Below are 140,215 nucleotides of genomic sequence, written 5' to 3' on the forward strand. Positions count from 1 at the left end.
GGGTGGGGCCCGCTGCGGGAGAGGCTCGCATCTTGCCCAGTTGGGGCCTGGGGCGGCCCGAGGCACTCTCTGGACCAATGGAAGCGAGCCTTTCGTGTTGCTGGGCGGGGCCGGGAGGCTGGGCCGGGCTGAGACCCGCCGCGCACGCGCGCTTCATGCGCCCGTTCTTCCGCGCAGGCGCGCTCCGGGGCTGGCCTGGGCGGCAAGACGAGGCTGCTGGGCCGGGCGGCGGCGCAGAAGACCTGCCTGCGCCCGTGCCCCCGCCTGTGCGGAGCCGCCCGGGCCTCGCTCCGCCCGCCGCCGGCTGCCAGCGACTGCTGCGGCTCTGCAGGCCGCGGAGAGCGCGGTGGTCGCCTGTCTGCACGCCCACGGGGGCCATGGCCGACCGCGGGTGCCCGCTCGAGACTGCGCCGCTGCCCGTCGAGGTGCGCGAGAGCCTGGCGGAGCTGGAGCTGGAGCTGTCGGAAGGTGAGCGCTGGGCCCCGGGATCCTCAGGACCGCACCCGGAACCCGCCGCGCTCACCCCCGACCCTCACCACCCTCACCCGCGACCCTCACGGGGGACCCCGCCGCCCTCACCCGCGACCCTCACCCGCGACCCTCACGGGGGACCCCGCCGCCCTCACCCGCGACCCTCACCCGCGACCCTCACGGGGGACCCCGCTCCCCTCACCCGCGACCCTCACGGGGGACCCCGCTCCCCTCACCCGCGACCCTCACGGGGGACCCCGCCGCCCTCACCCGCGACCCTCACGGGGGACCCCGCCGCCCTCACCCGCGACCCTCACGGGGGACCCCGCTCCCCTCACCCGCGACCCTCACGGGGGACCCCGCCGCCCTCACCCGCGACCCTCACGGGGGACCCCGCTCCCCTCACCCGCGACCCTCACGGGGGACCCCGCTCCCCTCACCCGCGACCCTCACGGGGGACCCCGCTCCCCTCACCCGCGACCCTCACGCGGGACCCCGCCGCCCTCACCCGCGACCCTCACGGGGGACCCCGCTCCCCTCACCCGCGACCCTCACGGGGGACCCCGCTCCCCTCACCCGCGACCCTCACGGGGGACCCCGCCGCCCTCACCCGCGACCCTCACGGGGGACCCCGCCGCCCTCACCCGCGACCCTCACCCGCGACCCTCACGGGGGACCCCGCTCCCCTCACCCGCGACCCTCACGGGGGACCCCGCTCCCCTCACCCGCGACCCTCACGGGGGACCCCGCCGCCCTCACCCGCGACCCTCACGGGGGACCCCGCCGCCCTCACCCGCGACCCTCACGGGGGACCCCGCCGCCCTCACCCGCGACCCTCACGGGGGACCCCGCTCCCCTCACCCGCGACCCTCACGGGGGACCCCGCTCCCCTCACCCGCGACCCTCACGGGGGACCCCGCTCCCCTCACCCGCGACCCTCACGCGGGACCCCGCCGCCCTCACCCGCGACCCTCACGGGGGACCCCGCTCCCCTCACCCGCGACCCTCACGGGGGACCCCGCCGCCCTCACCCGCGACCCTCACGGGGGACCCCGCCGCCCTCACCCGCGACCCTCACGCGGAACCCCGCCGCCCTCACCCGCGACCCTCACGCGGAACCCCGCCGCCCTCACCCGCGACCCTCACGGGGGACCCCGCTCCCCTCACCCGCGACCCTCACGGGGGACCCCGCCGCCCTCACCCGCGACCCTCACGCGGGACCCCGCCGCCCTCACCCGCGACCCTCACGGGGGACCCCGCCGCCCTCACCCGCGACCCTCACGGGGGACCCCGCGGCCCTCACCCGCGACCCTCACGGGGGACCCCGCCGCCCTCACCCGCGACCCTCACGCGGAACCCCGCCGCCCTCACCCCCGACCCTCACCACCCTCACCGCGACCCTCACGGGGGACCCCGCCGCCCTCACCCCCGACCCTCACCACCCTCACCGCGACCCTCACGGGGGACCCCGCTCCCCTCACCCGCGACCCTCACGGGGGACCCCGCTCCCCTCACCCGCTCCCCTCACGGGGGACCCCGCCGCCGTCACCCGCGCCCCTCACGCGGGACCCCGCCGCCCTCACCCCCGACCCTCACCACCCTCACCGCGACCCTCACGGGGGACCCCGCTCCCCTCACCCGCGACCCTCACGGGGGACCCCGCTCCCCTCACCCGCTCCCCTCACGGGGGACCCCGCCGCCGTCACCCGCTCCCCTCACGCGGGACCCCGCCGCCCTCACCCCCGACCCTCACCACCCTCACCGCGACCCTCACGGGGGACCCCGCCGCCCTCACCCCCGACCCTCACCACCCTCACCGCGACCCTCACGGGGGACCCCGCTCCCCTCACCCGCGACCCTCACGGGGGACCCCGCCGCCCTCACCCGCGACCCTCACGGGGGACCCCGCTCCCCTCACCCGCGACCCTCACGGGGGACCCCGCGACCCTCACCCGCTCCCCTCACGGGGGACCCCGCCGCCGTCACCCGCTCCCCTCACGCGGGACCCCGCCGCCCTCTGCAGATCCGGGCTGCCCTGCGGCAGGGGTCTGGGTCCTGCACGGTCTACTGGGCGGGGCAGGTGCTAGCTGCAGCGCCCCTGCGTCTTACGGGAGCTACTGCTGTCTCCCCTGATGCAGACCCCCCAGCCCAACTCGGACTCCTAGGCCCCGTACCCCGGGCCCCTGCAGAACTCCCAGCCCACTCCAGACCCTGCACCTGGCTTGAGTTGCCTCACCTGAAGATGGGGTAGTGACAGCCCTTCCCTCTGACATAGAGGCTGACACACCTTCATGTCTGCAGGGAGGTCAGTCCCCTGCAAGGAAATTTTGAAAGTTAAAAAATTTTTTAAAAGTCCAGTAAATGGTTGTCTAATCATTACAAATAGACTGGGATTTGGATCTTATTCCTCCCAAGGCCTGTGTCCTGACGGCCCATTCACTGTCACTGGCAAAAGAGTAAGTTCTCCCCCAGTATCAGGGAGGCCACGTAGTCCTGGAGGAAAAGCATCTGAACATTTAACTCTGCTTTTGAGACTTAAATGCATTTTTGGCTTTTAGAATCCACTCTTTCCACAATCTCATTATTTTTAATTAAAGCTTTATGATTATATGTCGTGGTTGGGTCCATCCTGACAAACTCAGACATGCATGCAAACAGATTTCAATTCATGATTCCCACGTTTCCCCTCCTGGCCTCCCTCCCCTCTCCCATTCTCCTTCCTCTACTAGACTGGCCAGTCTATGTATTTGTAATTGATTAGTTGTTATTTTTACTGTAAGTTTCAGATTGGTATGTTTTACTGTGGCTGGTATAGTGAATTCTTAAAACAACATCAAATTAAATAGGCATTGGCATGTACCAACTTGTAATTTTTGCCAACCTTAGGAGGTAGACACTTGTTGTTATCTGTTTTACACATAATAAAACATCTGCTTGGCAACTCTTTTGAATTTATCATTCGGATTCTTAAAGATTCTGTGATATGAGGCACATTTTAAAAAATGCAAGTGCAGTAAGAAATGGATGAATTTGAGAATTCTTGGTGATTAGATGTCCCTAGGATGTCTGACTAGGAATGATTCTGACAGGTCTAGTCAGACAATACTGAATTTGTTAGAGCTCCTTGTTTAGGGAAATGACAGGTGTAGCTTACTTTTTTTTTTTTCAGGAGGGTGGGTACCAGGGATTGAACTCAGGGGCACCTGACCACTGAACCTGAATAGGGCTGGGGAGCCCTATTTTGTATTTTATTTAGAGACAGGGTCTTGTGGAGTTGCTTAGCACCTCGCTTTTGCTGAGGCTGGCTTTGAACTCTGGATCCTCCTGCCTTAGTCTCCTGAGCTGCTGGGATTACAGGCGTGCACCACCATGCTGGTCATAGCTTACTTTTTATATAAGTAAATGTGCTTTTGCAGATTCTCCTAAGTTCTGCTTGGTATGCTCATTGTCCCTCAGTTTCTTGTGGCTGGATGCTCTGGTGCTTGTTAGGAGTTGACAGGTAACTAAATCACTTCATTTCCACAGAACTTTGTAACTTGTGTGGCAACACAAGAACTTCAGTGAAAGAAGTATTCCTTATGTAAAGTTTCTTATCTGTTGAACCCGTTAATACCAATGCTTTGAAATAGGTCAGGGATGTATGGGCTAACAGAAGGGCATAAGACTGTAACACAGGGCTGGGGATATAGCTCAGTTGGTCACCTTGCATGCACAAGGCCCTGGGTTCGATCCTTAGCACCAAAAAAAAAAAAAAAAAAAAGACTCTAACACAGAGATGAACTGAGAAGCCTGAGAAAGGTGGCCAGCAGGCATTCGGGGAAGAGGTGGAGAGCAGCAGCCTTGGTCTTCTCCCCTTTCCTAGACTGGCCCCACACCTTTCTTTTGGCCAAAATAGGTCAGCGCTTCCTTGTGCACAGCCAAGCTTGGCCCTGCTCCTGCACTTCACTGTTGGCCCCTGTAGTGTGTTGTGGTCATTGTTGACAGCGGGCCTCTCTGTTGGACTTGGAGATGCCTAGTTATGGACTGCGATTAGGCAGTTTTTTGGCATCTCCCCACAGGAGCTGGCCATTGTTAAGTGTCTCAAAATCTTCACAGAATTATAACATCTCTAAACCTGGGTTTGGTTGCTGTAAAAGGAGGTAAACACCAGCCTTATTGACATTCCAGAGTTTCTGTAAAGATTGACTCAGTGTGGTGAAAGCACATTGAAACTGAAAAGTGTTTTGTTTATAAATTAAAAAGACTTACTGCTAATGAATCATAGTCCTAAAACAAGTGTGATTTTTATATTTTAATTAAGCAGAGATTATAGGAAGTCGGACTCTTTTTTTTTTTTTTTGGCCTGTGATGTCCCCCTTCCCAGAAGATAAACTTCTGGTTCAGAAGAAAGTTATGTCAAAAAAGAGTAACTTCTCCATAACACTGACATTTGTCTGAGCGAGACTTTGCTTGGACTCAGTGTTGTTGCTGCTGCATGGGTAGGAGGGAAGTGGCACAGCCAATGCTACCTTGGAAGTGGTGGTAGATGGTGCCTGGACCACCTGGGAAGCCTGGCAGAGGAGACTAGTGGGCAGCGTCCCCTCCTTCCTTCATGCCTCACACAGGGCGTGGTCCCAGAGTGCTCTTGATTCTCATCTGCAGCAGTGATGGATGGGACCTTGGGGAATCCAACTTTGTTCTGATTTCCTCCTGTGGGCTGGGTTTACTGAGTTTCTATTATGGATCCCAGGAGGGAATAAAGCACAGCTATTTTCTTGCTCCTGTGTTTTTGTGTTTTTCTGGCCATTGTGCCATACTTGATTTAGGACCTCCTTCATGTCACCATGAGGATAAAGGGTGGAACTCCCTGGAACCCACTCTTCTTCCATGAACACACACAGAATTCATACCTGTGGCTTCCGAAGGCATATTAGAATGTTCATGGATGAAAGTGAGGTTGTTAGAAGCACAATTGTGATTTTTAAAAAAGAATTCCCAAGCCTTTGTGCTTTACCTGTTATTCTAAGAAGTTGCCTTGGACACACCTTGCAGCTGATTTTGGCAACCAGTGCTATATAGTATCTAGAAGTTAATGCTGCCAAACTGCTTTAAAAATACAGACAACGGTGTAAGGTTTGTTCTTTGTGTTAGTGGCCTGCAGTGAGTTAGAGAGGAAATTCCCACACAATAGGCTACATTTTTTTTTAATCTGGTTAATAGATCTATTTCATAACTTTGACTTTGGTCTGTTGCATGTTTTCTTGCATTCTAATAATGCAGGGACTCCAGCCTGGATGGAGTCAAATGAAAAGGGGTTGAGAAGCTCAGTTTGTGCATTACCAGGAAGAACTTCTTTCAGATAGTATTTTTCCTTTTCAATTGTCTTTAATTTTTAAAATATGTGATACACTTCTTATTTCCCAAAATGGCAGTATGAAGTTGTCTTAGTGTCAACAAGCATTTGTTGTGCTTCTAAATATTTTATGGAATGTAAATGTTCTCATGTCTGAGTTCTGTTCAGTCTGTGTCAGCCCAGCCCAGATGCCCTGTTTTGAGCCTTCCCTGGCATTTTTGATGTGAATACTTTCTTGGCCCTCTCCTTGTACTTGTTTGCCCTTTTGGAGTTCTCCCTTTTTCTGTGTTTGCATCTTTATGCACAGGCATTGATTCAGTGATTGTAGAGTGCCTCTGGTGCAAGGTCAAGTTCAGCTCCAAAGGTCAGGTTTGGCTCTGTTTTTTCCATGGAGCGTAAGGCCCCATACAGTCTTGTGTCAAAGCAGTGCACACCTGTGGCAGTGAAGGAGGGCACAGAGGAAGAGTAGGATAGAGGGGTCTTCTTTGACCCTGGCCTTTTCCATTGCCACCTCTGGTGTCTGCTTCCTGTGTTCCCTTCCAGGTGTGATCTGCCCATGTTCCCAAACCAGGGATCATAGACCTCAGGGTCCCTGAGATCCTGCCTGGGGCATGTGAGGAAAAGCTTCTTTCATAATAATGCTGAAATGGCAATTATGTTCCTCCATTGTTAATGTGTGCTGATGGTCCGAACCCATGCTAGGGAAAGCTGCTGTGCTTAGCAGGAGTCCAGGCCTGGACTCCAACAGTACTAAGGCATGGTTTTACTCACCACTGCCCTACTCACAGTTAAAAAAAAAAAAAAAAAAAAAAGTGCCACTTTTACATAACCCTACAGTGATAAAGCAGGAAAGATGAATTTTCAAAAATCTCTACCTGCAAATGTTATCTTCTCAGCAGTCCATGATAAGGGCAGGGCATGTGTGTGCTTCTGTGGAGCACCTGCCTGCCGAAGCTGCAGCTGTGCAGTCCAACCTGCAGCTGGTGTGTGGATAGCTGCTCTTGTGAAATGCTATGTGCACTTGGACAAGTGGATAGCAGACAAACTGCAGACTTGCACATTTGGTGAATATTTTCTGGAAAAGAAATGAGAGAAAATAACTGACAATTTATGAACAATAATATTGTGCTTTTTAAGCAAAAATTTGAAAAATTTTATCTACTATTTGTGGTATTCCTAGTACTCAAAAGATTTTTTGATATTGTTGCAATATTAAGAAATGCTTAAGTTTTTGATATTAAGTTGTGATAAAATATGTCAAAAGATCTACACAATTCTGTGAACCCTATTCTCCAAATGATTGTCCAAAATCACATACAGATCTGTTCAGAGGCAGACCTACAGGTTTAATGTCACAGTGTGGAAAGTTGACAGGTGGGCTTTAGACTCTGTGCTGCAGCTATTCTTCAAGAAACATAGTGGGGTTGGATGTGGTGGTACACACCTGTAATCCCTGCTGCTGAAGAGACTGAGGCAGGAGGATCCCGAGTTCAAAGCCAGCCTCAGCAAAAGCGAGGTGCAACTCAGTGAGACCCTGTCTCTAGATAAAATACAAAAAGGGGCTGGGATGTGGTTCAGTGGTCGAGTTCCCCTGAGTTCAATCCCTGGTACCCGAGCCCCTCTTCTCTTCTCTTCTCTTCTCTTCTCTTCTTTTCTTTTCTTTTCTTTTCTCTCTCTCTCCTTCCTTCCTTCCTTCCTCTTTTTTTTTTTTGGTGGGGGTGCCGCTTTAGAGACCCTGTCTACAGTGCTGAAGAGGCTTCCTGCCCCTTTCCTTTCCAGCCGTTGTGAGGGGCGCTCCACCTGGGTTTCCACAGAACCATGCTCTGAGCAGCTGAGTACCAGCACAGGTGCATCCAGTGTCTCCAAGAGGCCAGTCACTAAAGACCCAAAGCTGCCGAGTGGAAGTTTCTATAAATCTGTGTTTTTTATTAACAGTATCATTTATGTTAACATGGTAGATTCATTTTAAAAATTTAAGTGAAGTAAATATTCTAAAAATTTCTGTTTGAGTTTTAATTTGATATATATTGATAGATGTGATCCTTGTAAACAAAAGCTCAGTTTTTAAGATTGTGAAGGGACCCTGAGTCCAGAACATTGGAGAGATGCTGGCTATGCAGCTTTTATTAGATGTTTTCTTAGATTTATTTGTATTTTTATAACATTTTAAGCTGTTGCCTGATACACAAGATTTCTGTTTATATATATAATATATAATTATAATATGAATAATATATATATATGAACAACCAAGTGTTTCAGGTCTTTGAATTTATAAAAATTATATGAATTGACTGGCTGCTTATGATTCAGGAATATTCCTTTCAGCATTTATTTCTTTTTCATAATAACTCATCCAAGTGAATTGTCCTTTAACAGAATTTTGACTTACACATTTCTTGAAGAATTTCAGTGCCATTGGGGCATGCCTATCATCTCAGCTATTGGGAGGCCAAGGCAGGAGGATTGCAAGATTGGGGCCAGCCTGGGCAACTTAGCCAGACGCTATCTCAAAATAAAATTTTAAAAAAGACCTGGAAATGGAACTCAGTAGTAGAGCACTTGCTTAGAATGTATGAGGTATTGGGTTCAATCACCAATATGGCGAATAAAAAAAAAAAAAAGAATTTCAATAGCAGGTCAAATAGCACATGACCCTACTTGTATAAACGAGTCCAAAACAGTCACATTTGTAGAAGCAGAGAGTAGAATGGTGGTGGCAGGGCTGGGCAGGGAGAATCTGGGAGGTGCCGGTCACAGCAAGATAAGTAACTCCTGGAGACCCACTGTACTGCATGGTATATATGGTTAACAGTCCTCTAGTGTATGCCTAGAAGTTTTTTAGGAAAGTAGATTCTATGTTCTCTGTTCTTATCTCACAACAGAAAGGGAGGGAGCAGACTTTTAGAGGTGATTGTCATGTTTATGGTGACAGTGTGTTAGCTTTTCATCGCTGTGTCTAAAAGACCCGACAAGAATAACTTGGAGGAGGGGAAGTTTTATTTTGGCTTGTGATTTTAGAGGTTCGGTCCATGGTCAGCTGGCCCCAAGACAGATATGTCATGGTGTGAGGGTGTGGCAGAGGAGAGCTGTCAGCTGTGGTAGCCAGGAAGAGGGTTTGGGGGAAGGGCCAGGCACGGCCCAGTCCCCAAGGCCATGCCTCTCCAGCCATGCCCCACCTGCCTGCAGTTTTCACCATTTACCAGTAATACAAATCATTAATCCATCAAATGGATGGACCTGCTGGTCAGAGCCCTCCTGAGCCACTACTGCCTAAGAGCCTGCCTCTGAGCTTCCTGCCACGTGGACGTGTCCTCAGCACGCTGAGCTCTGGGCAGACCTTCCAGATCCAACCACGTTTCATAGGTATATATTTACGTTCAAGCTTTTCAAGATGTATACATCAAACACATACAAATTTTTGTCATTCAAGCCTCAATTTAAAACAGGAATATCAATACCATGATTTAAGTTTAATACTGTAAACTTTTCTCATGCTTCATTGCCAACGTCCCCTGCCTGTTCAGCTCCTGCCTTTGTCTTATGACTGAGTTTAAACTTTCTTGTTGAATTTCTGACTTCCATTAAGACCCTCTTCACCCTTCAGAGTCAGCAGGTCCCTGCTGCTCTGCTTCTTTGAAGCTCATTCAGTATCACTCCTGGAGAATTTATCACAATGCTGTATGATTTGTTTGCTCAACTCATCTCTGCTGACTTATAAGGAACACTTGAAGAGGAAATTTTGATCTGTAATTATTTTTTTCTTTTTTGCAGTGTTGGATGTGGAACCCAGAGTCTCCACATGCTAAGCATGTGCTCTACCATTGAGCTACACTCCCAGCCCTGATCTGTTCATTTTCACGTCCTTAGCACCTGGCAGATTTTAGGTATTCTTAAGAGAGTTCACTGAATTCATTAACAAGTGAAATGGTGATGGTTCATAGTTTCTAAGCAAGATGCTCTGGAATTGGTTAGATACATAGGTTTTTTTAAATAACAGTTTTCCAGTTCAGTAAGGCTGCTCAGGAAAGCAGTGAACCAGGCTGTGGTCTTTGTTGCTCTGAACCCAGGTTTTCGGAGGAGATGAATATGCTGCTCCCATCCTCTTGCTGGAGGCCAGGCCGAGCTGGAGAGTACTGTTGTGTGGAGTTGGCCCCCTAGAGCATGGTCCACTGCTGGTCTCTGCTGCTCTCCTCTGGGTCCACACATCCACAGGCTGGCCCCTGGGGAGGGTCCTGCTAGACTCAGGGTCTGGCTGAAACTCTCAGAGCTGCTGTGGCCCACAGCTTCCTTTTCCACCTGCCTCCTCCTTCTCCCTTGGCCAGGAGCCACCATCTCCTCCTCACCTTCCAGGAGAGCTGCACACAAATCCCAGACATCTAACCTACGGCAGTACTGCTTCTTGGAGGGCATGAGCTGCTGCTTGGGGTCTCTAGGAACCCTGGGTCAGAGGGCTGCTTCATCCGAAGGTGTTGACATAAGTGTGTCACCTGCTGTTTGGGAGTATACTGGGGCTCTGTTGTTGGTGCATGTGTGTTGCACTGGAGGTGTTGGCATAAGTGTGTCTCTCTGGTCGCCTGTTGTTTGGGTTGTACCAGGGCTCAGTTGTTGGTGCGTGCACTGGACTGTTTACCCCTCTCAGCTCTGTGGCCTGTGACTGACTCTAATGTAGTTTTCCATTGTGATACTTGGAGAGCAGGGTGTTCCCCCCTGAGCCCAGGCTGTAGTTGGTTAAGCATTCTTCAAGGCTCTGCTGAGAGCAAGGCACTCTTGGCCCATTCAGCTAGATCCTTGGTGACTTCCCAAGGTAGAACTCTAGTGCTTTTCCCAGGCCTGGATGCTTGGGGTGGCAGCAGGCAGAAACCAGGAACTGAATTCTGGGTTTTTAGCTTGAGAAACTGCGTGCATAATGGTGAGGTGGGGAAAGTCTGGTGGTGTGAGGGCCAATAGAGCAAGGATGTGAGGGAGCCCTGGCTGTCTGAACGTGGCCCTATCGTGCTGTGGCTCTGTGGACCTGTGGCCCTATAAAGCTGTGGGACTGTGGACCTGTTGACCTGTGGAATCATGGACCTGTGGCTTCGGTAGACTGTGGACCTATGGAGCTATGGACCTGTGGCACTGTGGGCCGGTAGCCCTGTGGACCTGTGGAGCTGTGGCCCCTCTGGACTGTGGGCCTGTGACCCCATTGAGCTGTGGCCCTGTGGTGCTGTGGAGTGTGAAGCACACGGCTGCACCCCAAGGAGGCTGTTGTGTTCATAGTCACCTGTAGATATGTGCTCAGGGACCAGCGCAGCTCCCAAGACAAGAGCCTCTGCTTCTCAGGTGCCATTCTGAGGGGAGAGGTAATGGTGTGCATAGACCATGCACGAGTGCTGTTCAGAGCAGTAAGGAGGCAGCGGGAGTGGGAGTGGGTGCAGGAGCCCCAGAAGAGGACAGGAGAGGCCTCCCTGAGCAGGACACCCAAGTCAAGGTGAGAAACTGGGTGGAGGGCTGTGCAGTGGGAGGCCTGTGGCAGGAGAGGGCCTCTTCTGGGGAGGACCGTGTGCAGAGAGCCCAAGGGTCCACAGCAAGGGGAAGCAATCCCATAGGACCTCTGGTCCTTGAGAACAGGTGCCTCTCCCTGGGTGAGGGGCTGTGCAGGGCTGTTGTGGGATAGGTGCTGACACATGGTCTCTGTCCCACATGAGGCTGGGGCAGAGCAAAACCCCGAGATGCCTGTGGTACTGGTGGTGCTCTGGAGAAGACATCCCTTACTGCATCCAGTTGGTGTCTATCGAGTGCCTGTGTGAGGCAGGTGCTGTGGTGTTAACTGTTTGCCATGTAGTTCTGCATTGCCGCCTCTGTCCGGTCCCAGTGCTCCCAGCCCTCTGTCTCCACTGCAGCACCAGCACCAGCTCCTGTGACCAGGGTGCCGCTGGCCTTTCTGAAGGATTCTGCAGCTGGTGCTTGTCTCCAGTTTTAGGCCAGAGGACCTTGAGGAGAGTGGTTCTGACTGGTCCTGGAGCCTGTGACTCTCAACCAGGCATGTTGGCTAGGAGGAGGGAACTGTCTCCAGAGCACCCTTCTCTGAGAGGCCCTGACCCCCTTCCTGGGTGGCCATGGGTCAGGATGGTGTGTTCCGGGGCAGCCCCTTGGCCGTGGAGTTCCTGTCTATGTTTTGATCTCAGTTCTACCAAGTGACGTGAACACGCATCCTGGACTTGGAGGTTGGAGAAGAGTCATGGGTCGTGAGTCTGGGGAGGTGCCTCATGGAGACATGGGCCTGGATCTGGAGTCGCCCACCCCTGAAGCCATGTTCCCCCTCACGGTATTCTCACCGAGCAGCCAGCATGTGCTGCTGCTGTGACCTTCTAGTCAGTGTCAGGGCGAGTGTCCAAACAGAGCTGGAACTAAGGAGCTGTAATTCATTTTTGAAAACATGTATTTAATCTTTTAAGGTGTTAACATCAGATGTGGTGTAGGTGTATTCAGTTCCTGTAAAGGTGAGTTCACTTAGAGTGTTTTGTTACTCTGCCAGGGAATAACCGAAGAAAGGGTGGAAATGAAGAAGAATTAGGTTAGAGGGAGATCTTACTTTATTCTGCCTGTTTATCGTTCTTTTTTTTTTTTTTAAGATCATTGTTTTGAGCAGCTTGAGGTTCCCAGCAAAGTGTAGAGGAAAGCATGGGACTGGTAGGTGCTCCCTCCCCTGCACATCTGGCCGCCTCTGCTGTCCACTTGCTGTGCGTTTTGTCTACAGTGGAGCGTATCTTGGTGTCAGAGACATAAGCTTGTTGTTTAATGTTGATACCCTGAAATTATCTAACATCTCAGCGGTGACTTGTTTATTCAAAAGACTGGGGAATTACATAGTGTTTAGCAAAGAAAAGCTGTTTAGTCATTAGATAGATATACAACAGCTATAAACAATCCTTACCTCTATTGTTTATCAGTAGATAATTGCTTAGAAAGATGTCTGCAGTTTGTCCCTTCCTTTCTATAAGGCATCCTGAGTAGTGTGGAAGGAACTAAGCTAGAGCCGGGTGCGTTTCAAATGCAGTTATATTGAACACACTGTTTTTTTTTTTTTTTTAATTGTAGGTAGACACAACATCTTTATTTTATTTATTTATAGTTGGTGCTAAGGATTGAACCCAGTGCCTCACACATGCTAGGCAAGCGCTCTCCCACCGAGCCACAGCCGCAGCCCTGAACACACTCTTAATACACACAGAAGGGGACTATTCCCAGATCACATTCCACCTGCAGGCCATGTCTCTTGACTGCTGAGGTGGTCTGTCGATGGTGGATGAAGGTAGCTGCAGCCAGGGTGGCAGTGGGTTGGGTCTCACAGTGACAGCAGAGCAGCAAGGACCATTCCTGGGAGAGTCTGCAGTTACCTCCCTGAGTGCCTCTTCCCTTCTGATGGGTTGCAAGGACAGTACCGCTTGGCTTTGTTGGGGGAGAGTGCTTCTGTGATGGTAGCAGGCCCCAGGGAGTCTGCGCCCCCCTGAGTGCCTCTGTCTGGGGAGCTGTGCTTCTATGAGGGCTTTCATAGCCTCCTTCACAATCTGCATGACCTCACTGTCATCCTTACGGCCAGCTACCTTCTGCTACTTGTAGAAGGGGTAGAAGGATAAGGCGGCAGGTGTCCAAGTTAGCTGTCAGCTCGTGCTGTCTGGGTACTTACTTCTAAGAGTGCTCCTTACACAAGGGGAGTAAATGGCCTCTGTTCTTAGGGTGTCCTGGTTCTCCAGCTCAGAGGTGGGGGCACAGTGCCCTTGGGCTCTGTATTCATTAGCAATAGGGAAGGAGTGGAAGGCCTGTTTCTTCTTTAGGCCCTGTTAACTGTTCATGCCTTGAGAGGGCCTGAAACTCCAAGGACACCCTTGTACCTCTAGGATGGGGACTGTGGGAGGTGGTGAAGGTTAGATGGGCTGGGGACCCTGATCCAGTAGGACCGGCATCCTCAGGAGAAGAAGAAGACATGCCAGGAAGTGCGTGCCCAGAGGATAGGCTGCGTGAGGCCATGTGAGCAGGCTGCTGTCAACAAGCTGAGGAGAGACTCCTGCCAGGAACGAGCAGGCCTTGGCCAGGTCTCGCTGTCTCCAGAACTAGTTCTTTGCTGTGCTGCCTGAGCACCCGGTGTGTCATCCTGTGCAGCAGATGAGTGCAAGTGGAACTCTGTTTCATGAACTGCATGCAGGGCTAGTGGTGTTGGGAACTGCGTGTTCAGTTTAATTTACTCATAACTAATTAAAATGTAAATATTCACCCTGGCTAGTGGCCACTCTGTTGGACAGCGTTGACAGAGTGTGTGCTGTGCTGGAAGCCCCCAGGAGGAAGAGCGCTGCCATCAAGTTCCTCCCCTGCTTGTTTCAGTCCCCACTCTTGCCATCAGGGTATGTGGGGGTGCAGGATACAGTGCTCACATCCAGAATTCAGGAGTGTTGCCAAACAGGTGGCCCGTCTGTTGTGTCCTCAAGGGGCCACCAGGACAGCTATTCTAAACAGGTCTTCTTATATAATGGAGCCAGCAGTTCTTTTTTTTTTCTTTTTTAATTAAGGTATTAAGCAATAATTAAAATATTCCTAATTGCTGGGGGTGGTAGCACATGCCTATAATCCCAGCTCTTTGAGAGGCAGAGGCAGGAGGATTCCAAGTTCAGTAAAACCTGGGCAACTTAGTGAGACCCTGCCTCAAAATAATAATAATAATAATTTTATTATTTCAATATTAATAACATTATTATAATATTAATAATATTTTAATAATAATAATAATTATTATTATTAGACCAGAGATGATACCCGTGTTAGAAGCCTGTGTTGAAAATCAGGGTCTGGGTTCTGTTTCCCCCATGTCAGAGGTTGAACACCTGAGCAATGCTGAGGCTAGAGCAAAAAGTTTTGTTTAAAGGATAGAACAGAAAGGGGTGGGAGGAACTCCTCTATAGAGGAGCTGGTGCCCTAAGAGTGGGCTGTCCTACCCTTTTTATCCTTTCTTATGCCCCCTTCTCTTATCTTGCCTACAGTGTCAAAACGTGAGAAAGGAGCCTTCCAGGGGAACCTCTCTTTACCTGCCCAGAAGGGCGGGTAGGGAGCCACCCAGGAGGTACTTCACTAACAAGTGCTTGTTGGAGGAACAGTTCCCAGAGGCAGATAGCTTTGACTACAGGTGTGGAGGAGGGGGAAGGGTCCTGAGGGTATTAGCATTTTATTTCCTTTTGAGCCTAGATTAATCTACACTAGCAGCCTGTCCTTTGTTCTTACTTTATAACCTTTGTCTGGGCTTCTGTCACTGATTGACAAAGGTTATTTTGGTAGCATCTGAAAGGTAGATTGAAGGGTCTAGAACGGGAACAGAAGAGTTGGTTTAAAGAATGTGTTGCAACTGTACAGTGCTGAGCCACTGGGGTGGATAGGTGTTCACAGTGGAGCCAGCAGGGTTTGTGTGCCTGGAGCTTCCGAAAGAGTGACTGGGAGGTGGGGCTTCTGCCACCAGAGAGACAGAGCACCAGGAAGGTATGCCCCATCTCTGAGATGCAGAGGTGCCTGGAAAGCTGGCTAGAGGGGGATGTGGAAGTCATCGGAATGCAAGCTTCCCCCTTGGAAGAACTGAGTCATGCTAGGAGGCATCAGGAACCTCAGGAAGCCATACCCACACGGGGCAGGGTGCAGCCTGGCTCTTGTGCGCTGAGGCCGGGGAGGGCTTTGGGAGGAGGAGACATTTGTGGAGTTTGAGCTTCCTGGTCATTTCTCTGACCACCCATCAGTAAAGGTGACTGTCCTCCAAATCTCACTGAATGATTGAAGAGATTTTTAAAATCTGTAAATAAATAAACTGACAGCAGCCTAGATCCTGGGAAGTCAGAATGGCAGGCCTAAGCATGAGTGCGGTCTGGCCAGCAGAGAGAACCAGTGGGCTCAGCCTAGGGTGGAATTGTGGGTAGCAGGGTGGGGGTTTTCCTGGCTTGAGGACAGACACCTGTTGGAAGGTACCACCAGGCACACAGGACAGGCTACTTCGTGGGCAGCTCTTCTGCTCTTAGTCCTCTGAGGTGTTCACTAGAATGAGCGCTGCCACTAACAGGTTGGGGAACGTCAGAGTGGGTGATGTGAGCCCTTCAGTATCAGGAGTGGCCCAAGTTCTAGGAATGGGTTTTGTGTGTGCGCGTGCGCACACTGTGGAATTGAACCAGGGCCTTGTACACGTCTGGTCTGTGTTCTACCACTGAGCTCCATGCCCAGCCCAGGTATCTAGGTTCTGATGAGGAATGTCCAGGAGGATGATGCTGTAGTGTGACTTCAGCTTGCTACTCAATGTTGAAAACCATTTTTCCATTAATGCCTGCTCTTTTAAAAGGGAGCTGTGTACAACATAGCTGTGTAATTGACAACTGCCTTGTCAGGGAAAAGCCGTGATTTTATGGAAAAACCCCGTTTACTCTTCTTTGTGACACTACTCTCTGTCTGCCTTTACGTTCCAAGTGCACATTCAGGGTCTTTCTCCAGTTAAATGGGTTAATTTACATGAGTTCATGAGTACTGTAGGAAATACTGCAAACCTTCACATTGAGCAGGTGCTGCTGGTCCTTAGAAGATGCAGTCCAGCTGCCCACGGAAGTCAGCTTGACCCCGGAATGTTAGAAACTTTTGGGCTGGGGATGTGGCTCCGTGGCAGAGCATGCCCTTAGCATGGGTGAAGCTCTGGGTTCAACCCCCAGCACTAAAGAGAGAGAAAGGGGAACAGAAGCTGTTGGACATGAATGACTGGTTCATATTTAATTATCTTCTAATTGTGAGCTATTTCAAACATACAGAAAACTTATGAAGTGTATGGTATACAAACCCATGTATCTACCACCTAACTTTTCAAAAAAATTAAGATTTTGCCACATGAATTTCAGATCTTTTTTCTTTCTTTCTTTCTTTTTTTTTTTTTTGGTACTAGAGATTGAAACCAGGGGTGCTTAACCACTGAGCCACATCTCTAGCCCATTTTATTTGTATTTTGAGAGCGGGTTTTCCTAAGTTACTGAGGTTGGCCTTCGAACTTGCCAGCCTCCCGAGCTGCTGGGATTACAGGTGTGCATCACTGCGCCCAGCTCAGATCTGTTTTTAGAGGACCGTTACAGAGTTGAAGCACAGCTTTCGGATTCCATCTCCTCCCTGCCCAGCTTCTCCCCAATTCCCACATGTGCTTAAACAATCTGTTGTGCTGTCTGCATGTCTAAAGCCTTATGGACACATGTTCTTAAGGTCAGATTGTGTTGATACACTAGCTCTGGCCCATTCTGACTGACTGACACTGGCATTGTCTGACCACTGTGGTGTATTCCCCCAGGGGTGTTTTTGTTTTGCTTGAGATGAGGTCTTGCTGTGTTGCTCCTGTGGGCCCCTGACTCTGGGCTCACTGATCCTCCTGTCTCGGCCTCCTGTGTAGCTGGGACTGTTTTGTAAACAAATAGAGAAAGGGCAGTTTCAAGTAGGCCCCAGCATCACTGATGGGCCTTGTGGGCACTGGTGTCCTGGAGGCACAGAGGCAGGCAGCACTACGGGCAGGAACTGTGAGAGCCACTATTGACCCCCAGAGGCCATCACTGGTGTGAAGTGGTCAGCATGGGGGTCTTCCCTGGGAGAACTGGTCCTGGCCCCCAGGTGGCACTTGTAGCTTTGCTCTGCACCAAGATGATATAAGTCACTGGGAAAGAATGGCCAGGCTGAGTCCACAGTCATTGACCTGCGGCAGATTGAGGAAACACAGGCACCTTAACTACTGTGAGTGTGTGAGAGAGAGATTGTTTGTCCACTGCAGTGTTCACAGTGGTGGCCACAAAAGTAGCAAGTCCTCATCCCTGGAAACTGGAATCAGTGCTGCCTTATTTCTAGAAGGGATTTTTACAGATTGTGATTAGGGATCTTGCTTGAGATTTCCTGGTAGATCCTTTGTGTTGTCACAGTGTGCTTGGTAAGGAGGCAGAGGGTCCTGTGAGTGTGCAGGTAAGTGGACTGGCAAGCCACGGGAGGAAGGCCAGCAGCCCCAGAGCAGAGCAGCCCAGGGTGGTTTATCCTGGAGCACTGAGCCAGGCTAGGCCTGCTGTGAGACTTAATTCAGACTTCTGAACCTTGGAACTGTGAGAGGATAGATTTCCCTTAAGATAAGCAGGAAGGTCACCAGCCCCCACGCCTGGTCTGCACAGTCCTGCAGAAGGAGGCATCTCTCTCACTATTCTGCTTCCTCCTTAGGCTCTGAATTACTGTCTTCACCTTCTGTGAGGTTGGTGCCTGGGCCTCCTGTTTAAGAGGTTCCCTGCCCCAGGACAGGAGGACACTTCCTGTGTGTTTTTTTTTAAGAGGCGCTGTTGTTCTCTGGACCATCTGGAGCTGAATTATGTGAATGAAGTGAGAGAAGTCTTCATTTTTGTCCTTGTGCGTCCAGGACCTGGGTTTAGGGAGCTGCAGTTCCCCTCTGCTGGGGACAGGATCTGCCCCCACCTCCTGTCTCCTCAGCTGCCATTTCAACTGTAGCTTATCAGTCCACTGCATAAATAGACAGCAAGTTTGTCCTTTTTTATGTCTTCAAGCTTGATGCAGCTAACCTTGGCTCTCTGTTTCCACATAGACTTCAGAATAGCTTGTCCGTTTTCATGAATAAAACCTGTAAGACTTTTGATTGGACTGATTGAAGATCCTTTGGTAGAGAAATGGTGTCCTTGCAGTTTTGAGTTTTCAGATTCATGAAAGTGGCATATCTGTGCATTTCCTTAGGTCTTCCTCAGTTTATCTCGGTAATGTTTTTTGTTTAAGTTCTTGAGCATGTCGACTGTGGCTATTTTAAAGAACCATGTGTATATCTTTCTGTTATCCTTTCTTATAGTATTGAGCCAACAGAATCCCTGTCTGCATTAACCAAGAGCCTTAAACGTTTTTGGTGTGCATCAAGGGAGAGTGGAGACACAGGAGAGCTGTGGGGAGGGCCCAGCTGTGTGGGCTGCTGTCCTCAGTGGGCTCTGGAGGAGGGTGGGCTGCCTAGTGGGAAGGGCGTGTGGCAGCCCAGCCTGAACCTGAGCAGCTGCTGGGCTGTGCCGCAGTCCTGGCTTTCCATGGCCTCAGGCTCCTCTTCTGCATATTAATGTGCACCCAGAGTTCCCAATGAGGCTCAACTTAGATATGGGCAATCAAACCCTATAGTCAAGGTAAATTCAAGAATTCATCTGAAGGAAATACTTGGGTAAGCACTCAGTGAATGACAGCAGCCCCTGTCTTCTGACTACCCTCACTGCTCGTGTTATCTAGGGAGGGACGGTAGATGGAAGCAAGTGGAGGAATGCTTACCAAACACTAAAAATTTGAAGAATAGTAGCAGTGGAGGTGGTACTAATATGCAGTTGTACTTAAAGCTGGTTGTAAATTTGTTATAATATGCATTTTTGGCCTAAAGAAAGTCTACAGAAAAACATTGAAGATCCACTGTTAGCATTTCTAGTTTTGTGTAGGAACCAAATAGCAGCTTAGATCAAGAGTGTTCCCATGGGCTGGGGTGTCGCCTCACATGTATGAGGCCCTGGTTTGGATCCCCAGCACCACAAACAAACAAACTGGGTTTCCTTGAAGACCTGTTACCTCTCTCACTCTTGGGTGGCTTAATGTGCTCTCAGCCTATTCTGCTCTGTGGGAATTTATTGGAGCATCAGTCCTTTTTCCCAGGCTCTCACCCAGGGACACTGCTTGGCCTGGGCGGGGGAGGTCCGTGTCCTGTGGGCCCCTTTTTCTGATTCTTCTAAAACTGGAACATTCACGAAAATTATGTAAGGAGTTTGGTGATTGTCTTAGGGGATGCTGTCGGTTTGGGGTATGGCCCCAGTCTGCATTTTTGACTAGCTCCCAGGGGATGCTGTTCACAATTTTTAAAAATTCAAGTATTGTTTACCTATAATAAAATTTGCCCTTTCTGGCTTATGGTTCTGAGTTTTTGACAAATGCATACAATTGTGTAACCACCACCACAGTTGGGCTGTAGGACAATTCCACCACCCAGCTGTCCTGTCCTCTGATGAAGTCCTTCCCCCCTCTGAGCACTGGCAGCCCTGTCTACTCCAGTCTTGTGGTTTGGCCTTCCAGGGCCATGTGCGTGGAGTAGCTGGTGTGCAGCCTTTGAGCACAAGGCCTGTCCATGTGGCTGTGCGTGCCACCAGTGTTGCTCCTTTGGCTGAGTGATCCACCTGTGGACCGAGCCACCCTCCCACTTGGAAGATGCTAACATGGTGTCCAGTTTTTCAATTATATGTTAATTTTTAGTAAAAAAATTTTAAGGTGTAGAAGAAATGTAATTATCTTTTCCCTTGTTGTTTTAGGTGACATCACTCAAAAAGGGTATGAGAAGAAAAGGGCCAAGCTCCTGGCTCGCTACATTCCACTCATCCAAGGTAGGGTCTCTACCAATAGGCGTTTTACAGCATTATACTGCTCACTAAGCTTGGCTTGAAAACTGGATTTGGATATAAACATATTTTATAAAGGACTGGAAAAGTAATGTGTTTGACATTAGATAGTGGGATCCAGAGGCCCAGACTGTGATTGGCAGCCCTGATGTGGTCAGATCTCCTTCCAGGTAGGACTTGCTGTTACCTGGGGATGGCCAGGCACAGTTTTCTCACTCGTGCTGGGCGGACGTCATAAAACCATCTTCCCACGCTACATTGACATTTCAAGAGTTTTCTTTTGTGTGGCACTTCACAGGCTAATTCCAAAATTCATATCCACGTGTAGGTGAAGGGTTCTAAAATATGCTCCAAAAAGGACAGCATAGGAGGGTTTGCCTGCCAGATGTGGACAGCTGTTGTAAAGCTGTGGTCACTGTGGGACTTTGCAGTGGTGGGCAGGGGCAGCCCAGATGCTGGTGCTCACGCTGCAGACCTGGCCCATGGGAGAGGTGGCCTCCCAGCTGGGTGCCCACACAGCTGCCTGTCCCTGTGTGAAGTACGACACTGGACACACAGGTCAGTGTAAATGTGTGAGGCCCAGTGCCAGATTCAGATACCGTGCCGCCTGTGGAAGGCCTTAGAGGAGGTCGTCGCTGCTGGAGGTGGAGGGGCTTCTGATGTCACAGGCGCTCCCTAGCAGCAGCCAGAAGGGGGAAGGTGGAAGAGTTGGACTATGTTAAAATGGACAGTGTCTCCCTCAAGAGACGAAGAAGACAGGCTGCAGAATGAGAGATGGTCATGGCAGATGACTGTGAGGACCGGCACAGAGCATCATGCAGAACGATATATTTTATAATACATCAACAAAAAGAGTGGTGAGGGGACTCTTTAAATGCCACATATGTATTCATGCAAAAAAACCCAAACAGAGTCAAATTGGAATTGAAGGAAACTTTGAAACCTCTTAAAGCCTGTTTGCCAAAACTCAGCAGATACACACTGATTGCACACGTGGCCTGCTGCTCCCACCCTGGGGGTGAACACACACTCGCAGAGCTCACTCCCTCCACGCTGCTTTGGTGACCACAGCAGTGGAGCAGAAGGCTGCTGTCCCTTTGTAGGTGACTATTTTATAACTCGGAAACCCAGGTGACTGCTTATTATTAGAGTTTTCAGTTTCATAGGTACAAAGGCTGCAGACATGCAAGAATCAATGGCTTTTCTCAAACAGTATTTCTCTTTTGAAGTTTGAAAAGTATCTCATTCCCAACAAAATAAATTGTCTTATACTTATTAATAGATTTGCAAGAAATAATAAATTTACATTAGAATCATAAAATCTAGGCCTGGGGTTGTGGCTCAGTGGTAGAGCACTTACCTAGCACATGTAAGGCACTGGGTTTGATCCTTAGCACCACATTAAAACATAAATAAAATAAAGATATTGTATCTATATATAACTAAGAAAATATTTTAAAAAAAAGAATTATAAAATCTATTTTGAAGAAATAACCAAGATCCTATCATATGAAGAAACATGAAAGTTTTCTAGTGGAAAAACAGTATTGTTAAACTGATAGTTTCCAAATCAATGTGTGAGCATATTGCTGTTCAGTCTGAATATCAGTGGATGGTGTTTTTCTTAAAGTTGGAATTGGAAGCAATAATCTGTAGAAGGAGAAAGAAGAGTTCTGAGAGTAGCCAGTACAATTTCTGAAACAATGCTAGTGAGGAAGGCCTGATTTTGGAGACACTAACCTTCCTAGTAACCTCAGGTGGGGACAGTGGCTGGGTGCACGAGAGGTCTGCAGTGTGTGCATGGGTGCCAGCAAAGGTTACTCAGTGGTTGGCCTGCCCTGGAGAACACCATCAGTGAGCATGGACTTCAGAAAATCAAAGCTCTGAACGTTCTTAACCATGAAAGTTGCAAACACCAGGAGTATGTGAGAGTAGCCTTCAAGTGGGGTTGTCTTTGCAGGCAAGGCTGGAGGCCTGGAGGAGGAGAGTAAAGGGCTGGGGATGAGTGCTAGGCCAGGGGGGTGCACTTTCCTTCTGAAGTGTTGAGAGCCACAGCCGAAGGGGCCCCAGCAAACTTCCAAACAGTATTTCTCTTTTGAAGTTTGAAAAATATCTCATTTCCAAGGGCTGGGGATGAGTGCTAGGCCAGGGGGTGCACTTTCCTTCTGAAGGACTCATCAGCCAATTAAAGTGAATGGACATTCAAAGTGGAGGAAATGGAGGCAATGAACATGAAGATTTGTCCACCTCGTACGTAAGTGGACGTGGACATGGACATGCATGCAGATTGAAGGGAGCCATCTCTCTCTCATCAAATGGCCAGACATCTTACCTCTTATGGTGCCTGGTGCTGTCAAAGACAAGGGGAAATGCACTTTCAGACCTCGCTGTGGGAGTGCAAGTCACTGTGACAGATGACCTCTTGATGGCCGTGAAAATTAAAAACAGGTCTTCTCTTTGATCCTGTAGTTTCAGAGTGGGTTTTGTTTGTATGTTTTTAAACACATGAGTCTATCCTGGAGGCTGGAAGTGCTGTGTTTGGGAGTATAAGCACCAGGGTGTCCAACGTCTGTACTTTACGTTGGGTCCCTCCATCGTCCCAGAGCCCGCCCTGTTCACAGCACGAGTCCTGCTCTGTGCTGTTGATGTATGTATGAACACACATGTAGACACGCGTGTGCTCGGACTCTGAGGAGCTTGGCATGATTTCCAATGTAACACCATAGCTGGTGTTTGAGCAGCCCCTCTACAGCCTCTGGTCTGCCTCAGTCACCTCGGAGAGTGCTCACTCCACCTGCCCAGCCAGAGTGGGAGCATGAGACTGGCCTCCCCGCAAGGCTGTTGGGCCCACAGACTCCTGCATGGCTCCTCAGCATGTGGCTCCCTGTGCTGGACTTCAGGAATCCTGGTGGAGCCAGGTAGGGCTGTGTTGCTTCCCATGACCAGCTTTGGAAGTCACATGACATTGCTTCTGCCACCCTGCTTGTCACAGTGGCTGCTGACCAGGTTTGAGTAGGGGCAGACTCTGTGTCTTGTCAAAGTGTAGTCAAGAGCCATGGGGGCCGGGATGCTGCTGGTCAGTTAATGAGACATTTTGGAAGAGAGGCCTGAGGTTGAACACATTATTTTTGTTGAATCCCAACTATTGGTTTTGCTTTGCTCTGTTAACAAGTGTCACACCCACCATCAGGACTCAAGCAGCAATGAGACGGAGGGTGATCCTGTGCACCTGTACCCTGCTCACCGCCCTCAGTGGCTGTGGTCAGGGCTGGTGAGGCATGTGGAGAGGGTGGCCTGTTTCCTGCTGTTGTGCAGAGCCCGGCTGTGGGAGCCACAGGCCGGAGGCCCTGTTAAGTGGCAGGCTAGGCCCATGCACTGGCCTTGCGTCCCTGGGTACCTCTCCTGGCAGTGCTGCTCTGTTGTTCTTCCTCCTCTGTTCCACTTTCTCTGTTTGTAGCTAAGGGCTGCTGGGCCCCTGGTGGTGGGTGGCTGTTTCTCACCTGGGATTTTCTGATACCATGGACAGTGCTCTGAGAACAAGGGACATAAGTCTTGCACATTTAGGAGAGTCACTTGCAGGGGTGGGCTTTTCAGGGCCACTCTGTAGATAAACTGCTGCCTGAGAGACCCAAGGCCCATGCATCTGCCCTGAGCTGCTGGTGCTGTGCTGTCCAGGTGCCTGAGAGTTGTCACTGTCACCCTTGCAGATGGAGAGTGGGAGGTGGGGCCTGGCCCGGTGGGGAGGGGAGAGGTAGTATGAATGTCCTAGTGAGCACTGCATCATACTCTGATCCCAGGTCAGCAGCTCTTTTTGATCAAATACCACACCAGGTTGAGCACCACGCGTGTGTGTGTGTGGGGGGGGGGGGAGGGGGGCTGGCCATGTGTAACAAATACTTGCTGTTTCAAGTGGAATTTCTTTCATAACTGAAAAAGCAAATTGTTTATACAAGATATTTCCAAAAATTGTGTTTTAGGGGTAGACCCATGTCTGCAATCAGAGAACAGAGTCCCTGGGCCTTCACTGACCACTGCTGCACTCCAGCCACAGAGGTCTCGGCCCACCACCTCCAGGGATGAACGTTTCCGCTCAGGTAGGTCACAGCTGGGAAGTGGGTGGGCAGGCAGGACCTGCACTCTGACCACCCTGGCTTTTGGTTAGCGTTCCTTTGCCAGAATGTCTGTTAAAAGAAGTTGTTTTCCACTTTCACACCATTGGTGAGATGGTTAATTAGTCCAACCACTATGGAAAGCAGTATGAAGTCTCCTCAAAGACCAGGAAGAGGACCACCCTGTGACCCAGCTGTACCACTCCTCGCATTGACCCTGAAGAATTCAAGTCCTCTCGCTGCACTGACAACTGCACACCCATGTTTCTAGCAGCACAGTTCACAACAGCCAGATTATGGAACCAGCCTGGTGTCCATTGACGGATAAATGGATAAAGAAAATGTGGCTTATACACATGGAGTTTTATTCAGTCAGAGAGAAAAATGAAATGATGTCATTTGTGGGAAAATTTATGGAATTTGAGAACATTATGTTAAACGAGATAAGCCAAACTCAGATGGTCAAATGTCCTATGTTTTCTTCCACAGGTGGAAGCTAGAGAGGAAAAAGGGAAAGAAAGGGGTGAGATTGGTCTCATGAAAATTGAAGGGACATCAATAGAGGAAAGGGGGGAGGGAGGGAGGGAGGGGAAATACTGGGGGGGATATCAGCCAGATTATATTGTTACATTGTGGGCATGTAAGCATCTGTAGCAGCAGATCCCACCATTATGTGCCACTACAGTGCACCAGTAAAAATGTGGAGCAACGATTTACATCGTCATACTGCTCAGGAACCAAGTCCTGCTTTTGGGTAGCAGCAGCCTGGCCTCCTGACTTGTGCTGGCTTTCCCGGGGACGTCCAGAGTCCAGCACTTCCAGAGTAGCACTACCAGAGGCAGACATGCTCACGCTCCTTTGCTAATTTTGGAGATTCTCTTTTAATTAGATTTCTGCCACTGTTTGGCAGTGCTTTTATGAATAAATTTGCCTTTAGTATTTTACTTGGATTATCAGAAGATTCACTGAGAAACATTCATGTTTTTAATTGTACATTACATGTCAATCACTTTTGAGCACTCTACCTGCTCAGCCATGTTTTCATATTGTCATTGTATCTCTTTTATAAATGATGAAGCTCTTTTTGTAAGTGTTTTCCAGCCAGGTTCAGCCTCGGGCAGCTGAGGCTGGATTGAGTCTGAGGCCGGTTTGGGCAATACAGGAAGACCCTCTCTCAAAATAAAATAAAAATATAAAGGGCTGGGATGTAGCTCAGTAGAGTGCCCTGGGTTCAATTATCAGCACTGGAAGTTAAAAAAAAAAAAAAAAAAAAAGATGATAGAGGATGTTCTACTACTGAGCTACATACCAGTCCTTTATACACATACATATTTTTCAAGATTTATTTTGAGACAGGGTCTTGCCAAGTTGCCTAGGCTGGTTTGAACTTCTGCTCCTCCTGCCTCAGCTGCCTGAGTAGCTGGAATTAACAGGCATGTGCCACCATGGCCAGCAAGAAGTGGTCATGTCAGGAATATCTAACACTCCCAGTGTGACAAAGGTGAACCCCTGCAGTGAGTCCTTAGGTGGCCGCACCCTGCAGCTCACGAGCCGGGTGCAGGTGTCCACACGTAGCCACACGCCTCCTATGCTGGGAGCCGCACCGTGGTCCTGCACCCCCTTTCCTCACCCCAGCCCTCCGCGTTGCCCTCATGAGCTTTGTCCTCCTCCTTTATCGTCAGTGGGACTTGCGATCCTTTCCCAGTCTGCGGTTAGTTGACTCTGCATTTTCTTAAAGTGCTGTTGGTTTTGAAGAGACCTAAGGTTCCACTTCTCCCAGTGCATAGTACTTTTGTTCTTCCTAAGAAATCTTTGCCTGACTCAAGGTCTCTCTCGTTTTTTTTCTCATAGAAATTTTATTTTTATTTAATTTTTAAAAATTTGTTCTTTTTTAGATATACATGATAATAGAATGTATTTTGACATATCATACATGTATAGAGCATAACTCCCCATTCTTGTGGTTGAAAGTGATGTGGAGTCACACTGGTCATTTATCCATATGTGACATAGGAAAGTTACGTCCAGTTCATTCCTCTGTCTTTCCTATTCCCATCCCTCCTTCCTTCCCTTCATTCCCCTTTGTCTAATCCAATGAACTTCTATTCTTCCCTGCCCCACCCCTTATTACGTGTTGGCAGCTGCACGTCAGAGAGAACAGTCGGCCTTTGGTTTTTGAGGACTGGCTTATTTCACTTAGCATGATTGTCTCCAGTTCCATCATTTACTGGCAAATGCCATGATTTCATTCTTCTTTATGGTTGAGTAATATTCCATTGTGTATATGTGCCACGTGTTCTTTATCCATTCATCTGTTGAAGGGCACCTGGTTGGTTCCGTAGCTTAGCTATTGTGAATTGAGCTGCTGTGAACATTGATGTGGTTGTGTCACTGCAGTGTGCTGATTTTAAGTCCTTTGGGTATGTACCGAGGAGGGGGATAACTGGGTCAAATGGTGGTTCCATTCCAAGTTTTCTGAGGAATCTCCATACTGCTTTCCAGAGTGGTTGCACCAATTTGCAGTGCCAACAGCAATGTATGAGTGAACCATTTTCCCCACATCCTCACCACATTTATTGTTACTTGTATTCTTGATAGTTGCCATTCTGACTGGGGTGAGATGGAATCTCAGTGTGGTTTTAATTTGCATTTCTCCAGTTGTTAGAGATGTTGAACATTTTTTCACGTTTGTTGACCATTCGTATTTCTTCTGTGAAGTGTCTGTTCAGTGCCTTTGCCCCTTTATCGATTGGGTTATTTGGTTTTTTTGAAGTTGAGTTTTTTGAGTCTTTTTTTATATATATATCCTGAAGACTAATGCTCTATCTGAGGTACAGGTGGCAAAGATTTTCTCCCATTCCGTGGGCTCTTTCTTCACTGTCTTGATTGTCTCCTTTGCTGTGAAGGAGCTTTTAAGTTTGATACTATCCCATTTATTGATTCTTGGTTTTACTTCTTTGAGCTTTAGGAGTCTTGTTGACAGATTTGGTTCCTAAGCCGACATTTTGGGAAGTTGGGCTTACATTTTCTTCTAGTAGGCACAGGGTCTGCAGTCTAATGCCTGAGTCCTCCATCCACTTTGAGTTGAGTTCACGCGTGGTGAGAGCGAGGGGTTTAGTTTCACTTTATTATATGTGGGTTTCCAGTTTTCCCAGCACCATTTGTTGAAGAGGCTCTGTTCTCTCCAGTGACTACTTATGGCCCCTTTGTCCAGTGTCTTGCATTCCACTGGTCTCCGTTCTGTCTTGGTGCGGCCCCATGCTGTTTCTGTGGCTCTGTGGTGTAGTTTAAGGGTGTGCTACTGGGATGCCTCCTGCTTTGCTTTTCTCACTGAGGATTTCTCCTTATTTTTCCAAATGAATTTCATAACTGCTTTTTCTGTTTCCATGAAGACTATCATTGGAACCTTAAAAGGAATTAAGAATGAATTGGAAGGGTTCCTTCCTTTTGTATTTCATGGGATCATTTGAGGAGGATTGGTGTTAGTTTTAAGGTTTTTCCTCCTTACCACTTAGCTGTGGATCCTCAGGGCACTGATTAGGATCCCCCAGTTGATGCCTGAACCTATGGCGTGTGCTGAACCTTTTTTAATTTATATGAGGTGCTGAGAACTGAATCCAGTACTTCACACATGAAAAGTGAGTGCTCCACCGATGAGCCACAACCTTAGCCCTGTGCCATGTTTTTCTACACATATTTAGCATCTGTTTTATCCTTTTTTTTTTTGGTACTGAAGATTGAATCTGAGGGTGCTTTACCAGTGAGTCATGTTTTAGCCCTTTTTATTTGAGACAGGATCTCATTAAATTGCTAGGGGCCTCTCTGTGTTGCTGAGGCTGGCCTTGGACTTGTGATCCTGCCTCAGGCTCCTGGTGCCTGGGATGACAGCTGTGCTCCACCTCACCCAGCTGAGGCCTGCCTGTTTCATCCCTAATTGCCACATACCATGGCTATGACTTTTAAACAAGTTTGAGATATGATGGCAAAATAGTCATGAATTTCTTTTCCTTCCAGTACATTCTGGATTCTTTCAATTTTTTTTCCCATTTTCAAAATAGTGGGTTGGGTACTGGAAGGTTGATTCTCATCATATATCTTATTCTCATCATATATCTCAGTGTATGATTCTTTTTCTTTTAAATTTATTTATTCTAATTTGTTATGCATTGCAGCGGAATGCATTTCAATTCATAATACATATATAGAGCACAATTTTTCATGTCTCTGGTTCTACACAAAGTAGAGTCACACCATTCATGTCTTCCTACATGTACTTTGGGTAATGATGTTTATCTTATTCCACCATCTTTCCTGATTCTTTTTCTTTTCCTGTTAAGAACTTCTACCTTTTCACTTATAAGAAACCCTTTACAGCTTCTCTTTAGCATATTCGAATTACAGGATCACTACTCTTGTACTCTGGGGCCATTAGTAAATAAAACAAGGGTTGCTTGTATTCCAGCACTGTGATACCATAGCAGTCCATGTGATAACTGAGGCGGCCACTATGTAACCTATGGTGGGTAGCATATACAGCATGGATACACTAGACAGAGGAGTGATTCATGACCTGGGCAAGGTGGAACACAGTGGTGTGAGATTTCATCATGCTGTGAAGAAGAGCATGCAATTTAAAAATTGAGTGTTTTATTTCTGGAATTTTCCACGTGATATTTTTAGGCCACAGTTGATTATTCAAAGTGAAACCACAGGTAGGGAGTATTGCTGTATGTATTTCTAAAAGAAATGGCATTATTACAAAGTAATGAATAGTCACTATTCCTTAATGTCAAATATCCAACAGTGTTCAGCAGTAATTCCTTAATATCAAGTATTCAGACAGTGTTCATTTCCTTTTTTAAAGTTTGTTTGGATCCAGGACCCAGGTGAGATGTGCATGTGGCCGGTGGTTGGCAAGTTTCTGGTCTTCCCTGGTTGGCAGCCGATGCAGCCTGGCAGTGTGTCTGTTGGCTCTGTGGAGTCCGTCTTGTTCTTCACTGTGAAGCAGAAGCCAGAGCTGTGCTTGGTCCCTGGCTCTGATTCCTCAGGGCTGTGGAATGATGAAGGGCATCCCGTTGCTCCTTACTCAGAGGCCTGAATGGCCTCTGACGGTGAACTTCCCCTCAGTTACTGGCTGGCACAGGAAGGTCAGGGTGCATGTGGATTCTCTCCATTTATCGCCAGTTTTTGAAACAGTGGGTGGGTACTGGCCTCCTCCATGGCTGCCTGAGAATTCTGTTTCCTCTTTTCCTCTCCTTTCTTCACCTTTCCTGAGTATACATCTGTGATATTATCTGCCCATCCTGGCCCCTGGGGACTCTTGAATCGGCCTTGTGTGGTCTTCGTGGCTTGCCCAAGTCTGTTAGGGTGAGGTGCTCCTCCCCTGCCCCAGAGCTGATGATTCTCAGTGACCCTGTGGTGAGGGGGAGGTTTCAAAATGATGCCGAGGCTGTCGGGCTGGTGGCTGTTTTAGACATTTTTAGTGCACAGAGGTGAGACATTCTTCCTTTTGTTTTGTTTCGTGGTGCTGGGGATGGAACCCAGGATGCTCTACCTCTGAGCTGTACCCCCAGCCCTTTAATTTTTATTTTGAGACAGGGTTTCTCTAAGTTGCCAGGCTGGCCTTGAGCTTGTGACCCTCCTGTCCCAGCTCCCGAGTCACTGTGCTGATGGCTTGTGCCTGTCCGGCAGGTTGGAGCTTTTCAAAGCAGCAGTCCCAGGTTGATCTGCGCTCTGGTCTGCACTTGTATGGCCTCCCGCTCAGGAGCTGGGCAGACGTGCAAGGCCCCTCAACCTAGAAGACACCTGTGTTATAGCTCTCTCACCACTGGCTGCAGCGTGCGAGAGCTTGAAGTTTTCTAAGCAGTTCTCTGTGTCTGCAGTGGGTCTTCTGGAGGAGCAGGCTGGCGAGTCTCAGTGCTGGTTCTCACGGCAGAGATTTGTTCAGGCTTATCTCTTTCACTTTATTTTCAAATTTGGGGATTTTTCTTCGGTTGTTGTTTTAATTTATAACTATGGATATATTGTTCTGGTTCCTGTTTAGAAAAGTGTAGGATGGTTAGGCAGTCAGAGATTTGTCCCCTTCGCGAGCCATGAGGACAGTAGAGTCTTGTCTTGTCAAAGCCTTTCTGCCATTGCTCTCTCTGTAGATGTCCACACGGAGGCCGTGCAAGCAGCCCTGGCCAAGTACAAAGAGAGGAGGATGCCGATGCCCTCGAAGAGACGTTCCGTCCTGGCGCACTCCTCCGTGGATGCCTACACCCCCCCAGGTATTGATGGGTGGTCTTGGGAGTGGGCTTGAGGCCTGGTGTTTGATCCCCTGAGCTGGAATGTCCCTCTGTTTGGAGCACAGATTTGGGGAACTTAGTAAGCATGCTATGGTGTGTCTGTGATGTGCACGGCACTGTTCTTCCCATGGGGACACGCGTACTCTGCAGCACTTTTTTTTTTTTTTTCCCATTTTAAAACTGAAAGTTTACTTATCCCTGTAATAAGCACATTAACCACATTTTTCACATGCAGAAAATTTAGGTACATTCAACTGTTTACAAGACAAATCTCCATATAACACACTTACATTCATGTGGAGTATATGAACTTATTAACTTATATAGATCTGCAACTTTTGCATTTGGTATCTTTCAAAATAACTAATTAATATACTTATTTTCTAAAATTCAGTTCATAGATGTTTTCAGGTTAGAAGAATCTCTTCTGAAAGGTTATAATTATTGTAGTCATACAATGAGAATCCAACAATTCTTTAGCTTTCATCTAAAGCTTCAGCAATCTTATTTACATAACTTGCAATGCAGGGTCATCTTAGCAGGTTGTACTGTTTGGTTTATAGTTTAAGTCACTTAAAATGGTTCACAATTATTTGTGCAGCAAGGGAAAAAAGCTCCAAGGATAATATTTTTTTTTCAAAATTTTATTTTTTAGTTGTAGCTGGATGCAGTATCTTGATTTTATTTACTTATTTTTATGTGGTGCTGAGGATCAAAACCAGGGCCTTGCACGTTCTAGGCAAGTGCTCTACCACCGAGCTACAACCCCAGCCCAAGGGTAATATTTTTTTCTCACATCCTGGATAAAATCACAGCACAATGATCTCGTTTTCCCTTTAAAATCTAACTATCTGTGGGGCTGGGGATGTGGCTCAAGCGGTAACGCGCTCCCCTGGCATGCGTGGGGCGCTGGGTTTGATCCTCAGCACCACATAAAAATAAAATAAAGATGTTGTGTCCGCCGAGAACTAAAAAATAAATATTGAAAAATTCTCTCTCTCTCTTAAAAAAAAAATCTAACTATTTGTAAAGAGCATTTGTTTCAAATGTGCAATCTTTAAACTTTCTCAGTGACATCCACAGGTACAACCAACATAAGAATGGAAATGGTAAATAAGAGACTCTGTACATAATACCTACTAACTTAATACAATTCAGTTTAACATTGACAATTTCTATTTTTGAGCTGAGTTCTTTAGATCTAAAAATAATTTCAAAATAAGCATAATACTTATAAATTTCTCAGCTATAGATCTTGAAAAGAAAATCTAAAGTTGCCTTTCCTCTCTGCAGCACTTTGTGTGAGGATTTTAGTTTCTTTTGTTTAAAAAAACTCAAGATACTATTAATATTGGGGGTGAAGAGAAGAACCTTAAATAAGCACTTAGTAAAATACAAAAGCTCAATTATTCTCATCTTGTCACTGTCATTTGGTATGTTGTTACCAGGACTTCAGAGGGACAGTTGAGGACTATTTGGACAGTTCTAGTAATTTTTTGTTGTTTTCTTGCTGTTTCCATGAGAAATTAAAAGTTGTAGATGGGGTTTGTCTAACTTCCCACTAACCCTGACCGAAGTTTGAGGGGCTGGTGGCTTCCCATTCATGAGCTTCTGTGGCTGCCCTCATGACACTCATGTTTGGTTTGATGAATCTGGAATCATAGGGAAAAACCAGACACCTCAGATCACGAGACTACTCAGTGGTTCAGTGGTGATTCTGTGCTTAACCTTTATTGTCGGAAAATATCTTAGGATTTGCTGTCAGATTATTTCTACTGGGCAGAGGTGTGGACACTGTGTCGTTGCCAAAGACTTTTGACAACTGTGAACCCGTGAGTGTGGTTGTGCTGACCCGACAGACTGCTGTCCACAGTTAATTCACTGACAGAGCTCTTTCTAGAGCTACTTCATGTGATCTGCCTGCAAGGACATAGGTGGACAGGGTGTAGCCCCCAGGCCGCCCCAGTGCTGTGGCTCTGCAGGCTGGCCTGCCTTGCCCTGGAGTGTGGCCATGTGGGCGGGCAGCAGTGACGTGCTCAGGCAGAGAGGCCCATTTCACCCCAGTATGCGCCAGTGGCCAGGGCCTCTAGGAGTGGGACTCCTAGAGCACTTCCCCTCAGCCTCCTCACATGCCCTTAGGAGGAGCGGCCTGGGTGTCCGGCACCCTCTGGGCTGGCCCGTGGGAAGCCACCCTCTCACCCACCCTGCGTCATGCCTGTCGTGGTTGTTTTCACCGCAGACACATCGTCCGCTTCAGAAGACGAGGGCTCTGTGCAGCGGCCCGGGCAGCTCAGCTCCACTGTGCTCCAGAGCCACCCCGGTGCAGAGCCCTGGCTCGACCGGGTCATTCAGGGCTCCTCCACCTCATCTTCCGCATCCTCCACCTCATCTCACCCGGGAGGCAGACCCGCCGCCGCGCTCTCAGACCTTGCAGCCCACGCCCACATAGGTCAGTAACCAGCTGCCGTGGCCATGGCCGCAGCAGGGCAGGGTCAGGCGCGCCCAGGATGGAGGCGCTCCCCTGGCCCGCAGGTGGAGGGCAGTGGGGCTGTGCCACCTTCCACAGACAGCCGGGCTCCTGCAGCCAGAGGTCACGGTGCCTGTCTGCCTGAAATGCCATCTGGTGTTGAGCTTGCAGTGATGACCCTGACAGGAGCGGGGACGATTCCTGGCCAGTTTGGCTTCCAGATCAAACCCTGTACTTGTTGAACGGTAGGCCTGGTTGCTCAGAAACCCACCTCTTCTCCCCCGAGAGGTGTCCTCGGTCGCCGAAGTAGTTCTGTGCTCTGGGAGCTGGCAGCCCGATTCTTGGGGCATGTGGGCATCCTCCACCCCCACCCCTGCTCTGTGTCACCTGCCTGCTGTGGTTGTCACAGCCCCGTTGGGCTGGCTGCCTTTCCTCATGGCATGTATGAGCAGGTGAGGTCCTGAGGCGGGGGCCAGGGCTGTGGCTATGATGGCCTTTCTTCCTCCGGGCGCCCCTCAGCTGAAATCAAGGTGCCAGTCAAAGCTGATCATGAAAATGCCTGGATCTCTTCCAAATCACGCACTTCAGATCACACTCAGGGAGGAAAAACGTGACATCCTGCTTAAACAAAGACAGTGGCATGCGGCTGGCATGTGGTCCCCGAACACTCTTGCTTTGGTGCCTAGACAGGCAGGCGGTATTGCTGGAGATTCCTGGTGACCTCATTTTCTAGAGGAAGGAAGACAGAAAGTGAGGTGTTTATAACTTCTTGACAATACTTGGCTGCTCAGTGGGGAGCCAGAGCTGGCCCTGGGTTTTTTTTTTATATCTATTTTTTTAGGTGTAGATGGACACAACACAATGCCTTTATTTTTATGTGGTGCTGAGATTCGAACCCGGGTCCCGCCCACACTAGGCGACTGTTCTACTGCTGAGTCACAATCCCAGCTCTGGCCCCAGGTTTTTTGATCCTCTTCATTTTCTTTGCTTTTCTGCTGAAACTGAAACGGGAGCACCTGTGGTACACCCGTGATAGGTGGTCTGGTCCAGGCAGTTCTGGGCCTGTGTGCTGAGACGCTCTTACCTGTAAGCATGGTCAGTTGGCTGCACTGGAGGTGGGTGGGGTTCTTAGTGTCCCTCTGTGGGGCTGGTCAGAGTTGCTCTGCATTTCTTCTTGGTCTGTGTATTCCTGCTGAAGAGGGTCATGCCACTGTGATGTGAGTCAGAGAGCAGCTGGCCCCCACGTCATGCTTTCCACACACAGAGGGGCTGCGGGTGCTCCTGTGAAGGGCAGCCTGCCCTCCTTGTCTCTGTGGCTTTCTGGGAACATTTTTACTTTTATTCTAAATCTCAAAGTACAAGTTAAGTTTCTGTAATCTGAAAATAGAAATCTTAAATGCTCTGAAATCTGAGACTTTGAGTGCCACGCGGGAGCGTTTTGGGTTTTGACTTCGGGGTTAGGAAGGTCCAACCAGTCCTGTAGGCAGATGTTCCAAGATCCAGGAAAGCTCCGCTCCCAGGAGGCACTGGTCCCCGCCTTGGGCTACTGGATGTTGAGTCTGCACCTGGCCTTCCCTCCTCTTGTTGCGGAAGCATCCTTTCTCTATTTTTAACACTAGATATTCTTTAGTTTGAACTGAGGAGAGAAATCTGGAAAGAGGAAGAATATATTCAGTAAAAAAATTTGATGAGAACATCTTAGGTAAAGGTAATTTAAAAAAAGTTTGTTTGTTGTTTTCCTCTTGGTATCAGGGATTGATCCCAGGGGAGCATACACTGAGCTACATCCCCAGCCCCCCTTTATTTATTAATTTAATTTAATTTTTTTGAGACAGGTTTTTACTAAGTTGCTTCTGGCCTTGCTAAATTGCTGAGGCCGGCCTTGAAATTGTGATCTTGCTGCCTTAGCTTCCCAAATCCCTGGGATTATAGGCATGTGCCACTGCACCTCACTAGTTTCAGATTAAGGAAATCAAATACATTAAATATATTTTTAAGGCTTTATTTTATTTATTTATTTTTACATGGTGCTGAGGATTGAACCCAGGGCCTCGCTCGTGCTAGGCGAGTGCTCTACCGCTGAGCCACAACCCCAGCCCCATGTTAAATATTTTGACACAAATGTAAACACATATTTAAAAGCAGTACTTTTCGTTATAGTAGTTCATTTTTGAGTAGTTTATGTGGCTATTTAAAAAACTACCTATAATGGATACGTTACCACATATGCCTTGCTTTTCATGTGTATTTTTAAATCACTTATTTTTGCTAGATTTTACAGCAAGGAAATTTCTTTTTGAACTCAGAGAACCTACTGACTGGCATGCTCTAAAATGTTTGTCTGCTCAGTGTCACACTCTTTGAAGGGCTGTGAGACGATGTCATGAGAGCTGTAGGTCTTCCCACATGGCACGTTCTGTGGCATGAAGAGTGGGTTTGTGTCTGGCTGTCTATCGCTTCTCGGCCTTTTGGCTAAGATCAAGTGTGTCTGGCTGTCTAAATTCTGTCATGTAAACAACTCCCATCTGGTCTTTCCTCATAAGGAAGTAGTAGCTGGCAGAAGGTTAGCGCTAGTGAGCTGGAATGCTGGAGAGCACCCTTAGCACAGCCACTGACCAGAGACCAGCCTAAGGCCATCGCTGCCCTGGTCAGCCACTGATCAGAGACCAGCCCAAGGCCATCGCTGCCCTGGTCAGCCACTGACCAGAGACCAGCCCAAGGCCATCGCTGCCCTGGTCAGCAGACCTGGACTCTGGAATAGTGTCTGCTGCTCGGTGCTGCAGGAGGCCAGTGTCTGTTGTCCTTCTGGTGCAGTGCCTTTCCTTCCACAGAGGTGGCAAGTGCACCGTGAGGGATACACGACAAGGATGGGGTGCTTGAAGCATTTTGTATTTCCCATCTTAGTCTTTAAATGTGACAGTGACCCTTTTTACTTTAAGCAGCTGTTTGGGTCACATGGTATTGCAGCCTTGTTTTTCATTTGTGGTTTTGTTTTTGAGATGGGATTTTGCCCCGCCTCCTGGGCTGGAGCTTTGAGTCCTCTTGCCTTGGCTTCTCAGGTTGTTGGGGTCCCAGGCATGTGCCACCATGCCCAGCTCATCGCAGACATTTTTTAGTTTTATCCTTTGAGGCCTGTGATGGTGGGGTCTTTGTAACTCTGGCATACTTTTTGGTGGTTAATAGGTTACAGATGTGTGGCTGACATTGTGAAATGTTCTCTTGACACGTGAGCTCAGGTTTGTCTGGCTCCCTCGAGGGAGAATTCTGACTCCTATTAGGTTGCAGTGGTCACTGGCCAGTTGCTGCGTGCCTATCTCTGTGCTGTAGTCTTGGTTTGAGGTCTGGATCCCTCTGAGAATTGAGCCTCCACCACTGTTGCTCGTGATATCTGGGCACTCACAGAGTCTTGTGCTGTGGGCAGCTGGGAGCAGAATCAGTCAGGCTCCATGTGGGCTTGGCTGGGGGCAGCATCTGACGGTGGGTTGATCAGCAGTATGTGCTCCTCAGAACTAACAGCCACCTCGTCTTCATTTCAAAAGCAGATCTGCACTCTGCCCCTCCTGACGTCACCACAGGCCTCGTGGACCGTCCGCACTATGAACGTCCCCAGGTGGCTTCTGTGAGAGCTGCTCCTCGGGGGTACGGCGGGAGCATCCTGGAAACAGCAGATGGTGAGCACATTCATCTTCTCCTTCTGAAAGAACAAGCACAGGATATCACTCTGGTGTGGAGCCCAGCTTCACTGTGCTCCCCCAGCAAGCCCAGCCAGCCATCAGCTCTCACTCACTCATGAGTAAAGGTAAAAGAGTGTGGGTGTGACTGTTCCCACAGAAAATCACTTGGTGTGAAGTTGGTAAGATGGGAAAGAAGGAGAGTAGGAGGGGAAACCTCACAACTTGGGCTGGATGTTGAGGAGTGAGACCTGCAGTGGGTAGTGTGCAGCTGTTGGCACGCATGTGTGAATTGGCTGGGCAGGTCTCGGCAGCCTCTGTGAGTGCCGCTTCCCTCCACAGCACCCAAGGCCAGTGCCTGGTGCTGTTTCCCAGCGGCTCTCAGAAGGCCCTCGTACAGACCATTTCTTTTTGAAACTATTTCTAGTATTTTTTTAAAAAAAGTCATGTCAAGTTTTTTCCCCAAAGTACCAACTTAAATCAGAGAAAACAGAGGATCTCAGATCGCAGACTCTCCTGCTATTTCGGTGCTCCTAACAGAAGGTCACTTTACGTTGAGGTTTTCATTTTCTTCATAGTGCAAAAGAAAAAGGCTGAGTCAACGCAGAGAGGGGTACTTGATTGAACATGTTTTAATGTGATTTATCTCTCTTTACATTTAAAACCTTTAAGACCTTAATTGAGATAAAAATCAGCATAGAATGAACTGCCCTCTTTCAGCGTGTGCAGTTTTAGAAGTTCAAGATATCCAAATGCTATGGGTGTGTCCAGCAGTCTCATGTCCAGCTGCTGCCCTTTGTGTCCCCGCCACCCAGGAACCTCTGATTCACTTCCTGACACCATAGATTGGTCTTGTTTTCTGGAGTTTTATGTAAGTTGAACGATAATATCTACTCTCTACTGTCTGGCTCTTGCTTGTCAGTGATGGTGCCAGCTGACCCTGGCAGTCCTCGAGCAGTGTGTCCCCGGAGTGCACCACAGCTGTCTCTACCTCCAGTGAAGGTGCCGTGGTGCTCATCTGCCTGAGTGTGTGTGCACGTGTGTTCTCACTTCTTGAGTGCAGGTTCTTAGAGAGTGGAAGGCTGAGTGACCTCCAGGGGTGTGTGTGACGTTTTAAGAAATTGCCAAGCTGTTTTCCAAAGTGCTTGTCCCATTCTCCTTCCTCTGCATCTCTAGCAGCAGGCATGTGGGGAATTTCACCACAGTTCTAATTTTCGTTTCCGTAACCACTGATGATAGTGTGTTAAAAATGTTTTCATATGCTTATTTTCTATCTGTGTATTTTTTTAGGAAAAGTGTTAAAACTTTTGCCTTAAAAAAGTTTGTTTTTTGTTTTTTTATTGAATTTTCGGGGTTCTTTATATATTCTGTATACAAAATTCAGGTTTATCATTTATATTTTTTTCCCAGTCTGTGGCTTGTTGTTTTTTTTTTTTTTTTTTTTACTAATTTTTGCTTTTATAGATTGTGTTCTTGTGCCTTATCTAAGGCGTCTTTGCCTAACGCAAGGTCATAAAGCTTTTCCCCTCTATTTACTTTTAGAATTTTATAGTTTTCAATTTTGCATTCATTTCGAGGTAATTTTAGCAGAAGTAAGAGGTATGAATCAAAATGTTCACATTCTTGTTTTTGGATGTCTGGCTGTCCTGATGCATTTATCATAAAGATCACCAACTCATACCAATTCCTGTGACACCAAGTAACTCCTGTAGATTTATGAAAGCCATACCACTATCGTGGTGCTATGAAAATTCAAGATGTTGTGTAGCTTGTGTCCTCCAACTGTGCTTTTCATTTATGAAGTGTTTTAGTTGTTCCAGCTTTTTTGTATTTTAAAATATAAAAAAATCAGTTTATCGTTTCCACAAAAATTTCTGTGGAGCTATTTGCTGATATTTCTTTAAATCCTTACACCAGTTTAAGGGGAATTGGCATCTTTTTTTTTTTTCCCCCTGTGGTGCTGGGGATTGAACCCAGGGCCTTGTGCATGTGAGGCAAGCCCTCTCCCAACTGAGCTATGTCCCCAGCTCTGGGGATCAGCATCTTCACAGTGTCATGTGTTCCAGTCAGTGAGTATTTCAGTTGTTCCAGTGTATAGATATTGCCTATATTTAAATTTTTTTTTCTTAGATGTAGATGGACATAAAACCTTTATTTTTATTTATTTATTTTTATGTGGTGCTGAGGATCAAACCCAGTGCCTCACACATGCCAGGCAGGCACTCTATCACTGAGCCACAACCCCAGCCCAGTATTACATATATTTTGTTATTTCAAAACACGTTTTAATGCAGTTGTAAAAAATTTAACATTTTTCCCAATTATTTTTTGTTAGACTCTAGAAATACCGTTGATGTTTCATGTGGACCTTATATTAGTCTCAGATTAGTTCTAATAGCAGTTTTTGGTAGAATCCTTAAGATTTTCTATATGCATGATCTTATTATTTATGAATAAAGACATTATTGTATTTTCTTTCTAAACTGCATGCCTTTTATTTGTTTTTCTTGCTGTATTTTGGTGTGTAGGCTTCTAGTCTATGTTAATCGAAATGCCAAGTGTGAAAAAGCATTTGGTTTTATATTTTTCAGTTTTGATATTAATTATAGATTTTTTGTAGATTCCTTCAACAGGTTGATCAAGGTTCCTTTTTAATTTTCTGAAAGTTTTTATCATTTTTTTGATTTAATGAAATACTCATATGGTTTTTCTTTTATGGTTTTTGAATATAGACAATTGCATGGATCTACTTTTAAAAAGTTTTTTTTCTTGCAGTGAAATACGTAGAACATGAAATTTTGTATCTTAACCACTTTCTAATTTTTTCACTCCTGGTGATTGAACCCAGAGATGCTCTGCCTCTGAGCTGCATCCCCAGCCCTTTTTTTTTTTAATTTTTAAAAACATTTTGTCTTGAAACAGAGTCTCCACATTGCCCAGGCTGGCCTCAAACTTGAATCCTCCCATCTCTTCCTTCTGAGTCACTGGGACAGCCAGTGTGGGCTGCTGTACCTGGCCGCCTTAACTTCTGTTTTTTGGTGGTGCTGGGTGAGGAGACCAGGGCCTCACACATGGGGGCAGGCGACCTGCACGGAGCCACCCTGTGTCTGTCCGAACCACTCTGAGAACCAGCTGTGGAGTCTACACAGTGGTGTTGAGCAGCACCGTCGTCTCCACAGCTCTTGGTCTGGAAAGACGGAAGCTCTGTCTGTGGAGCACTGACTCCCCCTCCCCAGCCCTGGCAGCCAGCGTTCTCTTTTCTATCTGCTCGCTAGGTGGACTTGCACCACGCTGGTCTTTTTGCAGGGGGCTTACTTCGTAGACTGGTGTCCTGAGGCCCATCTCTGTTGTGGCATATCCTAGACCTCTGCCCTCAAGGTTCAGCACCATTTTGCTGGTGTCCACAGTGTGACTCTATTCCTGTCGCGTGTTCCTGCTGCCAGGAGAGCTCCATGGACAGTGTTCACCCAGACCCTGCTTCGGGCTCTCTGGGGCCTCTGTCTGTAGGTGGGAGCCTGGGTGCAAGCCTGGATGGTGTGGCGACCTTGTTATGCTCTCTGGACCTCTGTCTGTAGGTGGGAGTCTGGGTGCAGGACCTGGATGGTGTGGCAACCTTGTTGGGCTCTCTGGGCCTCTGTCTGTAGGTGGGAGCCTGGGTGCAAGCCTGGATGGTGTGGCGACCTTGTCGTGCTCTCTGGGCCTCTGTCTGTAGGTGGGAGCCTGGGTGCAGGACCTGGGTGGGTGGGCGACCTTGTTGGGCTCTCTGGGGCCTCTGTCTGTAGGTGGGAGCCTGGGTGCAGGACCTGGGTGGGTGGGTGACCTTGTTGGGCTCTCTGGGACCTCTGTCTGTAGGTGGGAGTCTGGGTGCAAGCCTGGATGGTGTGGCGACCTTGTTGGGCTCTCTGGACCTCTGTCTGTAGGTGGGAGTCTGGGTGCAGGACCTGGGTGGGTGGGTGACCTTGTTGGGCTCTCTGGGACCTCTGTCTGTAGGTGAGAGTCTGGGTGCAGGACCTGGGTGGGTGGGCGACCTTGTTGGGCTCTCTGGGCCTCTGTCTGTAGGTGGGAGTCTGGGTGCAGGACCTGGATGGTGTGGCGACCTTGTTGGGCTCTCTGGACCTCTGTCTGTAGGTGGGAGTCTGGGTGCAGGACCTGGATGGTGTGGCAACCTTGTTGGGCTCTCTGGGGCCTCTGTCTGTAGGTGGGAGCCTGGGTGCAGGACCTGGGTGGGTGACCTTGTTGGGCTCTCTGGGGCCTCTGTCTGTAGGTGGGAGCCTGGGTGCAGGACCTGGGTGGGTAGGTGACCTTGTCGTGCTCTCTGGGACCTCTGTCTGTAGGTGGGAGTCTGGGTGCAAGCCTGGATGGTGTGGCGACCTTGTTGGGCTCTCTGGACCTCTGTCTGTAGGTGGGAGTCTGGGTGCAGGACCTGGGTGGGTGGGCGACCTTGTTGGGCTCTCTGGGCCTCTGTCTGTAGGTGGGAGCCTGGGTGCAGGACCTGGGTGGGTGGGCGACCTTGTTGGGCTCTCTGGACCTCTGTCTGTAGGTGGGAGCCTGGGTGCAAGCCTGGATGGTGTGGCGACCTTGTTGGGCTCTCTGGGCCTCTGTCTGTAGGTGGGAGCCTGGGTGCAGGACCTGGGTGGGTGGGCGACCTTGTTGGGCTCTCTGGGCCTCTGTCTGTAGGTGGGAGCCTGGGTGCAGGACCTGGGTGGGTGGGCGACCTTGTTGTGCTCTCTGGACCTCTGTCTGTAGGTGGGAGCCTGGGTGCAGGACCTGGGTGGGCGACCTTGTTGGGCTCTCTGGGCCTCTGTCTGTAGGTGGGAGCCTGGGTGCAGGACCTGGGTGGGTGGGCGACCTTGTTGGGCTCTCTGGACCTCTGTCTGTAGGTGGGAGCCTGGGTGCAGGACCTGGATGGTGTGGAGACCTTGTTGGGCTCTCAGGGCCTCTGTCTGTAGGTGGGAGCCTGGGTGCAGGACCTGGGTGGGTGGGCGACCTTGTTGGGCTCTCTGGGGCCTCTGTCTGTAGGTGGGAGCCTGGGTGCAGGACCTGGGTGGGTGGGTGACCTTGTTGTGCTCTCTGGGGCCTCTGTCTGTAGGTGGGAGCCTGGGTGCAGGACCTGGGTGGGTGGGTGACCTTGTTGTGCTCTCTGGGCCTCTGTCTGTAGGTGGGAGTCTGGGTGCAGGACCTGGATGGTGTGGCGACCTTGTCGTGCTCTCTGGGCCTCTGTCTGTAGGTGGGAGTCTGGGTGCAGGACCTGGATGGTGTGGAGACCTTGTCGTGCTCTCTGGGCCTCTGTCTGTAGGTGGGAGTCTGGGTGCAGGACCTGGATGGTGTGGCGACCTTGTCGTACTCTCTGGGCCTCTGTCTGTAGGTGGGAGTCTGGGTGCAGGACCTGGATGGTGTGGCGACCTTGTGCTCTCTGGGCCTCTGTCTGTAGGTGGGAGCCTGGGTGCAGGACCTGGATGGTGTGGCGACCTTGTTGTGCTCTCTGGGCCTCTGTCTGTAGGTGGGAGTCTGGGTGCAGGACCTGGATGGTGTGGCGACCTTGTTGTGCTCTCTGGACCTCTGTCTGTAGGTGGGAGTCTGGGTGCAGGACCTGGATGGTGTGGCGACCTTGTTGGGCTCTCTGGGCCTCTGTCTGTAGGTGGGAGCCTGGCTGCAGGACCTGGATGGTGTGGCGACCTTGTTGTGCTCTCTGGGCCTCTGTCTATACGTGGGAGTCTGGGTGCAGGACCTGGGTGGGTGACCTTGTTGGGCTCTCTGGGCCTCTGTCTGTAAGTGGGAGCCTGGGTGCAAGCCTGGATGGTGTGGCGACCTTGTTGGGCTCTCTGGGCCTCTGTCTGTAGGTGGGAGCCTGGGTGCAGGACCTGGGTGGGTGGGCGACCTTGTTGTGCTCTCTGGGCCTCTGTCTGTAGGTGGGAGCCTGGGTGCAGGACCTGGGTGGGCGACCTTGTTGGGCTCTCTGGGCCTCTGTCTGTAGGTGGGAGCCTGGGTGCAGGACCTGGGTGGGTGGGCGACCTTGTTGTGCTCTCTGGGCCTCTGTCTGTAGGTGGGAGCCTGGATGCAGGACCTGGGTGGGCGACCTTGTTGGGCTCTCTGGGCCTCTGTCTGTAGGTGGGAGCCTGGGTGCAGGACCTGGGTGGGCGACCTTGTTGGGCTCTCTGGGCCTCTGTCTGTAGGTGGGAGTCTGGGTGCAGGACCTGGGTGGGTGGGCGACCTTGCTTTCAGTGTTGGGGGACCTGCCTGCTGCTGCTCTTCACCTGCACCCTGGGGTGCGCAGAGCTCTGGGTCTTCATGCATCCCCAGCAGGTGCTCTGGTAGTACCCGTCCTGAAGGTGCGAGGTGCTTCTGCTTGATCTGGGCACCTTCATGTGCTGCTTGGACATTTGAAGACTTTTTTTTGGAGAAATGTCTCTTAAAGGTTTGGTTTGGTTTTGTGTTTTTGAATTTTTTTTTTTTTTTTTTTTAGTTGTTGATGGACACAATATCATTATTTTATTTATTCATTTTTATGCAGTACTGAGAATCAAACCCAATGCTTCACACATGTGAGGCAAGACTCTACCACCCCCAGCCCCAAGGGTCCCCCCCATTCAGATTATTTATGCTTTTGAAAATTTTTTTTTACTTTTGCCATATATTCTAGGTGTTAATTCCATATCAGGTATAATATTCACACAAGTATTTTCTTCCATTCTTTAGTCTATCTTTGTAGTTTCTTTTTCTTTTCTCATTACTGGGCATTGAACCCAGGGGTGACTTACTACTGAGCCACATCCCAGCCCTTTTTATTTTTTGCGACGGTCTTGGCTAGTTAGTTACCCAGGCTGGCCTAGAACTTGCCATCCCTCTGCCCTTCTTTTTTTTTTTCTTTAAATATTTATTTATTTATTTATTTTAGTTCTCGGCAGACACAACATCTTTGTTTGTATGTGGTGCTGAGGATCGAACCCGGGCCGCATGCATGCCAGGCGAGCGTGCTACCGCTTGAGCCACATCCCCAGCCCCCTCTGCCCTTCTGCCTGGCCTCCTGTGTCACTAGGATTATTGATCGTGTCTTTCGATATACAAAATTTGAACATTTTCGTGAAGTCTCATTTGTCCCTTTTTTCTTGTGTTGCTGATGTCTTTGGAGTAGAGCTGACGAGGACTGCAGGACCCTGTGCCTGGCAGTGGCACGCTGTCCTCTCAGGAGGTCCTCTAAGGAGTCATGGCTCGTGTTCAGGCTGTGACCGGGACCTTCATTGTCTGCTCGTGGAGATCTGGTGGTGTTTGTGGGAAGGACTGTCCTTTCTCAGTGTAGTGCTCTCGCACCCTTGGCAGAAGTCACTGCTCCTGTGTGGCACTACTTCTGAGCTCTCTGCTCTGTCCCACTGGTCTGTCTGCATGTTAGTACCACGCACAGTCTCAGCTCCTCTTAGAATCAGGTATGGCAGAGTCTTCCAGCTCTGTTTTTGACTATTTAGGATTCCTGTGAATCTTAGGACATGTGTTTCTATTTATGCAGAAGAGGTCTTTGGGATTTTATAGGGATCACATTGGATTTCTAATTTAAAAATGTTAACATACTACCCATGAGCATTTATTTTTGTTGCCTTTAATTTTTCTTCAGCAGTGTTTTCATTATAGAACTCCTTTGCCTCCATGCTGAATTCTTTTCAATTCTGTTGTAAATTGTTTTTGTAATTTCTTTTCAGATTATTCATTGTTAGTACACAGGTAAGCGACTGATTTTTTTTTTGAGTGTGTGTGTGTGTGTGTGTGTGTGTGTAATGGCTGTGTCTTGCCACTTTGTTGAATTCAGATTGTTCTAACTGTGTGTGTGTGTGTGTGTGTAAAGGCTGTGTCTTGCCACTTTGTTGAATTCAGATTTTTCTAACTGTGTGTGTGTGTGTGTAATGGCTGAGTCTTGCCACTTTGTTGAATTCAGATTGTTCTAAGTGTGTGTGTGTGTGTGTAATGGCTGTGTCTTGCCACTTTGTTGAATTCAGATTGTTCTAACTGTGTGTGTGTGTGTATGTGTGTGTAATGGCTGAGTCTTGCCACTTTGTTGAATTCAGATTGTTCTAAGTGTGTGTGTGTGTGTGTGTGTGTGTAATGGCTGTGTCTTGCCACTTTGTTGAATTCAGATTGTTTTAACTGTGTGTGTGTGTGTGTGTGTGTGTGTGTGTGTTTGTGTGTGTTCGCATGCGGGCTCCAGGATTCTCTGGGTCTTTTATTCTTTCTTGCCTGGCAGGCCCAGGGCTGTGCAGTAGGGTGCCTCCACCCATGAATGCCCCTGCTCCCTGTGGGGTTCACCCAGCTGGGTGCTGGGTTCTTCCACCTGGTTGTGTCCATCGTGGTCTGCTCGGCAGTGGGTTTGCCTTCGGTATCGTGGTCCCTTTCCCCAGGCTCCCTAGGGTTGCCCTGCGACTGCTGCCCTGGGGCCGGCCTTGCTCGTCCAGTGCTCCTGCCTTTGAGCTCTGCTCTGGATCTTTCCTGGACCTTTCTCTTCTGCCTCTCTCCTGCCCCACTGTGTTTAGATGTTTGTTGATCTCAGCATATTTCCAGGTGCATTGTTCAGATGTGTTTCTCCTGCATATTTAACCCCTTTTAAGTTTATTAAACTTGTGAACGACCCAGCACACAGTCTGTTATTTGAGTATTCCACTCGAAAATAATACTTATTCTGTTGCATTTTTTCTTTTTTTTTAAAGTTTTTTTAATAGTTGTAGATGGACAGGATGCCTTTATTTTATTTGTTTATTTTTATGTGGTGCTGAGGATCAAACCCAGTGTCTGATGCATGCTAGGCAAACATTCTGCTGCTGAGCTATGACCCCAGACCTTCTTTTTTTTAATGGTAAAATAATGCTATAAAGAAAGCTCAAAAATTTTTGATAACTTTGTCCAAAATATTTGTTACATAGTGATGGATGAAGGTCTAATATTTCTAATATAAAAATCATTTTTAAAAATGAACAGGAAAAGCCAAGTTGGTGGCACACACCTGTAATCCCTTCCATTCTTGTGGGTGAACATGGAGTCACACTGGTCATTTATCCATATGTGACATAGGAAAGTTACGTCCAGTTCATTCCTCTGTCTTTCCTATTCCCATCCCTCCTTCCTTCCCTTCATTCCCCTTTGTCTAATCCAATGAACTTCTATTCTTCCCTGCCCCACCCCTTATTACGTGTTGGCAGCTGCACGTCAGAGAGAACAGTCGGCCTTTGGTTTTTGAGGACTGGCTTATTTCACTTAGCATGATTGTCTCCAGTTCCATCATTTACTGGCAAATGCCATGATTTCATTCTTCTTTATGGTTGAGTAATATTCCATTGTGTATATGTGCCACATGTTCTTTATCCATTCATCTGTTGAAGGGCACCTGGTTGGTTCCGTAGCTTAGCTATTGTGAATTGAGCTGCTGTGAACATTGATGTGGTTGTGTCACTGCAGTGTGCTGATTTTAAGTCCTTTGGGTATGTACCGAGGAGGGGGATAACTGGGTCAAATGGTGGTTCCATTCCAAGTTTTCTGAGGAATCTCCATACTGCTTTCCAGAGTGGTTGCACCAATTTGCAGTGCCAACAGCAATGTATGAGTGAACCATTTTCCCCACATCCTCACCACATTTATTGTTACTTGTATTCTTGATAGTTGCCATTCTGACTGGGGTGAGATGGAATCTCAGTGTGGTTTTAATTTGCATTTCTCCAGTTGTTAGAGATGTTGAACATTTTTTCACGTTTGTTGACCATTCGTATTTCTTCTGTGAAGTGTCTGTTCAGTGCCTTTGCCCCTTTATCGATTGGGTTATTTGGTTTTTTTGAAGTTGAGTTTTTTGAGTCTTTTTTTATATATATATCCTGAAGACTAATGCTCTATCTGAGGTACAGGTGGCAAAGATTTTCTCCCATTCCGCGGGCTCTTTCTTCACTGTCTTGATTGTCTCCTTTGCTGTGAAGGAGCTTTTAAGTTTGATACTATCCCATTTATTGATTCTTGGTTTTACTTCTTTGAGCTTTAGGAGTCTTGTTGACAGATTTGGTTCCTAAGCCGACATTTTGGGAAGTTGGGCTTACATTTTCTTCTAGTAGGCACAGGGTCTGCAGTCTAATGCCTGAGTCCTCCATCCACTTTGAGTTGAGTTCACGCGTGGTGAGAGCGAGGGGTTTAGTTTCACTTTATTATATGTGGGTTTCCAGTTTTCCCAGCACCATTTGTTGAAGAGGCTCTGTTCTCTCCAGTGACTACTTATGGCCCCTTTGTCCAGTGTCTTGCATTCCACTGGTCTCCGTTCTGTCTTGGTGCGGCCCCATGCTGTTTCTGTGGCTCTGTGGTGTAGTTTAAGGGTGTGCTACTGGGATGCCTCCTGCTTTGCTTTTCTCACTGAGGATTTCTCCTTATTTTTCCAAATGAATTTCATAACTGCTTTTTCTGTTTCCATGAAGACTATCATTGGAACCTTAAAAGGAATTAAGAATGAATTGGAAGGGTTCCTTCCTTTTGTATTTCATGGGATCATTGAGGAGATTGGTGTTAGTTTTCTTTGAAGGTCTGGTAGAGCTCAGCTGAGAATCTCTGTGTGGTCCTGGGCTTCTCTTCCTTGGCTTTTGATAGCATCTTTAATTTCATAGCTTGAAATTGATCTGTTTAAACTTTCTATGTCCTCCTGATTCAATTTGGTTAGGTCATATGTCTCTAGAAATTTGTGGATGTTTTCAAGGTTATCTATTGTATCAGAGTAGGAATTTTCAAAGTAGGTTTGGTTATCTTCTGTATTTTAGTAGTTTGTGTTGTGATATTTCCTTTTTCATTGTGAATTTTAGTAATTTGAGTTTTCTTTGTTAGCTTGGCTAAGGGTTTATTAATTTTATTTTATTGATTTGTTTTTCAAAGAACCAACATTTTGTTTTGTCGATTTTTTGGGATAATTTCTTTTGTTTCAATTTTATTGATTTCCGCTCTGATTTTATTTCCTGTCTTCTGCTTTTGGTGTTGATTCATTCTTCTTGTTCTAGGACTTTGAGATGTAATGATAGGTTATTTATTTGTTGACTTTCTATACTTTTAATAATAAGTGAGCTCAATGCAATGCATTTTCCTCTTTGCACTGCCTTCATAGTGTCCTAGAGTTCTTGATATGTTGTTTCAGTATTCTCATTTACCTCTCAGTATTTTTTTTTCATCCCAGATTTCTTCTGCTATCCATTGTTCATTCAATAGCATATTATTTAGTCTCCGGGTATTAAAGTAGCTTCTATTTTTTTGAACTTTTTTTTATTATAGATAGACACAATACCTTTATTTTATTTGTTTTTATTATGTGGTGCCAGGGATCGAACCCAGTGCTTCATGCATGCTAGGCGAACTCTCCATCACTGAGCCACAACCCCAGCCCCTCTATTTTTAGTTTCATTCTTGATTTCTAAATTCATTCTGTTATGATCTGATAGGATGCAAAGTATATCTATTTTTTTTATATTTGCTAAGAGTTGCTTTGTGGCCTGAGACGTGGTCTATTTTAGAGAAGGATCCGTAGCTGCTGAGAAGAAAATGCATGTCGTCATCCTGCCAGATCTTACCTGTCATTTTTCTCTGGCGTTCTTTAAAATTCTATCCTTATTCTCTGTGTTGAGCATTTTCGTGATAATGTGCCTTGGTGTGGGTCTGTTGCAGTTTTGTATATTTGAGGTCTTGTAAGCTTCCTGCATTTTATTTTCCACTTTATTCTTTAGGTTTGGGAAATTTTCTGATATTATTTCATTGAAAAGATTGTGCATTCCTTTTGTTTGTATCTCTGAATCTTCATCTCTCCCAATAAATCTTAAATATAGTCTTTTCAGGTTATCCCACATTTCTTGCAATTCTGTTTGTGGTCTCTTAACATCTTTTCTCCATGTTTAACTTTGTTTTCAAGATTATTTATTTTGCCTTCATTGCCTGAAACTCTAAGTGGTCTAGTCTGTTGGTGATGATTTCAATTGAAATTTTAATTTGATTTATTGATTTCCTTCATTTCAAAGATTTGTATGCTTTTCTTTTTTCAGAGTCTCTCTTTATTGAAGTGATATTTCACTTCCTGTATTTTCTTTCTGATTTCACTCCTTATACTGGCTTTTACTTCGCACATCGTTTTAACTATGTACATTATAAACTCTTTCTTGGATATTTCTTCCACTCTGGTGTTGTTGGATTCTGTTATTGGAGTACCTTGGTCTGTTTGCGATGATTGACCCCTTGCCTTTTCATGTTGTTTGTGTGTCTACCCATCTAGCAGTATAGATGTGAGGAGTAGAGTTTTTTTTTTTTTTTAATTTATTTTTTAGTTGTAGATGGACACAATGTCTTTATTTTTATTTGGTGCTCAGGATTGAACCCAGTGCCTTGCATGTGTCATGTGTGAGGCAAGTGCTGTACCACTGAGCTATAACCCCAGCCCCCCTGTTTTTTTTTAATGTATTTTTTAGTTGTAGATGGACACAGTATCTTTATTTATTTTTATGTTTTTTTTTTAATTTATTGGCAGTAGAGTTTTTATCCTGTAGACTTACAGTGTCCCTGAAGGTTTCCAATACCTCAGGCTGAGAAGCTACCTGTCTGCTTTCTCGGTTTCACTCCACGTAGCAGCCAGGAAAGTGACCTCTATTCTGCCATCTTGAAAACCAGAACAGTGTTTCTTAAGAAGGATGGAGAACACCACGGAGCTTTTTAGCCTGCATGGGTTATATGTCTTGATATTTATCTTATTAGAAATTAAAATTAAAATTAGAATTATTATTTCACTTAAAACAGCAGTAAGCTCGTTACATGTTGAGATGAATCACCATACTTCTGCAAAAGTAATTTCCAAAACAGCCACCTTGAGGGAGAAGAAGGGGCTCATTCCGTGCTTTGACGGTCTCTTTCATGGCTGACTGATGAAAGCGTCTGGGTCACCTGCATTCACAGTGACTTCAGGTGCATGTGACAGGAGAGAAAGATAAGCAAATGGCACCTTGACATCACCATGGCGTGTTCTTAGCCTTAGTGCCCTGAAAGGCCCTCAGACACTCCAGGGTCCCTGGACCAGTTTGAAAACTGCTACAAGGAATAGCGTTCAGTACATATGATTCAGTCAGTGCTTATGGGGTGAATTGGCCAATTCCAGAACGTTGTCTGCTGGGCTGCAGACTGGAGATCATCTGTTGGCTGTGTGAGTTCTGGTGCCTCCAAGAGGCTTGTCCTTGGCCTGCGGCTAGGCGTGTGTGTGTGACAGGTCTTGCCTGAGGCCCTCTCTGCTTTTCCTGTGACAGGTGTCCCTGTGCACAGCAGAGTGTCCTCCAAGATCCAGCAGCTTCTGAACACCCTGAAGAGGCCCAAGCGCCCTCCCCTGAAGGAGTTCTTCGTGGACGATTTTGAGGAGCTTTTGGAAGGTAGAGTCCTCTGATCTGAGCCCTGTGTGTGTGTGCCATCTGGAGGCACAGGTGGTGGTGCACAGACGTGAGTTCCTGTGCCACGCCATGTCAGACCCTTTCTCTTTGTGTCCAGACTCTGGTGAGCATGTGCAGCCGTGAGCTTAGAACCACACCTGCCTGCACATGGTCAGGGTTAGAGAGACTTTGCAATCCCCACGCCCAGTCCAGGGTTAGGACAACACTGCTAAGGTTTCTTCTTTACACTTTTAGTTAAACTCTAAATGTGAAATACTTGTCTTCTTATGGTTCTAAAGTACTGAGTTTTTAGCACATGTTCAAGTCCTTTTCAGAATTTTAACCTCTCATTTATGAATGGAATATATATTTAAAAACAAAGAACATACTGAGCATGGTGGCACATGCCCATAATCCCAGTGACTCTGGAGGCTATGGCAGGAGGATTGCAAGTTTGAGGCCAGCCTCAGTAACTTGGCAATACCCTGTCTCAAAATAAAAAATAAAGAGGGCTGGGGATGTAGCTCAGTGTTAGAGTGCCTCTGAGTTCAATCCCCAGTACTGCAAAAGAAGAATATAGATTTATTTTAAAAAAGAAGAACTAAGAAGAAGCAGAAAGAGGCCCACACCCTTAGAAGGGCACAGAGATAAAGCCTAGTGTTGGTGTTGAGTGTTTTGTGACCCCTGGGCGTGCCTGCCCTCAGTGGCAGGCCAGTGTGGGGCCTGGCTTGTCCTTCATGCTTAGACAGGTCCAGAGCTCCACCGTGTGCTTACAGCGCTGAGCTTCTCAGCACCTTGGAGAGCAGTCCTTGTTAACAGTGGGGTCTTTGGGGCCACAGGAAAATCAGTAGTGGGAATTGGTGGTGGAAATCAGTGAGGTGACTGTCCTTGTTAACAGTGGGGTCTTTGGGGCCACAGGAAAATCAGTAGTGGGAATTGGTGGTGGAAATCAGTGAGGTGACCGTCCCGGCAGCTCCTGGCCTCAAGTCCTGTTCACTTTGGTCCTGGGTGGGCCGGTTGCTCAGACCTCCTCCCAGGCTCTGGGGCCTGCAGTGCTGCACTGGGGTGGCAGGCGTCAGGTGCCACAGTTATCCCCAAGGTGCAAGTAGATGTACCCTCCTGAGCCACCTTCACTGTCTGTGGCTGAACTTTCCTGGAGGGTGAAAGCCACACCATCTACGACTGACTCTCCTTTATGTGACTGTGGTAATGACGAAGGTCTAAACCACTTGTGTCAGGCTTTTTACAGTGGTGAGTGCGGGGCCTCCACAGTGCTGACGTCTGAACTCCGGCTCTGCTTACAGTTCAGCAGCCAGATCCCAATCAGCCGAAGCCTGAGGGAGAGGAGGTGGAGGTGCTGAGAGGGGAGCCCCTGGCCACAGGGGTGCCCTGGCCACCGTCTCTGCTAGCTGCCCTTCAGCGATGGGGCACAGTGCAGCCCAAGGCCCCCTGCCTGACTGCCCTGGACACAGCAGGGAAGGCCATCCACACCCTCACCTACGGCAAGTACTCAGGAGGGTGGTCGCACTCTGGCGGGGGGCTGGGGGGCCACAGTGCTTACTGTGTAGCCTGCACACACCTGTTGACCCGCCACATCAGCAGCAGTTCCTGAGGCGCCGCACACCTGCCGTGCTGCCTGGGTGTGCGCGGCCAACTGTATTCTGAGCAGCGGGTACGCTGGCGCAGCTTTAGCCACGCAGCGCCTCTGTGCTTGGCGTGTTTGGGTTCCGCACTACATCTGCTGTCACACAGCTGACGGTGCAGGTACAGCTCGGTGCCTTGGCAGAGTGAATGCTCTTCTGTGAGCTTTAGCTGGCCAGGTCCAGGCCTCCGTGGCCCTCCCAGCACTGATGTCCTCCATACAGAGGGGAGCCCGCCCAGCTACTCAGGCTGCAGGCTCTCTGTGGCCGAGACGTTCATAGAAGCAGGATTTTATTTTATTCATTATTGTTTATTTATTTATTTATTTTAATTTTTTTTTTTTTTTTAGTTGTAGATGGACACAATACCTTTATTTTATCTACTTATTTTTATGCGATGCTAAGGCTCGAACCCAGTGCCTCACACATGCCAGGCAAGTGCCCTCCCACTGAGCCACAGCCCAGCCCAGAAGCAGGATTTGATGAAAGCTGCTCTTTGGTGTCGGATGGCTGGCCTTGTGCCAGTCTCCGCCATGCGGTGCGCAGCTGTGTTGACGCTCATTGATGGGTGTTGTGTGCTCAGTGCGTGTCCCATAGCTGTCCTTGCTCTCCCAGTGGTTGTCCCAGCTTGGGACTGCCGTTCCAGAGGCCATTGTGAACACTCTTTTCTCTCGTCTGCAGTCCTGGGTGAGAGCCTGGGGGGGCGTTGAAGGTAAGGGATCCCAGGAGATGTGTGGCCTTGGGACCTGCACTGCTTTTCCAGGGGGGTGGGAGCAGCACTCCTTCCCAGAGCAGCACGGAGAGCCCCTTGGGCTCCATCTCATGGCCTTGTGAGTTAGGTTCTGATCTGCCTTTGCTGGGGGCCGCCGGCACTGAAGGCCCTGTCCATGATCCTCCAAGTGTCAGCGTGGGGGCTTCTTTGTTTCAGCTGCAGCCTTTTGTCAGATACCTGCTTTGTGGCTGTCTCCTCTCAGCCTGAGGCTTGCCTTCTGGCCTTTTGGTGGCTTTGATGAGTGGAAGGCCTCCCTGCAGTCGATGTGTCTGTGCCTGCTTTGTTGAGGTGCAGTGGTAGGATCCCAGTGCTCTGCCTGTTCCTCAAGATTGCTGTGCTGTTGTTGACCCTTTGCATTTCCAAGTAAAGTAGAAACCAGTGGTCACTTTGCTAGGAGTTCTTGCTGGGATATTGGTTGGCACTACATTGAGTCTGTGGTTTGATTCAAAGAGAATTGATATTATCACAGTTCTGGAACCTTCTTGCCCATGAGTAGAATATTTCCCTCTTTGTAAAGGCTGCCTTAATTTCTCTCAGGATTATATTTATACTGCTGAGTACAGAATTCTTGAGCAGCTTTCTTTAGGTTTATTCCTGTTCTAAATGTATAATTAAAATTTCTCCACTGACTTGGTGACCCCAGCCTGTGGGTGCCGCTCACCCCTGAGGGGGCCTGGCTGTGCTCTGGAGGCCCCAGTCCCTGCTGATGGCCCTGGGCCCTGCGCCTGGCCTGAGGGTGGAGGACTGGGTCGGTCCGCACCACTCAGGGTTCCCCGTCTGGAGTCTGACTCTGGCTGTCTTGCTGCCCCTGACAAGTGATCTCTGTTTTGTGCAGCTGTAACTCCGCAGTGCCCCTCCTGTCTGATCCAGAGCCTTTTAGAATCACCCACAGGATCTCGTGTAGGTGTGGTCAACGGGCTTCTGTTGAGGAAAGAGCATAGAGGGACCCACTTACCAGTTACGCTGTTGGTGGACACCCGGGTGGCGTCCAGCGGTGGCCATTAGAAGTGGTGCTGTTGGCGGGTGCTGCTGTGGGCCCTCTGGCAGTGAGCAGGTGCCACTTTCCCAGGCAGGCCCTAGGGGTGGAAGAGCGAGGACTGGGGCCCACGTCCCTCAGCTTGCCCACCGCCACACCCACATGCTGTGGTGGGTGCTTAGTGCTCAGGCCCACTCTCCACCTGCGCTGTGAGAACTGGTGGTGTGGCCATGGCTCTGACGTGGCCTCCCGAGGGGTCGGTTGTTGAGGCCTTCTGCCCTCTGCCATGTACCCGTGTCCTCTGCATGGCTTCCCAGGTGTCTGCAGGACCTCTTCTGCACCCAGCAGGCTGCCGGCGTCCTTGCCACTGTGTGAGGGTCTGTGGGCAGAAGTTCCAGCCTCTTGCCTTCTTTGCCTTCAAGGTTCTTGCTTTCTGTGTTCTAGGAAGACTTCTTCCCTGGACTGTGGTCACAGAGTTGCTCTGTGAGCCTGGGGAAGTGCCCACTCTTTTGCCCTTCACATGGCGAACGTCCCTGCCCAGTGTCCCGTATGGGAGAGGTCCCGAGAAGGGTCAGCAGCTGGCCCCCTCTCTGCAGCAGCACCGGGCCCTCCTTCCAGGAGTCCTGCCTGTGAGCCTGTCTTAGCTTCTCTTCTTCTGTTGGCTGATGGCACCTGTGAGCCTTGGCCATGCTTTCTTGGTGCCCATGGCCTTATGATGAGACTCAGCCTCATGGAGAATGTTCGCTGCTTCTCCTCCAAGGGTGTCCCAGCTGTGCCAACCCCATGCATCCCAGGTTGTCTCAGAGGAAGCTTGCCAAGCGCCTCGGCATCCCTGCCAGTTTCTGCTGAGTTGCCTTGATCCGGCCCCAGGAGGACCAGTGCTTCTACAGTATGGAGTCTTCCGTTTCAGTAGCGTCTGAACACTCTCTGCAGGAGACTCTGTGGATTCTTGTGACACTTCGAGTTTTATGTATTTAGGGAGTGTGTTTTGATCTAATTGTAAATGTATCGTTATGTCTTAAAATTTACTGTTGTAGCATATTCAGGTGACACGGTGCAGCTGGGCGTGGTTGCGCCCACCTGTGATCCTAGTAGCTGGGCAGGCAGGAAGATTGCAGGTTCAAAGCCGGCCTCAGCAACTTAGTGAGGCTCTGTCCCTAAAAATATAAAGTATAAAATAAAAAGATCTGGGGACACAGCACAATGGCAGAAACACACTGTGGGCAATCCCCAATACCATTAAAGAATAAATATCATCCTGTGTACTGTCACGCAGGCAGCCTCGCCAGAGTCTTGTAAAAGATGGACAGGCACGGCATCCTCTCACTCACAAAGCATAGCTCTGTCCCCAGGTGCTTCCACACTGCCACTTCCCCCATCTGGCTGAGGCATTCTGCTCACGGCTGGGGCAGCTGCACTGGCCTCCCTTCTGCCCCCAGAGGGAAGGCTCCAGTGTCCGCCTCAGCTAGGGCATTCCCATGGGCTCAAGGTGACCAGCGTCAGATTAAGGAAGTATGTGTCCTTTCACACCTAGTTTAGGAAGGGTTTTGAAAAACATTTAAAATCACTTTTAAGTCATGAGGGATTATCGGTTTTCTCCCACCTGTCATCATTGTTAATGGTGCTGCGTTTCCATGAACCTCTGCATTTCTGGGTAGAACTAACTTGATCACAACATGTTATTCTTTTCATAGTTTTTATTGGTTTCTGTTTGGAGATGTTTATTATAACTGTTGACATCTTTTTTTTTTTTTAAAGAGAGAGAATTTTTCAATATTTATTTTTTAGTTCTCGGCGGACACAACATCTTTATTTTTATGTGGTGCTGAGAATTGAACCCAGCGCCCCGCGCATGCCAGGCGAGCGCGCTACCGCTTGAGCCACATCCCCAGCCCTATAAGTGTTGATATCTTGACCTTAACTTTAAAGTGGGCTTACTCTGTTTTGAGTTAAATGTTTGCTTTGTGGTGTCTTGGGGTCCACAGCCACTCCTGTCACTTTATGGTGCTTGGTCAGCACCACTGCTATGGGACTGAACACTGGACCACAGGGCGGGCTGTCCAACCCATGGTGTCCACCGAGCCTGAAGGCCCAGCCTGGGTGTTTTGTTCAGGAATGGCGGCTGTATCAGGGTTGGGAATGAATGTCTCCCATGCTCCTTCTGCTGAGCCCGCTTTCTTCCTGGGTGAGGCTGTTGTCAGCTCCCCAGGTTGGGCACTGCGTGAGGTAGCTGCTAGCCAGGAGGGACAGAGAGGTGGTGCCTAGCCGTGGGCCCCTCCAGCCACTGGAGAAAGCTCTGGCCCTTCAGGAAACATGTAGCGGCCACAGGAGGTGAGGGTGGATGTCACGGGTCACACTCAACGCTGTTGGCTGAGGGGGCAGTGTGAGTGGTGGCCTCTTCCCAGAACTCACAGACGTGCACATGTGCATGTGTGCTCCCATGTATGGCATCATGCATGCACAGCATGGCATGTTTTGCTGGCTTTGCTAGACTTTAATAAACTCCTGTTTTATGTTTGCATTAAGAAAAATAAATGTATAACTTGTTCTTGGGAGAAAACTGATGTTTGTTGCAGCATTATGTAGGGTGGCTGTCATCTGGAAACTGGATTTCCAGTCTTAGCTAATGGTATGTTGTTAATGGGGTATTGCAATTGCTGCATTGAAATGTTAACTATTAGGCTCCTTAAATATTACATTGCTTAGTATTTTTATTTTATTTTAGGCAAACTTTGGAGTCGGAGTTTAAAATTAGCTTATACTCTACTTAATAAACTGACTAGTAAGAATGAACCACTACTTAAACCTGGAGACAGAGTAAGTAACTAGAATGTAACTTTATTGGACTGAGCAAAAGCAGGCTTAAGCAGCCTGTTCTGTTGAAATTGTGTCTTGTCGGTTGGTTAGAATGAGTGTTAACCTGTGGGATTTAAAGTCAGCAATGGAAACATACCATGTGGACTGGTGTGCGATGCAGTGTCAAGTGGTCATTCCTCTCCTCCCTATCGCCCACCCACTGGTCTTCCAGCTCATGTTGGGCTTCATGTGTGTTGGCGTTGATAGGCCTTGACTTTGCAGGGCAGGGGTCCATGCTGACATTGACCTGTCCATGAAGTCCTGGATGCTTTATGTCATCTCCCCACAGGGCTGCCTTGGAAGCTAGCCCCCTAGTCCTGCACTGCCCAGATGGTTGTTTGAATTTAAATGAACCAACGTTAAGTTGAACTAAAGCACAGTCCCTCAGTTGCAGGAGCCATGTATTCAGGGCTCAGCAGCGACATGTGGGGGATGGTTGCTGTCCTGGGCAGAGTGGAGGTGTTTTCCATAGTCATACAGGGTTCTCTTGGACGGCACCGCCTCAGGCAGGCTGCACTGACCTGAGGACCCAGGCTTGTGGAAGGTCAGTGTGGACAGCAGTGTGTGTGTTGGAAATCAGCACGCTTACCAGAGAGGGGAGACCCCAGTGACAGGCCACCCACAGTGAGGTGGCATGTTAACTTGCCAGCCAGAAGCTTCTGCCTCACTCCAGAGAGAGGCTGAGGGTGAAGGAGAAGAGACAGATGGCATTGAAGATGGAGAGGGGAGCGAGGGAGAAAATCAGGCGCGGAAGCAGATTTCCTGAAGTTAGCATTCAAGAAAAGGATGTCAGCAGAAAAGACCAAGAGTTGGAAAGTAGGAGGAGCCAAGGGGCAGAATCAGAGACTTGGTGAAGGAGGTCCATGCCAGCTTAGCCCTGGGAGTGCAGAGGAGGGTGGGAGCAGAACACTGCAGGCAGTGCAGGGTGAGTCGCCGGCCCTACAGAGCATCGTGTTCCTCGTGAACACAGCTGACCACTCTGAAGTGTGTGACCACGGGGCAGAAGGCGCCTCAGAGCCACGCACATGGGGAGCACCAGCAGTCACAGTGTGCGGGACTCCTCAGTAGAACCCTGCAGGACAGAGGAGGGTGCCTCAGACACTCAGAGGGGGTGGACCTGTTTCCACCTGGCAAATACAGTGCGTAACTCAGACCTGGCTCAGAAGCCCCTTTCCTGGCAAGTTCCTAGGGGATGTGTTACAGTGAGTGAAGGGGTCCCAACAGGAGAGTCACACAGAGGTCCCAGGACAGCCAAGCTACAGCCCTGGCAGGGGGACCAAGGCCAGAGTCGGATGCAGTGTCCTGAGGTGAGTGAAGCGTGGGGTCACGTGACTGGCTGGTTATTGGGAACAGGACCCTGAATGGCACTTGGCTCATCGGATGGGGTGTCTTAGGGCTGTCATCCAGCGTCCATGGAACAGATGGAAGAGGGGTGCTGTCCCAGCAGGAGGGAGACCCTTGTGGCACCACTCTTAGGGGTGCTGTGTTCAGGCAAGGTGTGTGTGGTGCTTCAGGACAGCCTGCAAGACCCTGACTCCCCCTGACTCCCTGAGCCTAGGGATTGCAGCTCATTTTCTTTCAGGGACAAAGATTTGCAGATGGTTTCTCCACTTGCAAGAGAAGGTTGCCCTTAGGTTAATAAAAAGGTACACTCAGCAAGCAGGTTAATGTTGGAGATCGGTGGCCCACAGACTGCCAGCTGATGCCCTTCACAGATGGTGACGACACTCCTTCACCAAAGACACTCTGGAAGGATGTTTTCCCTGACAGCCATCTGTCTCAGGGTGTGGGTCACATCTCTGGGCAACTGTTAACACCAGCCCTCAAAGGAGAGTTTATCCTTCCCCACGAATGGACTTGCTGGCAGCTTTGCAGAGCCTAGGTCCAGAGTGGGTTCTGCCCATCTTCCCGGGGGCCCTGTGCTGAGTCTGCCTGTTTAAGGACTGTTATGACCTACTGTGGCAGAATCAGGGCTTATGGAAACGTTTTTCCATATGTAGCTTCTAATTTGAGTAGATACAGTTTAAAAAAAAAAAAAAAAAAACCTGGGATGAAAGCAGGAATACAAAATGTTTCCCTAAAATAACAGGATAGTTTAAAATGTAAAATGTAGAAATGTAAACCCAGTATTTAAAAGCATGAGAGTGAACAACAAAGGACAGATCTAGAATATTTTAAATGTGTTGTTTTAGTAGGTGACCGAGGACAGGGCATGGTGCTACTGTTTTTCATTGGTCATTTTAGACCATTTTAATGAATTTTGATACAAATTAAAATGCAAGGTGAATGAGGGAGAGCTGGTAATTCACAGGGGCAGCACCCTGTCTAGGTGGGAGTGGGAGGGTGCCCAGGTGGGAGCGAGAGGGTGCCCAGGCAGGAGCAGGTGCCCAGGCAGGAATAGGTGTCCAGATGGGAGCAGGAGGGTGCCCAGGCAGGAGTAGGTGCCCAGGCGGGAGTTGGAGGGTGCCCAGGTAGGAGCAGGAGGGTGCCTAGGCAGGAGGAGGTGCTCAGGTGGGAGCAGGAAGGTGCCCAGGCAGAAGTAGGTGCCCAGGTGGGAGTGGGAGGGTGCCAGGGTGGGAGTGGGAAGGTGCACAAGTGGGAACAGGTGCCCAGGTGGGAGTGGGAGGGTGCCCAGGTGGGAGTGGGAGGGTACCCATGTGGGAGCAGGTGCCCAGGTGGGAGTAGGACAGTGCCCTGGGGCCTGCCGTGTCCCTTCAGGTAGCTCTTGAGTGAAGACTGCTCAGTGACAGCACGCTGTTAGGACGGTTGGCTTTGGAAATTGTTGTTTTAGATATAACTTGATTCAGGTGGTAGTCAGCATGGACAGGCCCTGTCCAGCAAGAGCTGGACAGGCTTGGCTTGAGGAGTAAAGACGGCCCTAACCCACAAGCCAGTCATTCAGAGTCATGTGAACCAATCCCAAGTTGAGGTTTGGAAAGGTGTGAGAGTCCGGTTGTCTGAGCCTCGTCTGCCGTCGGAGCCTGCGTTGGAATGTCCTCCTGCCAAGGAGTCCTCAGGTTTCCCTTGTACTGTTGCAGGTGGCGCTCGTGTTTCCCAACAGTGACCCCGTGATGTTCATGGTCGCGTTTTATGGGTGTCTCCTGGCAGAGCTGGTTCCGGTCCCCATAGAAGTGCCATTGACAAGAAAGGTAGCAAGCCTGGGCTGGGCGTTCTGCACTTGGTGCACGGGGGGGCCAGGCCTGGCTTCTCTTCAGCTCTGGCATGAGCTGGTGTGTGCCCTGCCTTGAGGAAGGTGGCCCCAGGCCAGCTGGCCAGACTTCAGCATGAAGTCAGGTGCCGTCTGTCCCCGGGCTGAGGTGGGGATTGCTGCCCTGCTGGGGGAGCCTCCTGGTCACCCGTTGAACTTCCCAGAAGGAGCGATGGGCATTTTCTCCTCCAGTGAACAGAACGTGATTCTACAAGGCTCTGTTAGGCCTTTGCTCAAAACCAGGTGGTAGTTAGTGTTGAATAAACAAGATAAAAGGTCCCATGTGTTTCTCTTCTTGTCACTGATATCTTGACATAGGGAGCATGCTCCACCATGTGAGATGTAAACATTGGGAATCTCACTGTAGAAAACACCACTTGGGGGCAGACTGGGCCTGTGTTTTAGAAAGTCCGATTCCTGCACCTGACTCAGGCAGCCTTGAGCGAGCACGGGAGCCACAGCCCTGGTCAGGAGTACCACGGTGAGGCTTGCACACGGAGCCAGAGTACCCTAAAGGAAGCCATAATCAGGTATTAGAACAAAATGACTCCTAGGAAAGAAACTGGAGATGGGTTAAACTTAGGTGAAGAGAAGCGCACGCCGTGCAGCAGGATGTGCACAGGTGGTGAGAGCCGCAGCCAGGGCTTTCTTGTGGCTTAGCTCATGCTGATAAGGCCAGCCTCCCCGAGTCAGCTCGTAAATTTTAATCATGATGCGACAGAAATTTTAATGCTGTTATTTTTAGAGCTTATTAAAATGCGTTTAAATGTCATTTGCAAGAGTGAACTTCTTAGCCCTTTATCCAGAACCTTATTTTACTGCAAAACAAATTTAAAAAATGCATTTTAAATTTAAAAACGATTCTCTTATTTTTATGTGCCATTTCCCTGAAAATATAATAACCTGCCAGTGATAGGACTGAATTGTTCTAGAAGTTTCCTGAGGTTGGAAACAGCTCTGCTCTCTGTGAGAGCTGGAGCACTAATGGCCAGTGCTGTGGCTCTGCCGGTGCCCACTTGCCCTCTGTTGCCTGTCCTCTGCAGGATGCAGGCAGCCAGCAGGTTGGGTTTCTGCTGGGCAGCTGTGGTGTCACCCTGGCCCTGACTACAGATGCGTGTCAGAAGGGCCTGCCCAAGTCACAGACGGGAGAGGTGGTGACTTTCAAAGGTGAGCCTCCAGGGTGTGAGGAGTGGGCTCAGCTAGCACGGTGCCGCTGGGCCTGCTGCTCCAGGAAGTACACTCAGTGAGTCTCCGTTTTTGTCTGCTTCAGTGTCTCTACCCCTTCTGTCCACGGTTGTGGCCACTGGCTAGATTTACCTACTTAAATGAAGCAAAATGAAGTGAGACTAAACTTGGCTAATGGCCGTGTGTTGGATGCGTGTTGAACACAGGCTCCTGTTGTGGGGAGCAGGGCCCTCCAACTCCAGCGCAGTGTACCTGTCTGTGTCACAGGCTGGCCCCCCCTCGCCTGGCTGGTGATTGATGGGAAGCATTTGGCCAAACCCCCCAAGGACTGGCTCCCTCTGGCTCAGGACACCGGGGCTGGGACTGCCTACATCGAGGTGAGTGAGCCCCCCACGTGTGTCCCCATGGGCTAGCTGCTATGTGTCATGACCTCGGGTCGAAGTTCCCCTTAGGTGTGGTCTCTGTCCTGGAAAGAGGAAGTGTCCTGCAGGACCTTGTGCAGACCTTAGGTTCTATCCTGGGCACCTGCTGGGTTCCTGGAGACTGGCCTGATGCGTGAAGAGCTTCAGGGTGGCCAGTGAGGGGAGCCCTGCCACTGCCCCGGTGCCCCATCAGCCTGCTCACACAGTCTCCGGGATGCCACATGACGCTCTTTCTCCTTGAAACCTTTCAGTATAAGACCAGCAAAGAAGGCAGCACCGTGGGGGTCACGGTGTCCCACACGTCCCTGCTGGCACAGTGCCGGGCTCTGACCCAGGCCTGCGGGTACTCAGAAGGTAAGGGCGCACGTGGCAGCATGGAAGCCCTTCCACCCCACGCAGTCCTAAGCACCCATCTTGCCTGAGATTGTCCCTGCAGTGTGGCGTCCAGCCTGGAGGCCTGTGCCCTTTCCTCCAGCCGCCACGTGGGCAGCCGTGCTGGCAACATGAGACCAGACATGTTGCAGACCTGGTGACCCCTCAGGGCCATTTCGGCCAGTGCACAGGTATTGACTTAGAGGCTGCACACAGGGGAGTTGTGTGTCTGTGATGGGCTGCCTCTGAGACGGGCAGAGCTCTTGGTGAGACGTGCTTTTGCCAGATGCCCTCTCACATCTGCTGTCCTGCAGGTAAATACTTGGGTGGGTCTTTGTGATCATAGGTTACCTCTTGGGAAAGGACAGGCAGCTCCCAGTTTTACTGTTGAATATCAGGTATTTAGCCTAGAGAAATATTGTAAATTGATTTTTAAATCAATGTTTTGTATTGATAGATAATTGGTATTTATAGGGTCCAATGTGAGAAATGTTTTTAGGACCTTCCAAGTGGGCCCAGGTAGTTTTCTTTCATAGTAAATGCTCGAATAAAACCTGGAAGTAACATCAAATATCATGCTCAAATGTCTAGAATACAGGTGTTTAAAGCAAGGGGCAGCATGTGGACATAGCTCAAGCTTCAGTGGAGACTTGGGAGAGGTTCTGGGTGTTTTCCAGGGGTCTCTTCCTCTTGGGACCCAGAGCTGGCCTCATGTGTGCCACCTGTGACATGACCTTGTGCTGCTGCAGGCATCACGGTTCAGAACAGCAGCTTTACCGCACTCAGGGTGACCCTCCTGTCCCTGGTTCTCCCAGCATCTGCTTTGAGCTCCTGGGTAGCCCTGGCCTTTGGACCCCAGGGTCTGTCCTCTGCCCCCTGAGAGGTGGCATCCAGAGGCCTTGGCCTGGTTTCCTCCCCTGGAGAAGATGAAGGGTAGCTTCTGGAAGGCGGCTGAAGCCACCAGCTCTTCAGGAGGGGGCATGGGACTATGGCCTCTGGATGGAGAGCTGGGGATCTGTGTCGGTGCGACACCTCACCTCTTGACTCTGAGGAGTGTCCACTCGGGGTGTCTGGTGAAGCAGGTGGCCCCTGTCCTGCAACTTTTTCAGGACCTGACTTCCCTGTCTTTAGATCTGTGATCAGCAAGGTTCTCCAGTTCAGAGCTGTGTGGTTCCGGGAATCTGACAGACCACCACTGTCACCACTGGTTGGTTAGCGCATTGTGTCTGAAAATGCCATTCTGGTCCTTAAGCTCAGTCGTGTTGGTGGTGTACGCACCTTGGAATTTCTCTAGCACACACACAGCACAGCTGGTTACGGTGGTGCACACCTGTCATCCAGCAACTCAGGAGGCTGAGGCGTGGCGATCACATGTGTGAGGCAGGCTGGGCAACTTAGCAAGGACCTGTCTCAAAAAATGTAAAGGGCTGGGGTGTAGCCCAGAGGTAAAGCAAGAGAGCTCCTGGCCTTTTGGTTCAATCCCCAGTACCAAAAGAGAGAAAAAGGAACACAGCTGCTGGTTGTTAACCCCTTGTGCGCTTTCAGCTGAAACGCTAACAAACGTGCTGGACTTCAAGAGGGATGCTGGTCTGTGGCACGGCGTGTTGACGGTGAGTGCTGTTGGCTGTCCTGTCTTGTTCCAAGAGATGTGCTGGGCCCTGAGGGAGTGGGGTGAGGATGCGCTGTTCTGTTGGCTTCTGGCAGGGCTGTGCTGCTCACCCAGTGGGTCTGTTTTTCTTGCAGAGCGTCATGAACAGGATGCATGTGGTCAGCATCCCGTACGCGCTCATGAAAGCCAACCCACTCTCCTGGATCCAGAAAGTGTGCTCCTACAAAGGTACAGCACCATGCTGCGCGCCACCCTCTTGGACGTCTCTGAACTGCGTTTGTGGATTACAAACAATAAAGCCAGAAAGTAGGACCATGGGTGCAGGTGGCCCTTGGCTGAGCAGGTCAGCCTGTGCAAGGCAGCAGCCATTTGGAAAGGAGCAACTGAGCTTAGTATTTGAATGCTCTTAATCTGAATTTAGGGTTTTTGAAGTGACCAGTGACAAAGCTTTGATAGGTGGAATGACTTGTGGTGAGATGGGGCTACCAGCAGGGCCCTGTTTCCCCGACCCCAGTGGTCAGTGTGCCTCCAGGATGGAGGAGGCCGTGGCACAGGTTGCTGGCTCGGCTCGGACCTCCCCTGTGTGCCTGGTAGAGCCGCATGCCTGAGGCCCAGACTCTCCTGGGCACTGTGTTGCCCTGTCCTGCCTCTGGTAGCAAAGTATGCTGTGGGGTATGTTCCGAGCAGTGTCTGACCGCAGCTGTCTGTTCATCCAGCTTTACTGAGGGAACTGAAGCCTGCAGGAAGGGGTGGAGTCAGAGCCTAGCCAGGCTTCCCTCTCCTCTGTACCTGGAGGCTAGCCAACCTGGCAGGGCAGGCAGCACTGCGATGCAGACAGTGGCTGTCATCAACCAGGGCTAGTAACTCGGGAGAGACGTATGAGGCCACACAGGCAAGTGTGTTTAGAGCAAGGTGGAGCTCCAGACCACAGTGAAGTAGAGGTGGCTCTGAGTCTGTCACCTCAGATGGCATCTCAGAGTTGACTTCTGAGGAGAAGGTGTGGGCAGGTCAGGCAGCTGTGAGAGAAAGCTGCAGGCCGCACAGGGGCTGGACGCAGGCCCCGGCCCCCTGGGGCCTGCCTCTGCATGGGTGGAGGAGATGAGCCAGAGGAGGAGGCTGAGCCCTGCAGCACGTGCTCTCTCTCTCTGCAGCCCGGGCTGCGCTGGTGAAGTCCCGCGACATGCACTGGTCTCTGCTGGCTCAGCGAGGGCAGAGGGATGTCAGCCTCAGCTCACTGCGGATGCTGATTGTGGCCGATGGTGCCAACCCATGTGAGTAGGCCAGCCCTCAGTGTCCCCTTCCGCAGACCTGGGCTCTCCAGGGAGTCTGGATACCCTCTAGAAGTAGAATCTGTGGAGAAACAAAATTAAGCCCCTTTCATGTCAGTGTCAAGTAAAACACAAACGTCGTAGGATGTGCCTGGCACCTGTGCTTACTGCCGCTGCACTGCACGTGTCATGCCTGTTGGTTACGGTGCTGACTTTAAAAGCAGTTTTAACCATCCACAGAATGCAACTTGACGTGCCGTCTTTCTTTTTTTGGTACTGGGGGTTGAACTCAGGGGCACTTGACCACTGAGCCACACCCCAGCCCTGTTTTGTATTTTATTTAGAGACAGGCTCTCACTGAGTTGCTTAGCACCTTGCTTTTGCTGAGGCTGGCTTTGACCTCGAGAGTCTCTGGGATTGTCATGTCGTCTTTCTTAAGAGAGCACCAGATTGTGCAGGCAACAGGGTCCTCTCTTCCTTGGCCCATTCCCCACTGCTCTGGCTCCTGGCCCAGCTTCTCTAGCTGGGGTGGCTCTTCTTTCTGTGTGCAGGCCTGTCCCGCCCCACATTGCCCCAGACGGAGATCCCGTGGCTGTGGTCCGAGCCCTCGGACCTTCCTGTGCACAGTGGTGGACTGCAGAGGCTGCCGGGGCTCTGGAGCAGGCTCAGGCGGCCCTTGTGGGGCAGGGCTGTTGTGTGGCCTGTGCCTGCTGACCAGGTGGCAGAAGTTTCTTGTTGACTGAACTTGTATCAGCCAATGTCTCCGAGTCCCCTGAGGTAGAAGAGGTTTGCAGTGAATCCGTGGGTGGTCACAAGGCCATGCTGACTCAAGCCCTGAGCAGGCAGGAGCTGACGTCACACATCACCAGCACCCACTCGTAAGGCCTGCCATCCCTGGCTGTGACAGGACCCTCCTAAGAAGAGGAAAAGCCAAGGGCTAGGGCGCAGAGGTAGTCCTGCTGCCAGCATGCAGACTGCACAGCTCTGGCTCCTCCAGGAGCTGGGTGCGCCCGGCATGGTCTTGGTGCGGCAGAATGTTTGGGCCACAGGCATCCCTCAGCTGACTCTGTTGGCAAAGCCTCTAAGGAGCACAAGGCTGGGGAAAGCCTCTGACTTGCTACAACTGGAAGTGTTTCATGTGCCCCCTGCACACAGCCCACCTTGCAGGCAGGCTGCCCTGAGTTGTGGTAGTGACCTTTCCTAGCAGGGCTGTGTGCTCAGGGGGACCTGGCTGGCAGGTGCATCTGCCAGGCCTGTGGCCTAGAGTCTTACCATCCCCCGGTGCCTTCACATCATGCCATTGCTCCCCAGGGTCCATATCCTCCTGCGATGCCTTCCTCAACGTCTTCCAGTCCCGAGGCTTGAGGCCAGAGGCCATCTGCCCCTGTGCCGGTTCTCCTGAGGCACTGACGGTCGCCATCCGCAGGTAAGCCCATCCCGAAACCTTCCACAGTAGGGGTCTGTCCTGACGTCCTGGCATCTCAGGGTTCCAGGCTGCTGTGCAGCAGTGCCGCTTGGGCCCAGCCCCTTGCAGCCCAGACATATGCTGGGCATGGGAAGGTGGCTCCCTCAGCTGTGTGGGACCCTGCGGCGTCGGGCATGTGCTTTCCTAAGTGCTTCCTCCCCAGGCAGTCTTGCCATCGCATCCTTGGCCTCAGTGAACATACTCCTGATGAGCTGTCCCTTGTTCCCAACTGGCCAAGGATGGGCCTGGAGAGGTGCCAGCCCCTGACCCTCATGGGTCCCAGCACCACCTGGTTGTTGCCATGGTAGTCTGTGGCAGCATGGTCAGTGGTGCTGGGAGGCCACAGACACCTGAGCTCCTGGCTCTGGGCTCCTCCGGTGTCCCGTGCACATGCCACTTTGCTCCTCCTCTCATGCCCAACCTGCCCAGCAGCTCCTGTGGCCTGCAGGCCGTTACCCACAGCTGAGGGTCTTCATTAGCTTCCTGCTCCAGCACTGTCCTTGCAGAATTACTTCAGTGCAGGCACAGGTGCTCACACATACCGCCTGTGGAGTAGCCTGCGTCCTAAGGTAGCATTAGAAACCCCTTTGCCCTTTACATTGAATCACCCCTCATTCCTTTGTTCTGGGGTGACTTGTTTCTGTTGGTATATATACACAGTGGAACATTGCTCAGCGTTAAGAGAATAAAATCATGGCACTTGCAGGTAAATGGATGAGTTGGAGAGTATCAGGCTAAGTGAAGAAGCCAAACCCCCAAAACCAAAGGCCGAGTGTTTTCTTTGATATGAGGATGTTGACTCATAATGGCGATGGGGGGGCATGGGAGGAACAGAGGGACTCTAGATTGGGCAAAGGGAACGGACGGGATGGGAGGGGGCGCGGGGGTAGGAAAGACGGTGGAATGAGTCAGACATCATTACCCCAAGTCCATGTATGAAGACACGAATGGTGTGAAAATACTCTGTGTACAACCAGAGACTTGGAAAATTGTGCTCTGTGTGTGCAGTGTGAAGTGAATTGCATTCTGCCCTCATATATAACAAACTAGAATAAATAAATGATTAAAAAAAGAAAAAAGAAGTGCCTTTGCCCTTCACACTGGATCCCCCTCGTTCCTTTGTTCTGGAGACCTGTTTCTCTTGAGCTTGTCATCTTTCCTCCCTGAGCAAGTGCTGTGCTGGGTTCCTCAGGGCTCTGGTCAGGCTCTGCCCAGCTGGTGGCTCACAGTGGCTGGGATCTCCTGGTGCTCCTGTGGGCAGGCTGTGGGCCCCTCTGCTCCGCCTCTGTGCTGTGTGGGGAGAGGGTGGCGGCTCTGCGGTATGCAGGCTCAGGCCACCTCTTGGCTCTTCTTGGCCCCCTCAAGCGCCCTCATGCATATGGCCTCAGCCTCTGTGAGCGGACTCCAGCAAGCATCCTGAGATCACCCACGTGGAAGCCGAGTCACCTTTTTTTTTTAAATTGTCAGTAGACCTTTATTTAATTAATTTATTTGCGTATTTATACGTGTTGCTGAGGATCAAACCCAGGGCCTCACACATGCTAGGCAAGCACTTTACCACTGAGCTACAGCCCCAGCCCCCTGAGTCACCTTTATGTCCTCCCTGGGAAGTCACGGTGCCATTTCTCTGGGATGGAGGCGCATCAGGGCTCCGCTGTCCCAGGAGTTTTGAAACAGTCTGATGGTCTCTGGCACCGAGCAGCTGCTTTGCTGTGGTCTGGGGCTGCTGGCCAGGCAGGTGCCCTCCCTGAGCCAGCCTGCTGGTGCTCTTATTTCCAGGCCGCCTGACCTGGGGGGACCTCCTCCAAGGAAAGCTGTGCTGTCCATGCATGGCCTGAGCTACGGCGTGGTCAGAGTTGACACTGAGGAGAAGCTGTCTGTCCTCACTGTCCAGGACGTGGGCCAGGTGATGCCTGGAGGTAAGGCCACCAGAGCAGCTGCCCGCTGCAGCCGACACAGGCTGCCTGGGCGGTGCTCTGGAAGCATGTCCACGTCCAGGATGCTCAGAACTGCTTTCCATCTGTACAGTGCTTTTTGACCTCTCCCTCCCTTTCTGTTAAGTTGGGGGACGAGGTGAAACACAGCCGTGCTGGTGGCCAGTGAAGTCGACCTGTGGTCATGCTGTGGTGCTCGGTGCTGGCCCGAGCTTCATGCCTCCTGGCCCGGTGCCTGTGCGGAGGCTTGGAGGAGGTCACGCTGGCCAGTGACTTGCTGTCGAGATTCCCGAGGGGCACTTGTGAGAGGAGGCTGGTGAGGAGGTATCCCAGAAGTTCCTGTGGATTCCAGAGAGGCCCACGTGCCCTCCCACAGAGTTGGCCTGTGGGCCAGAGGCCACGGGAATGTTGGGATCACGGCCCCGTGGCAGTGCAGCAAGCAGGAAGGCGAGCAGCATGTCCATGGTGCAGTCTCACTGAGGAAGCAGCGTAGAGCCTGGCCCTGGAGGCCCTCGGCGATTCCCTGGCTCTGAGGCTGCCACCTCTGTGACAGCCTACTGGGACCCATAGGCAGCTATCTTGCTCTTTTGGTGATGTCTAGAGGCATCCAGTCACCCTTGTCCCCATGCTGTCTGCCTGTGTCAGGTCACAGGACGTGCAGGCTACCTGGCATCCTGGCCTGGCTGCAGCCCTCCCTGCAGCCTGTCTGCACAGGTGGCCTTGTTGACAGGCATGGGCTTCTCAGGTGCAGTGCTGGGAGCTCCAGTGGAGAGCCATGGACAACACCTGACCAGGGGTGAATGCACAGTGCCCCCAGGTGTTGTGTGCACATTCCCCTCCCAGGTGTTGTGTGCACATTCCCCTCCCAGGTGTTGTGTGTACGTCCCCCCTGCCAGGTGCTAACCCCAACCCACCGTGTGAGTATGCACAGTCCCCCCAGGTGTTGTGTGCACAGTGCTCCCCTAAGTGTTGTGTGCACATCACCCCCTGCCATGTGTGAGTATGCACAGTGCCCCCCAGGTGTGAGTGCACAACAAAGCCCAGGGCCTCAGGCATGCTCGGCAGGCACTCACCACAGACCTCATCCTGGCCCTCTACTGCCTGTAACTAGTGTCATGTGACATGGGAAGACTTAATAACTAGGTGGAGTGTGTCTGCACACATTTACGTCATAAGTCTTACAAGAACTTGTGGTGTCTGTAATGTTTCCGGAACTTCAAATATGGCAGCAGCAAGTAGGGCTTTGTGGGTGATCCGCTTACATAAATTCTTTACTCATGGCCTTGAATGTCTTTCTCTTTTTAGCTAGTGTGTGTGTTGTGAAGGTTGAAGGTACCCCGTATCTTTGCAAGACTGATGAAGTTGGAGAGATCTGTGTTAGTTCCAGTGCAACTGGAACAGCATACTACGGATTACCTGGAATCACAAAAAGTGTGTTTGAGGTTTGTGCCTTTTCCTGGTCTTTGTGTTGAAGTCAAGACCCCACTGGTGTTGATGGGGCCCTGGGGTGCAGGGTACCAGAGGCTGCGATTGCTGCTGTAGGTGCACTCTACCCTGAACAGGGGAGGCTGGGACAGCCTGGCCAGCAGGAAGGCCTAGAGAGGCCTCTGCTGAGTTTGCCTCTTTACGACACTCATTGCTCATACTAAGTCTGGTGAGGCCAGCCAGGTATAGCCAGGCACCGGGCAGACGTAGACGTGAGGGCCGCCTGAGCCCTGCTTCAGGAACCGTTCAGGCAATGGAGGAATCCGACCCATAAAACAGGGCAGGAGGCCAGGGACCTTGGGAGTCCAGGCCACAGCCTTGCGGTCTCTCACTCCACAAAATACGGGTATTTTCACAGCTCTGTGTTATGGAGGGTGGGGGTCTCACCTGCCCACCAGTCCACAGCCTGACGTCTCCTGCTCTGTACAGACTGTCCCTGTCACGGTAGGAGGAGCCCCTGTCTCTGAGAGGCCTTTCACCAGGACAGGCCTGCTGGGCTTCATTGGGCCTGTGAGTATGTCCTCTTGAACCAGGGTGGCAGTTGGGGTGGACCAGGTGGGGGCAAGGGACACTTCACCTGAGTTCTGTGTGCCCCAGTTGGTCATGCTGACCGTGCCTGCATGTGGCGTTATCTGTGTGCAGGGCTGTCCACACCCCTGTGAGACCAACCTGCAGACCATACGCAGCCTGGGGGTTGCTGGAGGTGGGCCAGGGTGCCAGGTGCATGGGCGTGATGCTGCTCTTTACCACTTTGGGTGTCTGAAGTATTTAGATTTGCTTTGTAACGTCTGACCCCACAATTCTCAGCAGGGTGGACTCACTCCCTGCTCCCAGGAGACATTAAGGTGTCGTTGCTTGGGGAGGGGAGTGCCACTGTCAGCTCATGGGTCTCTAGAGGCCAGCGTGCTGCTCGGCATGCGCCTTATGGGGCACAGTGCCTGTGACAGGATGGTCAGCCCAGGGTATCAGGTGCCACGCTCAGGAACCCTGCCTTCAGCCAGTGGCTTCCAGTGTCCTTTGCGGGGTTTTACCCACGACCTGAAGCCCTCGGAGTCTGGCTTACCCCCAGGCCGCCACACCTCCCAGTAGCTTCCTTCACCCGTAGCCCTCACCTACAGCCCTCACCTGTTGCTCGCCTTAGTGCCTGAGGGTGCTGCAGCGCTCTGCACCCTATGTTGAGAGGCACTGGGTTTAGGTGGGGCTGACCACACCCCTCCCTAGGACAACCTGGTTTTCGTCGTGGGCAAGCTCGACGGGCTGATGGTCGTGGGAGTCCGCCGACACAATGCAGACGACGTCGTGGCCACCGCTCTGGCCGTGGAGCCCATGAAGTTTGTCTACAGAGGCAGGTGATGCGCTGCAGACCCTGCGCTGTGGGTTTCAGTTCCCCTCCAGTTAACGTTTGGGAAGTCGGTGCAGTGGAAAGAAAGCCAGTAAATCTAGGTTTGCAAAACCTAAGAATTTCTGTATATCAGAAAAACATCACAAAGGAAAAGAGAAGTGTTTGCAACAGCGATACCAGAGTTAATGTCTGCACTACCCAAGGAGTTTGTTCACTTCCTTAAGAGAGCCAGGCCCAGGTAGGCGTATCAGACCCTAGATCGGGTCTAGAGAAGCCCCCCACTCAGAAAGGCCCTCAGGCAGGCTGTGTGGGCCCATGTCTGTAGGGAAGGGCAGCCCCAGCCTGGGTGCAAGTGCCTTGCCAACAGCCTGCCCCTCGCAGGGACCCTGTGGGTGCAGGTGTGTGGGAGGATGGCATCAGGGTAGCCTCACCCTGCTTCTCGGGTGAGCTGGGGAGGCTGCCGCCTCATGTGCAGTGGCTACCTGAATTGACATAGTGATGCCAGCCAGGTGGTCGGCAGGGGCAGGGGTGATTGCATCTGCAGACAGGTAGGCTGTTGGCCCCCAGGGGGGCTGAGGAGTACAGGGTCCTAAAGCGAAGCCATAGCCAATGGCCTGTGTGTGCTCTTGGAAAAAGACACAGTAGATGGATGAGGACAGCTGGGCAGGGAGGGACACCTGGCAAGCCAGGTAAGAAGCTGCTCAGAGTGCAGAGAGAAAGCTCAAAGGCTGCAGGGGTGAGGAGAGGAGGGCCTCGGGTGGTGGCTGTGGGAAGGGGTGCTGGAGGGCAGGACAGGCAGGGCAGGCAGGAGGTGCGCCCTGGATGCGCCGGCACAGGGGCTGCTGTGCCAGGAAGCCAGGCAGACACCTCAGGCAGCACAGGGACCTGCATGGGTTTCAGCGAAGTATGTCTCCCCAGCCCGGGAGCCTCAGCGATTTTACCACAAAACAAGGCGTATCGAGAACGCTGTTAGACAAGGCACTAAGAGAAGTGCATTAGGATGTGCTACGGAGAGGCCAGTGAGGGACATACTGGGCCAGGTCTCAGATAGAAGCACCGCGGGGGGTGTCAGGTGTGTGGGTTGTGTGTGTGGCGCATGTGTGTGTTGCTGGATGTATGCAGGATGTGGTGGTGTGCATGGGATCTGTGCAGAGTGTGTGTGCTGCTAAAGGACAGAACGAGAACGTGTGCCGACAAAGCTCAGAAGGGACTGCTGCCTCAAGCAGGAGGGTCTGGTGGGAGACCCGCTTCTCACTGCCCGGGGAAAAGGTAGGAGGAAAGGGCAGCAGGGGAGGAGATGGTGAGAGCGCCGAGGCCAGACGTAGGGCAGGCCCACGCTTGTCCGTCAAAGCGAGCTGACAGGTGAGCCGGTGCAGAGCGCAGCGCCTGGGGTTGAGGACTGCACGAGCTTCTGACCAGGACCTGCACGAGCCAGTGAGGCACCGCCTCAGTGCTGGAACAGGGGCCGTGCTGATGCTGCGTGCCGAGGGCTCTCCTGTCATATGCTGGGCCTCTCCCCTGCCCCAAGGAGGCTAGGCTGGGTCACTGTGCATTTGCTGTAGAGTTTGTTCACCAGGCTGACTATGGTGAGGGCAAAGCACTTGTGTCCTCTGCTGTGTGGTCACTCTTGCCTGGTCCTCCCTCAGGATTGCTGTGTTCTCTGTGACCGTGCTGCATGATGACCGGATTGTCCTGGTGGCTGAGCAGCGGCCTGACGCCTCTGAGGAGGACAGCTTCCAGTGGATGAGCCGCGTGCTGCAGGTGGGTCCTTGGGAAGGGGACCCCGAGGCACTGGGGTGTGTGCATGCCACGGAGGTCGCAGGACCCCACACTGCAGTGTCATTTCCCACTTTGACGTCTTTGCAGTACAGTATTCCACGGGTAGCAGGCGTAGACACCTGTGTGACGGCCCACGTTCCCCTCCCTGGAGGCTGGGTCTTTGTTTCCGTATGAATTTTAGGATTTTCTTTCTAGTTCTGTGAAGAATGTTATACAACATTAACATTTTGGTGGGAATTGCATCAAATCTGTAGGTTTCTTTTGGCAATATGGCCATTTTAATGATATTTATTAGGCCTGTTTGTGACCATGGGAGATCTTTCATCTTATGTTCTCTTCTTCTGTTTCTTTTTCCTTGTAGAGATCTTTCACCTACTTGGTTAGATTTATTCCTAGGTTTTTGTTTAGTTTTTTTGAGGCTATTGTGAATGGAATTATTTTCCTGATTTGTTTCTCATGAGTTTATTATTGGTATACAGGAAAGTTGATTTTTTTTGTATGTTGGTTTTGTATCCTGCTACTTTGATGAATTTGTTTATTAGCTCTATAATCCTTTGATGGAGTCTTCAGGGTCTTCTGGACATATGATAATATCTGCAAATAGGGATGATTTAACTTCCTCCTTTCTTATTTATCCCTTTCCTTTCTTTCTTTTCCCTAATTGCTCTGGCTAAAATTTTAACTACTGTAATGAATAGGAATGATGAGAGCAGACATCCTTATTTCATTCCTGATTTAAAGGAAATGCTTTCAGTTTTTCCTCATTCGGTGTAATGTTGGCTGTGGGGTTGTTACATATAGCCTTTATTATGTTGAGGTACGTTCTTTCTATCCTTGGTTTCTTTAGGGTTTTTCTCATGAAGGATGTTGAATTTTGTCAAAGGCTCTTTCTGCATCTGTTAAGATGATTACATGATTTTTGTCCTAACCCTAACCCCAAATAGATAAGACCAGAAAAGAACCTTTCTACTGTACATTATAGTTAAAATGCCAAAAACGCATATCAAAGAAAAAAATTTAAAACTGTAAGAGAGAAAGTCGAACCAATCAAAATAATAGCATCTTTCTCATCAGAAACCCGAGAGCCCAGAGGGGCATGCATGGCATATCTCTGAAAAAAATGACTGCCAATCTAGACTGCTCTACACAGCAACGATGTCCTTCAGAACCAAGGAAGAATCACAGACTGTTACCACCAAGCAGCACTGCAGAAGGTGCCGGAAAGGATTCTAAAAAGAGACGAGGAGGATAAAAATAACCGGAAGGGCATGGGGAAAAATAAATCTTGTAAGAGTAGAGAAGCAAGTGAAATGAAGAGCAAATTAAATTTCAGAAAGGGAACAAAATGACAAGAAGTAATACACAGTCTCTAGAAAAACACTGACGTATATGATCTTTAACCCTCCAGTTACAGGTCGCACACTGGTCACTGATATTGGCCAGATCAAGTTGTTGATATTGTGTGCGTGTACTAACATATAACAAGTCACACCATTAGGTACAACTATAATGTGCCCATAAAATATGGAAAAATACACTAAAAAAGACATACAGTGGGAGACTGGATTTAAAAACCTATCTCTAGGGCTGGGGTGGTGGCTCAGTGGTAGAGCTCTAGCCTAGCACACGTGAGGCACTGGGTTCAATCCTCAGCACCACATACAAAAATAAATAAAATAAAGTTATCATGTCCATCTACAACTAAAAATATTTAAAAACAAACAAACAAAAAAACCTGTCTCTGCTCTGTGTTGTCTACAAGAAGCCCACCTATGGGTAAGACGTCCGCAGACTGGAAGTGAAAGAAGGGAAAACAATATCCCCTGTGAATGGAATCTCAAAGCCAGTGGGAGGAGAGAGAGGGTACTACTGGCGACAAAGGAGCAGTCCAAGAAGATACAGCTGCGTCTTGTGTGTTCAGCGACCCAGTTTCATGAAGTGATGCTACTCAACATAAGGGGACAGATAGAACCCAATACAACACCAATGGCTGACACCAATGTGCCATCCTCACTAATGGAGAGGCCTTTCTGATGGAAATCAACGCACTGCAGGATCAGTACTTGTCATCAAATGGACTTGACAGACACCTACAGACTATTTCATCCAACAAAAAGTGAACACTTCCTTTTAGTTGCTGAGAGAACTTACTCCAAAATAGATTATATATTAGACCACAAAGCAAGTCTTAGCAAATGCAAGGAAAAAGATAAAATAAAAACAACCCCTGAAATAATTGCTTCTATCTTATTGGACCATAAAGAAATGAATTAGAAATTAGCAACAAGAAAAATGATACAAACTGTAAAACACATGGAGCTTGAGTAATATACATTTGAATGATGGCCATGTGGAGAATGTCTGTCTGGTTCTCAAGGCTCAGAAAGTTTCCTGAGTCTTAAGTTAGGTCTCTTCGTGTTGCTCTAGAGTTCTTGTACATTTGGGGAATGAGGGGGATGCTCAATCACTGAGCCACATCCCCAGGCCTTTTTATTTAGAGATGGTCTCACTAAGTTACTTAGAGCCTTGCTAAGTTGCTGAGGCTGGCTTTGACTTGTGATCCTTCTGCCTCAGCCTCCCGAGTTGCTGGGATCACAGGCGTGTGCCACCGTGCCTGGCTAGAGTTCTTGTACATTCTACAGAGTTTCTAATTTTTCTTTTTTGCTGTCTCTGTGATCAAGTTGTTTTCTACACCTGAAATTCCATCTTTTGCTTGATCTAGTTTATTGGTGAGACTTTTAACTGTTTTTTTTTTTTTTCTTTCATTTTTCTTTTGTAGTTCTCCATGGACAGAATGCCTTTATTTTATTTGTTTATATGGTGCTGGGGATCAAACCCAGTGCCTCATACGTGATAGTCAATGCTCTGCCATGAGCTACAGACCCAGTCCTTAACTGGGTTTTTATTTGATTATTTGAGCATTCATTTCCAGGGTTCGAGTTTGGCTCCTTTTCATAGTCTCTCTATTGAAATGCTCTTTCGTACCTATTTTGTTTCCCTTTGTGCATTCCTTAGGTATTTTCGTTCGTTGCTTCAGCAGTTGACTTTGCAGCATTTCTTCTTTGGCATCCAGGGTTGTTCCTGGAGGCATCCAGTGCCTTGTTTTCTCAGGCCTCCTGTGTTTCTGTGTGGAGCTGTGCACATCTGCTGGGTTGGGTTTCTCCTCCACTTTAAAGTGAGGGCCTTTGTAGTGAGCTGTGCTCTGTGCCGTGTCCTGCCTGGGTTGTTTCTGTGTCCATGCACCCCTACTCAGTTCACAGTACTGGGACGCACCCTGCCTGCCAGGAGGGGGTGGCCAGCTGCAGGAGGTGGCCACCTGGGAATGATAGCATGCTGGGGGGCCACAAACACTAATCAGAGATGTGCCCTGCAGCTCCCCTAGTCCAAAGGGCGACGGGGCAGTAATGCCCTACAATAGGCTGGAAAAATCAGTAGAGAAAGTAAAATTAATATTGAACTATGGACAGAAAGAACCAGCAGCAGAAAAAGGGAAGCAGAAGGGGAGGGAGAGAAAAGCAGCAGCAAGGAGAAAAGGTTATAGAGAGAAGGCAGAAGAATAGAGCCGGGATTCCATTGACACCTCACAGCATCCAGAGGAGCACACGGAGCTGGTCGAGGTGTCAAATAGGCAGGGAAGCTGCAGCCGCAGTGCAGACGGTATTGCCAGTTTGTCCGCTTTCTGTCCCTGTGACGGAAGACCTGACAACTTAGAGGAGGGAAGGTTTATTTTGGCTCAGAGTTTCAGAGGTTTGGTCCATGGTCAGCTGGCCCCAATCAGACACAGCATGGCAGAAGGGTGTGGCAGAGGAGAGCTGTTGGCTCATGGCAGCCAGGAAGGGGGCCAGGCCGGAGACAGGGCTGCAGCCAGGTGCTGTCCCCAAGACCATGCTCCTGCAGCCAGACCACCTGCGTGTGGTTTTCCCCACCTCCCAGTGAATCCAAGTCTTTAATGCGTCAAGTGGATGAGCCGCTGGTGTGGTCCCAGCCCTCATGGCTAGTGTTTCCCCTGGGAACACTGGGGCATCGCCCAGCACATGAGCTCTTGAGGGACGTTCCAGATCCCAACCGTAACGTCAGTGACAGCTTAAAAAAATCTAATATTGAAGCATCTACAGCTACTCCTTGCTGAGATACTCAAAATGGAGAGATTTCTTTTTGTTGGTACAGGGATTAAACCTAGGGGTGCTTCAACACTGCGCCACATCCCCAGCCCTTTTTTTATATTTTAGTTAGAGAAAGGGTCTCGCTAAACTGCTTAGGGCCTTGCTATGTTGCTGAGGCTGGCTTTGAACTTGAGAGCCTCCTGCCTCATCCTCCCCAGCTGCTGGGATTACAGATGTACAGTGCCATGCCCAGCAAGACAGAGAGGTTTCTTACTGGGCCTTCCAGCTTTGGATTCCACCAGATACCTGGAGTATGTGTCCACCCTCGGCTGTGTGATCCGAGTGTCTCTGGATCCGATCTGTCTCTGGGTGTGACCACACCAGCCATTTCTGCTGGGCTGAGGAGCTCTATGTTCGGTTTTCACCACACTCAGCCTTATGCTTTAAAAACTGCCCAGAATTCAGGTACCTGCTCCATCCATTGACCTTGACCTGCCCACCTCTGGTGTGACCTTTCCAGGTGCCTAAAAGCCCTCAGGAGGGTCTGAGGGACGGGTCTGATTGTCTGTCCTGGTTTGAGGTGCTTCTAGGCTATCAGCTGCTCCCCCCTTTTCTGAGTAGCCAGGGGCTCTGAGCGTTCCATGAGGAGTCCTGGTGCTGCAGCCCTGGGCCTTGGTTTCCTGTCCAGTGTGGTGTCCCCTGGGCTTCTCCACATGGCTGGAGCCCATGCTCAGTGGGCCCTTCCCTTCCAGGCCATCGACAGCATCCACCAGGTGGGCGTATACTGTCTGGCGCTGGTCCCTGCTAACACCCTGCCCAAGGCTCCCCTCGGGGGGATCCACATCTCTGAAACCAGACAGCGCTTCTTGGGAGGAACCCTGCACCCCTGCAATGTGCTGATGTGCCCTCACACCTGCGTGACCAACCTTCCCAGACCTCGTCAGAAGCAGCCAGGTCAGTCTGCCCAGCAGCCCCATTGTGACTGGGGGCCAGCCCTGAAGACCCTGCAGTGGTAGCTGCCACTCCCTGGGGCTGGGCCCAAGGGCCAGAGCCAGCATTTGCCAGTTGCTTAGCACCCTGCCTGCTGGCACTGGGCCAAAGTTGAGGAACTGTGGCCATTTCACCTGTGAGGATAATGGCAAATCCAAGGCCCACACCTGAGCTTTGGATGGCTAGGAGGTGGCTCCCTAGGGACAGAGGTGAGGCCCAGAAACAGGCCTGGGCCTTGGGATCTGAGGAGCCTCTTGGCCACCATCATGCCCTGCTACCTGCTACCTGCCTCCAGCTACCTGCCCCCAGGCTGCCTTCCACAGCCCTGTACCTGTTAGAGTGGCCGGCTTCATAGGACCTTAGGGGTTTCTCAATGGCCAGTTGCCCATCCCTGACCTTATGGCTGGCTTAGCTGTTCATGCGATTTGTCATTGCCTTGGTCATGTAGACTTTGAGTGCAAGCCAACTACATGAATACATGTCACCAGGAAGACTTAGTGTTCAGATTGACACAGAAATGCAGTAAAATGATAAAACATGTTAAGAATTTGGCTGAGGTCAGAGATGTCATATTCTCAGTTTCTCATTGTGCTTTAGTTTATATTTATGAGTGATTCTGTCAATCAGCGTAAACCCTTAGCTGGTTTTACAAACACTTGTGTTTTAGAGAAGACTAAAGTCGAATTCAGGTGTGTTTCACAATAACAAGTGTGAGGGAATTTAGGCTCAGGGTGAGCCTGATTCCCAGCCCCAGCTTCTCCCTGGGAACCACTTCTAGAGGTTGGACCTGCATCCATGATTGTGGGGAACCTGGTGGCTGGCAAGAGAATCGCACAGGCCTCAGGGAGGGAGCTGGCCCACCTGGAGGACAGCGACCAGGCGCGCAAGGTAACGGTGGCTTTGGAGGGGACCCGAGGCCAGGAGGTCTGGCAGGCGCTGAGCCGGGCCCTCTGTGCAGTTCCTGTTCCTGGCTGACGTGCTGCAGTGGCGAGCGCACACCACTCCTGACCACCCGCTGTTTGTGCTGCTGAACGCCAAGGTGAGGCAGGCCACCGCATCTGGAACATAGTTGGCCCAAGGCTTTGCTCCCTGCTCCTTTGCTTATGAAACCTCGTTTCCATGCAGTTCACACAGTAGTATCTTGTATTAAACAAGAACATTCTCATTAACTTTTGTGTGTGTGTGTGTGTGTGTGTGTGTGTGTGTGTGGTGCTGGGGACTAGACCCAGGGCCTTGTGCACGTGAGGCCAGCTCTGCCAACTGAGCTGCATCCCCAGCCCATCAACTTCACTTTTAAAATCAAGAACAAAATACATGTAAATACCCATAAGTTTGTGAACTAAAAGGAAATGTCTGTATTTTCAATCCCAGGCACTTAGGTTTCCTGTGTCTGTTCACACTGCCCAGTCCTCCTGTGATTGAACATGCTCCTCTGAGTATCTGGTCACCTGTTAGTGTACAGGTGGTGTCTGGGTGGGCGGGAGAGCTATAATGCCACGTCCAGGCGTGACAGGAATACAAGATGCAGAAACACAAGACTCCTGCTCCCTGCCGCCTGCTCGGCCTGTGTGAAGTCTCAAGCTTTGCGTAGGAGGGGCGGTTGCCGCAGTCTCAGAGGACACTGGGGCACCTGCTCACTCACAGACGTGTTGGTCCCATGTAATGTGTGGGCAGGACACTTTGAGTGACTCTCCCTGCTCGACACGCGTCCTGCAGGGGAGAAGCTCTTTCCTGGTCGTTTTACCTCTGAGTTCTAAAGTCTGCAGAGAGCGTGGTCAAGTGTTGGCAGGGTTCAGCCATGTGTGGTGAGAACCCAGAGATCAGAGAGGGGGAGTGCTGGGCAGGCTGCAGGCAGGCCCGGGGCTGGCGGCAAGGGGGCTGAGATTGGGAGGCCAGGGAGTGGGGACTGGCCTGGGGTTCTGGCCTTCATCCCAAGGGTGCACTGGGGTGCCCTGATAGGGTGGAGCAGCTGGGTGCACTCGTGGTCACAGTGGCTGCTCTGGACTGTAGAAGGGTGACTTTGGGGGCTGGGCACATAACAGCAGTGTGGAGCAGGGAGCCGGTGCCTGGGCGAGTGTGATGTGTGGCTGGGGGCATGTGTGTGAAGAGTGCACCCTGGGCTGCTGACCGAGGTCTTGGGTGGGTGCTCTCAAGGGATGAGGAAGCCATGGGGGGGGGGGGGTGAGTACAGGTGTTGATTAAGCATCCATGTTCTTTTTGGCCTGTTTCTCCGTAAAGCATCAGGTCCCCAGGGACATGCTGCCCCGGGACCCAGGAACCTCCTCTGGTGGTGCAGGTAGAGGCTGTGGCCCTAGTGGACCTAGGCTTTGAGGTCTCAGAGCATGTGAGCCCCCTAGCCCTGTCAGTGCTTGGATCCTGCCCAGGGGGCTTCACTCTCACAGGGCCACTCGAGGTGCCTGGCCCCACACTGTAGACAATGGGCACATCTGGTGTCCTGGGTGGTGCCTGTGTGTTTGCACACCAGCATAGTGATGGTTGCCTTCCTAGGGCACGGTCACCAGTACTGCCACCTGTGTCCAGTTGCACAAGAGGGCCGAGAGGGTGGCTGCTGCTCTGCTGGAGAAGGGCAGGCTGGACGCTGGGGACCACGTGGCTTTGGTCTACCCCCCAGGTAGGTGCACACTTCGGACCATCCCTCCCAGCCTGCCTAAAGCCCCTCTGCCCCACACATGGCCGTCCCAGGCTCAGACCCCTCCAAGAGCCTCTTGTGGTTGGATGGGACCTCTGACCTGGTGGCCCCACGCTGGCAGGGTGGCAGGTGCTCAGCTCACTTGTGCCTCTCAGTCCAGAACGAGACTGTACCAACTCTCAGAGCCCAGATTCTGATTGTTTAGAACAAAAACAGAGATCTAGAGAGGCCTATGATAGAGTCCCCTGAGATAACCTTCCTCTAGCGCAGGCTAGGGCTGCAGGGTTCCACCCATCTGCTGAGGTCTCTTTCCTCCCCAAGACCCCTGGTTGTTCAGGATGGGAATGTCCTATGGTTGCTCATTGGCTTTATCTACTGTACAGTGTGGACACTGCCTGTGTCCCTGCCCACCTCACCCCTGCCCAACCCATGGCACTGAGCCCCTGATTCCTGGTGTCCTGTGTGGTCACTGCCCTCGTTCCTGCCCTCATCCCTGCCCACTCGCCCCTGCCCAGCCCACAGCATACTGTGTTGCTTTCTTCATCTGGATGTTGAACATGGCCTGTGGGGTGTTAGTAGTTGGGGTGAGGATGATGACTGAGGCCTGCAGTTGTCCCTGCTGTGGGTGTGTCTGCTGTTCTTCATGTTGCCTGTTTGGGCCTTTTTTTGAGCCGACATTGGAGACAAGGGCCGTGTAAGCTAGGACAGCACTCTGGCTACTCTGCTGCATCTCAGCCCCATGTTTTAATGAAAAAAAAAAAAAAAAAAGAAAGCTCCTGGTTTTTAATTTGCCTTGAAAGCCTGCCTGGGGGAGAGTGTGGTCTCGGGAAGAGCTGGTGTGCTGTGTGTCCCCTCTGCCTGGAGGTGGCGAGCTGGTGTACTGTCTGTCTCTGGGCTGGCGAGACAGGTCCACATTTTGCACCCTGTTCTCAATGGCTCAGTGCCATTCAGGAATGCAGGAGTGGGGTGTAGGGACAGAGTTCCTGCCTTGTGTTTGGGGGTGCAGATGCTTGGCAGGCAGCCCAAGTTCCTGGGCTGCAGGAAGAGGACCTCTGGCCAAGTACTTCTCTTGTGAGGCCTCCATGCGGGGTGCTCTCCTTTATTCTGCTGCCTTGTGCTGAGCTGCTGCCCGTGGTCCACTTGAGTCACTAAGGGCCCTGGCAACTGTCAACTGGTAACACCCTCCCTGGCTGGATAGCCTAGGTCATTGTCCGTCTCATGTCCAAGATTGCATGTGGATGTTGCATATTCATTTGACTCTAAGAACGAGTGTCTGTAGCCTGAGGGTGCTGTGGGGTTGTCTCTGATTCCAGGCTGGCAGGACTTGGTGCTCTGGGCTCAGGGGGACCAGGGCAGGGAATGAGTTCTGTCAGACTAACTCTGGAAGATAGGCGTTAAGCATGGCACAGGTTCCCACAAGCCTTAATTATAGGGAATTTTAAACCTTTAGAGAAGTCGAGAGAGTGGTGGTTGGAACCTCTGGCCTAGTTTGGGTAAGAAGCAGGCAGCCCAGGGCCCAGGAGTCTTGACATTCGGGTGCTGCCCCTCCTGGTTTGGTCCTGTGGAAACCCTGTTACACTGTTGTGTCTCAGCCTCCTCTGAGGGTCAGTGTGTGCAGGCCTCAGTCCTTCCTGCTTCTGGGTCCCTCCTAGGGCACTACCTAGGCTCCTGTGCACCCCCAGTGCACCCTGTAGTGTGGCCCCTCTCACTGCCCGGCCCTCAGGGAGAGGGGGCTGACCTGACCTCCATGGGCTGCCTCTGTGCCCTTCCATCAGTGCTGGCCTCTGTAAATGCTGTGGCCAGACGGCGAGAAAATTTTTGCAGGGCCTGGCTATGGATACCGTGCTCTGGGCCCTCCTGATATCTGCTCGTCTTCTCAGGGGTGGACCTCATCGCCGCCTTCTATGGCTGCCTGTACTGTGGCTGTGTGCCTGTTACTGTGCGGCCCCCACACCCCCAGAACCTCGGCACCACGCTGCCCACCGTCAAAATGATCGTGGAGGTGCGTGCTGGGAGGGATACCACAGGCTAGGCTCTCCAGCTCACAGCCTCCTACTGTGGGCAGGGCTGGGCGGGATGCCACAGGCCGAGCTCACCAGTTCACAGCCTCCTCCCTCCTGGTGCAGGTCAGCAAGTCTGCGTGCGTGCTCACCACACAGGCCATCACACGGCTGCTCAAGTCCAAGGAGGCAGCTGCTGCTGTGGACATCAAGACCTGGCCAACCATCCTGGACACTGGTACGCGTCTTCAGCAGATGGCTCGTGGACAGACTCCTCTTTGTAGGGTTTCTTCTCCTTTTCATAGGGATCACACTCTTGCCATCCAAAATTAAGTGGTAGGGTGAATGACCAGCTGAAATGGGAGTGGCCTGTGCGGGGCATGTGACCTCCTGTGGAGTGTGCAGCCTGTGAGACCGCAGGACCCCGTCCCAGGTGTGACCTCCCCTTCCCAGGCTCATGTGCTGGGGTCTGTACCCTGCTGCCCTGGCTACCCCTGCTGCCTGCACAGCAGGTTGGCACTGTCTGAGCCTTCCACCAGCCCCTTGAGGACATTTCCCACTGTGTACCCTGACTCCTTCTGTCCCCATCACTGGAAAGATGCATGGCCGGGAAAGGGCTGGACCCTCTGCCTGGGCAGGTGGTTCAGCTTGGTGAAGCATGTCTCAGCCTAAGGTGAGACACCCAGCCCAGCAGCACCCCACAGCTCTGCAGTCACTGAGTACAAGCCAGGAGAGGGCCCTCCCTCCCCACTGCAGCCCGTGCACTCCATGATGCCACCAGAGCTGAAGCCAGGGACTGTGTAGTCTGTGGCTGCCACCTGGCACCATGAGGGACAGGAGGAACCATTTTCAGGGTAGCTGTTAAGGGGTCTGGCCAGAGCCTGTAGCCCAAGGGCTCACTTGCCTGGCCAAGCCTGTGTCGAGGGGCTGCTGCCTCATAGGTGTAAGAACTGGGTACAGCAGGCAGAGCCTGGAGCCTGCATGCCTGCTCTTGCTGGTGCTGCAGTTCTGGGCAAGCCCTCAGCCCTGTGGCTTCCTGTGCTGTCCTCATAACCTGGCCCCTGCTCCCCTCGCCCCACTTTCCCCTCATCACACACCTGCAGTATCTGTGTCAGCGTGGCCTCCAGACGCGGCCTGCTTCTGATGGGTGTGTGTTCTGGGCCTCACAAACACCAGTCTCCTCTCTCACCTGTTGAGACCTCGGCACAGCACGTGCAGGGACGCTGACCTCACTGTGTCCCTGTTTAACAGATGACATACCAAAAAAGAAGGTGGCTAGTGTGTTCAGACCACCCTCCCCGGATGTGCTGGCCTACTTGGACTTCAGCGTGTCCACCACAGGGATATTAGCAGGAGTAAAGGTGGGTCTTTGGAGAGAACTCCTGTGTGTTCTGCCCCTGGAACCCGCGAGAAGACAGGAAGGGTGGGCGTGTGGCTCAGGCAGGTCCTTCTTATCCAGACCGAAGAGCAACAAGCGTTATGTCTTAAAATTTGTAAGGAGCACCAACAAACCCCCAGTGAGAGAGCCTGCAGGTCAAACTTACTTGGATGTCCAGCTTTCTGGCTTGTGACTGACCCCAAGGAATGGGGGCTTTGATGAGTCCATTTCCTCATTAGGAGTGAAGAGCTCAACCTGGAATCTTTGCTCAAAGACTCTCCTGTGCCATTTCCTGGGGGTCTGTCAGGTGTCATGGGGATGGCAGCCAGCCGTCTTGAGGAAGTCAGTGTGAGGTTCTGGAGCTGGAGCTGCATGCCCTCCTGGCCAGGGGCTCAGTGGACACGGCTGCAGGCCCTCCTCCTTCTCACCACTAGTGACCATTTCTTTCCTCCTCCAGATGTCGCACGCAGCCACAAGTGCCCTGTGCCGCTCCATAAAACTGCAGTGTGAGCTCTACCCCTCGCGGCAGATCGCCATCTGCCTGGACCCCTACTGTGGCCTGGGCTTTGCCCTGTGGTGCCTGTGCAGGTGAGTGTGGTCCACTGCTCTGGGCTCTGGCCGTTCCCGTGCTGCTCTAGGATTTGGCCTCCCGGAGGCTGGAGATGCATGTGAAGGCTTGCTTGGGATTAGGTGGTTGGAGTCGGGGTCTAAAACTGAAAGAGTAGAAGCATCTTTCACTAAAGGCAAGCACCATCCACCATCAGAAGCTGGAATAATCTGCCCAACTCCTTCAGATGCTAGAGAGGGGTGCTCTGTCTCTAGAGTTACGAGGCCTCATGGGGCCCAGCTTCTCCTCAAGTGTTTGAAGTAGAGGCCAGGACCCATGCATGGCACCCCCAGCCTGCACCCTGCGGCTCCTCCACTCAAAGTCCCCTGGTGGGAGAGCAGCACGGGGCTTCTGAGGAAGGGGCAGCACCTGGTGCAGTGGCTTCTCCCCAGCTGACCCCCTCCCGCAGTGTCTACTCTGGACACCAGTCAGTACTCGTGCCTCCGCTGGAGCTGGAGAGCAACGTGTCCCTGTGGCTGTCAGCCGTCAGCCAGTACAAGGCCCGTGTCACCTTCTGCTCCTACTCCGTGATGGAAATGTGCACCAAGGGCCTGGGCGCACAGACAGGCGCACTCAGGGTGAGTCCTGGGCGGAGGCTTCTGGGCACGGTGCCCTGAGCCAGGCAGTGGCCCCCTCCCAAGGCCCATGCCAGCCCCCTGTACCTCCCAAGCCCTGTGCCTATAGGGAAGGTCTTCCTCGAGCTGCTCACCCGCAGGAGAGAGAGAGAGAGGGGTGTGGGCTGGATGCTGCCCTCTGCGCTTCTGTGTCAGAAGCCCCAGCCTGACACTGGGGGGCAGATAAGTGTGTCAGCTTCCCTTGTGCACTCAGACCGAGGACCAGGCCATGCTGGGCCCCACCCAGAAACTTCTAGGAGGGGTGGAGCCTGGATCCTTGCCTGTGTGGAGTGCACCAACTCCCTGCTCCTCTGCAGATGAAAGGGGTGAACCTGTCATGTGTGCGCACGTGCATGGTGGTGGCCGAGGAGCGGCCGCGGATTGCCTTGACACAGTCCTTCTCCAAGCTGTTCAAGGACCTGGGCCTCCCTGCGCGTGCTGTGAGCACCACCTTTGGGTGCAGGGTCAACGTGGCCATCTGCCTTCAGGTAAGGGCCAGCTGCAGACCACCCTGTACACTTGCCTGCTCCACTCTCCACCTCCGAGCCTTTGCTTCACTTTCCCATGGCTGTTTAGAGCTCCGAGGCTTTATTTTAAAAGATTTAGTGTTCTTGTTGATGAAGAAAGAGTTATTTAGAAAAGAACACATTGATTTGACTGGTACACCTGTAAGAATCTCTAACCAGATGCAATGTGTGGCTACTTGTTAAAAGAATTGCTGGACTCACAATGTTACAACATCTAGCAAGTTTAAATGGGAACATTGTAAATGTGCTTATTCTTGTAAACCCAAATCTGTTTTGAAGCTGTAAGTTGCAGAAACGAATTTCCAATGTAGGGCTTCTCTTCTGCTTTCTGGATTTGGCATCTCCATTGACTTTCTTTCTGAAAATATATTTTTTTAATATTTATTTTTTTTAACTGTAGTTGGACACAATACCTTTATTTTATTTATTTATTTTTATGTGGTGCTGAGTATTGAACCCAGGGCTTTGCACATGCTAGGCAAGTGCTCTACTGCTGAGCCATAGCCCCCGCTTATCTTTCTGGAAACATCTTAAACCCACATAGCTTATCAGAGATCCTGCACAGGAGGAGCTGGGAGCAAGAAGCAGGTGCTCCCAGGGCCGAACTGTGGGCCCTTCTGAGTTTCCAGCACCTGTGCTGTCCTCAAGGAGGCCTCACGTATAGGTGGGGTGCAACCGCAGATCCCATGTTAGGCCAGCACCTCATGTTTCTGCTGATGTCCTCTCAGCCTAAGAAAGGCTGTTGGCCTCTCCAAGCTTCAGACCTTGAACGGTGGAAGGTGTTGGGGGTCCCGCCTTGATGTTCCTCACGTGGCTGGCACTCTGGCTGGTGCCTGTGAGCTGAGACCCCACCCTGTGTCTGCAGCCTGTTCCCTGTCTGGGTGCTGGAGGCACCTGCTTGCCTGCTGGCGAGCGGGTGCCCATGTGGCCACAGGGCTCTCAGTGGGATACCACCTGTGCTCTGAAGATGCAGTGACGTGTTTTGCTCTCTTCCGTGTTTCTCACGTGGCCGGTGGCCTTCTGTTTGTGTTTCCTGTGGCTGTCTCCTCCCTGTCTCCCTCTGCTGGCCCCTTGGCCTCTGTCAGCCCAACAGGCTGGGAAAGCTGGCTGAGCAGGTATGACCTTACCCTTGCCCTCAACCTTTCTAGTGCCTGACCCCACCCCCAGTTCTTGTGATCTTCTCGTGAATTTCAGATGCAAATGTGTTTCGTTTGCTGTCTAACTTTGTTCACAATGGGTATTATTTGACATATCACAAAACCTTCTTTGTAACAAAATCTAAAGTAAAACTATTTTCAAAGTGTAACCTTGGCACATTGCAGGGACCTGGAATCTCAGCAGGGCTTGGTGTTGGTTCAGGGCAGACACAGCTGATGTCGCCTGGGACCTTCAGGAACGTGCTGATCAGAGTCCGTTTGTTAGTGACTTCCCAGCTAGTGGAACAGCACATTCTGCCCTTGAATCAGGACTCAAACACTAGACTTAGAAGAAGTCAGGACAGGCGTTGTCTCCCATCTCATCTGAACGAGCTCTGCTGTGCTGGGTCCCTAACAGGATTGTTGAGGGCAGGCCCTGCTCTCACCACTGAGCAGAAACGTCCCAACCACAGCAAGAGACCACTGGGAGTAGAGAGTTAGAACTGAAGCGAAGCTTGTGTGGCTCAATGTTTCCAGTGTTCCTGAATGTTTCACTTGATATCACAACCCTCATGGGTGTTGGATGGGGAGCAGCAGCAGCCCTGCCCTGGGACCCTGAGCCCCAAGGCAGACCCGCTCTAGGGAATAGGCTGCTTTCTGGGCACTCCCCATGGCCCTGGAGGAGCTGCCACACCGCCAAGTCGGTGGCCCCCAGAGCAGAGTGCAACCCAAAGGCAGCTCCTCCGTGCTCCTCCTCTTCCAGGGCACAGCTGGCCCAGACCCCACGACCGTCTACGTGGACATGCGGGCGCTGCGCCACGACAGGTAATGTCCACACCTGCTGGCAAGGTGCCACAGCCTGGATCTGTACTAACAGCACCCTAAGTCCCAGACTTCAGTGGACACTGGTTGGCTCAGGGCCTCCAGGCCCTGGGTGTCAGTGGACTATGGCTCAGCCAGGGCCATCTGCACTGAGAGAAGTGGAGGTGTGTGGGTCTCTTGGGGTGCCCTGTGGGGAAGGTGGGCTTTCACCCCTGTGCCCCACGTCCTCAGAGCTGCAGGGAGCAGCCCTCATCCTCCCTCACACAGCCCAGGCGGCAATGGTTGCTTTCTTGGGGAACGTTAGAAGGCAGGACAGCCAGCTAATGGAAGCACCATCGTCCTGGTGCTGCTTCAGCGTCTGCCTGACGCTCACATCAGGAGGCGTGTGCTGGGGCCAGATCCTCAGGGTGGTCACGCTCCTGTGCTATGTAAATAGTGGGTGCAGCTCCCTGGGTGCCAGGGGCTGGCCAGATGGCAGACAGCCCAGGAAGCAGGGCAGGTGGGGCCTGCCTGGGGTTGTTTATAAGAGGCTGATATTCCGGCTGTTGTTGACAGACACCCTCAGGGAAAAGGTCTCCAGAGATTATTGCCCACATAGTAAGTTTTATTCTGAATCTTTTTCTGTGTTAATTTTTAGGGTACGCTTGGTGGAACGGGGTTCTCCGCACAGTCTGCCTTTGATGGAGTCTGGAAAGGTAGTAGAAGCTGGGACTCCTGTGCCCCAGGGCAGGTCTGAGACCTGTCTCAAATGCCACCCAGTGGAGGTGCTGGGGCTGTGTGCTGCCCAGCGAACGTAGCCAGACCCTGGGAGTGGGCTGGGCCACTGCAGAAGCCACTTCCTCCTCTCCGCACACGCAGAAGCATGAGCTCACATCCAAGAGTGAGCATCCAGGTGCAGATGCAGAGACTGATTACCCTTGACCAGGCCATGGAGCAAGGGCCCCGCCCACACACACTCTTAGACTCGGGTGGCTGAGGTCAAGTGGCAGCAAGGAAGGGGCCCTTCCAGGGCTGCAGGCCAGTGGGGATGTGCCTCCACCTGCTGAGGTCCCCGAGGATGCTGAGGGAGGAGCTCTGGGCCTGAAATGCCCAGGTGACAGCTGCGTCCTGCAGGAAAGGCCAGCCGGTGCAGACCCAGGAGCGCAGGTGCCTTCAGAGCTAGGGATGGCCAGCAAGGGCCACTGGTCAGGGTGAGAAAGTGAGTCAGGCTGGTGGTGTGGGCATGCAGCGCATGTAGGGGTCTCCAGGGCCCCACACAGCAGTGGCCACACACCTGGGAGCCTCTGGAACCCCTGGGGAGCTGCCTCTCTGTACCTTCACAACTCAAGAAGGTTCAGAGAGGCTACCCAACTCTACTTGCCATGGCTACGGCCACAGCTGCCTCTAGGAGGCAGGGTGCTGCCCAGAGAGGGCCAGAGCCAGCCACAAAATGGCCAACACATGGGCCCTGTTGGCTGCCTGCGGGTGGGCGTGTGTGAGCCAGTGGCAGGTGCAGGTGGCAGAGCTGCCTCCACACGTCTTTCCACTTTCTCTAAGCAGCAGCCCCGCTGAGAGCTGAACGGATCTGGCCCGTGGAGGCCTGAGAGGAGACTGGGGACTGCGGCCCTGCCTGGGTTGGAGCTCCTCCAGGTGGTTTTGCAAAGTCCTGATGTCACCCTGGCACATGTTCCCTGGGTGCCCTCAGGAGCCCCACCCTGCCCTATGGCCTCCCCCTTTGGTCGGACTTTTCTCTCCTTCCCCTTTGCTGGCACAGTAGCTCAGGCCTGCTGGGCTGTGTTCTGGAAGGAGAGCTGTGGTTCTGGGGTTCAGGTGGGCCACAGTGGGGGAAAGCATCCAGGAAGACAGGCAGAGTAGGGAGGGCCTGGCGCCAGTGTAGGACCACACCTCCCACGGCCCTGTCCCCTCCTCCGCCTGCCTGAGGGCCACATGCCATCGCCCTGGCCCTCCCTCATCTGTAGCTGAGGGTGCAGAGCTAGCAGCCAAGCCTGTGCAACCAGGTGGTGACCTGAGCCAGGGAGGGGCCCTGGGTTGGCCGGGAGGCTGGGACATGGCCTCCAGCCTGCCGATCCTGCACTGAGGAGGGGTCAGGCACAGACCCCTGGGGAAGCATGAGGCTCTTGAGGCCCTGTTGCGCAGGGCCAGTGGTGGTTGAGGGTTTTCGGCTTCAGTGAAAGCCCTGGTGGACCCCAGCGCTCGCCCAGACGGGAAGTGACAGGACATGCTCGGGACCTGGGGTTGTTCTGCTGGGTCCACAACTCACATTTTTTCTTTTAATGTCTCCTTTCTTTTAAAATTCAAAGTCAGGTTTGTAGTGGCTTCTAGATTTCTAGCCTGTCCCGGGTGGGCAGTCCTGCTGCGGGGCTTCTGAGGGACTCTCTTTGATGCCCCTGCATCAGGAATCTCCTGCTGTTTTCTTTGATGAGGACTTTTAATAGCTAGCTGTCCTCCTTCCAGATCCTCCCAGGGGTGAAGGTCGTCATCGCACACACTGAGACCAAAGGGCCCCTTGGAGACTCGCACCTGGGCGAGGTGAGTGTTAGCCAAGGTTGCCCTGAACCACGGGGAAGTGGCGGAGCCCTCCAGCCTCGCCAGCTCTGCCCTCTGCCCCTTTCTGTCCCAGATTCAGGAATTTTGACCCTGGGGTCACACATGTCTTTGGGAATCCCGGGAACACTTTGGCCCTTTCTCCCGTCACTGTATTCCCAGACCTGCTGCCCTGGGTGGCCCCAGCAAGGGAGCCTCAGGTCTGAGGGCCCTGGATGGCCGGAGGAGCCACCGGGAGCCAGCTGCCGGTGAAGCCCATGCTCTCCTCTGACCCCGGGTCTGTCCTGGAAGCATGTGAGCACGCATGTGAGTGCCACCAAGGGTGCCTGTGTGGATGTGGCTGGATGTGGCGTACTGTATGCTCAGGCTCCATCGTTCAGTCTGGTCTGAGCAGCTGTGTCTGCCACCTGGTCCTTCTGGGGACTGAGCTGTGGGTTGCAGTGCGAGGTGGGCATTTTGGCCTGAGGATGTGTGGGCTCTGTGCCCACCCCCAGCACAAGACAAGCACCCTTTATTTGAGGAAGGAAGTGTCACTTGCCTTCTGTGCCTATAGCTGTGCTCAGTCCACAGAGTGAGATGCTGAGAACGCCCCTGACGCTTGGCTCAGCTTTCCTTGAGGCTGTCATGGGCCGGGGCTGCCTCAGGATGGAAGTTGTGCTCTCTGGTTTGTGACATGCCCACGTTCTTGTCCTCTGGGCCCCACCAGATCTGGGTGAGTAGCCCCCACAACGCCACTGGGTACTACACGGTCTACGGGGAGGAGGCACTTCATGTTGACCACTTCAGTGCCAGGCTGAGCTTTGGAGACACGCAGACCGTCTGGGCAAGGACTGGCTACCTCGGCTTCCTTCGGAGAACAGAGCTCACAGATGCCAGTGGAGGTGAGGGCCGCTGTGAGTGCCTGCTGCAGCGCTGGGGGGCAGGGTGGCTGTCCGTGACAGCCCTGGGACCTGCTGTGCCTGCCTGTTTGCTGGAGCTTGCCTAGTCCGGGGATCTCACCACATGGCTGCCCCTCACCTCCTTGGACCCATGACTCCCGCAAGGACAGGGGTGAGTGAAGGATGGTGGCTATTTGTGATAGACAGAAAACCCTTCCTCAGGCATACCAGCCTCCCCAATGGTCTGCCCCCCAGTGTGCTGGGGGTGGAGTGTCTGAGCCGTGGCCAGGGTCCCGAGGACTGCGGCCAGCCCCACAGCTAGGTTGCCCCTATGGCTGCTTTTTCCAGAGGTGGGAACAGTTAGCGTGTACACACCACTCATGCCTGCCACTCACTGCAGTGACAGCCTCTGCGTGGATGGCATCCAAACCTCCCTGTCCAGGGCTCTTGGCTGGGCCCACAGACACTGGGCGGCTCTGCCTTCTGAGCACCTGCTCTCACCTGCATCCTAGAGCGACACGATGCGCTATATGTTGTGGGGTCTCTGGACGAGACGCTGGAGCTGAGAGGCATGCGGTACCACCCCATTGACATCGAGACGTCTGTGATCCGGGCACACAGGAGCATCGCTGAGTGGTAAGGGACCAGCTGAGGAGCGCTGCCCCTCTGCATGCACACAGGGCAGGGCCTGGCACTTCCACATCAAGTGGACAGGTCCCAGGGAGGACCAGGACTTCCTGAGTTCTTCCTCTGGGTGTGTTTCTGGGGAACCCCACCAGGGCACACCTCGTTGCCTTTGCCAGGGTTTCGGGTTTTTTCTCTTCCTAATCAGTTTCAAACCAAGAGACTATCCCCAGATGTGCAGGCAGAAGTCCCAGACTCTGCCACGTGTGCTGCGGCATCTCTTTGAACGTGGTTCCTTGATGCCCACAGGCTCCTGGTTCTCAGCAGCAGCTGGGCTGAGGCATGGTGCCCTGGAGGCACATGGCCCACTGTGGCACATGCTTGTTCTTTTGCTTCTTGGCACTTTGCCAATGCCTTTTGTGTGACTGCCTGTCACAGTGCTGTATTCACCTGGACCAACCTGCTGGTGGTGGTGGTGGAGCTGGATGGGCTGGAGCAGGATGCGCTGGACCTGGTGGCCTTGGTGACCAATGCAGTGCTGGAGGAGCACTTCCTGGTGGTGGGCGTGGTGGTCATTGTGGACCCTGGTGTGATCCCCATCAACTCCCGGGGCGAGAAGCAGCGTATGCACCTGCGGGACGGCTTCCTTGCAGACCAGCTGGACCCTGTCTACGTGGCCTACAACATGTGAGTGCCACCGCCAGAGCCTCAGTGCCCCACTGTGCCCTGCTGTGCTCTGCGGGTGCCTGCACAGTCCCCATCACTCCTTCAGGAAGCACTTCCTGGACTCCCTGAGAAGTGCTGGGACCTGCCAGGGATGTTCACAGACACAGAAGCCAGCATTTACCTGGAGTGCCAGGCGGAGAGGGCTGCACCGCAGGGTGGAACTTCTTAGGCCGCACGCATGGTTCTTGATTTGTAAAATTCAGTTATTTATTCCCACTTAAATGACAAGTGCATATCAAACCTCATTTGGAGAGAACTCGGAGGCCACGTCACAGTGGCCTTCTGTCACCCGGGGCAGAGCCCAGCCTGGTAAGCCTGCTGGGTGGGAGCATGTCCTGGCCTCCCGTGTGGATGGCAGCGGGGCCACGCTGGGAGCTGTTTCTTCGCAGTCTCGCTGTGGAGGTTGTCTGCACATGGTGTCACTGATGCTCATGAGGCCACCTGAGACCATCGGTCCACGTGCTGTCCCTGCCCTCCTGTGTCCAATTCCTGAGTTCTCATGCCTCCACATGCTGCTTCTCATGGAGTGTGTGGAACTGACATCCTTACTCCAGCAGATGGGGCAGGAGCCCAGGTCCACCAAGGTGTCCCCAATGTGCTGACCCACCCGCTGGCTGAGGAGGGCCGTTCCTGTTGGAGGTAGAGCTGTGACCCTCCTCGTCAGCGAGTGCGCTTTGAGTTCTGTGCCTACGGAATTTGGCCAAATCATTTCCAGTTATTTCATTCGAACTTAACAAGGCTGAGTGATCTATTACATTGAACCTGAATCAGTGAAGAGAATGTAAGATTCTTGAACTGTTTAGGGACTAGGAGCTGAACACTAATCTGAGACAAAAATTATTTTTATAGAGCTGATTAAGAGGATATTACAGGTGGTTGGGTTTTAGGATTCAAGGGTGGGAAGTTATGGATTGTGTGTGCTTCACAGAAATAACCAGGCTATCCTGGATAGTGCCTATAGTTCCACAGCGTGTCTGGCCAGCCGGGCGGTGCTGGATGGCAGCATGGTACGTGGGAACAGACCAGATCCTGACAACACTGTTGTAACCACATACAGAATTCATGTAGCTCATTGTTGGTCCCACAGAAGTCTTAGCAGTGGATTCATTCTTTACCAAGAATGGCTGAGAAGGGACAGAACTACCTAACCCCAATCTTAATGTAGTTTTATAGCAAACAAAAATTATAAACTTTTTGTATTGAAAGGTCAGTGGCAGTAAGACAAGGTATCTGGTAAATTAAGATTTTAAGATGCACATTAAAATGTTTTAAAATTGCTCTCTGGGAATTCTGTATACACACTAAAATTTTTATATCATTATGTTAATAAAAGCTATTGACTATTTGTAATTCTGCATTTTGAAATGTGTGAAAGGTTTTATAACTTATCCTAAATAGGATCTATTTTATGATGCATTCTTTCAGAATATAAAAACAACTATGCTTACAGCATAAAATCTAGAAAGCACATTGAAGTATAAAGAAGAAGAAAAGTAAAACTCCATGAACATTTCTCTGAGTAATAGTAATATTAATTACTATCAATAGTAATAGTAATGTCAGTACCTCTGATGTTAATACATTAATATTAACATCAATCTTTCAGGATCAATTTTTCCTTTTAAACATTTTTTATAGAATCGGGATGACATACCTATTTTATCACCTGCTTTTGTACTTAAGAGATAACAGATGTTTTGGCTGTTCTCTGTGCTCCTCGGGTCTGATGCCCGCATCCTGCAGGTGTGCCAGACGTACACCAGATGTGGCATTAACTCTGCACTGCACACGGGCTACTTCAGGGTACAGTGGAGGACCGCCACTCAGACACGCTGCCACTCCACACTTTTGGCTCTGCGTGGGCTCAGCTCTCACAGAGTGGGCATGGTGGTCACTCCAGGCCCGGAGCCCCAGCGCCCCTGCCTTCCAGAAGGATGGCCAGAGGTCACTTCCCAGCATTGCTGGCAGCAGGGTCACATGAGTCTGCTGCCACCAAGTGCACCCTTGCATGGGAGGGGCTCCTGTCAATTTCACTGTGGACCAACCTCTTCAGATTTGGCATCTTACTGCGCTCGAGTTTTTCTTATTGATTGGTGGAGACATTTCACATTAAGAATCATCCTTCTTATTTTCCCAAGTAGGTCGTTCTTGTCTTGATTGTACTTACTTTAGTTCAGATGGTGCTTTAACTGAGGTCAGTTGTGCTTTATTTCAGGCTGTGAACTAGCTGGCTCATCTCAAAAGTGCTGCTGCTGGAGTGGCCGGCAGAGCCATGGCACAGCATGTGCCAGAGGAGTGACTTACCTCCTGTTTGCTCAGGTCCCACCAAAGGGCCTGCCTCCCACCTTCCAGAATGCTCCAAAGGAAGTCATGAGGCCTGGTGTGTCTCTGACTCTCTGCAGTAAGTATACAGAAAGAGTAGGAAGACACATCACCCTCTGTCTGAAACCATTTTGCATAAGGTCTTACAGGATTAAGGGATTACCTTATTAAATTGGTTGCAGTAACAGTGTTACAGCATAGTGTAGCATTCATCTGCAGAGTAATGTTCAGTTTTAGTAGCAGAGAATTCCTTTAAAAGGTAAATATATGCAAAATTTCAAAACTTAACTCCTTACATTTTTGCTTCTTACTAAATAATGAGTGTTTAAAGATGAATGATCCCTAAAGTGTCTGTGCAGATGGCTGGAAGTTCAGCTGATCTGGAGCTGAAAACACATTAACCGAAATGGAAAGTTCACTAGAGAGATTCAGAGGCAGACTGAGGAGGTGGAAGAAACAATCCCTCGACTTGAAGCTAGGACAACAGAAATCATCAAGTCTGAGGGACAATAAGAGAGAAGACTGAGGGAGAGTGCAGGAAGCCTGCAGGACACGGCCTCCTTCCAGTGCACCAGCATGCACATTTGAAGAGGGGACAGAGAACAGCCAAAGGAACAGTGGCTGCAGACTTCCCAGGTTTGCTGAGAGACATGAATATGAGCATAAGAAGCTAAAGGAATGCAAGTAGGAACTCAGAGGAACCACACGGGTCACTGTGGTGGAGCTCTGAAAGCTAGAGGAGGAGCAGAGTCTTTGGGCAGCAGGAGGGCGTGGCTTGTCACATGCATGGGCTCTTCAGTGAGGCAGATTCTCATCAGAGGCCAGCAGGCTAAGGACTGATAGATCCCAAGGGCCAAATAAACAGATGAGGACAAGAAGACCTGCCCACCAAGAACCTCCGCAGCCAAGACAGAAGGGAACTGAGATGGCAGCGGGAGCTGGTTTCCAGGAGACCTGCCCACAGGAGGGTCTGGAGGCACTCTGAAGAGTGGTGTTAGAACACTGGGCAGGGACCGCGGTGGGCAGGTGCAGGGCACCTAGAGAAACTGGCCTTGTGACACTGGTCTATGATTCCAGAGACGAGTATCTTCAGACATCGCTGGTCTGAGAGCTGTAGTATTGCAACTTTGGTTCGTAATCCCACATGGTGTTTTCTACATAATTTAGGAGGCCAAAGCATTTCAAACAATTATTATTACATTTGGGGAGTACAGTGTGTAAAGATGTGATCTTGTGACATCATAGTGGAAAGGGCTGGGGACAGAGCTATTAGTGAAGCAGTTTTTTTAATGACACAGAGGTTAAGCTGGTAAAATGGAAGTCACATGTTAGAGTTTGTTTAATGTAATCCGTATGGTTACTACAGAGAAAAATATCTGTAGCATATACACAGAAGGAAATGAGAAAGGGATTTAAACATTTCATTACAAGAAATCAACTACACACAAAAGAGGACAGTAATGCAGGAAATGAGGCCCACAAAGCCGCATGGCATATACGGCTCACACAGCAAAAGGGCAGAAGATCCCCTGTCAGTGGTCGTGGCCACGTGGGTCAGAGTTTGGCATGATCCATCCACCTGTGTGTTTTCTCCAAGGGACACTTTTTAGATCGGGTAGATGGAGAGTGAGCGGGTGGAAGAAGATGTCCTGTGGGAATCTCAACCTGGAGAGCAGGGCAGCCATGCCGCCAGATGCAGAGGACGCTACCTGTTAATAAGAAGGTTCCTACAAGAACCTGCAATTGCTATTGACATTCACACCCGAGGCAGGACTCTCAGAATACCTGGGAGGAGAACCGATGGGACAGGCAGTTCTGTGACAGGGGACATCAGTGGCCCACACTGTGGATAGAGGCCCTGAGGAGATGAGGGGGATTGCTGTGCGTGACACCTGCATCAGCACCAGTAGGAAAGCGCGTGCTGAGGAAGGGAAGGTGCGGCGTGGCAGGAGGGTGCCTGCAGCCACCAGGTCTGTGCCGGGGCTGCCTCCCTCAGCAGGTATGTTCCCAGGACCCTGGGTGGCTCTGGGGTCTCTGCCCAGGAGCCCATCTCTTGGGCCTCTGGGGAAGCCTCATGTGGCAGGCAGAGCGGAGCCATTCTCCCTGTGTCCAGGATAAGACGGAGAGGAAGGCCTAGGCCAAGCCCCAGGGGCAGAATACGGCCCCCTAGGCCCCACTTCTCTCAGGTCCCTCTACCTCCCAGAGCATCATTCAGGGAAAGGCTTTGGGGACAGACATTCCCCGTCCACCTAAAACAACTACTATGAAAAAGTGAACATCAGAATAGAGAGCGTGGTTGGAGAGGACAGATCGGAGCCTTGTCCGCCAGTGGGAAGGTGCGACAGCCAGCTTCTGTCAGAGGAGGCCGTGGTCAGCTCAGGACTGATCACCATGCGGTCCAGGAACCAGACTGCACACTCCACAAGCTGAGGGCTGTGTCTCCAGGAACGTCTGTGCCTCCCACCCTCTGGGGCCTGGAGCTTTCCCACACCAGCCTCCTGTCCACCCCCATTGCTGCTCCTGCCCCTGACACTCCCATCCACATGCCTTGCATTGTCCAGAGCGCTTCCTGAGTTTGGTCTGCCCCAGCTGGAAGCCCCTCTGGTAGCCCCACTGCCCCTGTGGACCTTGGCCTGGTGTCCTTTCAGATGCCAGCCATGGCATTGAAAGTGTGAGTGCTTTGCAGCTAAAGGACCCAGGTGTCCTCCCTGGGCTGTAGCCCCTCTGGCTCTAAGAGTTGCCTGAGGCTGCTTGGTGGGGACTTCAGCATCCCTACCAGGGATGTGACCGCCTTGGAGGGTCTGCCCACATATGGTCAGTGCGGGAGTCCTGCCAGCATGGGAATTCAGGTTCTCCAGGAGAGCTGCCGAGTGCCAGCAGTCACCACAGCCACCACTTCCAGAAGGGTCCAAGTCGTGAGGGAGCTGCAGCACACCCAAGGCCACCATGTTGGTGACTTTCCAGGCCACGTTGAGAGCAGCAGACTCAGGAGCTCAGCCAGTTCCCTCGGCTTCATGGGACCCACTGCCCCAGTCTGACTTGCTGAGGGGGCAGCAGACATGCATGTTCTTCACTCCACCCCTGTCTTAATTACGACCTGTGACACTTGGCGCTTCACTCGTTGGCCCTGGGTTATGGAGGTTGTGAGGTGAGCGGTGCTGGTGAAGCCAGGCGGCGGCTGATGGCTGTGCCCTGTGGGGGCTGGGTCACAGCTGGTGGTGACGAGCCTGTGGATGCCATGGCTGGCATTTGAAAGGCACATGTGGTGTTTCTTACCAGCCTGTGCCCTAAGGTTCAGGTCCTGCCCTGGCACCAGCTCGGAGTGGAGTCGTTGGGCACCTGGGAGCAGGATGGAGCAGGCAGCCCAGCAGGCCCACCCAGCCTCCTGTCAGCCAGCCACAGAGGCCTGTGCTGAGGTCAGCAGGTGTCTGAGCTGGACCCAGAGCTGTTCCTCTCCCTCCTGACTGGTCCAAGGATGGGCCCATGACCACCCAGGCCAAAGTCTCTACAACTCTGTCCCTGGGGAGGCTGGAGAGGTTGAGTTGAAGTCCGGGAGGCCGGGAGGTTGGGGAAGGCTGGGGAAGACAGGGGAGCCTTGAGAGAGGCTGAGGAATATTCAGGGGAAGAGGCCAGAAAGGACAAGGAGACAAACACGCCAAAGGTTTGCTCTCCCTGCCGTGGGCAGTCCCACTTCTGGGACTTTAACTCCTCACGTCAGTCTGGCAGATAGTCCTTTTTTTAAAAAAAAAATTTTTTAGACATTGATGGCCCTTTATTTTATTCATTTATTTGTATGTGGTGCTGAGAATTGAACCCAGTGCCTCACACATGCTAGGCAAGCACTTTACCACTGAGCCACAGCCCCAGGCCCAGATAGTTTTTATTTCATATTTAATGGATATGGAGAACTGGACAGTGCACTATTATATTTAATGCAAATACAAGCAAGCAGTTGATTTATGAATTTCCAGACCTATTCCCTTAATAAAACAAAACAGGAAGTAGGGCAGGTGAGACTAATTTGAGTTTTCCTGAATTCATAACTTGAATTTAAAAGTTGGTGTATTTGAACACGCAGACATAAAAGCGAGTTCGGCCACCACGTCTCCTGACTAGACTTCACCAGGCAGAAAGCTGAGCTCCGGCAGAGCAGTCCAGTAGTGACCTCCACCAAGAGGCAGCATCCGGGGAGCCTGCCACCCACTGTGACACACAGCACCCCAACCCAGTGAGGCCTCTGGCTTTACAGACAGCAGAGGAGGTGGGAGAGGAGGCTTGCAGCACGCCTGGCTGGAATGGCCGAGCGGCCCTGACCTGGCCCACCTGTTCCTGCCACACACATGCCCACAGGGCCAGCAGTGTCACCCAGAAGGAGAATCCACCCCATGTGGAGTTTGAATCATCAGTCTGAGTGACGATGTCAGTACCGTTGGTTTATGAATCATTTTTTCCTGTTCTGCGTGGTCTTGCTCTAGTTTAGGCAGGAGGCATCCGACTGTGTGAGCCTTGGTGGGCACTGAGAGCCACAGATGCGAGGACGGGCAGCCTTTTCGTCCTTTCCCAGGTTCTAACTTACTGGAAGCCTGGGGCCACCTGGTGGGGCTGCAGCTGGCGTCTGTCCTCTTGAGTCGGGATCTGAGCAGCACTCACTCTGGCTGAGGGTGGACTCTCGTAAGGGATCATGTCCAGCAGTCCCTACACAGAGCCTAGTGCCGCAGAAGCAGCGGTGCGGCCACTGAGGACGGCGCTGGAGAGCTCGGCTCTCCACTGCGAGCAGGTCAGCCTTGCCCGCCAGCATGTGCCGCACAGCTCTGCCACCCCCTTGCGGACCTTCGTCCCTCGGGCACAGCTCTGCTGTCTCTCCTTCCTCCCTCACTGGTGCTCAGAGAACTCCTGGCAGACAGTGGTCACCATGGTGACGACGGCCGGGACCTCCTGGAAGTCGCACTCTCCTCTCTGTCTCCCTCGGTGTCTCCACGACTTTGTCCACGCCTCCTGCTCTTTGATTCCCAAGAGAGAAAAGAGAAGTTGCCCAACGTGTCTGTAAATGGACTATGATGAGAACCTGGAGGACGCGCCGTGCCTGCCGGGCTGCCCCTCGGCAGACGTGGGTATGTCTGGCCGCTTGTCCCAGGACCAGTGCTGCACGTGTGCGTGCGGCCACGTTGTCCCTGCCCAGGAGCTTGGCCTCAGGTCCCTGACCCTCCACCCGTACCCTTGGCCTGCCCCACTGCCATGGCCACCTGCACGTCCTCAGGTTTTCAGGGAGGTCCAGATGGGCTTCCAGAAGTGACCAAGCGTGGCTCAGAAGAGGACACGTGGTGGTGGTCATTGGAGGGCAGGCACACTGGGCCTGTGGGCAGGGCTCTCCTGCAAGAGGTGCGGGAGCGAGTCCTGGCGGAGCTCCTTGAGCTCCAGCTTCCTCAGCCTGTGCTCGTCCCCTCCCTTCCGGAGCACTGGTGGGTGAGCTGTCACCGCCTTCTCCAGCTCTGACAGGGGAGAGGCTGCCCAGACTCCCCCAGTCTGCCACCCTGCTTTCCCCTCCGCCTGCCTCCTCTCCCAGTCAGTGGGAAGTCTCAGCAGATGCAGGGAGGCAGGGCGTGGGTCCTGCCCTGGGGTGGCTCCCTGGCCTGCGGTGGCCAGCATGCCGCATGCCAGTGAGAGCAGGGAAGACAGAGGCACTGCCAGGGCACCCTGTGGCTTGCTGTGCAGAAGGGGTCCCTGTTCCCGTAGCGCAGCCCTCAGCCAAGGTCAGGAAGCATGTCCAGGAACACAAAGTGCAGGAACTTGTTTTGCTTTGAATTCGTGTATCAATTTCAGCCACTTGAAATAAAAACATGACTGGAAGTTTATTTTTGTGGTGAGGAACATAACAGAAGCAGATGTAGAATTTATCTGGGAAGATAGATGAGGTGGTGCACACCTATAATCCCAGTGGCTCTGGAGGCTGAGGCAGGAGGATCGCAGGTCCAAAGCCAGCCTCGGCAACTTAGGAAGACTCTGTCTCAAAATATAAAAAGGGCTGGGGATGTGGCTCAGTGGTTAATGGGTTCAATCCCTGGTACCAAAAAAATAAATCAGATAGAATTGTCAGTGTCTTGAAAAGTTATAACAAGAGTTCCTGATCTACTGAAGGCCACCCTATTTGGTAGTCACACTGCTGAACTAAGTAGAGAAATGTACAGACGCTGGCCTTGAGTTCTGACATAGATATGTACCTGCACACTGTCATGTTAAAATCAGTTCAGAGGTTTGATTCCTATGCTGAACGCGTCAGGGCTCAAGAGTCACTTGGAATGAGGTGTTCAGCAGGCTGGAGAGCTGGGAGAACCAGCAGGTGCACCGTCCAAGAGGCTGACGACCCAGAACAGGATGGACCAACGGTGCCTCCTGGAGGACCAAGGCAGAGTCAGCTTTGGAAGAGTGAAGAAGCAAGAACTCGATATCCTCAGACGATCGCAGCAGCAATCAAAAACCCGTTCAAAATGGAGCTTGCATCTGCTGCTGCTCCCTGGTTCTTCCAACTTTTATTCCATCCAAGCCATCATCCTATTGGTCAGTGCTGCCCATGCTTAGGGGGGATCTCCATTTCAGTTGGCTATCCCACACGCCAGTCATTCCTAGACACACCCTTATTGACACACCCATAATCCCTGACAACTCTTAATCCAATCTAGTTGACAATTCAGATTCGCTATTACTGTCGCCTCTTTCCCAAAGACCTGAGACCAAGACTCGTCAGCTCAGGGTGAGGGCACCTCACCATCATGCCGAGCAGCTGGGAAGTGAAAGAAGTGGACGTTTGAACCTATCTGGAGGACCTGGTTCATGTCCCAGGTGAGAAACCGAAGCAGAGCTTGACCAGCATTTCCCCATCGGAGACAGGGACCCATCAAGCCTCCTCCAGTGAGCCTGTCCCCAGATCTGAGATGCAGCAGCCAGGTGTCTCAGGGATCCAAAGAATGAGGCTGAGGGACAACAGGGGTAGAGCAGCAGAGTTGCTGTCTGTAAACGGCTTCCAGATAGGTGGCCTCTGAGCTGCTCTGTCCAGGGGTTTCTATAGAGCTGACCTTTAAACTATTGGTGATGACTTGGGGAGGGGAGCTTCTTCATGGTAAGCACGGCCCCCGTGCAGTCGGGGTGTTGGCCACAGGCCGCCTGGCCCGTTACACACTTTGCTTGCTGCCCGGTTGCAATCAAGGTCCTGCCCTCTGCCTCCAGGAGGAGCAGGGCTCAGTGCCTGAGATGTGGTGACCATCCCTGGCATTTTGTACTACATGCCATGGAAAAGCAGCACATTTAAATGGTTTGTGGGGATTTCAGATTCCACACGCATTATCTTTGCTTCTACCCTGAGGACAGCAGCTCAAAGTGGGACCAGGGCCAGCTGGGGCTATAAAGCCAGGCACTTGACCACTGTCAAGCCACGAATGCACCAGCAGTAGCCAGGCAGAGGCCTCTAGGGCTCTGTGGTGTTTCCATGCCTTCTCTGTGCTCTTGGGCCTTGACAGTGGCACGGAGGCTGCTCTGGGCAGGTCTGACGTGGACCACTGGTGCGTGGGACTCCAATTCCCTGGACGCAGCCCCTCCCTGGCCTCCCTCAGCCCGGGTCACAGTGAGAAGAGCTCTGGAGCCTGCTGTGTCCTTGCCCTGGCAGCACTCTGGGTCCCCAGGGCTGTCCTCTGGGCGTCACATGGCTGCCCGAGGTTGGGTGGGAGGTGGCAGGCCATTCTGTGTTACTTCTCCAGCAGTTGCTGATGGTGGGGTCATTGGCAACCTGGAAGGATTGGGCTTAGGAAGCTGGTAACGCGAGCTCTGGAGGGGTGTGTGGGGTCCACTCTGATGGCTCCTCTCCCTGCCTCTGGTGGCACGTGTGGCCTTCTGTTTGGTGCTTTTGCTGGTGCCTGGTGTTATCTCAGGATCCCCAGGCCTCTGTGCAGCCCAGGCTCTGGGTCTGGAGTCAGTGAGGTTGGTCCCCAGTGCCGCCCTGCCCTGATGGCCAACGAGGTCCAGCTCTGCTGTTCATACGTGCTGGCAGAAGACGTGGGGTTGGGGGCGGGGATGGCTCATGACACATCAGTAGCAGAGCTTCTTGATGGTGCTGGTCCCTGCCTGCTGCAGTCTGGCTGGGCACAAATGCCGCAGTCTGGCTGGGCACACAATCACGAGCCACCACACAGCTTGTAGATTCAAACAGCAACTCTTTATTCCCGAACTCACACCAGCCGTCTACAATCACGTTCTGGGGAAATCCACGTTCTCTTCCCAAATCCACCTCCACTGGGCTTCTATCTCCAAAATATATTGTCTGAATCCCGTGAGAACTCAAGGGGAACTCAGGCAGCAGGATACGCCCTATTCCCAGCAGGAATAATCTTAAACCTTAAACCTGGAACCTAAACTGGGAACGCCCTAAACAAGATTATCTTAAAACCGGGAACACCCTAATCTGCCTTGGTCCTTGAGCAAGGTCATGTACATTCAATGTCACTGCAACATGGGGTACGCTGGCAAGGAAATTGTCATACTTACTTGGCTAATGGCTCCCAGCACCTGCCCCTGAGCCCTGCTGCAGAGGTGCAGAGCCGTGTGACTACCTGTCCTGCTCCCCAAACACCTCTGCCAATGCCGCGCTGAGAACGGCTTGGGCAGGGAGCAGTGGGGCCTGGCACCAAGCAACCTCAGTGGCACCCCAGGCCCTGCAGATCCCCAGGCCAACGAGGGGCCTGTAGCTCAGGCTGGGGCCTGCTCTGCCTGGGCAGCGACTACCAGCCCCCTTGAGCCCTACCAGACCTTGAGAGGCTCCCCTGTAGGGTCCAGCTTTCCTGGTGTCCCTCACAGGCCTGGGGCACCCGCTGGACTACACGAGTCACCACGTGGGCTGGGGTTGTGACTCAGGGTAGAGCACGTGCCTAGCATGTTGAGGCAATGAGTTCGATTCTCAGCACTGTGTATGAATTATAAAGGAGCAGGGACCGGTGCCATCAACTAAAAGCAACTAAAAAATATGTTAAAAAAGTACAGAAATATTACTGAGTGGTTTCTGTCTCTTGGTTGGACAGACTGATACATTAATAACAAGAAAAAAGTTCTAGTGAAATCTTGTAACTTTTGTCTAAGTGATTTCTAAAATTCTATTTTTAAGACAGTATGTGGAAAGAGTGAGCTTGTGGGTGATGGGGAGACTCTCCTTCTGCTCGTGGGATGGATCTACGCTTCTTGCCAGCTCTCCTAGGAAGCGTTGTTCTCCGTAGTGCAGCGGGCCTCGGCGGTTCTCTGGTCTGAGTGGGGGTGTCCACTTTCTGTTGTTGATTCCGGGTCTGTTCCATCTGGCCGTCTGAGAGCAGGCCTGTGTGACTCTGTTCCCTTGCCCCTCGGGTGCGCCTGTTGACCTGGATGTTGGTCCGTCCTGGTGAGTGTCCGTGGGCGCTCAAGAGTGGGCTCTGCCCTCGTGGGATGGGGCAGCCGTAGCTGTCCATCGTACCCAGGGGACCCATGGTGCCGCTGGGCTGGACGTCCTGACCGCCCTGCCTGTGGGTCTGGGGTGGCTGAGAGCTGTGGCTGCCCCAGCGACTGTGGCGCGCCCTCTCACTGCAGGTCTGTGGGCTTCGCCGTGCACCATTGCCTTTCTGAGACATGCACCCCTGCACCAGGCAGCGCCTGTGACTTCCTCGTGACTTCCACGGCTCCAGCTGAGACCAGTGCCGCTCCTCCTGCCTCCTCTGTTCCCCAGTCTTCTCCGCTCGCTCCCTCGTGGGCGCCTCACTTGCCTTTGTCTCCGTCGCCTGTGAGGCTGGGGTGGAACCTAAAAGCCCTCTGCCGCTGAGCTGCACCTCTTCATGTGTTCTGAGCAGGGTCTTGCTGAGTTTCCCAGTCTGGCCTCAGACTCACAGTCCTCCTGCCTCTGCCTCCTCAGTAGCTGGGGTCACAGACGTGGCCACTGTGCCCAGCTACATCATACCTCTCATGGTTGCTCCGTGCTTCCTGGATTGTTCTGCTGTTATTTTTTCTCTTAGATTTTTAATTTCAGAGGGTTCTTTTCTCATGTTCTCACCTCACATTCTTAGCCATGAGCCTCCCAGGGAACCCATCCAAAGTGCTCATCAGCTCTGGGCAGTTTTGATCTCTAGCCTTCTTTCTGATCTTAGGATTTCTGTCTCTCTGCTTGCATTGTTCAGTTGTTCTCTCAGCATTCACTTTTTCCCATTAGATCCCATAACACATCGATCATAGCTTTTTAAAATTCCTGGTGTTATCATTCAACATTCTTGTCATATCTGACTCTGCTTCTGATGCTCATTTAGGCTCTTCAGACTATTTTTTCTTTGCTTTTTAATCTGCCTTGTAATTTTTGGTTGAAAGCGGAATATGATGTATTGGATAAAAGGAACTGCTGAAAATAGACCACTAGTGATTGTATTAGTCTGTTTTCTGTTGCTGTATCAAAATAATTGAGGCAGGCTACTTTTAAAGAAAAAAGGTTTGTTTAGCTAACAGTTTTGGAGGCCAAACATCCAAGTTCAGGTGGCCCTATCTGCTCTTATGAGGCTCCCTTGTCGTCATGGCAAGAGCAAGCATGATAAATAGGATCACAGAATCTGCCAGGAGACCAGGCAGACTCAGGGGCTCCTTTGGAACAACTGGCTCTTGCCAGGTGGGCTTTTGTCCCCTCTGCAGGTGATGCCCCTGTAAACTAATCCCGTCCTGTGAGGTCCCACCTCCTAAAGGTCCCTCCACCTCCCAGCACCTCCACCCTGAGGCCGAGCTTCTACACATGACCTCTGGGACGCGCACAGCTTGTGGAAACCCCGCAGTAGTGTGGAGGGCACCTGGCCCTGTGACCAGGCCTCGGTGCCGGGGAGCCTGCACCCTGACCGTGCATCTCCATGTGTTTCCCAGTCTCTCCCAGGGCAGTGCGGCTGCAGGGCTGAAGCCAAGTGCTCTCTGCCCACACGGAGGGCAGGGGCTGCTGAAATCAGGTTGGCCTGGCTCTGTCAGCAGGCCTGGGGTGGAGGGCCAGCTGGGGGGCCGTGTCACGGTGGCTCCTTTACTCCTGTCTGTGCTGGAGCGTGAGGGGGTCTTCCTCCCATGTTGTCCCCTGGAGCTAAACCTAGGGATGCCAGGTCCCTGCATAGGTCCCCAGAGTCCTCATTTCTCAGGCTTCTCCACCCTGGGCCTCCAGCAAGTGGCCAGTGCTGATGGACCTGCCCAGTGCCCACGCCTGGCCCAGGGCCTCCGCTCAGGTGAGTCCCGTGTCCCCATCCTGCCCCTCCAGCCTCGGGATGGCATTCCTCGCTTCCTGGTGGGTCTGAGAAGAGTGTGGGTCTTCAGGATGCAGGTCTTGATCATGGGGCTGGAGGGCGACACCCCGCCTGAAGTGCTGGGCCTGGAGCTAGACGTGGACGGCTGGTGTTGGAAACCTCCAACTAGAAAACAAGACATGGCAGAGCTGCCATCTACGAGCGGAAGGTGTGCCATTGCCCAGACCATTAGCAAGCCAGGGACACAGTGCCAGACAGGAGCCATGGTGTCCCCGGGGCCGAGACCAAAGGTATGGCTAGACTGACAGGGGCTCTGTTGTCTCTGTGGCGGGTGGTCACAGCACTGTGAGAGCTGACCTGGGTTTCCTCCTGGCGCTTTGGAGGTACTTGGGAGTGGGTGACGGAGGCCCAACCCCACTGTCTGGGCAGCCACACCCTTGATGCCAAAGGCACTGTCATGGAGAGACCTGGTGGGTCAACAGGCATCTGCTCTGGACATCGGGAGCCTCTGCTGCCACCTACCTCTCCAGTCATGGGGCTTCCTTCTCCCTCCGTGGCCCCGGTCTTCGGCTGCCAGCCTCTGCTTATTCAGGCAGCTGGTCCTACGCTGGCCGTGCTGCTTGGGGTGGGAGGGGGTTAGGAGGAAAGGCCTGGAGCAGCAACATTGTTCCCTCACACAAAGCACAGTGCCACCTGCCACCAAGCTGCTCACGAGGTTGGTGACAGTGGTCATGTCCACGAAGAGAGAGGAGGCTGGGTTCTGGGGACGTGGGAGGGAGACAAAGGCTTCCATGTGGTGAGGGTAGGGTTGATGCCAGGGGGCCACTGCTACTCTGCCCCAGAGGCCCAGGTGGCTCCTGGGGTCTCGGATCCCACTCAGCTCCTCCTGCTGCAGACAGAGCTCAGCCAGCCATCTGGGTCAGCCTCAGTAAGAGCTGAGTCTCAGGGTGGTTGGAGGAGCAAAGGGACATGTGCATGTAACTCGCAGGTGTGCACCACAAGACGTGACACACAGGCACACAGGTGTGCACCTCAAGACATGCATGCACATGTACCCAGGCACACACCACAAGATGTCACACACCACAAGATGTCACACACATACACAGGCTTGTACCACAAGACATGACACATGTACACAGGTGTACACCACAAGATGTGACCCACACATGTGTGTGTGCAACATAAGACATGCACACACACAGGCTTGCACCCTAAGACATGCACACACATGTACACAGGCGTGCACCACATGGCATCGTCGGAGATTAAAATGCACACACATAGATAGCAGTGATAAAGATGAAGCACTTTACCGCAAGCTGGTGCTAGTTTATATAGAAAGTGAGAGTCAGTTATCTTAAACCAGGAAGCTCCCGGGGCCAATCACAGTAAAGGTCAGGTCATCACCTACGGTGCACGCACGTCCGCCCTGCATAAGATTCATGGGGGGGCACCGACTGTCCACGAGTTCGGAAGATGGGAGGGCCAATTAGAAGGTTTTCAAAACAACTTGTTATCCGCCCACTGGCAACTTGCCCGCCGCCATGCTGCATTAGGGGCTCCTTATCTGAAAAGCCCGGGGAGTTCTAGCCGCCCACTGGCAATTCACCGCCATGTTTGAAAGGCCCGGGGAGTTCTCAGGGAGACTCCCAACAGTGTGCACACACAAACACAGGTGTGCACCACACAGCATGCACACACATGCACAGGCCTGCACCATGTCCTGTGCACAAGCACACTTGCACCTAGCTGACGTGTGGAATCACTAGGATCATTAACATTACAAAGGTTACGATTCTGATTTTTCTTTCAGAAGAACCTGCACAGTCAGGCAGGAGGCAAAGGAAGGCAGGAACAGAAGGACAGCCATCTTTCTGAGCCAAATGCATTGGGGTCCAGAAGTGCAGGCCGAACCCCTTGGCTCACTTAGGTGCCTGGAGCCCAGGGGGCCCCCAATTTGGCAAATGGTGACAGAACACAGAACGTCTGTGTGTCAGGGGTATCACATTTTGTTTTTGTTCCATCTCATTGAATCCCATGCTTCCACTTCATTCCAAAGCCGGTGTCCCTTCCATAAGAGCCAGTCCCCACAGCACCTGGAGCAGAAAGCAGGGCTGTTGGCTCTGAGTCCCTGGCAATGAGGGACCCAGCCTCAAACCCTGTCCTTTTGTTTTTGTTTTTGACTTTCTCTGTGAGGACTAGAGGTGGGAGCACTGCGCACACACACAGAGCCACCTCTGTGGGTTTGTCCTCAGGACCCCACTGGCCTCATGAGAGGAACCCCCAAGGGATCTGCAGGTGGCCTCTCAGACTCTGTGACATGGACCATGCTTTATGTAACTTTAAAGATTTTTAGAAACCTGTGGTAGAATCATGTCAGGTCTGAAGCAGAAAATGCACAGGGTGGTTCCTCTACTCAGTGGGACCCTTCTGCACAGGCCTCTCTGTCTTCATCCCTTCCCCAATGCCACACAGGGACTGCGGCTGACTCACCAGCTAGTGCCATCTATGCACCTGCATCACAGACAGCTGTAGAGCTGAGTCCTCTCCAACAGAACGCCCAGGGTCAGGACCAGGCCTCGGTCCTGGGGAGCCTGCACCCTGACCGTGCATCAAACCTGGAAACCTGGTCCTCGAGCTCACCGCCACACACGGTGAAGTCATCTGGAACACATGCTACCTGGAGGTGGAACGTTCCCATGGGTGTAGAGCACCTACTGGTTAGAACTGGAAGGTACTCAGATAAGATCATAGCAAGAACTGGGGGATTAATATTTAAAGTAACCTCCATAATAAAATCGAACAAGTTGGTAAAAACCTTGTAACCTGCATTAAGTTTATCTTTTAAAATATATCACCTGTTGTTACACTTCTAAATGTGTCTGTATACCAACTTAACCAGCACATGTTCTGAACATGCTGGAATGGTTTTTTAGAACCTTTAGCAGGATTCTTGCAATGTGACCCAGAATCCAGCCCAATGGGAGCTCAGCTCAGTGCCTCCTGGCTGTAGACCCCCTGCTCCAGCTGGGGCCTGGGACAAGGGCAGTGTTTTGGTAATCACAGCTTTAGAACAAACCTCAGGTGCCCAGGATGCCACAGCTTGCACCCCCGTGTGGAATCCGCTATGAGGCGGGGCCTCCTGCTCACCCAATGCCTGTGGGCTGGCTCTGCCCCAGCCTGAGCTGGCCAGGGGGTGGCCTACAGCCACAGGGCTGCAGCCTCAAATCCTAAACTTAAATCATACCCATACTCTTGCAGGGACAGAATTTGCAACTTGTGACAACACTCTACCTGCAGGCAACTCAGGTGTCCCATGTTGCTTCACTGGGCAGAGAGCCCTTGCCCCCTCCTTTGTGGCAGCAGTCCCAACCACTCCAGGTGCTCAGTGGCCCCAGGACTGCTTAGGGGGACAGAGTTGTAGGTCCTTGAGGCAGAGGGTCCCTGCTAGTGGCTGGATATGCACAGTCTTGGGCTCAGCATCATTCGTGGGGACATTGCTTGGGTCAGAGATCCAGAGTGTCCCCAAAGCTACAAAGCACTTACATGACAAGTTACCCAGAAAGGGTCATGGTTGGGTGGATCCCAACCAGGAGAAGAAGCTCAGCAGGTATTCCGAGGCTCAGCCAGTCTAGGAAATGGGCATTTGTCTAAGTATGGGGAAAGTGGCTCAGTGTCTCCATTACTTTGTGGTGTGTTACAGCCGAGATCTGAGTCTGGGCAGCCTTTGGTCAAGTCCATGCTCTGTAGCATGCAGAAATGCCTGCTCTTCAGAGAAGCGGGAGAAGGTTTTCTACGACATTTTGGCAATAGTTCTCTTTGTAAATCCAATGTATTTTTTAATAAGTCATTTAGGAAAGATAGAAGTGATTTAAGGAACGCGGGTGCCATGGTTTGTCATGTTTTGGAAACTTACCCCAACCAGCAGGGCTGACCGTGGACCTAAGGACACGGCTCTGCCTGTGCAGTAACGAGCACAGGTGCAGGTGGAGGGTCAGTGGCAGTGGGCGTGGGCGTGGGTGTGGGTGTGTTCATCTCTGGTTCCTTCTCCTGCATGTCAGTGCAGCAGTGACGCCCTGGCCAGAGGCAGCCCCGCCATCTCACCTGCCTCCAGCACCACGAGCCAAATCAGCCTCCACTGCTTATAAATCACCCAGATTGTGTTCTGATAGAGCAGCCAGAAGTGCACTAGGACACTGCACCTACATTTAATTCCTCAATTATTTTTCTAAGAGCATTTCTAAGAGCTAGTAGGAAGAGTTCTGCATGCATATTTGAATCACTGACTTTCTTCAGATTAAAAAGTCAACTGTAAACCCTGCACTTAAGAAGTTTTATGTTTCTACCCATGACTGCCAAAGGCAATTGAAGGACTTTGAGAAGCGGCCAGAACTCCATCACCAATGACTTCACATCCTCTGCGCCTCCCATGCAGGGGAGACCTTCCTCACATGACAGAAGAATCCAGTTGCTGCTATGGCAAGTACTGCAAAATGTACAGCTGAAGAAACACACTTTCTTTGAGCCCAGGAGTTCTCCAGGTAAGGATTTGGGCCAGTGTTTTTCTCCACTGAGGTCACTTGTGGTTTTCAGTTGGCGCTGGAGTTGGTCTGGGGACCATATGGCTGGACTTCCCTGTCCGGTCCTTGGTGGGGAAGGCAGGTCCTCTGCAGGAAGACTTCTTTCAGGGGAGCTGCCTCAGAGGTCATGCTGGCCCACTCATCATCTCCTGGTTACAGACAGGCCATGAGGCCAACTGCAATGGAAAGGACAGGACTAGAAGCCACCTCTTGCTGGAGCGGTGCAACACACTGGGTGGGAGACCTGTTGTGAAAATACAGTCTACTCTGTGGCCTCACTCCACACACTTGGCCAAGACCCCGGGGCCTTGCCCCTTCAGCATCCCACTCCAGGACCTGTCAGGATCCTGCATGATGAAGCACTTTGCGTAGTTCCTCAGGATTAGCGGCTCAGGGACATTTCCTTCTCAGCCCAAAGAGTTGGGACCTAGAGAGCCAGGGCCCTGACTCCCAGTGGTGGGACAGGGACCAGGTGCCACAGTAGACAGGCCCACCTGAAGGGGTACCGTGAAAGGCATGAAGTGTGCACTGTCCACAACAATCCTGAGATCCAGCCCAACGCAGGGACACACTGCTCCCGATGGCCCCCATGGCTGCAATTCTGGCTTTGGGCCTTGACCCCGCCCGCTTTGAGTCAGAGGCTTCTATTGCATTACTTTGGGCTTGTTTAATCCACACTAGTGTTGACTCTGATGGTATCATTCTCCTGATAACTTGCAGCTTTCCATGAATGTTATGGATGTTCACCCAGTTGGACAAATCCAATCGGGGGTGAGTACCAGGGATTGAATTCAGACGCACTCAACCACTGAGCCACATCTTCAGTCCTATTTTGTATTTTCTTTAGAGACAGTGTCTCACTGAGTTGCTTAGCACCTCACTTTTCCTAAGGCTGGTTTGAACTCGCAATCCTCCTGCCTCAGCCTCCCGAGCTGCTGGGATTACAGGTGTGCACCACCGTGCCTGGCTCTGATTATCTTTTAAACAGGCTCTTTCCTATTTTGGGCTCCTTTTGAGAGAGTGTTGTGAAGCAATGCTCTTAAGATTCTTGGAAGGGCTGATTAATGAGGGCCTGAGAAGACCTTCACAGAGGCCTTTGCTCACTGAAAGGAGCAATTCAAATCTGAACACAGGAGGTTTACAGCCCGAGCCTATTTTACAGACAGGTCTTCCTGACAGTGTCCTGGATTCCATCTTTGCCGTGAGCCCTTTTCTTTAAGAATCTTCTGCTGGGAGAACCTGGTGGTGCAGGATTCAAGAGTATGAGAATGGAAACCCAGGCCTAAAATCCTAAACTTAAATCGTACCCAATGACTTTTGCCACTTCTCTAGGTTAAAGCACACCCTCTGGCCACCCTAGACTCGAGGGTCCTGCCCTTGCCGTAGGTAACTGGAGTGGGATGGCCTTTGCAATCTCCCAAGGTTGGCCCGTTGGCCACAAAACATTTACATTGTTCAACCTTGTTCACCCTCTGGTAGGACCCCCTGAGTCTCGCCCATACCTGGTTCAAACCAGGCCTGGCAGCAACTGAGGCTCCTTGGTAGCATCTCTTCTTGTTCCAGAGATTTGGGAGCTGATATAATATAACACACTGTGCCCCTCCACACCCCCTGGAAAGACACCAGGAAAGCACAAGCAGTGCTGCCACTCAAAATGGGGAGGAACAAGTGCAAGGAAGTCGAAGATTCGAAATCTGTGGGGCAAACACTCTTGAATTCCTCAGCCTCAATGCAAGAAAACTCTGGTTCAAGCCCAGCTCCACTCCAAAGGGCTCTGGATCCATTGTTGTTTGCTGCCCCCAGGAACCCATCTTGCCGGAGACCACCTTCCATCCCAAGAGAGGCCTCTGCGTTTGCAGCAGGCAGATTTCCCAGCATTCCTGCCCGCAGGAGGGTGCAGGGTCACAAGAGTCCCCTGTTCAATTTCAGCTGTCTCAGTGTAGTAGCAGCAGGGGAGTGCTCTTGCCAGTATGCATTTCTTAATGACGTTCCTGAGCAGTGCCCCACTGTAGAAAGAGACCACTGTCTGTGGATGGGCCATGATCTTAAAGTAGGACAGAAGAGACTGGACACCTGAGGAATTTTTCAGGAAGTAGGTTTATTGACTGCAGGGTTCAGAGGTGGCTCTCACCTAAGAATTCATCCTCTGAACATGAGTACAGAAATTCTTTGAACTTATTGGTGGGGGCTAGGAGGTTCATATGACAAGCGCATTCCCTTCCATCCTCTACAGGGGTTTCACGAGTTTTTCCTGCAAACCTGGCATTTATAAATAAAGAGGAAGCTACAAAACACAGTGCCTTCTGCAGATTGTTGCCGATAGCCGATGTCCTATGCAAAAAGCTCTCTGATAAGAAGACCAACTTATATACCACAAATATGGTGAGGGTTTCTGCTTAATTATGGTAAGGGTCTTCTGGGTGGGGGGTCTCTGGCCTGCTTCAGTCTGTGTGTGGATAAGCCACAACTTGTGCCCATGTTCCTATTGATTGACACACAAATATCATCAGCCTTTTGCTATTATAACTAAAATTCCCATGAACATCCTCAGACAAGGCTGCTTTGGATGTACGTTTTCATTTCTCTTGGACAAATACCTTGGGATTTCTTTTTCTGGGCCATTATGCCCCCACAATCATCCGTTGAAGCCAAGGTGAACTGAGGTCTTAAGGAGGTAAACGAGGTTCAATTAGGTCATGAGAAGGACTAGCCAACAGCACTGAGACTGAGAAAATGTCTGTTTAGGTCACCCAGTCCGTGGCACGTGGTTTCTGCAGTCCCAGAAGACTGGCTGTTGAAGGAATAGGGTTTCCTAAGGTCGTAGACTGAGGTGGTTTCCTGCTGGTGGCTGGCTGTCGACCTCAAGAGTACCTAGGGGTCCTTGCCATGGGGTTGCTCCCCTCGTGGCCACTGGTTTTTATCAAAGCCGACAAAAGACTCACGTAACATGGACCCTGGGGCCGCGTCTTGTCCCTACCCACCCCCCACCCCCCACCCCCAGGCCTCTCCCTATCCCAGCAGGAACCCCACGCCGCTCTCTATCCCGACCCCCCACCAGGACTCCCAGGGCCGGCTGCCTATCCTCATCCCCAGCAGGACGCCACCCCGACCTCCCCGTGAGCCGACCTCGAGCGTAACGCGTGGGCAAAGCTGCCAGGCACGCCCGCTCGGAGCCTCGGGCCCTGGGCGGGGCCTCCTTCACGGCTTCTGTGTACTGCGCCTGCGCGGGCCCTGGGCAGCTGTTCCGCTTCCGGGACTGCGGGAAAACCTACGGACTGCGCCTGCGCGGGAGGCTGGGACCTGGGCGGGTCCAGCTTTGGGGACGGCGCGCGCGTACTGCGTCTGCGCGAGTCGAGGGCGGCGGCCCAGGCTTCTGGTTCTGGTAGGGATCGTCTGCCCCTCTGCGGTGTAGGCGCAGAACTCAGCGGAGAAACGCGGCCGAGGTAGGTTTTCAGATGGGCAGCTCAGGCACCTGGTCGCAGGCACGGCAGGACCTAGTAGGTGAGCGATCCTCGTCGTGCGAGTACGTCGCTGGTGGACCGAGGCTGCCGCCCGCTTCCGGAACCCCGCGGTCTGCACCGTGCGCTGGCGGCTGACCGCTAGCTGGGGCCCCCCCCCCTCGCCCCCATTCAGCCACACCCCTTTCCACGTGCCCCACCTCCCGGGCCAGCGCCCCCAGACCACGCCCGCCCCCGTGTCCCGCCTTTATGGGCCACGCCCATCTCCTAGCGCCACTTTTCTTTCCAATGGCTTGGCCTTTCTTCCCATCCCCAATCCTTCGAGGGCCATGCCCCTCCAACGCCACACCCTCAGGGCCACACCCTTCTCAGTGCTACGCCCTCTGGGCATACCCACCCCAGTGCTCTCGCACCTGGCCAGAGTCTTCTCAATCCTCCCCACATCCCTATAGGGACACACCCACCCCAATGCCTGGCCCTGAAGACTCATCTTTCCCACCGCTACATCCTCCAGGGCCATGCCTACCCAGCACCAGGCCCTCCAGGGCCACGCCCTTCCCAGCACCACACCCTCCAAGGCATGCCCACCCAGCACCACACCCTCCAAGGCATGCCCACCCAAAACAAGGCCCTCCAGGACCACGCCCTCCCCGGCACCACACCCTCCAAGGCATGCCCACCCAGCACCATACCCTCCAGGGCCACGCCCTCCCTGGCACCACACCCTCCAAGGCATGCCCACCCAGCACCATACCCTCCAGGGCCACGCCCTCCCCGGCACCACACCCTCCAAGGCATGCCCACCCAGCACCAGGCCCTCCAGGGCCACGCCCTCCCTGGCACCACACCCTCCAAGGCATGCCCACCCAGCACCAGGCCCTCCAGGGCCACGCCCTCCCTGGCACCACACCCTCCAAGGCATGCCCACCCAGCACCAGGCCCTCCAGGGCCACGCCCTTCCCAGCACCACACCCTCCAAGGCATGCCCACCCAGCACCAGGCCCTCCAGGGCCACGCCCTCCCTGGCACCACACCCTCCAAGGCATGCCCACCCAGCACCAGGCCCTCCAGGGCCACGCCCTTCCCAGCACCACACCCTCCAAGGCATGCCCACCCAGCACCAGGCCCTCCAGGGCCACGCCCTCCCCGGCACCACACCCTCCAAGGCATGCCCACCCAGCACCAGGCCCTCCAGGGCCACGCCCTTCCCAGCACCACACTTTCCAATGCATGCCCACCCAACATCAGGCCCTCCAGGGCCACCCTCTCTGAGGGCATGTCATCCAGTCCACGCCTATTCTGGGCGCTCCGCCCTCCTCCACCTGGCCCAAGTGTTTCTTCTCCTCAACCCTCCTTCCTGGCAGCCACCGCCTTCCAACTTGGCCCAGGTTTTCCTCTGGAAATGTAAATTAATGAGTGTTTGTAATTACAAATCTCACAAAAATAAGTTAAGTGAAGCTGCCTTTTAAATGAGTCAGTCCTTGGGGCGTGGGCCATGCTGGCAGGTGCAGGGACCCCCGGGAAGCCAGTGGCCTCTGTCAGTTCTAGTCATCAGGGAAGCGCAGGTACTGACAGGTTCCCAAAAGGTACTCCCTGGCAGCCCTGTGAGAACTCGCGCTCTGGAGTGTCCGGTGTCCTGCTTTAGCTGTCTCTGAGGGGTTGTGATGGATCCTTTTCTGTGCCAGCTTCACCTGGGCATGTTGTACTTTCTCTTTGGAGTACCTTGTTGTGGGCCATGCCGCTAACAGGCTCTTGTGTTTCTTTATTTAAAAGTAGGAGTGCAGGGACTATGAAGTGACGAAGCAGCAGTTATGCGGCTGAGCCTAGGAGAGCTATGGCAACCCCAGGCGACTGCCCCAGGCATGAATTGGAGGTAACTTCTGTTCTGATTGGTGGGAGTGTGTTTGTGACCAGTGTGCACACTGTTGAGGACCCGACCAGGCCCTGTGTGAGAACCCACCTTGTCCCTTGAAGGTCCAGACAGGAAATGCAGGGCTGGTAAGCCCACAGACCATCTTCTAGGGAGACACTCAGGATGCCCCAAGATCACAGTCACCCAGGTCCCTGGCCGGTGCCCCAGATGGCTCTGGGCTGCTCATGCAGTGCCAGGCCTAGGCCCTGGCTCCATGCATTGGAGAGGACTCCTGTTGGCCTGGGGTTCATGTAGACTTTATTCAAGTTAGTGGTGAGAAATGTCACCTTAAATGTTAAGGAATGTTGACTATGTTCAAGTAAACAGGTGGATACTCTAATAAACAGTGCTTCAAAAAAATTAAACATTTCTATGTTTGATGTCAATGGTAGCATTTTTCTTTTATTCTAATGATCTACCTTTTCCCTCATTGTTCTACTTTCATTGGGCTTCTATATATAGAGATTTCATGTAGAATTGGCATATTTGATTAATCTTATTTCTTTTAGCTAATCATCAAATGTTTTAATTCCATGGACAGCCTATTTTTCTTTTGGGGAATTTTAATATTGGGACATTTAGAGAATGATACTGCAAACAAGAACACATTTATGTAGAATTGAAAGCTTAATGTTTTGTTACATTAATATTTGCCTCAGAACTCACACACATAAAGTAACAATCCCAGAGTTAAAAGTCCCTTTCCCAGACCAGTCCTTGTCCTCTTCCTCTTTCTCGGAGGTGAATTATGCTTGATGTCGTGGTTTGCACCACTTCTTACCGTATGCCTTGCAGACATTTGAACAGTGCATGATATTTGTGTGTGCTTTATAAAGTTTAAATGAGAGGTGTCCATTCTGTGTCCCTGTTGTTGAGGTAGCACCACTGTGGAGGACTTGTCCCCTGGATGGTGTGCAGCTGGCTCAGTCCTGCTGCCTGGGCCTCACCTGAAGCATCGTGTGCACAGGTGTCTGTGGGGTGGAGGGTGTGCACCTGTGGTGTCTGCTGCCCTCCTTACGAGCTTCCAGTTTTCTTCACAGTGATGTGGGGAGTCCCTGGCTCTGCTCCTGTGCCTCCTGCCAGGCAGCTGTGGTTGGTGGGGATCAGTCTAGGCTTTCCAGGGCCCATAGCATCAGCCTCTTTGAAAACAAAGCCAGTTAGCTCTTCTTTGTGTCCACTATTCTATCGGTCACTGAAGGAGACGTGTTGAAGGAGGGCGCCACCATGGCTGAAAACGTGTCTGTTTCTCCTATCGGTTGTGCCACTCTGTCCCTGTACTGGATCCCTGTTGGTGGATATGTGGCTTTAGGATAGATTAGGTGGCCTTTGATTTTTCTGATGAAATCTCTTTTCACTGTTGCTGAATACCTGGGCCCCATGATGCTTTTCCCCCTGTTGGTGTGGCTGGACGGCATTCCTGCAAGGGTGGCCTGGGGGGTGTGCGCGTGCCTTTGCAGAGCTAACTCCTCAGTGGTCTTAGGTCCTCAGAGTAAAGTGTTTCCCTGGCAAAGAGCTGTTCAGGTCTTTTTTTCCTGTTAGACAGTTTCTGCCCTTTAACTGCAGCCTTGTCGGCTTTGACATTTAGTGTAATGACTGATGGGATCCAGCCTAACATCTTTCTGTTTGTTTCTTAGTTATCACGTTCCTTCTTGGTACATTTTTGCAGTCCTGCTCCTTCTTGGACCAGTTCCTCCTCTTTCCCTTATTGGCCCGTCACCTGGACGTTTCCTGTTGTTTAATGGCTTCCCAGGAATCGGTGACATGGAATCCTGTAACTGTTCTCATCTTTCCCACTTCGCAGGAGAGAATCTCAGAGTCCCATTCCCACCCGCACATTTCTGTCCTGTTGTAGAGACCTGTGTCACTTGTGGCTGTCCTCAGCCCTAGCACAGATGCCTGCTGCCTGGTGCAGCCGAGCCTTTCCTGTAGTGTGAGGAGGGGTCTCTGAATTCCCCAGAGGTGCTCCTTGGAGGCCTTCATTCTGTGCTCCTCCGTGCCCAGGGAAGGTCACTCCCTCGTTTCTGTGGTTGTTAGTGTGGGCTTGTTGTGTTGGGTCGTGTCGGTGTTGGCTTGAATGAGCATGTGCTTTGCTTTCTTTCTTTTCCTTTTTTTTTGGTACCGGGGATCCACATCCCTTTTTTATTTTGAGACAGGGTCTCGCTGAGTTGCTGAGCCTGGCTTTGAACTCATGGTCTTACAGGCGTGTGCCACCGTGCCTGGCTTGCTTTCTTTGCTTTTCTTTCTTTCTTTCTTTTTTTAAGAATACTTCTGCTTGAAATGGAATTTTAGGTCTGCATTTTTTCCTGTGGTGCTGTGAAGATGTGACCCCATGGTTATCTGGCTCCCTGGACTGTTCCACTGAGAGTGATGGGCTCTCTCCACTGTCTGCATTTAGGACTCTGAGTTGGTTCTGACTGGGGTTAGCCGGACTTGTTATTTTAGAAAAATCCCTGTTGTCCCCAGGTGTCTCTGCTGCCTCGTCTCTCCTCAGCATGGACACAGGTCTCATGCTCTGCTCTTCTTCCGTTTTGTGTTTCAGTGTGGATAGTTTCTACTAACCTGACTCCAGGTTTACTGCAGAGAGACAAAATAACTTGAAAAATAATATATTTGGCAAAACATTTACTCAAGATTGCAGATAAGATTTACTTCATTACAAAGAATTCTTCCAGTCTGATAAACAGGACAGTAGCCAGAAAAAATAACGGGCAAAATAAATAAGAGGCCTTTTTCAGAAAAAGCAGATGCGAGTCCCCAACAGGATGCCTGAGGTCCCACTGCCCGCCTGTCTCTGGCAGTGCAGGGTGCGGTGCTGCCACCCCAGGCGTTTAGGAGGAGCACACGCTTTGGGAGCCAGGGAGGAAGCCTATGCCTGGAGCGTGGTCCTTTGAGCCCCCTTCTGCCCTGTCGGAGTAAGGGCTGCAGGGTTGGTGACTGTGGTAGTAAGGATACAAAATATGTAGCGGGTGACTGAAAAGTCAAGCAGGATGGTATTCTGTGGAATATTGTGTAGCCATTAAAATGCTAGAATTTTCCACACACACCCAAATATTCTTTATAAGAGAAGTGATGTCAAGAGCCTGCGTGTGAACACAGCACAGGGCTTGGACTGCAGCCTGGAAGGATGAGGACGGTGTGCACCACTGGGGTGTGCTGGGGAGGTGGTGAGGGAGGAGCAGGGCCGAATGGAGCCCCGCAGAAGGTAGTGGCACCGCAGAGGAACCAGAGGCTGCAAGAGGGCAGTGGGCAGAAGGAGAGTAGGCTGGGCGCCTGGAAGTCATGCTTGACCGTGCTGCCAGGGCCAGTGGAAGGAGCAGGGTCGTTCAGCTGTGTGGGGGCCAGTCCTGCGATCCTGAGGCACAGGACACAAGTCCCAGGCTGGCCTGGGCACCCAGGCGAGTCTCAAAGTAAAAGCAGAAAGGGCTGGGGGTGCAGCTCAGTGAGTGTCCCTGGGATCCCCAGGATTGAAAAACCATGTCTTACCCATAAAATTGAGATTTGGGTGGTCAGTATCCGTTGTTGAGAAAGATGTAGGAAAATAGGTAGTTCACACTCACCTGGACTAGACCCACTCCCTGAGCAGTGGCAGGGGAGGCATTTGGTGGTGAATTACAAGTCATGCGTGTACGGTCTTGCCCTGAGTTTCACACTCAGGAGTTGCCCAGAGGAGGTGACCAGCCACATGCAAAATGGTTTGTTCAAGAAAGTTCAATAGAAAAAGCTGAAAACAGTCCAAATGTCCTAAAACTAGGAGACTGCTTATATCAGGAGAGTTCGTAGACAGGAACACTACACAGGTGTGAAAAATGAGAAACATTCAGAATCGGGAAGTGAGAAGCAGGTCGTGGTGCCAGCATCTGGTCTGTGGGTGTGCTGACATGCATTTTCCCAAGCTCAGAGGATAAGTGCACTGTGTTAACCCAGGTCTCTGGTACAAGAATAAGGCTCCTAGGCATTTTAATTTTCTTCTGTGTTTTGCACATTTCCTAAGTGAGCTGAACTCTTGATTCCTTAGAGAGGAGTGTACTCTGGCAGCACTGCTCCCTGGGCCAGGACCTGAGGCTTGAGGCCCCATAGCGTGTCTTCCAGGCACGTTGACTTGGAGGTGGCACAGAGGCAGGGCCCCCCAGGTCTTAGCTGCTGTCTCCCAGCTGGGCCACGGGGCTCTGCTGATGCAGATGGTTTATGTTGGCTTGCTAGCACCTTCTGTGGGCCCCCAGCCCCGTCCTCAGGTCCAGACGCCCCCAGAGCCAACACCCATGGGCACGGTTTCTTCCCGAGTTGGGCATCACTTTCAGGAGCGTTGTTGCCAAGCCAAGGGTCAGTGCCTCCTTTCTCACTTCTTCCTTGACATACTCTTCAGGATGCACAGCGTCTGTTAGATTAAAGGTGGAGCTATGCTGGCGGCCCTCATTCTGCCAGTAGACAACCCAAATAATTTGCATAATATCATACTTGTAATGTGAGTCTTTGAAAACATCGCGGTCACCTAGTCGAGAAAGAAGGAGAGGAAGGAGCAGGGCGCACTGTTTGCTTGTGTCTCCTTGCCTGTGCAGGAGGAAGAAGCCCTGGAGTGTGGGCAGGCGCAGCTCCTGCAGGAGGGCCCGCAGCCAGAGGAGTTCGTGGCTATTGCCGACTATGCTGCCACTGATGCCACCCAGGTAGCCTCTCGCAAACCAAGCGCTTGGACTGCGTGTGTAGTGTTCAGTGGCAAAGCTAGGCATAATTCTGTAAAGTCGTACCAGGTGTTCAGAAACCCACGAGGTCGTGAACAACCTCATAAATAGGCCCAGCACTGGGAGGAGGGCTCAGTCAGGAAAGGGCGCGGCCCAATGGAAGGAGCCACTGCAGTTCCGCTTGAAACCCTCCACAGACCCACCTGGTTAAATGACAGAAGGGTTGGTCGGGCGGGAGAGTCTGTGTGAATGCAGTTCCTCTTTCCCATCAGGAGTCTCAGAGTGAGCCTCCAGTCGCCAGCTGTCGGGTGACTCTGCTGAAGGGGAAATAACTGGAGAAATAACTGTGCTGAAGCATTTGGAAATGCGGGGTGCTCTACCACTGCGACCCCAGCTCTTTTCTCAGTGAGCTGCCTAGGCTGTCCTGGAACCTGCATCCTCCTGCCTCAGCCTCCCCAGCTGCTGAGATCACAGGAGAAAGCTATTTTATTAACACCACCAACACACTTATAAATGCATAGAGAAAAATGTAATGATAAAATTACTAAATTTATTGTATGAAATTAATATATAAATGTGATGAAATTTCGTTTAGAATCACAATGGGGCATGGCTTTTTTTTTTAATCAGATAAATAATTTTTTATTTTTGGGGAGGGTCCTAGGGTTTGAACCCAAGGATGCTATGTTGCTGAGCGCCGCCATCCCCAGCCCCTTTTTATTTTTTGAGACAGGGTCTCGCTGAGTTGCCTAGGCTGTCCTAGAACTTGCATCCTCCTGCCTCAGCCTCCCCGTTGCTGCGGTCACAGGATGGGCCACCCTTGCTTCCTTTTGAAAAGTACCAGTTAGCGGTGTCCTTCAGCGCCACAGAGGTCTCCTGACCTGCTGCGACCCCTGCAGACCCTCTGCACTTGGGTGTGCTCAGCAGGAAGGTTTGTCCCCAGTCACTGTGGACACTTGTGTTCTCTGCTGGATTTTAACTTGTCCGTTTTGGGTCTTTGCAGCTCAGTTTTTTAAGAGGAGAAAAAATTCTTATCCTGAGACAAACCACGGCTGACTGGTGGTGGGGCCAGCGCGCTGGCTGCTGCGGGTACATCCCTGCAAACCACGTGGGCAGGCAGGTGGCGGAGTACGACCCCGAGGACACGTGGCAGGACGAGGAGTACTTCGGCAGCTATGGGACCTTGGTAGGCGGCTCCCAGCCTGCAGCCGGCCTCTGCCCCTGTGGCGAGGCAGCCAGGCCCAAGCCTCCCCAGCACACTGAGCGATTTCACAGGACGACACACAGCACGGTCTTGTCTTTTGGTTTAAACACTGTGACAAACGTGGAAACCATTCTTAGTGCAGAGGCCCTACAGGAACTGGGCGGCTGCTCCGCGGTGGAGCCCCGGTGACGGCTGCTTGGGGTCCCTGCAGATCCCAGGCCGCAGGCGTGGGCCCTGGACACAGGAAGCTTATTGTAGGGCTCTTCAAGGGTCCTTGCTTTTGCGGGTCCCTTTTTCTGCAGTTCCCAGCCCCTCCCCAGCCGAGCTTCGTCACCTCTGTTCTGGCTTTGGCGCCTCCCTGGGAGCCTGCGCTGAGCTTCCCGCCCCTGGCGCCCAGTGGTTCTGCTGACTGCTCAGCTGGGAGCAGTGACAGCTCTTTGGTGCCCCGTCCCCTCCCTGTTGTGTAAGGCTCCCAGAGCACAGTCGGACTGGTTCCTGGACTGTCCGTGAACATGCCGGAAGGTGGGGGTGCCCCAGCAAGGGCTCGTGGCTCCTCCACCTGTGCTATGTCCAAGTGGGGGTGTTGCAATCTCGGATCCTTCCTGTGACTGCCTGTTTCTGGCATTTCTCCTGGGTTTGCCCAGTGTATTTGAAGCTCTATTTTTAGGTACAAAAAATATTTGAAAAATATTGTGATTTTGATGAACCCATCCTGGGTTATGCACTGGCCCTTCTCGCTCCTGGCGACGGTTCTGCTCTGCGGTCTGTGCAGCCCCTCAGCTCTCCGGTTGTGCTGGCCCAGATTTTTTCTGTGCTTTGCTCTAATCCCCTGTCTTTGCAGAATGGGGTCATTGTAGGCAGCATAATGGGGCTTTGGCCTTCTGTCCACACTACTGAGCCCCTTCACCTGCCCCTTGGCCTTCATTCTGTGGCAGTGTCTTTGTGAACAGTGGTGAGGCCTCCGGTTTGTGCTGGCAGGTCAAGGCGGCTGTCCTCATCTACTACCTGGCTGCTGCTTCTGTTCTGATCTGCAGCCAAGGGTACTGGGTGGGTGCAGCCTACCGGCAGCCGGGCTCTGAGGATGCCCTCAGGACATGACCAGGGCTGGTGGGGTTGTCATCTCCCCCAGAGCTACAGTTTTGGCCTTTCCCAAGCAATGAAGGAGCAAACTTAAACATGAAGAGGATGTGGGGGCCCTGCTGCCTCCCCTGGCACCCCCTGTGGTGCATCCACTCCTCTCTGGATGGACCTGGCAGGAACTCAGCCTTGGGAGAGGGGCGATGGCCAACAGCTCCTCTATCCTGGCTGGTCTACACCTTTGCTTGCTGGGCTCCTGGGGAGTGCACTGAGTTGGAAGGATCCTGGAAACTCCCTCTTGGCATATCTTGTCTGACTTTTAAGCCTACCTGTTGCTCCTATTTTCAGGGGTGGGTTGGGTTGCAGCCCTGACCCTCCTCAGACCAGACCTCAGTGCTGCGCCAGGCCCTTGCACTGAGTCTCAGTGTCTTCTCTAGAAACTTCACTTGGAGATGTTGGCAGACCAGCCACGGACAACCAAGTACCACAGCGTTATCCTGCAGAACAAGGAGTCCCTGAAGGACAAGGTCATCCTGGACGTTGGCTGTGGCACCGGGATCATCAGCCTCTTCTGTGCACACCACGCTCGGCCCAAGGCAGTGAGCATGCTAGCTGGCCAGGCAGCCAGCGCGGACTTGGCTTTCAGGATGGCCAGGGGTCCATCCTGAGAGGCTGGTGTGGGGAGGACGGTAGCTGTTCAGCTGTGAGGTGCTTTGCTGGTCACAGACAGCTTGGAGTGCAGTGGACAAGATGGAAGTGACCAGCCCCTCGTGAGGCCAGAGGTGTTTTCTCGTGTTACTTTAGTTAAATATGCACAGGAGTTGGTTCCGCTGTGTCCGGGCCCCAGCACAGAGCTCCTGTGGAACCAGGCCCCACTTTGCCTCCTTGTATGTGGGAGGGACGGCTCCCGGCAGGAGGGTGGGTGCTAGTTGACAGGGTTGCAGTGCAGTGGCCTCCTGTGCCCCGGATGCCAGGCCAACAGGCGGCACTTGCATCAGACCCTCTACAATCTGACTGTCCCTCAGGCCGCAGGTGCCCATGAACCCACTGTCCTCACTGCCTGTTGGGGACTATGCTTGCTGCGCTGTGGTCCCTGACCCAGCAACTGCAGGTTCTCTCTGCCTGTGGCCTGAGTAGGCATGCTGTGCAGGAGGCGCAGGAGGGGTGGGAGTGATCTGCACCTTCTTCTGCCACCCAGGGCACTGCCCTCTGGTTCTGTCTCTGGGCCACCCAGCATATGGGCACGTGTGCTGATGGTGTCTTTGCCTGCAGGTGTACGCCGTGGAGGCCAGCGAGATGGCACAGCACACAGGCCAGCTGGTCCTGCAGAACGGCTTTGCCGACACCATCACTGTGTTCCAGCAGAAGGTGGAGGATGTGGTGCTGCCCGAGAAGGTGGACGTGCTGGTGTCCGAGTGGATGGGGACCTGCCTGCTGGTAAGGGCCGGATGTGTGTCAGGCTGGGGCCATCACAGGGATTTTGATTTCCCCACGGTGAGGCATCTTGTGTGCACACCAGCTCAGGGTTGTGACTTGTTGACTGATGATAGGAGATTTGGGTTGATCAAGTGTGCCTTGCTCATGTTGGCTCACTGCACTCTTGGCCTGCGGAGGTCCAGTGCCTGACCGAGGTGGTCTCCCTAGTTATAGCCACCCATCTCCTGTCTCCTCTCACTTGAGGCCAGACCTGGCAGCCAGTCAGTGTCTGTGAGACTGCAGGCGCCTGTGGGTGGAAGGGGGCCGTTTCTGGCCACTGGTCAGTGTACGTGCCCACTCCTTTGTTACCATGCTGCCAGCTCAGAGGAGAGGGACAGGCAGGTGGAACAGGCCTGTCATGCCCAACCCTCCTTCTGGTCTTGGCACCAGGGGACTCAGGCGTTGTGGTGAGATGTCACTCGGCAGTTTAGTCTGCATCAAAATCCGAAACAGCTGCACCAGGTAAAGGAAGTGACATGTGATGGACATGTCCCCGAGGGCCTTGTGGGTGGGGGATATGTGTGTTGCCTGGGGAGTCAAGAGCAAGGACACTGGGCTTTGGCCCTGCAGAGGTCACATTGTGAATGCTGTGGATTTGGAAGGTGATGCACAGCAGAGAGGGGCTGTGCCAACCCAGGCGTGTAGTCACCTTTGCTGAGAATGCTGGTGCTACCCAGAGGAGGTGCCCTATGCGCTGCTGGCTATGGGTGGACAGACGACAGGGACTGAATAGGTGGACACTTGGCCCTGTGCTGCTGAGAGAGGAAGCCCAGTTGCCAGAGTCCTTGGCTCTGAGGCTAGGAGGATATGGGTTCAGGGGGCGGGAGGAGCTGCCACCTGCCACAGACATCAGGGAGGTGACGCCAGGCCTGGCTTGGGTGCTGTGATCTAGAAGGCTTGGTGCAGCCTCCAGGGCTCAAGGAGCCTGGTGTGTTGGGAGCCTGATGTGTGGCTATAGGTGGGGTCCAGTGCAGCGATCAGGGCCTGGGGGTAGCTAGGTCCAGCAGAGTGGTAGGGACCAGGGGTAGATGCATCCAGTGCAGTGGCTGAGGCCTGGGCCCAGGGTCCAGTAGAGTGGTAGGGGTCTGGGGTGGCTGGGTCCAGCAGAGTGGTAGGGGTCTGGGGTAGCTGGGTCCAGCAGAGTGGTAGGGGTCTGGGGTAGCTGGGTCCAGCAGAGTGGTAGGGGTCTGGGGTAGCTGGGTCCAGCAGAGTGGTAGGGGTCTGGGGTGGCTGGGTCCAGCAGAGTGGTAGGGGTCTGGGGTGGCTGGGTCCAGCAGAGTGGTAGGGGTCTGGGGTGGCTGGGTCCAGCAGAGTGGTAGGGGTCTGGGGTGGCTGGGTCCAGCAGAGCGGTAGGGGTCTGGGGTGGCTGGGTCCAGCAGAGCGGTAGGGGTCTGGGGTGGCTGGGTCCAGCAGAGCGGTAGGGGTCTGGGGTGGCTGGGTCCAGCAGAGCGGTAGGGGTCTGGGGTGGCTGGGTCCAGCAGAGCGGTAGGGGTCTGGGGTGGCTGGGTCCAGCAGAGCGGTAGGGGTCTGGGGTGGCTGGGTCCAGCAGAGCGGTAGGGGTCTGGGGTGGCTGGGTCCAGCAGAGCGGTAGGGGTCTGGGGTGGCTGGGTCCAGCAGAGCGGTAGGGGTCTGGGGTGGCTGGGTCCAGCAGAGCGGTAGGGGTCTGGGGTGGCTGGGTCCAGCAGAGCGGTAGGGGTCTGGGGTGGCTGGGTCCAGCAGAGCGGTAGGGGTCTGGGGTGGCTGGGTCCAGCAGAGTGGTAGGGGTCTGGGGTGGCTGGGTCCAGCAGAGTGGTAGGGGTCTGGGGTTAGCTGGGTCCGGAACAGTAGGGGCCTAGGTGTAGCTGGGTCCAGTGCAGTGGCTAGGGCCTAGGGTTAGCTGGGTCCAGCAGAACAGTAGGGGCCTAGGTGTAGCTGGGTCCAGTGCAGTGGCTGGGGCCTGGGGGTAGCTGGGCCCAGCAGAGCAGTAGGGGCCTGGGGGTTAGCTGGGTCCAGCAGAGCAGTAGGGGCCTGGGGGCAGCTGGGTCCAGTGCAGTGGCTGGAGCCTGGGGGTAGCTGGGTCCAGCAGAGCAGTAGGGGCCTGGGGTTAGCTGGGTCTAGCAGAGTAGCAGGGGCCTGGGGGTAGCTGGGTCCAGCAGAGTGATACAGGACTAGAAGTAGCTGGGTCCAGTACAGTGGCAGGTTCCCCAGCAGAGTGGTAGGGGCCTGGAGATAGCTGGGTCCATTGTAGTGGTTAGGGTCTAGGGTCTAGGATCTAGGGTCTAGGGTTATAGTCAGAGTCTAGGGTTAGCTGGGTCCAGCACAGCACTCAGGGCCTGGGGGTAAGTCGAGGTCTGGGGCTATGTTGGGGTCTAGGGCTAGGTCGGTGTCTGTGGGATCTTGGGGTTATTGGAGGTCTGGGGGTTCTTTTGTGGGGAAGTGGGGGTCCAGAGGTAGTTTGAGGCCTGGGGTTTTCTTGAGGTCTAGGGGTAGGTCAGTTTCTATGGGGCAGTTGGTGTCTGGGGCTGGCATGGTGGCTGTGAGGGGCTCTGCCCATGGCTGAGGGATGGTGGGGCAGGGTCCCTTGGGGCAGCTTGTGGATGCTGGTGGCAGCCTGGGGCCTGGAGGTTTGCTGCTGGTGTGGCCTGCACACAGCCTGTGACCCCCGAGGTGCAGGTGTGCAGGGCACCCTCCGTTTTCCTGCGAGTTTGCAGGACTGGCCCTCGTGGTCTTGGGGCTAAAACTGGAACTCCCAGATGGGCTTCGGCTTTCTGACCCCACCCTGACCTTCGGGCAGTTTGAGTTCATGATCGAGTCCATCCTGTATGCCCGGGATGCCTGGCTGAAGGAGGATGGGGTCATCTGGCCGACCACGGCGGCGCTGCACCTGGTGCCCTGCAGTGCTGACAGGGACTACCACAGCAAGGTGCTCTTCTGGGACAACGCCTACGAGTTCAACCTCAGCGCGCTCAAGTAGGTGTGAGGCCACCGCAGCTGGCCCCGCCTGGAGGGAAGGGCCGGGCAGAGGGGGAGGCGGGAGGCTCCCCGGGGTCCTGCCATCCTGGGGGCACAGTGCTTCTTCTCTTGGAGCACTATCCTGTACCCGGGGACCTGTCTGAGGCTCCTCGCCATCTCCTGCCTGCCCTGGCCCTGCCTGCCCTGCTCCCAGTCAGCTCCATGGGACACTCCCTGCTTCTGAGCAGGTAGGGGGAGAGCCCCACCCTGGACAGGACATGCAAAGGCCAGCTGAAGTCACCACTTGCCTAAGAACTTTCTGTATGGCTTTTAAAGATAAAAAATTAAATGCCTTCAATCTAAGGTCTCCCGTTCAGTGGGAAGTCACGTGGGTGCTGCTGTGTGGGCCTCCACCCGCTCTGGGAGTGTGGTGCAGGCTGGAGCAGCTGCCCGGGGTGCGGGGCCCTGGCCCGGGTCTGCCTCTGGCTGAGCGTGCTCAGTGGCAGCACAAGTACTGCTCCTGAGATCCGGCTGCGTTGGCTGCTCCAGTTCTGCTGTGGGTCCCCCTGTCAGGAGCAGCTGGCAGCAGGAGTATCTTTGCAGGGTGGTAGGAGAAAAAATAGGGCCAAGGGTAAAGAACACCCAGCAGCCCGGATCCTCGGGTCACCTGGTGAACGCTGGCATCAGTGTGCTTAGCCTCCTGCACATGGCACTAGAGGGAACCCAGTACTGACTGGCTCAGATAAGGCCGGGCAAGGCCATCAGACCCAGGGCGGGCCCCCCAGGCCAGGCTCCCAAGGCGAGCCCTTGGGTGTGGGGGGGCTGCCCGAGGCTGAGCTGGTGGCAGGTGGTGAGCATGTGGGTGCTGCAGGGGACACTCAGCTCTGCTGCAGGTGTTACAAAGCCTAGGTCTCTGGTGACCTGGAGCCTGAACTGACCTTCTCCAGATCTTTAGCAATCAAGGAGTTTTTTTCGAAGCCCAAGTATAATCACATCTTGAAGCCAGAAGATTGTCTGTCTGAACCGTGTACCATATTGCAGCTGGACATGAGAACCGTGCAAGTCTCTGACCTGGAGGTGAGTAACAGGGGGAACTGCTTCCTCTGGCCTCAGGCATCCGCCCTGTTGCCTTCACAGACCCAGCCAGTGCAGGGGCATGTGCGGCTGATTATCATACAAAGACCTGGGTTTATACACATATGCTGTTGCTTTTTTCCTTTTTTATGGTCTGTTTTTCCCCCTGGGGACTGAGAATTTAACCCAGGTGCTCAACACTGAGCCACATCCCCAACACTTTTAATTTTTTATTTTGAGACAGGGTCTCCCTAAGTTGCTTAGGCTGGCCTCAAATTTGAGATCCTCCTGCCTTAGCCTCCTAGTCAACATGCCTGGCTCATGTTCTAAAAATTTTCTTTATTGTTAAATCTCATTAGTGTCTCCAGTTATTTTTAGATTTGTGTTTAGAATTCTTGGCATTTTCAAAAATATGTTCTATTTCATTTATCATGGTACAATATTTGAACTGAATATTCTTCGAAAAGTTTTTAGCTACCATTTGGCTAAACTCCTGACATCTTTTCATGGTGACTGCATGGACTTAGCTGGGCCTGGCTGGTCCACAGTTTACCAGGGCCAGTCAGTGCTGTGCCTAACCTGGGGCAGTATCTGCAGGAGAGACAGGGTAGTGGGACTCAAGCTGCTCGAGGCCATCTGCAGTGGCCCCTGGGGTCACCACTGGGGTTAGGGATGGGGTTAGGCCTATGGTTAGGCTCGGAATTAGGACTCAGGTTAAATTTAGGCTTAGGGCTTTGGCCAGGGCTAGGCACATGACTGAAGTTAGGGTTAGAGTTGGACTGAGGGATACTTTCTGGTTTGGGAAGAGTATCAAGGTTATCCTTGGGGTTTTGGCTGTGGCTAGGTCTGTGTTAGGTTGGGGTTGGTGGTTGGTGACCCCCGTGCTGGGAAACCTACCACCCACCTGCTATCCTTTGTTTGGGTGCAGACCATGCGTGGTGAGTTGCGCTTTGAAATCCAGAAAGCCGGCACCCTGCACGGCTTCACCGCCTGGTTCAGTGTGCACTTCCAGAGCCTGCAGGAGGGCCAGCCCCAGCAGGTGCTCAGCACAGGCCCGCTGCACCCGTGAGTGCCCTGGGCCCCTGGTGGGGAAGGGAATGGGGCCAGAGAGAATGGGCGGCTGGTGTGTCTGGTCTGTGGAGTTGGACAGGTCACGGGGAGTGGGACGTAGAATGGGTGGGCGTAGGCAGTTCCCTGTGCCTGGGCGATGGCCTTGTTGGGTGGGCAGTTGATTCCCTTCCTTCAGCCTCCTTCCTGCCTCCTCACTCTAGGAGCAGACTCAGGCTCCCCAGGAGAGTCCTACAGAGCTGGGCGGGCTGCCCTGCCTCCCTCTGCCATGGCTTTGTGTTGGGTGCAGGCCCTCCTAGAGCTCTTGTGGTCGGCTACTCCCTTGAGTCCTGTCCCCGAGGGCACTGTCATTGTTGGTTGCCAGAGAATGGACATAGGTGCCATGTGGCCAAGGCAGGGAAGAGAGGAGGAACGGTGGCCCAGTCCAGGCTCAGGCACAAAGGGCTGCAGATGCTTCCTGTGCCCCTGGAGAAGTCCCTCCCGCAGTCTTGCTCACGCTCATTGCACCTCTTGGAAATGACCACTGTGACCTGGTGGGTCAGTGTGTAGACTGGGCATCAGAAGCCTGGGGCTGTGTGCTAACAGGCTGTCCTCTGGGCAGTCCTAGAGTCTGTAGCTCCCCACCCTGTGGGCTGCCCAGTGACCTGCACGGCCTCCAGAACACACTCCCCAGCTGCCTCTGTTGGGGTTTGATCCCGTGCACCCTGCCTGATCTCTGGTCTCTGCACTGGGCAGTCTCCTCCTACACTGCCCTGGCCCATGAAGCTGGGTCACTGCAGGCCACGCCAGGGCCAGCTCTCGGCTTGTGACTCATGCCCTGTCTTACAGCACCACACACTGGAAGCAGACCTTGTTCATGATGGACGACCCAGTCCCGGTCCACTCGGGAGACATGGTCACTGGGTCCATTGTACTGCAAAGAAATCCGGTGTGGAGGAGGCACATGTCCGTCACTCTAAGCTGGGCCGTGGCTTCCAGAGAAGACCCCACATCTCAGAGAGTAAGAGCCTGGTGCGAGGAGGCGTCCTGTGGCGGGGTCGGCAGTCCGCGTGGCCTGCCTGGTCCTGCGCCTCTCCCTGAGCCTGAGGAAGCGGGTGCTCTCACTGGCGTCTTCTCCTGTGGGGCAGCAAGTGGAAGGTTCAGGGGGTGGTCATCTCCCAGGCGAGGCAGCCAGGGCAGGGGTGCCAGCCTGCCCAACGCAGAGGAGCCTGGCAGGTGGCTCCGGGAGCTGTCCTGCTGCTCAGCACCCTGGTTTCTGGTGTGCCGCGGTGCGGGTGCCCGGAGGTGCAGGTGCTGCCAGAGCTGCCATTCTGTGACCGGGTACAGAGGCTGCAGGAAGGCGGAGCTCTTTGGGCTTAGGGTTAATGTGGGAGAGAAAGACGATCTCGTGGTTTTTCTTGACTTTTCTGTACCTGTTTGGTACGTTTTGGTCACTTTGTGTTCAGATGCTCTTCGTTTACAGAAGCAGCCTCTTGGAGCCAGTCACAGAGGTGACGCACGTTGGGTTTTCTTTCTCAGGTTGGGGAGAAGGTCTTTCCCATCTGGAGATGACGGTGGACGATCGGCAGTGGGGCCCCAGGAGGGGCCAGGACGCACCTGCCCCAGTGCCGTGAAGTCCCCGCACATGCCTCTGCTAGACCCCTCCTGGCACTGCAGGTGACGCCAGGGCCCTTCACTGCAGTCGCATGGGCTTGTCCCATAGCTACCCTCCCAGTACCCCCTAGAGTAGGTGTGTCTCCAGGTGTTTGCCCCGTGGTGCCCAGTGCCGCCCTGGGTGGCAGCTGTGCTCCCAGCTAGGTGTAGTTCCAGACTCCTCGGTCACACGCATGCCATCCCATGTACCCTGTGACTGTGACATTCACCGTGGGTGTCAGGGTACCTGCAGTCCCCACTGAGTCACTGCACTTGCAGATGGGGTGTGGCCCTCAGTGGGCCTGGGGATGGACACTGCATGGGACCCAGTGTGTAGGTGTCTTCCAGTGAGTTCTGTGTGGACATGGTACCTGCTCAATAAATATTTTTTAATGAACAATGTTGTGTGTCCTGTTTCCATGTGGATGGCACTGTCACCAGCCTGGATGCAGGGCCCCCAGATAGGGAGGGCCCACTGTTCACCCTGATCCTCTGTGCTTTGCTTTGTGACCTTTACTCAGTACAAGGAAACTCCCCTGGCAGTAGCTGCATGTCTGTAATGTGGTTTTGTATTGTTTTGATGTTTGGTAAAATTTTATTATTTGCTGAAAGTTCAGCATGTCCTGTGCAGAGATGCATCTTGGAGAGTGCACCGGTGTAACCAGGAGTCAGCATGGCAGTGGCCAGGGCCCGGCCCCTTCTTGGCTCAGAGTGGACACGGTGGGGTCTCACACTGCCCTGGCGTTGTCTCCCCCAGGTCTGCATGTCCAGGTCTGAGGCCAGTCTGGGAGTCCTAGGCTCTATGACCCTCCTCCTGCGAGATTCTTCTGGATGTGCACCACCCTCCCTGCGGTATGCTGGTGGCATATGGGCGTCCCAGCGCGAGCCCCTAGAGCGCCTGCGCGCCTCCGTGGCACCGCCTGGGGGGGGGCAGGGTCTGCACGGCGGCCCGCCCAGCCACTTCCCTCGGGGCATCTGGTGCGTGTGCAGCTTCAAGGCGCCTTTCCCTGGTGTCTCTGTGCCCCATGGTCCCTGGCCACTGGGTCGCCCAGCTGCTGCCGGGAGCCGGGGAGCCCGTCACCACCATCGTGCTCCTCTCCCACCATGCTGCCTGGCGCTTCCGACAGGCGGGTGGCACCTGGACCAGCCTGCGCTGAGTTCTGGGTGCGAGGGTACCTGTGAGCTGGGCTCGGTCCTGTCACTAGCGCTGAGCCTCCGAACGATGCTACTGCTAGATCCCGCAGGGGATTTGGGTGTCTCCAGTATTTTTAGACCCAGCAGTGGACTTCTACGTGGCGAGCCACAATGAATGAGCACACCTTCCAGTCCTGATGCCTCATATTCTGGCCATCCGCTGCATTGGCTGTGGCTTGGGCACGGTCTAGCTCCCATGGTAAGGGGTCTTCCTTGTGGGTGTGCCCCTGGGGTTGAGTTACACTCTTCTGTCCCTTCTAGTCCTGCCCCTTCTGCCCTTTTATGGATAGAACTTTCTAAGGACAGAGTCCTCCCAATAAAAGCTGGCTTCCGAACGTGCTCCCTCTCTCTCTCTCTCTCTCTCTCTCTCTCTCTCTCTCTCTCTCTCTCTCTCTCTCTCTCTCTCTCTCGTCAGCCTCTGACGACTTTCTCTTGCTCTCCCCCTGGGGAGCCTGAGGCTGAGAGCCAGGAAGCCGTCCTAAAGCTTGTGTGAAGGTAAATTGTGTCTGTTATTTGGTGTCCTTGCAAATTCACCTGAGCCATCTTAAGTCAGCTGCCCGTGCTGGTCTGGGCGGCACTTTTATGTATTTCAGTGTGAGGTTTCATGGATTTTTCAATCTCTGTTATGATTTCTTGTTTGAAGTTTTGGGGGGGCCTGTGGCTTGATTTCAAGAGGTGGGATCTCCCAGTTATCTGTCGCTAATCTGCTTGATTCCACCGTGGCTGAGAGGAGGCTGAGGGATTTCCTCCTCTGAGATCTGCTGCAGCTTGCTTCACGACTCAGCAGCGGTGGTGCACTGAATGCTGGGTGGGATCTGAAGGCCTGAAGGCTGGGCTTCCTGGTGGGTCTGCCTGCTGTGAGGCCCTCAGGGCAACAGGAACTTACTTCCTGCAGTCTGGAGGCTGCAGGTCTGAAGCACCAGTGTGCTGCCAGCCTCTTCTGGGTGGGCCCCCTCCTGGAGTGGACAGCTGCCTTCTGCAGAGTCCTCATGTGGTAGAGGAGCAGGGAGCTGAAGTCTCTCGTGGGGACACTGGTTCGACTGTCAGTCTTTGCTGCCGAAACTCTATCTCTACTCTGACGAGACGCCGATGAAGTCCATGACTTATGCCTGTGCCCTGTTCACCAGAGGGCCAGCTGGCTGTCACTGTTGTGGCCTCGTGTCTTGCAGCATGGACAGGCTGAGCATGTTCCAGCTCCTCACATTCAGGTTCCTCCATGCTTGGCAGTGTCCTCCTCCGTGGATCTCCTTCTTCAGTTTTCACCAAGCCATGCCTCAGCCCAGCTTAGGGATCTTTGCTCAGTGGCCAGAGGTGGCCACTGCAAGTTCTGCCCCCACAGAGCACCACAGCACAGTGCAGCAAGTGCTACTGGGTAGATGCACTGTGCTGAAGCCCAGGGGCAGGAAATCAGAGGCTCATCACTGTGGCGATCTTCCTGGGCAAGACCTATGATGAGTGACCAGGTGACAGAGTCAAGTGCCGCCGTGTCCAGGTTTGGGGAGACCCTTCCTTTTGTGGGTCTCAAGTGAGAGGGTTACATATTGTGAGGTTGAGAAGCTGCCCTGTCTGGTGTTCCTGATGTGATTTGGGATATCCACATATCCAGGTGCTCCTGATTTAGTTCGATAAGTTATTTATCAGTTTGTGCCCTATGTTGTGCCGGGCAGATGGTGGTACTTTACTTGTGCAAAAAGGGGTGGGGTCATCCTATCTTGGCACCTATATTACAGCTTTAAAATAACAGGGTAACTCAGGTTTAGATACAGTAAGACAACTGCTGTTTTACACATCATGGAGTCACTCAGGGCAGGCACGTCCTGAAAGCTGCTGTCCTGCTTGCCATGGAGTCACTCAGGCAAGCACAGCCTGGAAGCTGCCATCCTGTACACCATGGAGTCTGAAGTCCTGGGCTTCTCCCCAATGCACACACATTATTTGTGCTGTTCTGTGGAGAAAAAGTGATCATCTTTCAGGGAAGACAGGCCACATCAGATGGGAGTACTTACATGTAGCCTGAGAAACAGCAACAACATTTTTTAAAAAACTAAAATGAAATTTATCAACCCTTTCTGAAAGTATGGTCTCTGCTACATGAAGAGCTCTGTACAGGGTCAGATAAAAAATAGATTAATCAATGGTGATAATGGTGGTTGTGATGGAGATGGAGATGGTGATGGAGGTGGAGGTGGTAATGGTGATGATGATGAATGGTGATAGTGATGGAGATGGAGATGGAGATCTAGTGGTGATGGTGGTGGAGTGGTAATGGTGATGATGATGTGATGGTGATAGTGGTGGAGATGGAGATAGAAATCTGGTGGTGATGGTGATGGAGATGGTGATGGAGATGGAGATGGTGTTGGTGATGATGGAGTGGTGATAGTGGTAATGATGGAGATGGAGATGGTGATGGAGATGGAGATCTAGAGTGATGAGATGGTGATGGAGATGGAGATAGTGACGGAGATGGAGTGGTGATGGAGATGGTGATGGAGATGGCGATGGTGATGGTGTTGGAGATGGCGATGGTGATGTGTTGGAGTGGTGATGTTGATGGTGATTGTGGTGTTCATGGTGATTGTGGTGTTGATGGTGATGGAGATGGAGATGGTGTTGGTGATGATGATGGAGTGGTGATAGTGATATTGATGGAGATGGAGATGGTGATGGAGGTGGTGATGGAGATGGAGATCTAGGGTGATGAGATGGTGATGGAGATGGAGATAGTGACAGAGATGGAGTGGTGATGGAGATGGCGATGGTGATGGTGTTGGAGTGGTGATGTTGATGGTGATTGTGGTGTTGATGGTGATGGTGATGGAGATGGTGTTGGTGATGATGATGGAGTGGTGATAGTGATAATGATGGAGATGGAGATGGTGATGGAGATGGAGATCTAGGGTGATGAGATGGTGATGGAGATGGAGATAGTGACGGAGATGGAGTGGTGATGGAGATGGCGATGGAGATGGCGATGGTGATGGTGTTGGAGATGGCGATGGTGATGGTGTTGGAGTGGTGATGTTGATGGTGATTGTGGTGTTCATGGTGATTGTGGTGTTGATGGTGATGGTGATGGTTATGGAGATGGTGATGGTGATTGTGGTGTTGATGGTGATGAGATGGTGATGGTGATTGTGGTGGTGATGGTGATGGTGTGATGATGATGATGGAGTGGTGATGGTGATGATGATGATGGAGATGGAGATGGTGATGGAGATGGTGATGGGAGATGGAGATGGAGATGGTGATGGGATGGTGATGGAGATGGAGATCTAGGGTGATGAGATAGAGATGGAGATGGAGATCTAGTGGTGATGGGATGGTGATGGAGATGGAGATCTAGGGTGATGAGATGGTGATGGAGATGGAGATAGTGACGGAGATGGAGTGGTGATGGAGATGGTGATGGTGATGGTGATGGAGATGGCGATGGTGATGGTGTTGGAGTGGTGATGGTGATGGTGATTGTGGTGTTGATGGTGATTGTGGTGTTGATGGTAATGGAGATGGTGATGGTGATGGTGATGGAGATGGTGATGGAGATGGCGATGGTGATGGTGTTGGAGTGGTGATGGTGATGGTGATTGTGGTGTTGATGGTGATTGTGGTGTTAATGGTAATGGAGATGGTGATGGTGGTGGTGATGGTGATGGTGTGATGATGATGATGGAGTGGTGATGGTGATGGTTATGGAGATGGTGATGGAGGTGGTGATGGTGATGGAGTGGTGATGATGATGGTGATGGCGATGGAGATAGAAATGGTGATGGTGTGATGATGGTGATGGAGTGGTGATGGTGATGGTTATGGAGATGGTGATGGTGATTGTGGTGGTGATGGTGATGGAGTGGTGATAGTGATGGTGATGGAGTTGGTGATGGTGTGGTGACAGTGATGGAGTAGTGATGGTGATGGAGTGGTGATAATGATGTGATGAGTAGTAATGGTGATTATAAGTTGTGGGTGAATTAGGTGTTGTCAGTGTAGGTCGGGAGTTATTCGGTCTACAGGGCAGAACCTCAGTGGGACACCTGTGTCTTCACACTGTGCATAGGACATTGCCAGTGCTCTGCTTGCAGAGGGGTGGAAGGAGACCATGCAGTGCCATGAGACTGGCAGATTGTCACACATGGATGTTTTCAGGTAGAATGAAACATTTGGGTAGTTCTAGGGACTCTCAATGACCTCTTGCTTTCAATGTATTTCCAGTCAGCCTGTGATAGGAAAGGACTTGTGCTAGGAAAGGAATTCTCATGATGGGGTTATGATGCTCAGTGAAAGTTTCACATTATTTTAAAATTGTGTATTTTAAAATACACAAGCACCAACACACTACCATTTTAAAGTGTACCACCCTGTGACAGTAAGTACATGTGCACTGCTGTACCCTCTGCGGCTCTCCAATGAGTACAGCAGCTGCTCCATGACCTTCAATATTAATTTAATACCCATCCTACCACATATGACACAAATGTAATATCTGCTCTTTATGCTAATATAATGTCGATAACATAGTGTCTAAAAAGCTCACAAAATAGCAGCCCTGTGGTCTTTAATAGCAATATAATATCTATTCTACAGCACCATAAACTAATATAGTACTTCCCTGTGGTCATTAATAATGAGATAATATCCATCATCCTACTGCATATAATATCTGCTCTTTGACCTTTATACTAACATAATGTCCATAATATAGTATCTAAATCTCACAAAATAGCAGCCCTGTGGCCTTTATCATGTTATTATGATATCCATAGAGTAACATCTGAAACTAATGTAATAGCTGCCCTGTTGCCTTAATATCCACTTAATAGTATCTATCAATCATTTTAGAGTAATAGAATAACTATATTGTGTCATCTTAGGGTAATAGAATATCTGCACTGTGGCCTTTAATACTATCATGATATCGATGTTCCAGTATCTAAAAATAATAAAATAGCTGCCTGTGGCCTTTCACATTATTATAATATCTATAGCAGAGCATCCAAAACTAACATAAAAGTTGTTCTGTAGCCTTTTGCATTCAAATATATCCATACTGTAGCATCTCAAGCTAATAAAATAACTGCATTGGGCTTTTAATAATAATGAGAAATCCATAGTATATCATCCTAAACTAATATAGATAATAATAATAGATACCCCATGGTTTTTAATATTATTGTGATATCCATACTTTAGCATCTGGAAACAATGAAAGTGTGTCCTGTGGTCTTTGAACTAATGTGGTTTTAAGCTAATGTAATATATGTTCTTCAATACCATTATGTTATTCATACTGTACCATCTAAATTTAATATAAAGCTGACCTATGTCCTTTTATACTAATACTATATCCACAGTATATTATCTGAAACTAACATAATACTGCCCCATGATCTTTAAAAGTTATGTGATGTACATACTATAGCATCTAAAAATAATGTAATATCTAGGGGCTAGAGTTGTGGCTCAGAGGTAGAGCACTCACCTACCATGCGTGAGGCACTGGGTTCGATCCTCAGCACCACATAGAAATAAAATAAAGATATTATGTCCACCTATAACTAAAAAAATAAATATTTTAAAAAAGTAATGTAATATCTAATATATAATAGCTGCCCCTAAGTGGACTTTATTATTAATGTAAAATTTATGCTATAACATCTTAATCTAATGAATGGCTGCCCTGTGGCCTTTAATTCTAAGGTAATATCCATATCATAGCACATAAAACTAATATAATAGCTTCCTTTTGGCCTTTGATATTAATATAACATCCATACTGTGGTCTCTGATACTCATACAATAACTGACCTTGGCATTCAATACTGTTTATTGTGTGACTTCTAAAGCAAATATAATAGCTGTTCTGTGGCCTTCAATATTAATATACTTTCCATAGTATAGCATCTAAAACTAAATAAGTTCTTCTTGTACCCTTTAATTCTTATGGGATATACATACAGAAACATTTAAAACTGATATAATAGTTGCCCTGTGGCCTTTAATACTGATATGATATACATATTAGAACATCTAAATCTGTTGTAATAGCTATGCTGTGGCCTTTAGTATTAATATAATATCCATAATATGGTATAAAAGACTGATAAAACGATGGCCATAATTGACTATGTAAAATTGATATATCTACCTTGTGCCTATTATGCTAATATGGTACACATATTATAGTACCTAAAATCAATATAATAGCTGCCCAGTGACTTTTAACAGTGATGTAATATCCATACTGTAGCCTCTTATATAATAGCTGCCCTGTGGCATTTCATGCTAATATGAAGTCCATAATATAGCATCTAAAACTAAGCTGCATCTTGGTTTTATACTGATAATATACATACTATAGCATCTAAAAGCTGATATAATAGCTGCTCTATGGCATTTAAATCTATGCTGTATTCATCCTGATAGCTGACATGTGCTCTTTAATATCAATGTGATATCCACATGTAGACTCTAAAACTGATATAATAGTTGCCTAGTAGCCTTTAATATTGATGAAATATCTATACTTTAGAATTTTATACTAATATGTTAGCTGCTAGTGGCCTTTTATACCAATATTATATCCATAATATAGCATCTAAATCTAACATAATAACTGCTATGTCACTTTAAAACTCTTACAATTTTCATAATATAGCATCTAAAATTAGTATAATAACTGTTGTGTGAATTTTATATTAATATGATATGCGATAGATATGAAAGCAGAGCAGAAATATTTGAATGCCTTGCACTTTGGCCAGAAGAGTGCAAGTAAAACTGGGACTATGGGGCTGGGGTTGTGGCTCAATGGTAGAATGCTTGTCTCACATGTGTGAGGCACTGGGTTTAAGTGTAAATAAATGAATTAAGTAAAGGTCCATCAACAACTAAAAATACATATACATAAAAAGCTGGCTATGGAAGTCGTGGTTGCTAAAGACACTAAAACCTCTAAAGAGACGCTAAATGCTTTACCCAGAGACAATAGGAAAGATGACTTGAGGGCATCTCAGGAGTTGGCAAGACCTACCCCACCTCAGGCCCAAGGTCATAGAATTAAAAATTCTTTGAGAAGAGACCATTTGTGTACCCTGCTTGTACAAGGGGGCCTAGGAAACTGTTTCACCCTGCTCAGCCGCCCAGATACTCAGAGGATACTTCAGCCTGGATCCCACGAGTCTTGGCTACTGCTCACAATGCTGCCTGACCTTGACATCGACCATGTGGTGATGACCCCGGGTCTCGGGGGGTGGTCTGCGGGACTCCCTTTTCTGCAAGATTGCAGAATTCCAGAGTTAGGGGGTCATGGAAGCTTCCATTGAAATTTCAGTGGAAAGCCTGGGAGGCCAGGCAAAGTGTAGCAGGGTGGAGTCCTGCATGCGGCCATGAGAGAGTGATGCATGAAGAAGTGAGAAGGAAGCTGCAGCTGTAGTCGAGACCCCTGAGACTAAGAGAAGCAGCAGAGGATTCACCAGGAGCTGGCCTCAGCACCACCCAGGAGCAGCCACCCTGCGGGGGAGTGGCGGTGGGGTGTGGCCTCGGCACCGTCTTTGGTGCCTGTCCTGCCCCCTCCACATGAGGACCCCAGCTTTCTGCTCAGTAGAGCTGAGGCACCTCACAGGGACTGGCAGAGCTTCCTCTTCCTCAGAGCAGCCTGAGGGGACGCCTGACCTGGGGACCTCGTGGGTTGTGTCTATGGGACGCTGCAGCTCCCTTCTCCTCAGAGCAGCCTGTGGGAGACGCCCAGCCTGGGGACCTATGGGTCTGTCTCTAGGGACACCCAGAGCTCCTTCTTCCTCAGAGCAGCCTGAGGGGACGCCCAGGCTTGGGGACCTCGAGGGTTGTGTCTACAGGATGCTGCAGCTCCCTTCTCCTCAGAGCAGCCTGAGGGGACGCCCAGGCTTGGGGACCCTCGTGGGTTGTGTCTGTAGGACGCCAGAGCTCCCTTCTCTTCATAGCCTTGTGAGGGAGGTGCCTGGCTTAGGGACCTCGAGGGTTGTGTCTACAGGATGCTGCAGCTCCCTTCTCCTCAGAGCAGCCTGAGGGAGATACCTGGGACCTGTCTATAGGGACACCCAGAACTCCCTTCTCAGTTCAGCCTCAGGGAGATGCCTCGGGAGCTTCTGGACTAACAGGCACTACATAATGAGTACCTGCCACTTCCTCAGCTGTTACTATTTGGATGTGAGGCATCCCCCAAGAGCTTACATGTGAGACAGTGCAGGAAGGTTTGGAGGAGAAAAGATTGGGTTAAAGAGCCTTGACCTCATCAGGGAATCGATTC

General features: G+C 51.8%; 2 protein-coding genes and 1 long non-coding RNA gene across 11 annotated transcripts; all 3 read left to right on the forward strand.

Moving 5' to 3' along the window:
• Positions 1-237: 237 nt before the first annotated feature.
• On the forward strand, positions 238-93,413 carry Dip2a (disco interacting protein 2 homolog A). 8 transcript variants are annotated; one of them, XM_046438832.2, is made up of 39 exons: positions 245-468; positions 20,140-20,211; positions 24,204-24,320; positions 30,485-30,604; positions 32,862-33,071; positions 36,629-36,760; positions 50,035-50,154; positions 51,456-51,653; positions 56,265-56,356; positions 59,434-59,544; positions 60,647-60,770; positions 61,056-61,165; positions 61,462-61,564; positions 63,128-63,192; positions 63,326-63,419; positions 64,343-64,462; positions 65,771-65,885; positions 67,704-67,843; positions 69,164-69,300; positions 69,773-69,853; positions 70,565-70,692; positions 72,332-72,446; positions 77,320-77,521; positions 78,336-78,445; positions 78,516-78,596; positions 80,066-80,189; positions 82,088-82,209; positions 82,334-82,445; positions 83,459-83,568; positions 84,043-84,173; positions 84,602-84,770; positions 85,124-85,294; positions 86,419-86,448; positions 87,233-87,294; positions 87,929-87,986; positions 89,746-89,820; positions 90,542-90,716; positions 91,226-91,349; positions 91,776-93,413. In XM_046438832.2, the coding sequence occupies exons 1-39, from the start codon at positions 378-380 to the stop codon at positions 92,026-92,028; spliced, it is 4,704 nt and encodes a 1,567-aa protein (XP_046294788.1). In that variant the 5' UTR covers positions 245-377; the 3' UTR covers positions 92,029-93,413. The 8 variants fall into 8 exon arrangements, 6 of the variants coding, with proteins under 6 accessions (XP_046294788.1, XP_046294792.1, XP_046294793.1 ...); XM_046438833.2 differs by having other exon boundaries at positions 246-468; positions 36,632-36,760; XM_046438836.2 differs by lacking the exon at positions 32,862-33,071.
• A 9,544-nt stretch (positions 93,414-102,957) lies between these two features.
• Positions 102,958-112,525, forward strand: LOC124089154 (uncharacterized). Its single transcript, XR_009226210.1, has 2 exons — positions 102,958-105,936; positions 108,125-112,525. It is a non-coding gene; the product is annotated as an uncharacterized LOC124089154 (long non-coding RNA).
• Positions 112,526-113,515: 990 nt separating this feature from the next.
• Positions 113,516-131,137, forward strand: Prmt2 (protein arginine methyltransferase 2). Of its 2 annotated transcripts, none has more exons than XM_046439093.2 (11): positions 113,516-113,672; positions 115,461-115,560; positions 120,156-120,260; positions 121,279-121,461; positions 122,994-123,155; positions 123,829-123,993; positions 126,806-126,981; positions 127,911-128,040; positions 128,966-129,102; positions 129,934-130,105; positions 130,624-131,137. In XM_046439093.2, exons 2-11 carry the CDS (start codon positions 115,522-115,524, stop codon positions 130,654-130,656), a joined length of 1,302 nt encoding a protein of 433 aa, XP_046295049.1. In that variant the 5' UTR covers positions 113,516-113,672; positions 115,461-115,521; the 3' UTR covers positions 130,657-131,137. The 2 variants fall into 2 exon arrangements, with proteins under 2 accessions (XP_046295049.1, XP_046295050.1); XM_046439094.2 differs by having other exon boundaries at positions 113,525-113,672; positions 115,464-115,560.
• The last annotated feature ends 9,078 nt before the right edge of the window (positions 131,138-140,215 follow it).

The sequence above is a fragment of the Marmota monax genome, unplaced genomic scaffold (assembly GCF_021218885.2).
Source record: "Marmota monax isolate L192 unplaced genomic scaffold, Marmota_monax_Labrador192_F-V1.1 WCK01_AAM20220418_F8-fsc00125, whole genome shotgun sequence".
NCBI classification, from domain to species: domain Eukaryota; kingdom Metazoa; phylum Chordata; class Mammalia; order Rodentia; family Sciuridae; genus Marmota; species Marmota monax.

What these genes read in the sequence shown, in the direction of transcription:
- Dip2a (XM_046438832.2), top strand. Translation starts at nt 378, where the DNA reads ATGGCCGACCGCGGGTGCCCGCTCGAGACTGCGCCGCTGCCCGTCGAG. An exon ending in CTGGGACTGCCTACATCGAG is followed by an intron (nt 61,166 to 61,461) that starts GTGAGTGAGCCC and finishes GAAACCTTTCAG; the next exon opens with TATAAGACCAGCAAAGAAGG. An exon ending in CACAGACAGGCGCACTCAGG is followed by an intron (nt 84,771 to 85,123) that starts GTGAGTCCTGGG and finishes GCTCCTCTGCAG; the next exon opens with ATGAAAGGGGTGAACCTGTC.
- Prmt2 (XM_046439093.2), top strand. Translation starts at nt 115,522, where the DNA reads ATGGCAACCCCAGGCGACTGCCCCAGGCATGAATTGGAG. An exon ending in TTCAACCTCAGCGCGCTCAA is followed by an intron (nt 126,982 to 127,910) that starts GTAGGTGTGAGG and finishes GACCTTCTCCAG; the next exon opens with ATCTTTAGCAATCAAGGAGT. An exon ending in AGCACAGGCCCGCTGCACCC is followed by an intron (nt 129,103 to 129,933) that starts GTGAGTGCCCTG and finishes CCTGTCTTACAG; the next exon opens with CACCACACACTGGAAGCAGA.